Source organism: Hemibagrus wyckioides, linkage group LG28 (assembly GCF_019097595.1).
Source record: "Hemibagrus wyckioides isolate EC202008001 linkage group LG28, SWU_Hwy_1.0, whole genome shotgun sequence".
NCBI classification, from domain to species: domain Eukaryota; kingdom Metazoa; phylum Chordata; class Actinopteri; order Siluriformes; family Bagridae; genus Hemibagrus; species Hemibagrus wyckioides.
In genome coordinates, this window is record NC_080737.1 from 5,116,111 (window position 1) to 5,253,263 (window position 137,153).

Genomic DNA, 137,153 nt, shown 5'->3' on the forward strand with positions numbered 1-137,153 from the left:
AGTTACACTACGAAGGACAGATGACTCAACCACAGAGACCTACTGTCAATCGAGCTGTTGAAAGGCCACCAGTCCAGTGTTGGAGATGTAAAGGACAGCATCCACCAGGTAACTGTCCACTCTATTCCTCCCTGCAGTCACCCCAGTCATCCAGTCAGCATCCATCTGCAGGAAATAAACGTTCTTTCCAACCACAGAAGCATGGAGTACTTCACCATCCAGTAATGCCCTATCAATTTCACTTCCTACAAAGTCATCCAATAAGTCTGCCACTAATAAGTTTGTTTCCATACCTCAACAGTTGGTCGTACCCGTTCATATTGGAGATTGGAGAGGAAAAGCTATCTTGGATACGGGAGCAAGTTGGATACCATTCTCCATGAGAGTCTCTGGAAGGAATTGGAACCCCGTACCAGCCTTCATCCCTGGACCCTTGGTCCACTATATTTGGCGAATGGAGAGGCCGAAGTGCCTTTAGGATGGACAAATGTTCAGATCACACTTCACCACAAAACCTTTCCTACTCATGCTGCCATTCTCACCTCCAAGGCCCTGGTTTCTTCTGTTGTCTTAGGCCTGGACTTCATTTATTCCAGTGGTCTGCAGATTAATGTAGCTGACCAGAAATATTCCTTCAAGGCAAACCCCAAGGAAAAGTATCCTTTTCAACCAGGATATGCCAGCGTCCTGTTGGAAGATCCCCACATTTGGAAATTAATTCCCAAACTCCACATTCAAACAAGACACTTTCACTACTCAGCTCTATTCCTCCATTTCAATTCACACCATCACCACCATTAACCTATCTGGATGACCAAACCTTGATAGAGATGGCTGTTCATGAAGCTCACTTACCTCTGGAAGAAAAACAATACTTACTTCATCTTCTACAAACCAACCCAAAAGTCTGCACTCTTCAGCTTGGGAGGACGACTGTTCTTCAACATTGTATTTACACCACTCACCCAGTTCCCATAAAGCAATGACCATATCGACTAACCCCTGAGAAACAAGCGGTTGTAAAGGAACAACTTAAAGAAATGCTGGAAAATGGCATAGTGGAACCGTCTTACTCTGCTTGGGTCTCACTGGTGGTATTGGTCCCGAAGAAGGATGGAAGCTTGAGATTCTGTGTTGATTACCGTAAGGTAAATGCCTACCCTGAGACATGCTTATTCTCTACCTAACATCACTGAGATTTTAGAGCCTCTCTCAGGAGCAGTTATTTTTTCCACTATTGACCTGAACAGTGGTTACTAGCAGGTGACGATGGACCCTAAGAGCAAATCTAAGACCGCCTTCATCACCTCCTCTGGGTTATACCAGTTTAATGTGATACCTTTTGGACTGAAAAATGCCCCAGCAACATTTCAGAGGCTGATGGAAACTGTTCTTGGAGAATTGAGAGGGAAAATATGTTTTGTATACATTGATGATATCATTGTATACTTCCCATCTCTGAACCAGCATCTCCAGGATCTCCAAACTTTCCAGATTGCAAACTGCTGGTTTAACCATCAACCTGAAAAAGAGCAAATTCTGTCTGGAGGAACTGACATTCCTTGGTCATGTGGTGAACATCAAAGGCATTACAGCAGACCCAAGTAAAGTGGAAGCCACATGTTCTTACCCTGTGCCCACCAACCTGAAAGAAGTTCAATGTTTTCTAGGACTTTCAGGATGGTACCACAGATTTGTGGTACTTCTCTCAGGTTGCTGAACCTATCAATGCACTGAAGAAAAAGGGTCGCCCATTTCAGTGGACACAGCAATGTCAGGAAGCTTTTGACCAGTTGAAAGCCTGTCTAATTTCACCTCCCATATTAGGTCATCCTGATCTTCAACGACCATTTGTGGTCTATACTGATGCCAGTGACACTGGACTCGGTGCAGTTTTGGCCCAAAGGAAAAGCAACAGCCTGGAGGAGGTAATCACCTATGGGAATAGGACATTGAACAAAGCAGAGGTAAACTATTCCATGACAGAGAAAGAATGCTTGGCAGTAGTGTGGGCAATAGAAAAATGGCAACATTATCTTGAACCCAAACTATTTAACATTGTTACTGATCATTCAGGTTTACAGTGGGTGATGAATTCCACTAAGACTACCAGCCGACTGATTCGATGGGCTCTCTGCCTGCAGAGATTTGATTTTGTGGTGGAATACTGCAAAGGAAAACTTAACATGGCACCTGATGCACTTTCCTGCATGTACTCCAGACCTGAATGCCATCTTTATTCCACCCAGAAAGAAGATCCAGAGTTTCCAGTCACTGATGCTGTCATCTGGGAGGAACAACACAAAGATGCAGAAATTGCAGAAATATTTCAAGAACTGGCCAACAACGATAACCTTGATGTAATTGAACACAGCTTGATGTAATTGAAGATAAATTATATCACAAGACTCACCTGCCCAGTGGCCAAGTACATTTTCGAGTGTATATTCCCAGAAGTGTGATCCCAACCATCCTACAACATTATCATTCACATCCTTTGAGTGGTCATGTAGGAATTTTCAAAACTTTCAAAAGGCTGCATCATGTTGCTTTCTGGCCAGGAATGTGGACAGACATGAAGCAACACGTCAAGAGATGTGTGAAATGCCAGACTGTAAAAGGTGAAAACCAAAAGCCTGCAGGAAAACTCCAAGTCACCTCCTCACGACCAAGTGAAATGCTAGGAGTAGACATCATGGGACCCCTGCCCCACAGCACTCACCAACATCAATATCTTTTAGTCTTTGTAGATTACTTTTCGCAATGGGTTGAGTTGTTCCCCATGCGGAATGCCACTGCACAGACTGTCACGTCTCTCCTCAGGAAGGAAATTCTCACCAGATGGGGTGTTCCTGACTGCATTCTGTCTGACCAAGGCACACAGTTTGTTTCAGCTGTATGTAAAGAGATCTGTACAAAATGGAGGATAAATCAAAAAACAACAGCAGCATATCATCCTCAAACCAACATGACAGAACGGGTGAACCGTACCTTAAAACAAATGATTGCAGCATATGTAGAGGATGACCACCAAAAATGGGACCAGTATCTTCCTGAGCTAAGGTTTGCCATCAACTCAGCTGTACAGGAAACCATTGGAATGTCTCCAGCCGAACTACACCTGGGATGAAAATTACAAGGACCAATAGACAAGGTACTGCATGGTCAGAATCTCCTCCCTGATATACCCTCTTATGGCCTTGTTGACCAGTTATCTCAGCTGCAGTCAAGAGCAAAAGATTGTTGCAGAAAAGCTCAAGAGAGACAACTGAGAAGCTACAACAAAAAGAGAAGAGAAATTGTATTTAAAGAGAAAGACCGTGTGTGGGTAAGAAATTTATCCCAGTCAAGTGCACTTCGCCACTTTAGTGCCAAACTAGCCCCTAGATGGAAGGGACCTTACCGGGTGATTGAGAAGTTGGGCCCGTTAAACTACAGAGTAGCGATGGAGGCCACTGGGGAAGATGTACGCACTGTCCATGTGTGCAATTTAAAACCATGTTTTCCCACTGCAGAAGAGATAGACACCCAAGAAAAGCAGAAACTCCATGAAGTATTCCAGGAATCTCTAAATGAAGATGAAGAGTTTCTAGGATTTTAATCTTGCTATCCTCTTCCAACAACTGTGGGTTGTTTTCTCCAGAGGGGGAGAGTGTGGCGGAGCAGTAAAGGCGGAGCGGAAAGTGAAACCAAACTAAACATCATGACGGCCAGCGAATAGGGGCGGGAATTTAATTTGGGGAAGGAAGTGAGGTAGTGATATATACAGCGGTCTAGGAACAAAATGGTGGGTTTTGTTTGATTGAGGATCAGAGGAAGAAGCCGCGAGTATCCAGGGTGGTGGCTGCACCAGTAGCAGCTGAGCACAAACTCACGCAGGGGTACAGCTGGAGTAAAAGCCGGAGGGTCGCCGAGATCATTATCCGAGCGCCGGACCAGCACAAAGTCACGTGTTGTCTCAGGAGTGAATGGGAAGTGCCTTTACCTGGATGCCTTCTTTCCCTGGTGAAGATCCACTCCAGATCCGCTGTGTGAAACTCTGTCCCGAGTTCCCAAGCCGACGCTGCCGGTTGGATGGCCCATGGTTTGCCGCGCACACACACACACACACACATACATTCGTCACTCGCATACCGCAACAAACTTCCCTTAATGTGAGTATTTTTTTTCGTTCTTTTTTCTTTATCATATTAGCACATTGGTTTTCCTTAATAAGAGACCGACTGGATCTAATCTTGTTTGTGTTTCCTATTTTTGATCCTTGGGTCAGAACTGTAACTAATTGAGCACCGGAGGCTCGAAACTGCTGCTGTGAATACAGAAACCTCGCGATCGCCGCAGATTGTATTTTTTTTGGAGGGTTTGATGGTTTTGTTTAGTTTTTGTGTTTTTTTTGTTTAATTGTGGTTGAATGTATGATGTATATTTCCTGTTTAAAAAAAAATATATGCAAACCGTAAACTGGCATTTTCCTTCTATGTGCCTTTATTTCTGTTTTTACTTTTTACATATCTATGATTATTGTATGTAATAGGTGGCATTTGACGGCAATCCGGGTCATTTGGTTAATCATTTAATTATTTTGACAGGCTAACCCCTGTCTGGCGCCAGAACTAGTATTACTTTAGTTAAAATGTTCAATTGGGTGTTGCCACCATTACAGTGCGCTATCGGTACCAGCCTACCAGTTGAAGAATGGCAGAGTTCAAAGAACTAAGGAAGGAGATGGCAGAGATGCAGAAGCATTTCGATGAGCAGATGGGAGCACTCGAAAAGCCAGGGCAGAACAGAGAGAAGCCCTGTCACTTGCCAGAACTGTCACTGAGAATCAAGCCGCCGCTCCATCAACCCCAGCTACCATATTGTATTGTCCGGGACCCCCGCCCTATGCGGGGCTCAAACCCAGATGCCCGTGGTGTGTGTGCACACACCAGCACGCGATGGAATGAGACCCATTCGCAGGATTCAGTGAAGCACTGCTTTTATTACATTTAAGACACGACATAGGGAAACAAACGTAACACAAGACATGGCGTGGTTAACAAAACGAGAACAAAACCTAGATCTTAACTTGGGCATGGAACTTAACAAACAAAACCCAGACAAAAACCACGGTGCAGGTAACAATCATGGACAAGGACACAAACACAAGGATCCCTATTTATATGGATAGACATTAGGGCTTATGAGATACAGGTGACACAATCAGGATTAGAAAAATGGGAAGGGCGTAACACAAAAGACACACAAAGAAGCAGGCTTCCAAGGTTCCTCTCTGGGCCTGGCAGGGAACTGTCCAGCTGTTCCTGACACATATACAGTTGTGCTCATAAGTTTACATACTCTGGCAGAATTTATGATTTCTTGTCCATTTTTCAGAGAATATAAATGATAACAAAAACTTTTCTTTCACTCATGGTTAGTGCTTGGCTGAAGCCATTTATTATAAATCAACTGTGTTTACTCTTTTTAAATCATAATGACAACAGAAACTATGTATAACAGAAACTATATAATGTAATTTATTTATATTTATTTATTATATTAATCTATAAAAATTGTTAAAGATATATTATAACAATATAGGTGTCATAAAGGCTAATAGTAAATATTAGGAAAATTAAATCCCAAATATTATATTTAGTAAAGTAGGTGGAATTTTATTCCTTCTCAAGTGTAAAATATACAAACTTCCACTTCAGTTACCTAATTTCCACAGACAGGCTCATTTGTGTTGTCTTTTTGTGTACAAATATATTTTTTTCTCCCCACAAACAATTAATATGAAAAAACAAATATATCAGATATAAACATTAATACATTTGTTTTTACATAATTGTGTTAAAATGATATTATTGTTTATTTCACAGTTGGTTAATGAGGAAGGTAAACTGCTTACTTATTCAAAAATTCTAGTTTGTGATACAGTACCATCAGGAGGTGTGAGATTGTTGCAGGATCGGATTCCTTCTAGTGTTCAGGATTAAATTTGATATTATGGTTCATTAAAATATAGAATTAATTTAATGGACAGAAAATGCAAAAAAAATTCATGTAAGGCATATTGTTCATGAACCTATATGCTCTCTTGCAAATTCATTTAGAACACTAGCTGTACTAATTTAGATCAGAAATTAATCTGAATGTATATTAACACATTCTTATAGAGATTCCCAGTTTACAACAGTTTCAGAAATATACATTTATTTTGAAGCACTAGATGGACTGATATATCCAAAAGCTATAAAGCCTTAAAAATTGCATGGTAATACACGGTGGAAATGTTCTCCATACACTCAAAATTCTTGCCAGCAATTGATATTGCGTAAATAATTTTAATAAAATATATTTATAAAAGTATACAATTCATATTATTGTTGTGCATTACATTTACACAACATGAATATAATGGATTCAAGACCAATGTGATGAAATTACATAAAGTATACTTGATTTGTTGCCACAAGGCGCAAATGCAGATGATTGCGCATGAGATCCTCCTAGTGATTTTCCATCTTGTTCAACAGAATCATTGTTAGACTCATGCAGTGACATTAATAATGATGAAGATATTTCTAAAGCAAGTGTTTTGAATATTGCCCTCATTTTATTAAAATTGGAAAACATTTTGCATATCCCAGCCACAGCATTAGATGACTTACTTCATGAATTACATTATTCACTAACCTCTGCACCAATTCCAGTGACTCATAGCATAATTTCTGAAATTCTTAGAAATCACAACTTAGAAATTGATGAGACTGTCATTCAAGAGATTACTGAAGCAGTAAGCAGGTCAAATCCCTTGCTTAAAGCCATAAAAAAGTGGTACCCTTGGCACAGCTTTTAAGCACAAACAGTTCTATAAGGAACACATAAGTGTTGTAGAGCCAGTTGAGTTTGTCCTATTTTACTTTCTCTTAAGCTGCTGTTTAATTGCAGTAGTATTTTAAAGTGTGTACCTGATGACCACAAGAGACTGACAACTGATTCAGGGGTACAAAAGGAACAGCAGTATAGGTCTATAAGAGATGGTCTTTATGTTACCGGGGGAACTTCGGTACGCTAGGTGGGGGAAAGTACCGGGTCAGCCCCGTCCTCTACGAGGATGCTGAGGGGAGAGCGGACTGGTGCCTGGGGCAGATAGGGAAAGTGTGCGACTGAAGCAACATATGGTAGAATTGTTGGGTGTATCAGTTTTGAAGGATGGGAAAATAATATAATGGGGTAATAATAGCATGCAGTGCTTGGAAGGTATGTCCAGAGCAGGGTTTGAACCAAGGAGACTGCGGTCTCTAAACATATGCCCAAAGTGCTACTGTGTCACCAAGTGTAACTGGAAGAGCTGTTTGTGGGCAGGTGGTCAAAAGCTGAGTTCATCAGGGGAAGAGGTCCTTTAGGGGTAGCGCATTCAAGCCACAGTAATCACTGCAGGGATGCAGGCTCCCATCCCTCTTTTTAACAAAGAAGAAGCCCACTCCCGCTGGTGACGTGGAGGGGTGGATGTGCCCCAGGGATAAGGCCTCTTGGATATATTGGTCCATGGCCTTATGCTCTGGTGGGGAAAGGGAGAATAATCTGTCCCTGGGGGGAACTGCACCTGGAAGCAAGTTGATGGCACAGTCAAAGCATCGATGAGGAGGCAGTGCCTGGGCCTTTTGTTTAGAAAAGACCTCTTGGAGATCCCAGTAATCCTACGGGACTGCCGCTAGATCCACCGGCCCCGGTAGGGGAGGTGTAGAGGTGTATAATTCTTTGAGGCAGCTCTGGGGGCACTGGGATCCCCAAACAGAGACTGACTGTGTGACCCAGTCTATGCGAGGATTATGCTGCTGCAACCAGGGGAACCCCAAGATTAGATGTAGCTCAGGAGCCTTAGTCACATACAATGACAGACGCTCCGTGTGGCGCCCAATGCGTAGGAGAAGTGGAGCTGTCTGTGTGGTTATGGGACCTGCGGCCAAGGGACGCCCATCCGGACCATGAACCGGTAGGGGTTGTGCTAGCGGTTCCAGCCATACCCCCACTCTGCAGGCTAAGCCCTCGTCAATGAGATTACCTGCTGCTCCCGAGTCAACAAAAGCCCGGAGGTTTACCTGTCTATCCTCCCCCAGGAGGAAGATGGCTTCTAAGAAAAGGCCGGACTTGTGAGGGGCCACACCTAGGGCCAACCCAGGCCCCTTTACCTGGGAGGGCCCGCGCCTTTTAACATCTTGACTGGTTGGGGCCCCCTTGGTGGCAGGCCTAAAGGTCTGCGACAGGGGCCGCTCTAGATGAGATGAGGCAGCTTGTTGTGTTAAACCCGTAGCCACTAATTGCATGGGGTCTGAGGAAGTCTCATGGGGCCCAGAGTACTCGGAAGATGCTCGAGCATGGACGCCCTGACTCTGGGACTGCCTGCTTGCCTGCCGTTCAATTCTGAGTTCACAGAAGCGATTATCCAGGCGGATAGCAAGATGTTACAGGACCTCCAGGTCATGAGGAGGATCATGAGCTGCCAACTCGTCCTTTAACTCCTCAGAAAGGCCCTGAACATAGGCCTCCTGGAGGGCTTGATCGTTCCAGCCCGGGTTCGAAAGTCAACAGTGTAACTAGCCACTGAGGGGACACTCTGGCGCATGCGGAGGAGGGATGAGGTTAGGCCCCTCGCCCCAGATGGGTAATCAAAAGTGCTCCTTAAGGCCGCTATAAATGAGTCGGCCGTGGGGAGGTCTGCTAGGGGAGAGCGGACTGGTGCCCGGGGCAGATAGGGAAAGTGTGCGACTGAAGCAATGTATGGTAGAACTGATGGTGTATCAGTTATGAAAGATGGGAAAATAATATAATGGGGTAATGAGGATTTTAATAGAGTGCAGTGCTTGGACGGCACGGCCAGAGCAGGGTTCAAACCGAGGAGGTTGCAGCCTCTAGACACGTGCCCAAGGCTCTACCGCTTCTGAGCAAAAGAGGATCAGGAAGCTGCACCGCTACGCTGCTGAGCCTCTCATGCACCGCCCACTTTCAAGATTACCTCTCGGGGCGCTGAGCACTCCGATATGAATTACCGTATTCTGACCTTAGTGGAAACTTTGTTAAATCGCTTTTCAAAATATTACCTCTCAGAGCACCTAGCGCTCTGATACAAATACCGAGAAGAGAATAAGGGATGCTTTTAGTAATCCTAGACCTCTAGATATTACCTCTCACCACGCTATGTGCTTCGATACAGCATACCACCCTAACTCTGGCACAGACTATGTCTGCACGCGTAGTGAAGGAATTCTGTGGTTTAAGTAGCAACGCATGCAGGTGCCGCGAGTTGCGCTAATTGCTGGCACGTGAGCCGGAGGCTATAAGGGAGCGTGCTGGTGGTCGCGGGTTTGCCTGAGAAGGCACTGGCGATGTTACACTTTATTTCAAGGAAAATTCTTTTTTTTGTGGAGAGGAATTGAAAATATCTTTGTCATTGTTCATTGATGATTTCAAGCTCTGTAATGCTTTAGGCACATCACACAAGAAACACAAACTTTGTGGGGTCTATTGGATTTTCAATAACTTGCCACCTGGATGTAACTGGATGTAAAAGAAAAAAAAACCTCACTTCCAGCGCCGCAGTGAGTGGCAGCCTTTCCAGCAGTACTTGCCCAGAGAGTTTGGACACGCCATTGTTCTCATTGTTTACATCCCCGCACGCGCTGACGTGGAAGTAGAGTGTGACGTCATCCACTCTGCTGTTGCTAGGATACAAACGCAACACCCCGAGGTGATGGTGTTAATCTCTGGGGACTTTAATCATGTTACTCTGGACACAACATTACCTGCTTTCTCCCAGTATGTGGACTGTAACACCAGGGGAAATAAGACCATAGATTTACTGTATGCCAATGTAAAAGATGCATACACAGCCACCCCACTGCCTGCACTGGGGAAAGCAGACCACAACCTTATTACCACATGCTCATTCAGAAAGTGGTCTCCTGAGGCTGAGCAGATCCTGAGAGACTGCTTCAGGAACACAGACTGGGATGTACTGCAGGGGCCGCACAGTGAAAACATTGAGGATGTTGTTGACTGCACTACTGACTACATCAACTTCTGTATGGACGTTGTTGTTCCTGTAAGAACTATACGCTGCTATGCGAACAACAAGCCCTGGATCACAAGTGACATTAAGGGACTTCTGAACCAGAAGAAGAGGACCTTTAAGGATGGTGATCAGCAGGAGCTTAAGTGTGTGCAGAAGGAACTAAAAGTCCAGCTCAGGGAGGCAAAGGAGCAGTACAGGAGGAAGCTGGAGCAGGGGTTGCAAAACAACAGCATGAAGGAAGTGTGGAGAGGGATGAAGACACTAACCGGATGCAGCTCGAAGCAGGGTAACACCATTGAAGGAGGTGTGGGAATAGCGAACCAGCTGAACAATTTCTTCAAAAGGTTTGATGACCCCAACTCATTCACACCTCAGTACACTGCACCCCCAACCCCCACTTCTGCTTCCATTCTACCCTCTGAGAACAACTATGGCACAGAGGAAGAAAATATCCCTCCACCCATGATCACAGCACCACAGGTGTGTGGAGTCCCAGTAAAGCTGCAGGCCCAGATGGAGTATCTCCACGACTACTGAAGGCCTGTGCAATGGAGCTGGGAGACCCTTTTCAGCGCATCTTTAACCTGAGCCTGGAGCAGGAGAAGGTACCTCGGCAGTGGAAAACATCCTGCATCATCCCAGTCCCAAACAAACCATGCCCTGGAGAGCTGAATGACTTTAGGCCAGACATCTCACATAATGAAGACCATGGAGCAGGTGCGGCTACACCACCTTAGGCCACAGGTCCGCCACGCCCTCGACCCTCTGCAGTTTGCATACCAGGAGAAGGTGGCAGTGGAGGATGCCATTACCTACATGCTACACAGATCCCTCTTTCACCTGGACAGTGGCAGCAGGGCTGTGAGAATAACATTTGTGGACTTCTCCAGTACATTCAACACCATCCAGCCACTGCTCCTTAGAGACAAACTAACAGAGATGGGAGTAAGCTCACACCTGATCGCGTGGATCACAGACTACCTGACTGGCAGACCTCAGTATGTTAGACTGGGGGATTGCAGGTCTGACACTGCGGTCAGCAGTACTGGGGCACCACAAGGGACTGTTCTCTCTCCAGTCCTGTTCACCATCTACACCTCGGACTTTCAGTATAGCTCAGAGCTCTGCCACGTGCAAAAGTTTGTGGACGACACTGCTGTTGTTGGCTGTATCAGGAAGGGACATATTTGAGGGCATTGTGCCAGTGGAGATTGCACTTTGCTTAAGAGAATTTGTTTCCAATAAGTTTCTGTCTCTTGATACTCTCAACAAACTGATCTTGAACTTTCTCTATAAGTGGGGTGATAGAACCAATAGACCTCACATTATCCCATGTACATATGCCTCCATGAAGACCATTGGAGGCAATGCACATGAAAATTGGAAATTATTGAGATTGTTTCCATTCATTATTGTGGACTATACCAGAAGCTGAGCCAGCCTGGCTTCCTTGATTTGAAAGAAATTGTTGAACTTGCCGTCGCCCCTATTCATAATGAGGAAACTATAGTGTACTTAAACTGCAAAACTGCAGAGCACAGACACAAATTTGTTGAACTTTTTCCAGCACAACCATTACCAAAACATCATTATGTGGAACATTATTCACAAATGATTAAGTGTTTTGGACCTTTGGTGGGGCAGTGGACTATGAGATTTGAGGTGAAACACAGTTTCTTTAAGAAAGTTGCTCGCCATACAAATTGTTTCAAAAACATCACACTGACACTGGCTGCCAAACACCAGCAAATGATTGCTTATGAAATCCATTCCTGTAGGTTTAAGGAGTCCACACTAGAAGTTACACAGGTCTCCACACTTCCTGTGGATGTCTTAAACAAAGAAGTTGTTGCAGGGTTGAAACAGAAATATCCAGGAATCAGTGAGGTCCATCTAGCAAAAAATGTTACGAACAATGGGATCAATTATAGGACAGGTACTGATTGCATTTGGGTCAGCTGGTGGCCTGCCAGAGTTTGCTGAAATTCTTCAAATGTGTATCAAGAGCAATTTGAGCTTTGTTGTGAAGATACTGTGTGCATGGTATCAACATTTTAGAGCTTTTCAGTTGACTGTCTCACCTGGGAGAGAGGTTGCCCTGGTTGATTTTGAACAGCTAACTCATGCTTATCCATTGTATGATTATATGGTAGGAGGAAGACGAATGGTAACACTAAAAAAACACATCCTCATATGAAGTAAAGTGTTTATGATGTGTTTATTTATTACAGTAACAATGCAAAACCAGAATTACTAATTCATGTTTTGGTTTTTGTTTTTTACCAACTTTTTTCCCTCTTTAGAAAATGAGCAAAATGTCAAGTCCAGTCATTCTGAGGATTGTTTTTGGTGGAGAGAATGATGCAAGAAAATTTAAACTTAAGAAAGGAATCCCAGTGTCTGTCAATGACCTTGTCCATGAAATAAAGACTGTTTTTGGGGTTAAGCAAAAGTTCAGGCTGCAGTATAAAGATAAAGACTTTGGAGATGAATACATGATTCTCATGTCTACCAGTGAAATTGAAGACAGGGATAGACTTAAACTTATTTTTCTATCAGCTGAAGACTCAGATTCAAGCATGCAAGTGCCTGAGCCTGATGCACCTTCCTGCTCCAACACCCATATTCTTTCACCCAGTGCATTTTCTACAGGTACCTGTGATACTGATGACATAAGAGATGATCGTTCTTCTACTACGGACTCATTCCAAGAAGTCAGCTTATCTGATGGCTCAATGTGCATCAGCACTGAGACTGTCATAGTTTCATGTCCTGAGTCAAGATCCAGTTCTTGGCCTGAGGTTTTTGTAATTCCTTGTTTTTCATGTTCTGCTGAAATTCAGCTTCAGAGAGCTGATGCAGAGTTCAGCAGAAGTGAAACACTACTTATTTCACCACCAAAACTACTATCTGACATTCTTGAAGCCATGGCAGAGGAGATCTTTAGGTTTACTGTATATCCCAGTGCTAGTCAGCTTGATCAGACAGCTGAAGCTCTCATAGATGCCCACCCTTGCTTGAGGGAAAAGAGAATTCGCACTGGCCATGAAGGATGGAGACACTATCTAAAGATTAAGATGGCTAATTTTCACTCAAAACTCAGCAAGATTGGACACCCTGAAGTCACAGTGAATTCTCTTAGGAACAAGCATAAAGGTCAAGGTAAAGCAGCAGCAAATATCAAAAAGCCAAGGAAAGCTGAGGTAAATTTTCTTCCTTGCCTCCCAAAAGAAGAAACATCAGAGAGCATGGAGAAGGAAAGAATTGATCTGGTAACTGAAGTGAAAAAGAAAAATAATGAGGCAGTCATAAAGGGAAAAATGCACTTGGCCTTCTCCTATAGACGCTGATGGCAACAAGCTTTCCCCAAAAATTCAAGTTCTTAAAATTAAAATGTTTCAGTAAATAGAGCATTTACTGCTTGCCTCAATGTCCCAACAACGGGAAAGACACTGAAAACATACAGAGATAGGACATGAATACACTGAAAGGGATTTTCCTGTGAATTTATGACAATAATCCACACCTGATGCACCTTCCTGCTTCCTGTAATTCTGATAGTCTTGACACAAAAGGTGTTAGGTCTGGTACTATTGACCCAGTCCAGAAACATTTGATTTGTTTTTCAGTAACATTAAGTCTCTTATAGTTACATCTTTGGACTACAAAACATCTCTTGATGGCAGGTTTTTGTATTTCTCATGTTCTTATGTTCTGTTAGAATTCAGCTTTAGAGTGTTAAAACAGTTCAGAAACTGTGGAATGCTACCACACTGAAAGTAAGATTGGACAGTCTTTAAGATATTGCTGAGGATGTTGCATACCCCACTGAGAAGTTGATTGAGAGGATAAAGCCATAAGTAGATCACTTATTGCTGCCTTAAATGTTTCAGTGTGAAAACATGCTATACTGCATGTCAAATGTTGAAAACCTGTTACTGTATACTGTTAAGATGTTAGAAAACTTTATTTTCTATATTTCTTTTTACATTTTATTTTCTCTAAGTGACTTGATTGCACTACTTTGTACTCTGCACTACTCTGTACACACAATAACACTCTCACTGTACATCTTTTCTGTACATCTTTGTGTGCACACTGCACTGACACTACTCCCTGTTCAATTGGACATTTAGATTTGCCCTATATATACATATACATTTACATATATGTTTATATATTTATCTTACATATGCACACTGTATATACTGTATTCATTTGCTACACCATTTCAGAGTTGACCATTTTATCTACATATATGCATATACTGTATCTTCTATATATTAGAGTCTACACATATGTATTTATTTATATTTTATTTTATTTTTCACATATACTATATACGTATATATATATATATATATATATATATATATATATATATATATATATATATATATATATACATACGTATATATATATATATATATATATATATATATATATATATATATATATATATATATATATATATATATATATATATACTTTTCCCTATATATTCTTAACTATATCCCCTATTTTTCATGTCACTTTAAAATTTTTCTTTTCTTTTTTTTTTACTCTTTCTTTTTTTTTTATGTAAGACAGTCGTAAAAAGCATTTCACTACATGTCGTACTGTGTATGATTTTGTATGTGACCAATAAAATTTGAATTTGATTGTTTATTGATGTAACAAATACATATGAAGAGAAATACCAGTTACATTTGTGTTACAAGTTCCAGATCAAGAGAAAGCACAAACTGACCACTGTACTAAGCATGGATATCACAATGTTACCTTGAAAATGGTAAAATAGTGTTCAGTGCTGAAATTTGGTTTCTTGTTGATCCTTGAAACATGTTAGCACACAGGTTTAAAACTAAAATACTACCGGAAGGCCCATTTTAGGATAAGGAATGAAACCTTTCCTTTGTTTGTTGCATTAGTTGCCTTGATTTGTTAAAGTACTTTTTGCTTGTATTTAGATTGGTTGTTACTTTTGACTCATTGAGCAACTGCAACACAATAAATGCTTGAAAATGTAAAATGTTTTTGACCATTTTATTTAATAGAATTAAATAAAAAGGAGTTAAATAAAATAAGTAACTTACTTTAAGTTACTTTAAAAGAGTAAAGTTTATGTATCACACAATCTTAATTCACAGTTCATCATTTTACATATAATTTATTTAATTCATTCACATCAACTGAAAATGATGGTGAAGCTTAAACTAAAATGTTAACTTTTACGTTGGATATATGTGAATAAATTGCATGAAAAATTGGCTTTTGGGGTTAATTTTTTTTTAAGTGTATGTCTGTGTAAGTCGAGATATTTGTGTTGTTTTTGTTTTCTCTCTCTCTCCTATATGTTAACATTAATCATTCTATATTGATTGTAATAGTGTTTTCTTTATGAATAAAAATATTTTACATTTGATATGAGAAATAAATCAGATGTATATGGCAGATAAAAAAGGAAACACTTTGGGAGTTTCTAAGTCGTCATCTGATTGGTTGGATTCTACAGGATTTCTGGGAGATGTGTGTGTAGAGTTTTTTAACAGTCTGCCTGGAAAGAAAGGAGTTGTGCTGCTGTACTTCCCTCATGGAAGAAGGAAGCGTCGTGTTTACAACTGTGACAGTGAGAGCTTATGAGGATTGGTTAAACACTGGATTTTCTTAAATGATGTGAAGTTCATGGTTTAGACACATTAATATGCACAACTTTCTTAATTGAACAATCTGCAGTTACATGCTGGTCTGTTTTTGTAGAATCATCGACTGAACAAAATAAACTATGATTGGTCGCTTCACCTGTTAGTCAGATGCCCTCTTGGGTGGTCCTTGGCTAGTAAAACCTGTTATGGAGTCCAGATCTTCTGCCGTCAGCCTGTAGGTTTGGATCCCCCCATGTTTATCCCTTCTTCCCCACCCGAAACAAACTATTGATCCCCAGCTTAACCCTCTGTGATGGTCCATCAGCCAAGCAGTGTTCCTCTAATTTCAGCATTTCAAATTTAAAATGAAAAGTCACAATCAGGGAAGACTCAATATCACACAAACCCACTCACAATTATTTTAAACAGGTTAAAATCTCTAACAAGCTGTGTTTTCTGTACAACATTTTATTACATGATTCAAACTCACATGTGCAGAACACACAAGCTGAATCCCATAAAGAAAATAATCACAAAATGCCTATAACGCCCTCTAGTGGTTGACTGGAGTACAATTATTAACCCCTCCAGTTCCCATGTTATTGAATGGAACATGATCCAAACTTTCATTAAAGTTAGCTAGCTAGCAACTGGTAGCTCAGTAATTCATGAGTCAAAGCTCTAAAGCTGTCAGCATTTTCACTTCATATGGAGTGTTTTATTCAACAGCTGATCACAGATCTGTGTTACTGCACTGAAAAGAAATACATCATGAAGTATTTCATTATTTAAATATAAACTATTTCTAATGATTGTGACTGTCTGTTATATTATATTTTATAAAATGTATAAAATTACAGCTGAACATCTTTGAAAGCACAGAGTGAAGATTGTTTATCAGCTGTTCTGACTGTAAATCATAAGTTTTTCTCATTGTATTTTATCTAACATTACATTTCTCTCTGTTGTTTTACATGATCCCTCTCCCAGAGGTAAGTAAATAACTCAACTTCACACTAATGGTAAAGGCTGATTTTCATCATGTGAAATTCATTTCATTTTCAGATCATGTTTACGTGAAGGAATCTGATCAATAAGAGAGATTCCACTGCATGGTGAGCTAATGTTAGGAGCTGTGAAGCATCTTTTTTTTTTTAAATGAATCATCTCAGGAGTTAATGAGGAAGATCTACATCAAGACCTGTTCTGGCACCGAGGTGGTGGGCCAAACTGGACGGCTGAGTCACTGGCTGTCTTCATACAGCTACTAAAGACCTACCTCTTCCTGAAGCACTTCAGTGTCTGTCCATTTCTTACTGTATTACCTTCCAACTGATGATATTCGAAGTCTGTGAATCAGTATTGATGTATTCATTAATAGAAACTTCTGGATAAGGACGTCTTCCAAATGCTGTAAAATGTAGAAATAAACAGCTGTATAGGAGTTCTGATAACATTTGGACTGTTGCAGTATCCCAATCCATGTCCTGCTCACTATATTGTAGACTCGCGAGTGTAGATATTTTATGAATCAGGGGTGGGCAAACTTTTTGGCTCAAGGTCCAAACTGAGTAGTAAAATTTGACAGATGGGCGAGGGCTAATATAAACATATTATTATAATATTACACTATTTAATAATAATAATAATAATAATAATAATAATAATAAATTTATTTATTTATTCATTTTATTTATTTATGTTAACAATATAATATATACATATATATATTTCTATAAGTTATATGTGAAGCCTCTGTTGATCTGACTGGTTGCTAGCGTGCTTAGTGCAAAGGTATTGTATTTATTCTTGCTATATAAGACACACTGCCTTTGACAGAACTTCAGTGAAAAAATATTTATCTGTCTCCTCCTTATTAAAAACTCGACACTCACACCGTCTACTTTACTTTACTTTAATAATACAGGACATGCTGAGCACAGGGGGCGTGGTTATCAGAGGGGAAGGGGCGGAGCTCTCTCTCAGTTCTCTGTAATGAAGGTGAAAGTGAAAATAGTTTTCGACTCAGAAACAGAGAAACTGCACCGTTACACTTCCTGCTGTATCGGACTGATAAAGGAGGAATATATGTGTGTGTAGACAGGAGACATTTTAAACACGGGGTTTAAACCTTAATGAGATAAATACCGAATATGAGCCGCTCTGAAATGTGGAAACGCTTCAGCTAAAGCAGCAGATGTGTTTATATGAGGAACAGAGAAGGTAAGAGGAGTTAGCATCATGCTAAAGGACATGCTAGTCTCCAACGAGTCAATAACCTGTTACAATAATCTTCATAAATGTAATTTCTTACCGTGTGTGTGTGTGTGTGTGTGTGTGTATGTGTGTGTGTGTATGTGTGTGTATGTGTGTGTGTGTGTGTGTGTGTGTGTGTGTGTGTATGTGTGTGTGTGTGTGTGTGTGTGTGTGTGTATGTGTGTGTGTGTGGTGTGTTTAGGATTTTATTAGTTTGAATCTACAGAAAGAGATAAAGATGGCGACTGCAAGCAGTAAGTTATGTTTCAAGGAATTAATTTATCAATATAATTTATTAAATTTATTTATTTAAATTATTTAAATGTATGTAATTTATTGTGTGTGTGTGTGTGTGTGTGTTTTCCTACACAGATGAGTTTAAACTCATTGGTCCCAGTCATAGAGAGCTGTATAATCGCTCTGCTGTCACTCTCTCATGTCGTCTGTCTCCTAAAATCAGTGCTGTTAACATGGAGATCCGGTGGTTTAAGGAGACAGACTGTGTTTGTGTTTATAAGAACAGAGAGGTGACAGAGGGGAGAGGTTACAGGGGCAGAGTGAGTCTGGACACTCAGGAGCTGGAGAGAGGAAACGTCTCCTTACAGCTGAGAGACTATACAGAGTCAGATGATGGAGATTACCTGTGTCAGGTCACTGATGGAGACAGAACACAGGAGATTACAGTACAGATGAGAGGTAAGTGTTCCTGATCTCCACACTGCATAAACTCCACATCATCATCTGTGCTTCTCATCTCAGTACATGAAACACACACTCAGTATTCAGTGTGAGGTTCAGTATACAGGCTGCTAATGTGGAGTGAAGTTTATTTGAGTTGAATAAACAGTAACTCTGGTTTTCACTCTGATACACACCTGCACAAGAGCTTAAAAGCAGCAGCTTGTACACATATGAAGTAAATAGGGATTCATTTATTTAACTTTATTGGCTCAATATCAGTTTAAACTGAAACAATTAGACATTTTTTACATAATAGAGGAAATTAAATTACACACTAAATGTCTTTAAATTGTTAGAGTCACTGCTAAATACAGCACTGAGAATCAAACAACACACATTTAGATTAAAGGTAGAGAAACACAACATAGTTTGGCTGATGATTGAGACTTTTGGTGTAAGTATATCTGGCTAGTGGCTAATGAGAGGTGTATAACAGTCCAGAGAACACAGATTAGCTAGTCATGTAGCCATCATCTCCTGCTAACATGCTGTGTACGTATTTCTCTACTTCTGTAAGTCTGTAAATTCATAGCTGAGACTAATATCAGGTTGTAGTGTTGGACCTTTTCCTCGCTCATTTCAAAACTTGCACAGTAAGGTACAAACCTGGAGAATACAAACTGCATTGTCCTTGGAACTGTGTTGAAGATGAAATGAGAAGCTGCTGCTCAAGTGAAGGACTCACACTACAGTGTAGACTCTCATCTTTCATTAGTCGTGTTTACACACAAAGATTTTTACCAGTCTGAATGAATTCAGCCAGACTGCAGATTCCTAATGAACTATTTCTGTGTCCTAAAATGGACTATTTTCATTTATGTACATGTTACATGTGATCCAAAGCTATCTTGGTGCTCGGAGCTCTAGGCTAGTGTTTCTGAATGATTACATTGTTTATCACCATATTATAAAATCAAAGTCAATCAGGGAAGAATCGATATCACATGAACCCACTCACAATTATTTTAAACAGATTAAAATCTCTAACATGAGCTGTGTTTTCTGTACAACATTTTATTACATGATTCAAACTCACATGTGCAGAACACACAAGCTGAATCCCATAAAGAAAATAATCACACCACTGACTGTCTATAAGGGTGGACATCATACCAGGGGTTTAAATGTGAAGCCAAAATGCCTCTGACGCCCTCTAGTGGCTGTCTGTAGTACAATTATTAACCCCTCCAGTTCCCATGTTATTGAATGGAACATGATCCAAACTTTCATTGAAGTTACAGCTCCACAGTCATTTTTATGAGCTCAGTTCAGCTTAATATCTCCTCCATATTTTTCCTACAATAAATGTGTTTTGTAAGAGTTATATGGTGATCATTAAAAGGGCAGGTTGATGAGGTTGACCAAGGCAGCTAACACTAACTCAAATTCATACTAATTTATTGAGTGTATGACTTTAGATAACACTAGCAGTAGCTTGGTAAGGTTAACCAGTCACTACTTTTTAAATGAACTGCACTGACAGAATGAGTGGAGAATAAGAGCACTTCTCCATTCAGATGTGTAACTTACTGCAGCTCTCAGAGTTCCAGGAAAATCCTGGAGAGCAGCAACTGTTTTTCCTCAAGAAATAGTTTGTGGAGTGTAAATGTTGCATGTTCACATTATTTATAATGATAAATTATAAAATTGTATCTGAACATCTTTGAAAGCACAGAGTGAAGATTGTTTATCAGCTGTTCTGACTGTAAATCATAAGTTTTTCTCATTGTATTTTATCTAACATTACATTTCTCTCTGTTGTTTTTCATGATCCCTCTCCCAGTGGTAAGTAAATAACTCGACTTCACACTAATGGTAAAGGCTGATATTTTATAAACTTATCACATATATTATATTTTAATCCAGGAATCAAACAGAAACATAAGAAGCATTTTCAGATCATGTTTACGTGAAGGAGTCTGATCAGTAAGTGAGATTCCACTTCCATCAGTCAGCTTCTTTCCCACAATGCACCTGTGTGTAACCTCACTGCAGTGCAATAATGTAGACAGAGACGTTTACCATGTCGAGTAAAAGACACAACAAACACACAGTATATAACACACACCACTGACAGACTCCTTCACAATCTTACACAGAACCAGAGATGTATAAAATATAAAATTTCCCAGGATTCCTCTGGATGAAATAGTTCATAAGGCATGACCTATAACTGTGTTCCTGAAATGAAGAGTAACATAACATTTACTGACACTTCACAATAAACAACAACAACAACAAAAACATTCATTGCAAAATAGTATTTTCCAATAAATCACAGGATATTTCTCTTCCTTAAGGGTAACTAGCGGTATAATAGCACAATGCTACATGATACAGATTTACTGTGTGTGATGACTGATTGTTGTCTAGTTTTCCTCTTTTTTATTAAGACACACATCAGCTGTGTTTTAACCAGAGTAACAGTTACTTTCACATTTTCACATGGAACAATTCACATTTGTAATCATGCATAAAATCTTCACACTGTTTTATTTACTTTCACAGCGGTCATGTGAGTATAAATCCCTTTTCTCTGCTAGTGATGTCTTGATGCTGCATGAATAATATATTTATTGTACAGATGAAATAGATTAGACTGTGCTGTGTGTTCAGAGTGCAATAGCACATAGATATATGAGCATCATGAGCATAGTGTAGTGAACACAACAGACTGTGATCTCTGGCAGAACATTCATCATGCTGTTGTCTAGTTTATCATTTAGTGTTGTACAGACACAGAAATCTGACCTACACACTGATACTGAGAGCTAAAAAGCTGAATGTTTTTGTTTGAATGTGATTTCATAGCAATAACTCTCTCTGAAAGTTCCTGAGACTGGCTAACATTACTGTAGTGTGTAGAACTACAGAGAGAGATGTGAGTTAGAGAGTCACACTGGATAATGCTGCATGAAAGAGATTATAACAGAATGGAAGCAAGTGATCTGGTCAATTTGTTTCTTACTGCATTCATACTGAAAGATCCTGAAGAGATTTTTCAATCAGCAGAAAGAGGAGAGAAACAATACAGTACAGGATAAAAACAGACTTTTAGGAACAGTTACAGAATGTTTATAGCTAATACTTTAGGATGAAATACAGAAATACTGAAAATTACAATGCATTTTTAATCATTTCTAATAGTACTTTACTTTTTTTTCCACATCCTCCACTAGATAAAGACTTCTGGGATCATCAGGTGAGTAAACTATTATAAAATATGATAAATTCATTAATGTCTTACTGATAATAGCAATATAAAAAAATCTTAAATCATGTTATTATTAGGCCAGTGCTCAGTGAGGGGTAAATGAGTTACCATGGTAACCGCTCCCAGTGATGGTTTATTATGGATAAATAAAAAAAATCACATTTGATTGTTCTAGAAACACAGTTGTTGATCTGTTTATCAGTTTGCTGTTATTACTGTTGTTGTTATTATATAATTATTATTACTAGAACTGTAAACAGTTTGTGGAATGAATAAATAAATGTAAGAAAAATGATGATCTTCACCACATTGAAGTCCATCTGCAAACTTTGTCTTAACTTCCATTTAAAGTGAAATAGAAAAGGTTTAACACGTGTTCAGTTTAACTTGATGATCGGTGCAGACATCCTACAACAGGAACAAAATAAATTTACATTAAAACTCTTTTTTCTTAAAATCTTTGAGGCAACATTAATGGCAACCCAAAAGAAACTGTAAACAAAACAAGCTGTCCATCCTTTTTGGAGAAAAAAAAACAATATTATATATTTCTCACAGTTTCTGTGAATTCTGTTGTGTGATTTGATCAGAGCTGACTGACGATCATGAAAATATAAAAGTCAGCTAATGAACATAAAAATAATGTTAAACACAATCAGATGTAAATGTCTGGATCAGTTGATTTTGATGCATAAGAACATGACTTTATTGTGATATTGTGTGACGTCACCACAACAGAAATGAACCCAAACATCTTGATTCTCCTGGAGAGGATTTTTTCTCCCTCCTGTAAGGTTCAGTTTACTGTTTAGTGATTGTGTTCTTCAGCTGCATTCAAACTCAGTGTGTTACTGAATACAATATCAGTTTAAATCAGCCTCAATCACCTCAGTGTGTACTGTTATATCACACACACACACACACACACACACACAGTGATCTGAACAGAGAAACACTTCATGTTTATTTAACACTTTATTTACATACAGTATGGAGTCATGTATAAAACCTTCACACTGTTTTATTCACTTCCACAGAGTGACAGAGAATGGACAGAAGATGAGAGAAAGAAAATGGAGGAATCTGTTCTACTGACTGGTGAGTATGGAAGGAGATACAAAAGTAAACACTCCTGTTCATTTTTACAGTCTGAAGTGTTCAATAATGAGATCTCCAGTAAGAATGTAGTCTGAAATTCACAGCTTGTCACATTCTCCATTCAAGATAGAATTTACACTTTGAAAAAATTTATCACAGTGATAAGAATTCACACTGCATCATTGTTTTTGTATTTATTTGTAGGTTTATGTGTTTACTGTAAATAATCTGAATATTTCTGGGTGGAAATCACACAGAAACTTTCAATAAATACAATCAATTAAAAATAAAAATTTTGTTTTTGTTAATAAATTTAGTCCTATAGCAAGACCTTTAACCCTAAACCTGTTCAGCTGTAATCTCTAATGTTACAGTGGAGACACAGATAGTAAAAGGAAATGTCTGTGGCTGTCAGTCATGAGAAAAAGAAAGTACTCCCTCTTCAGTTCTGTGGTTTTATTTATCATTACCTAAATAACAGTCATGTGGTCCTCACCAACTTCAACAAACAAATAACCAGGTGACAACAACAACAACAACAAAATAAAGCTTTTAATATGAAGTATTTTTCCCCAAACCAACAATCAGAAGCCAGGTGGGAAAAAATAATCGCACTTCCTACTTCTAGAGTAATTAAGACAGTAATTAGCAGCCTGGTGTTACTAATGAAATGTCTGAGATCTTCAAGATCTTCAAGATCTTCAATCAACTTTATAAAAGCAGAACTTGTGCCAGTTTGGTGAAAAAGGAAAGGACATCAGCCATGACCTCATTCAGTCCAAGATCAGACCATTTAATGCTCAAAGATATAAAAAGAAGTCCAGAGCTGCATCATGTGACCTACAGGCTTCTGTAAAAGTTTATCTTCATGACAGAAAAAAACATGAAAAATTCGGAACAATAATTTTTTGGTCTAAAGACTTCAAGGTGAAGAAGTTTAGTCATAATGTACAGTGTCATGTTTATCGATCATCAAACCCAGCATTTCAACACAATCGCCTCATACATCTCACCTTAAGATGCTGTGACAGGAAACATTTGTCTGACTACTTTTTGATTGCTAAGTAAAAGTTTATCTCATCTATCTTACTGCTTGTTTCCTCATTTCCTGAATCCAAACAGTAATAATCAGATTTTTCACTGTTTACATGAAGTTAATATATAAATTATGTATATTATAAATTCCTTCACTGTATAATCCAAAAGTAAATTAATATTAGCATTTTAAAATCACGTTAGCTATGAATGTCCACAAATATCCCGACCATGCCATACTGATACTAAACAATGAGTTCCTTATGATGAATCTTAAAACCTGATGTCACTGGGATTTTCCACTGGGATTTATTTAAATGGTGAAAAGTTCCTTCTCCTCCTCTTATCTAGTAGGTGATCCATGGCTGTGTTGTGTTATTTCTGAAGTTTTCTCAGATTTATTTAGGGGCAATAAATTGATTGTAATTGTTGAGGAGTCAGAGCTGGCTTTTTTTTTTTTTCAAATTATTAAAACATACATTTCCATTGGTTTATATGAAAAAACCATTTGATGTCCATTCCAGTGGACTCAGGGTCTGAAGAGGTTGAGAGATCTGTGCATAAACACATGACCTCAAATATCAATGAACTGAAGCAATTTCTCCAGAATGATGAACATTTACTTCAGGTTATTGCTGCTACAGGTGCTTCATGTTACTGAATTATAGGATGAACAATTTTCCCACCTGAATGTTAGTTTACTTTTTTGGAAAAAATATTTCATATTAAAGTTTTTGTGTCACATCAGGTTATTTTTTGTCAGTGGAATTTGGTCAGGAACACACAATTGTTATTTAGGCATTGATAAATAAAAACATAAAATTAAAAGATGTGTGCTTTCATTTTTCCATGACTGTTAATCATGAATGTAATATATTTTTTCTCATCTGAATGAATATCACTGTAAAGGCCTCACAATATGAAATATAAGAAGCAGTTTATATTGTTTTTTCATGTTTTCTGAAAACAGTGTTCTGTTTACACTTTATTTTAATCACTATCAATTATTTTAGAACATTCAACTGATGAAATTAAAGAGAAGTTCAGAAAGTTAGAAGAAACTGAAAAAGAGCTAAAAGACACTAAACTGGAACTGGACAGAATTTCTAAATCACTGGAACATAAAGACCAGCCGCTAGAGGATTGTAAAAGACAACTAGAGAATAAAGATACAGAACTGAGAAACAGAGAGAAAAACATGGAGGAGAAGGACACAGTACTCCAAGATACAAATACAAAACTAGAGAAGACGACTGAAGAGCTACAGGAGAGAGAAAGAGCTCTACAGGAGAGAGAAAGAGCTCTACAGGAGAGAGAAAGAGCTCTACAGGAGAGAGAAAGAGTTCTACAGGAGAGAGAAAGAGCTCTACAGGAGAGAGATCTACAACTGAAACTGAAAGACACACAGATACCTAAGGCACAAATACAAGTGAAGGAAATGGAGAACAGACTTGTGGAGAAAGAAAAAGAAATAAATAAGAAAAATGAAGAGCTGAAGATTCTCAAAGAAATTTTAGAGACTAATGAGAAGACTCTTTCTGAGAGAGATGCAGTGTTAATGGAAACAAATAAACAACTTAAAAATGCCACTGAACAGATGAAGGAGAAAATCTCAGAACTGGAGAATCTGAACAAACTGCTGAGGGAGAAAGAAACACAGCTGAAGAACACAGATAAAGAACTGGAAACCAGTACAAATCAACTGGAGACACTGGGACAGGAGCTGCAGGACAAGCAGAGACAACTACACGAGATGATGATCGTAGTGGAGCAACAGAAAACTGAGTTAACCGAAAAAAACATAGAGCTTGAAGAGAAAGAGAGTCTTCTAACTGAGAGAGAGACACAGCTAATGGAAAGAGACAAACAGCTTCAGGAGAAAGACAGACTTCTGGAGGAGAAAACAAAGCAGCTGCAGGAACAAACAGATCCAGAATCATCAGCCCCCATCAGGAGAAGACACAGCAAGGAAGGGTTACCTCCAAGAAGTGAGTAATTTATCAAATTATACAATTATAAGATGCTTCTCAGAAGGTCAGTGTTTCCAAATGGTAAATATTCACTTAATAAATTATCACATAAAATATACTGTAATGATCCTTAATAGTGGAACTCTTCAGATATTATAAGGAAGTGTAATTTAAACAGTGACAGGGGTTAGTTATAGTGTATAAGACGTAACTTTCATGATCTGTCTAACTTTACCTTCTGAAGAATGTCTTTCTCATTCTGACTGCTTCTGATATTTCCTAGTGAGTGGAGAGACTCAGGACTCAGCACCAATCAGGAGAAGAAACAGTATGGAGGGAAAACATCCAACATGTAAGTGATTAATGATTGTTGTATGTTTAGTGTGTAACTCAACAGGAGTTTGAGAGTAAAAGAGATGAGTATAAAGAGAGACAGCAAACAGATTTAGGCACTTAAATTTATATTTTAATTACAGTCAAAATATCAATATTGTAAAGCTATGGACAAAAAGAAATAATGAAACAATATCTAACAGGTTAAAATGAAAAATCTGCTAAATTTATCGTGATTCTGATCAGTGTGACAGAAACACATTTCCCCTATCGTGAGTTTGCCGTTGTTGTTGGAGAAGGATGGATGGCATTACTCTTTCCTCCATCAATCACAGTAACGCTAACATGATGAGGAATTTGAATATGAGTTACATAAATGCAGTAGGACTCCATACTCCATAGAACAGCATAATCACCATAATGCAGTAAGTGATTCTGTATTAAATGATTCATTCTTGTTCATTTTCAGTGGGTGGAGAATCGTCTAGTCCTCATTCTCCAGTGTCGGTTCCTGTAGCAGAACTGAGGCTGGTGCTGCTGGGGAGGACAGGATCTGGAAAGAGTGCAACAGGAAACACCATCCTGGGCAGAGAGGAGAAGAACCAGGCTGCTACATCTACAGCTACATCTACAGTCACCCAGCAGAGTGAGAGCACACAGGGGGAGGTGACTGGGAGGAAGGTGACTGTGGTGGACACTCCTGACTGGTTCTGTCCTGAACTCTCTCTGGAGAAGCTGAGACAGGACGTGGGACTCTGTGTCCATCTGTCTGCTCCAGGACCCCACGCCTTCCTCCTGGTCATACCTGTAAAGCAGCCTACAGGAGAGGAGAGAGAGATGCTGGAGAAAATGGAGGAGATCTTTGGAGAGAGATGTTGGAGAAACACCATGATCATATTCAGTGTTACTGATGAACTTCAGAAGAAGAACATTGAGGGGTTCATCCAATCAGGAGTCCAGAGACTTGTAGAGAAATGTGGGAACAGGTTTCACTGTCTCAACATTAAGGAGAGTGGAGATGGTTCTCAGGTCTCAGAACTGCTGGAGAAGATAGAGAAGATGGTGGAAGGAAACAGAGAGAAATTCTACAGCAGTGACATCTACCTGGAAACAGAATCTCAGATTAGAGCCATGGAGACAAAGATCCTGAAGAAAAGAGAAGAGAAAAGAAAGAGAGAGGAGATGGACATGAAAGAAACAATAAAGAAGGAGGTGCAGGACTCTCTGAGAAAGATAGAGGGAGTGATCCAGAAGCATGAAGGAGACATCAGACAACTTGATGACCGAACAACTGAACTGGAGAGAAAGATGAAAGAAGAGAAGGATGAAGAGAAAAAGAAAGAATTTGAGAAGGAGCTGAAACAAGAGGTAGAGCGAAGGACAGAAATGGAAGAAAAGGTGAAGAAACTAAAAGAAAAGAGAGAGAGGGAGAGAAGAGAGTTGGAGGAGAGACACAAACAGGAGATGGAGGAGATCAGGGAGGTGTATGAAGGAGAGGCCATGATGGAGGCAGAGAGAAAGCTCATGAAACTCATCCTGCCTGAACTCCAGAGAAATATTTTGTCCTCAAAAACAAAGATGCAGGAAGATTTCAGCAGACAGATGGAGGAGAAGAACAGAGAGCTGGAGATTCTTAAACAGAAACTTTCAGATCTCAGAATATCTCAGACTGAGAGAAGAAGTCTATCAGACAACAGTGATGAGTTTAACGTATCAGAACCAGCAGCAGGTTTAAGCTGAGTTTACACTGCATGTATGACTTTGGGCTCAGTTTTGCTGTTGCAGGGAAAAATCACACATCGGGACAGAATTCTTTTATCATGACTTGAGATCAGTGTTCTTATATTTCATAACATGACATGATCACTAGAGGATGATTTTGTAAAAAAAAAAAAAAAGACAGTCGTAATTTTCTCTTAAAATGTCAGTGTGAGTGCTGCTATGATACTCATCTACAACTCACCAACAGGAGGAGGCTTTCAGATTCTACCAAATGTGACATGCAAACTGGTACTGTAATAGCAGAACTTTTTTTTAAAAGCAACGGCACAATGAAAACATTTTTAGTGTATAGATAACGATAAACTGATGAGCTTTTGTGTAAAGAGAATTTTATAACACTAAAATAAAGATAAAGATGTTCCTTATGTTTTCCACCTCATGGAATGTCTTGAGTTCAGAAGGTTTCTCTGTGAGGTGACTACATTATTTTCTATTTATTTGCTTCAAGACTGAGAAGGAGACAGACTGATGGAGGAACCACATCTATAGCTTTCATAAGTAATAACAGAAAATAAATTGTTTCTCAGATGTTCCTCAGCATTACATGTTAAACTAAATGGGAAAAGTAAGATGTGTCATTCTCAATAAACACTAACAGGTGGGAACAGTAACCTGATCCTTAATAGTTTTCCTCTAACTGCACACCCCCAAGTGTTTTATTCCATAATGGTGTTAGTTAGGGGAGACTATAATGATATAAACACAGGACGTAATCAGGTAGTGACACTTTTCTAGTGTTTTTAATGAAAGTTCTATGGAATGTTCTGTATTTGTAAATACAGAATAATTGTAATAAATCCCTCCACCAGTAGAGGTCAGAACAAGTCTCTTGTTTTGTTTTGTTTTTTCATTTTTTATTATGGATGGCAGATGAGATCTTTATTTCTATCAGTACAGATCCATGCAGTAGGTGTAGTCACTGAAACACTCTTCTTCCTGTTCAGCTCATCCTCTCTCTGTTATTGCTGCTCCACCCTGCTGCTCTCTATTAGGATCCATCCGCTGCTCCATCACACCACACTGAGAATTAATTACACACATCATGTTCAGTTCAGAACCTGGAAACATTTGTGTCTAATGAATTGAGGTATGATCAGATAAACACTGTAACTTAAAAAGCAAGAATATCATTAACATGAACCTACAATCTACTAGAATTAAATCCTGACAACACTGACTCTAGACTGACCTGCAGCAGTGATGCACACACACACAGGAGATCTGGATGGTAAGGAAGGATCTCTACTGGACCCCACACTGCACCAACACTGCCCTAACACACACCAACACACATTAACACTGCCCTAACACACACCAACACACATAAACACACACCAACACACATAAACACACACCAACACACATTAACACTGCCCTAACACACACCAACACACATTAACACACATTAACACTGCCCTAACACACACCAACACACATTAACACTGCACTAACACACACCAACACACATTAACACACATTAACACTGCCCTAACACACACCAACACACATTAACACTGCACTAACACACATTAACACACACCAACACACATTAACACTGCCCTAACACACACCAACACACATTAACACACACCAACACACATTAACACTGCCCTAACACACACCAACACACATTAACACTGCACTAACACACACCAACACACATTAACACTGCACTAACACACACCAACACACATTAACACTGCACTAACACACACCAACACACATTAACACTGCCCTAACACACACCAACACACATTAACACTGCCCTAACACACACCAACACACATTAACACTGCACTAACACACACCAACACACATTAACACTGCCCTAACACACACCAACACACATTAACACACACCAACACACATTAACACTGCCCTAACACACACCAACACACATTAACACTGCACTAACACACACCAACACACATTAACACTGCCCTAACACACACCAACACACATTAACACACACCAACACACATTAACACTGCCCTAACACACACCAACACACATTAACACACACCAACACACATTAACACTGCCCTAACACACAACAACACACATTAACACACAGCAACACACATTAACTGTCCTAACACACACCAACACACATTAACACACACCAACACACATTAACACTGCCCTAACACACACCAACACACATTAACACACATTAACACACATTAACACTGCCCTAACACACATTAACACACACCAACACACATTAACACTGCCCTAACACACACCAACATAAACCAACACACATTAACACTGCCCTAACACACACCAACACATATTAACACTGCCCTAACACACACCAACACACATTAACACACAACAACACACATTAACACTGCACTAACACACACCAACACATATTAACACTGCCCTAACACACACCAACACACATTAACACTGCCCTAACACACACCAACACACATTAACACACACCAACACACATTAACACTGCCCTAACACACACCAACACACATTAACACAAAGCAACACACATTAACTGTCCTAACACACACCAACACACATTAACACTGCCCTAACACACACCAACACACATTAACACTGCCCTAACACACATTAACACACACCAACACACATTAACACTGCCCTAACACACACCAACACACATTAACACACATTAACACACATTAACACTGTCCTAACACACATTAACACACACCAACACACATTAACACTGCCCTAACACACACCAACATAAACCAAAACACATTAACACTGCCCTAACAAACAACAACACACATTAACACTGCACTAACAGACACCAACACACATTAACACTGCCCTAACACACATTAACACTGCACTAACACACCAACACACATTAACACTGCACTAACACACACCAACACACATTAACACTGCACTAACACACACCAACACACATTAACACTGCCCTTACACACATTAACACTGCACTAACACACACCAACACACATTAACACTGCACTAACACACACCAACACACATTAACACTGCACTAACACAGACCAACACACATTAACACTGCCCTAACATACACACCAAGACACATAAACACTGTCCTAACACACACCAAGACACATTAACACACACCAACAGACATAAACACTGTCCTAACACACAACAACACACATTAACACACACCAACACACATAAACACTGTCCTAACACACACCAACACACATTAACACACACCAACACACACCAACACACATTAACACACACCAACACACATAAACACTGCCCTAACACACACCAACACACATTAACACACACCAACACACATTAACACTGCCCTAACACACACCAACACACACAAACACTGTCCTAACACACACCAACACACATTAACACACACCAACACACATTAACACTGCCCTAACACACACCAACACACATTAACACACAGCAACACACATAAACACTGTCCTAACACACACCAACACACATTAACACACACCAACACACATTAACACTGCCCTAACACACACCAACACACATTGACACACAGCAACACACATTAACACCGCCCTAACACACACCAACACACATTAACACTGCACTAACACACACCAACACACATAAACAATGTCCTAACACACACCAACACACAGTAACACACAACAACAGACAACCACTGTCCTAACACACACCAACACACAGTAACACACAACAACAGACATAACCACTGTCCTAACACACACCAACAAACATTAACACACACCAACACACATAAACACTGCCCTAACACACACCAACACACATTAACACACACCAACACACATAAACACTGTCCTAACACACACCAACACACATTAACACACACCAACACACATTAACACTGCCCTAACACACACCAACACACATTAACACACAGCAACACACATAAACACTGTCCTAACACACACCAACACACATTAACACACACCAACACACATTAACACTGCCCTAAAACACACCAACACACATTAACACTGCCCTAACACACATTAACACACACCAACACACATTAACACACACCAACACACATTAACACACACCAACACACATTAACACTGCCCTAACACACAACAACACACATTAACACACACCAACACACATTAACACTGCCCTAACACACACCAACACAAACCAACACACATTAACACTGCCCTAACACACACCAACACACATTAACACTGCACTAACACACACCAACACACATTAACACTGCCTTAACACACATTAACACTGCACTAACACACACCAACACACATTAACACTGCACTAACACACACCAACACACATTAATATTGCCCTAACACACACCAACACACATTAATACTGCCCTAACACACACCAACACACATTAACACTGCCCTAACACACACACCAACACACATTAACACAGCCCTAACACACACACCAACAGACATTAACACTGCCCTAACACACACCAACACACATTAACACTGCACTAACACACACCAACAAACATTAACACTGGACTAACACACACCAACACACATTAACACTGCCCTAACACACACACCAACAGACATTAACACTGCATTAACACACACCAACACACATTAACACTGCCCTAACACACATTAACACTGCACTAACACACCAACACACATTAACACTGCACTAACACACACCAACACACATTAACACTGCACTAACACACACCAACACACATTAACACTGCACTAACACACACCAACACACATTAACACACACCAACACACACCAACCCACGTTAACACTGCCCTAACACACACCAACCCACATTAACACTGCACTAACACACACCAACACACATTAACACTGCACTAACACACACCAACACACATTAACACTGCACTAACACACACACCATCAGACATTAACACTAGACTAACACACACACCAACACACATTAACACTGCCCTAACACACACCAACACACTAACACACAGCAACACACATAAACACTGTCCTAACACACACCAACACACATTAACACACACCAACACACATTAACACTGCCCTAACACACACCAACACACATTAACACACAGCAACCCACATTAACACTGCCCTAACACACACCAACACACATTAACACTGCACTAACACACACCAAGACACATTAACACTGCACTAACACACATCAACCCACATTAACACTGCACTAACACACACCAACACACATTAACACTGCACTAACACACACCAACCCACATTAACACTGCACTAAAACACACCAACACACATTAACACTCCACTAACACACACCAACCCACATTAACACTGCACTAAAACACACCAACACACATTAACACTGCACTAACACACACACAACAACACACATTAACACTGCCCTATCACACACCAACACACATTAACACTGCACTAACACACACCAACACACATTAACACTGCCCTAACATACACACCAAGACACATAAACACTGTCCTAACACACACATTAACACACATTAACACACACCAACACACATAAAAACTGTCCTAACACACACCAACACACATTAACACACACCAACACACATAAACACTGCCCTAACACACACCAACACACATTAACACACACCAACACACATTAACACTGCCCAAACACACACCAACACACATTAACACACAGCAACACACAAACACTGCCCTAACACACACCAACACACATTAACACACACCAACACACATTAACACTGCCCTAACACACACCAACACACATTAACACTGCCCTAACACACACCAACACACATTAACACACACCAACACACATTAACACACACCAACACACATTAACACTGCCCTAACACACACCAACACACATTAACACTGCCCTAACACACACCAACACACATTAACACTGCCCTAACACACATTAACACACACCAACACACATTAACACTGCCCTAACACACAACAACACACATTAACACACACCAACACACATTAACACTGCCCTAACACACACCAACACAAACCAACACACATTAACACTGCCCTAACACACACCAACACACATTAAAACTGCACTAACACACACCAACACACATTAACACTGCCCTAACACACATTAACACTGCACTAACACACACCAACACACATTAACACTACAATAACACACACCAACACACATTAATACTGCCCTAACACACACCAACACACATTAATACTGCCCTAACACACACCAACACACATTAACACTGCCCTAACACACACACCAACACACATTAACACTGCCCTAACACACACACCAACAGACATTAACACTGCACTAACACACACCAACACACATTAACACTGCACTAACACACACCAACAAACATTAACACTGGACTAACACACACCAACACACATTAACACTGCCCTAACACACACACCAACAGACATTAACACTGCACTAACACACACCAACACACTAACACTGCACTAACACACACCAACAAACATTAACACTGCCCTAACACACACCAACACACATAAACACTGCCCTAACACACACCAACAAACATTAACACTGCCCTAACACACACCAACACACATTAACACTGCCCTAACACACACACCAACAGACATTAACACTGCACTAACACACACCAACACACATTAACACTGCACTAACACACACCAACATGCATTAACACTGCACTAACACACATCAACCCACATTAACACTGCACTAACACACACCAACACACATTAACACTGCACTAACACACACAAACACACATTAACACTGCACTAACACACACCAACCCACATTAACACTGCACTAAAACACACCAACACACATTAACACTCCACTAACACACAACAACACACATTAACACTGCCCTATCACACACCAACACACATTAACACTGCACTAACACACACACCAACACAGATTAACACTGCACTAACACACACACCAACACACATCAACACATATTAACACTGCACTAACACACACCAACACGCATTAACACTGCACTAACACACACCAACACACATTAACACTGCCCTAACACACACCCCAACAGACATTAACACTGCACTAACACACATCAACCCACATTAACACTGCACTAACACACACCAACACACATTAACACTGCACTGACACATCAACCCACATTAACACTGCACTAACACACACCAACACACATTAACACTGCACTAACACACACCAACACACATTAACACTGCACTAACACACACACCAACACACATTAACACTGCCCTAACACACACCAACACACATTAACACTGCCCTAACACACACAACAACAGACATTAACACTGCCCTAACACACACACCAACACATTAACACTGCCCTAACACACACACCAACACATTAACACTGCCCTAACACACACACCAACAGACATTAACACTGCCCTAACACACACCAACACACATTAACACTGCACTAACACACACCAACAAACATTAACACTGGACTAACACACACCAACACACATTAACACTGCCCTAACACACACACCAACAGACATTAACACTGCACTAACACACACCAACACACATTAACACTGCACTAACACACACCAACAAACATTAACACTGCACTAACACACACCAACACACATTAACACTGCCCTAACACACACACCAACAGACATTAACACTGCACTAACACACACCAACACACATTAACACTGCACTAACACACACCAACAGACATTAACACTGCAATAACACACACCAACATGCATTAACACTGCACTAACACACACCAACACACATTAACACTGCCCTAACACACACACCAACAGACATTAACACTGCACTAACACACACCAAGACACATTAACACTGCACTAACACACATCAACCCACATTAACACTGCACTAACACACACCAACACACATTAACACTGCACTAACACACACCAACACACATTAACACTGCCCTAACACACACACCAACAGACATTAACACTGCACTAACACACACCAACACACATTAACACTGCACTAACACACACCAACAGACATTAACACTGCAATAACACACACCAACATGCATTAACACTGTACTAACACACACACCAACACACATTAACACTGCACTAACACACACCAACACACATTAACAGTGATGTAACACACACCAAGACACATTAACACTGCACTAACACACATCAACCCACATTAACACTGCACTAACACACACCAACACACATTAACACTGCACTAACACACACCAACCCCCATTAACACTGCACTAAAACACACCAACACACTAACACTCCACTTACACACACCAACACACATTAACACTGCACTAACACAGACCAACACACATTAACACTGCCCTAACATACACACCAACACACATAAACACTGTCCTAACAGACACCAACACACATTAACACACACCAACACACAAACACTGTCCTAACACACACCAACACACATTAACACACACCAACACAGATTAACACTGCACTAACACACACACCAACACACATCAACACATATTAACACTGCACTAACACACACCAACACGCATTAACACTGCACTAACACACACCAACACACATTAACACTGCCCTAACAAACACCCCAACAGACATTAACACTGCACTAACACACATCAACCCACATTAACACTGCACTAACACACACCAACACACATTAACACTGCACTGACACATCAACCCACATTAACACTGCACTAACACACACCAACACACATTAACACTGCACTAACACACACCAACACACATTAACACTGCACTAACACACACCAACACACATTAACACACACCAACACACACCAACACACATTAACACTGCACTAACACACACCAACCCACATTAACACTGCACTAAAACACACCAACACACATTAACACTCCACTAACACACACCAACCCACATTAACACTGCACTAAAACACACCAACACACATTAACACTGCACTAACACACACACAACAACACACATTAACACTGCCCTATCACACACCAACACACATTAACACTGCACTAACACACACACCAACACAGATTAACACTGCACTAACACACACACCAACACACATCAACACATATTAACACTGCACTAACACACACCAACACGCATTAACACTGCACTAACACACACCAACACACATTAACACTGCCCTAACAAACACCCCAACAGACATTAACACTGCACTAACACACATCAACCCACATTAACACTGCACTAACACACACCAACACACATTAACACTGCACTGACACATCAACCCACATTAACACTGCACTAACACATACCAACACACATTAACACTGCACTAACACACACCAACACACATTAACACTGCACTAACACACACCAACACACATTAACACACACCAACACACACCAACCCACATTAACACTGCACTAACACACACCAACCCACATTAACACTGCACTAACACACACCAACACACATTAACACTGCACTAACACACACCAACACACATTAACACTGCACTAACACACACACCAACAGACATTAACACTGCACTAACACACACACCAACACACATTAACACTGCCCTAACACACACCAACACACTAACACACAGCAACACACAAACACTGTCCTAACACACACCAACACACATTAACACACAGCAACCCACATTAACACTGCCCTAACACACACCAACACACATTAACACTGCACTAACACACACCAAGACACATTAACACTGCACTAACACACATCAACCCACATTAACACTGCACTAACACACACCAACACACATTAACACTGCACTAACACACACCAACCCACATTAACACTGCACTAAAACACACCAACACACATTAACACTCCACTAACACACACCAACCCACATTAACACTGCACTAAAACACACCAACACACATTAACACTGCACTAACACACACACAACACACATTAACACTGCCCTATCACACACCAACACACATTAACACTGCACTAACACACACCAACACACATTAACACTGCCCTAACATACACACCAAGACACATAAACACTGTCCTAACACACACCAACACACATAAACACTGTCCTAACACACACCAACACACATTAACACACACCAACACACATAAACACTGTCCTAACACACACCAACACACATTAACACACACCAACACACATAAACACTGCCCTAACACACACCAACACACATTAAAACACACCAACACACATTAACACTGCACTAACACACACACCAACAGACATTAACACTGCACTAACACACACCAACACACATTAACACTGCACTAACACACACACCAACAGACATTAACACTGCACTAACACACACACCAACACACATTAACACTGCCCTAACACACACCAACACACTAACACACAGCAACACACAAACACTGTCCTAACACACACCAACACACATTAACACACAGCAACCCACATTAACACTGCCCTAACACACACCAACACACATTAACACTGCACTAACACACACCAAGACACATTAACACTGCACTAACACACATCAACCCACATTAACACTGCACTAACACACACCAACACACATTAACACTGCACTAACACACACCAACCCACATTAACACTGCACTAAAACACACCAACACACATTAACACTCCACTAACACACACCAACCCACATTAACACTGCACTAAAACACACCAACACACATTAACACTGCACTAACACACACACAACAACACACATTAACACTGCCCTATCACACACCAACACACATTAACACTGCACTAACACACACCAACACACATTAACACTGCCCTAACATACACACCAAGACACATAAACACTGTCCTAACACACACCAACACACATTAACACACACCAACACACATAAACACTGTCCTAACACACACCAACACACATTAACACACACCAACACACATAAACACTGTCCTAACACACACCAACACACATTAACACACACCAACACACATAAACACTGCCCTAACACACACCAACACACATTAAAACACACCAACACACATTAACACTGCCCAAACACACACCAACACACATTAACACACAGCAACACACATAAACACTGTCCTAACACACACCAACACACATTAACACTGCCCTAACACACACCAACACACATTAACACTGCCCTAACACACACACCAACAGACATTAACACTGCACTAACACACACCAACACACATTAACACTGCACTAACACACACCAACATGCATTAACACTGCACTAACACACATCAACCCACATTAACACTGCACTAACACACACCAACACACATTAACACTGCACTAACACACACAAACACACATTAACACTGCACTAACACACACCAACCCACATTAACACTGCACTAAAACACACCAACACACATTAACACTCCACTAACACACAACAACACACATTAACACTGCCCTATCACACACCAACACACATTAACACTGCACTAACACACACACCAACACAGATTAACACTGCACTAACACACACACCAACACACATCAACACATATTAACACTGCACTAACACACACCAACACGCATTAACACTGCACTAACACACACCAACACACATTAACACTGCCCTAACACACACCCCAACAGACATTAACACTGCACTAACACACATCAACCCACATTAACACTGCACTAACACACACCAACACACATTAACACTGCACTGACACATCAACCCACATTAACACTGCACTAACACACACCAACACACATTAACACTGCACTAACACACACCAACACACATTAACACTGCACTAACACACACACCAACACACATTAACACTGCCCTAACACACACCAACACACATTAACACTGCCCTAACACACACAGCAACAGACATTAACACTGCCCTAACACACACACCAACACATTAACACTGCCCTAACACACACACCAACACATTAACACTGCCCTAACACACACACCAACAGACATTAACACTGCCCTAACACACACCAACACACATTAACACTGCACTAACACACACCAACAAACATTAACACTGGACTAACACACACCAACACACATTAACACTGCCCTAACACACACACCAACAGACATTAACACTGCACTAACACACACCAACACACATTAACACTGCCCTAACACACACACCAACAGACATTAACACTGCACTAACACACACCAACACACATTAACACTGCACTAACACACACCAACAGACATTAACACTGCAATAACACACACCAACATGCATTAACACTGCACTAACACACACCAACACACATTAACACTGCCCTAACACACACACCAACAGACATTAACACTGCACTAACACACACCAAGACACATTAACACTGCACTAACACACATCAACCCACATTAACACTGCACTAACACACACCAACACACATTAACACTGCACTAACACACACCAACACACATTAACACTGCCCTAACACACACACCAACAGACATTAACACTGCACTAACACACACCAACACACATTAACACTGCACTAACACACACCAACAGACATTAACACTGCAATAACACACACCAACATGCATTAACACTGTACTAACACACACCAACACACATTAACACTGCAATAACACACACCAACACACATTAACACTGCACTAACACACACCAACAGACATTAACACTGCAATAACACACACCAACACACATTAACACTGCACTAACACACACCAACACACATTAACAGTGATGTAACACACACCAAGACACATTAACACTGCACTAACACACATCAACCCACATTAACACTGCACTAACACACACCAACACACATTAACACTGCACTAACACACACCAACCCCCATTAACACTGCACTAAAACACACCAACACACATTAACACTCCACTTACACACACCAACACACATTAACACTGCACTAACACAGACCAACACACATTAACACTGCCCTAACATACACACCAACACACATAAACACTGTCCTAACAGACACCAACACACATTAACACACACCAACACACATAAACACTGTCCTAACACACACCAACACACATTAACACACACCAACACACATAAACACTGCCCTAACACACACCAACACACATTAACACACACCAACACACACCAACACACATTAACACTGCACTAACACACACCAACCCACATTAACACTGCACTAAAACACACCAACACACATTAACACTCCACTAACACACACCAACCCACATTAACACTGCACTAAAACACACCAACACACATTAACACTGCACTAACACACACACAACAACACACATTAACACTGCCCTATCACACACCAACACACATTAACACTGCACTAACACACACACCAACACAGATTAACACTGCACTAACACACACACCAACACACATCAACACATATTAACACTGCACTAACACACACCAACACGCATTAACACTGCACTAACACACACCAACACACATTAACACTGCCCTAACAAACACCCCAACAGACATTAACACTGCACTAACACACATCAACCCACATTAACACTGCACTAACACACACCAACACACATTAACACTGCACTGACACATCAACCCACATTAACACTGCACTAACACATACCAACACACATTAACACTGCACTAACACACACCAACACACATTAACACTGCACTAACACACACCAACACACATTAACACACACCAACACACACCAACCCACATTAACACTGCACTAACACACACCAACCCACATTAACACTGCACTAACACACACCAACACACATTAACACTGCACTAACACACACCAACACACATTAACACTGCACTAACACACACACCAACAGACATTAACACTGCACTAACACACACACCAACACACATTAACACTGCCCTAACACACACCAACACACTAACACACAGCAACACACAAACACTGTCCTAACACACACCAACACACATTAACACACAGCAACCCACATTAACACTGCCCTAACACACACCAACACACATTAACACTGCACTAACACACACCAAGACACATTAACACTGCACTAACACACATCAACCCACATTAACACTGCACTAACACACACCAACACACATTAACACTGCACTAACACACACCAACCCACATTAACACTGCACTAAAACACACCAACACACATTAACACTCCACTAACACACACCAACCCACATTAACACTGCACTAAAACACACCAACACACATTAACACTGCACTAACACACACACAACACACATTAACACTGCCCTATCACACACCAACACACATTAACACTGCACTAACACACACCAACACACATTAACACTGCCCTAACATACACACCAAGACACATAAACACTGTCCTAACACACACCAACACACATAAACACTGTCCTAACACACACCAACACACATTAACACACACCAACACACATAAACACTGTCCTAACACACACCAACACACATTAACACACACCAACACACATAAACACTGCCCTAACACACACCAACACACATTAAAACACACCAACACACATTAACACTGCACTAACACACACACCAACAGACATTAACACTGCACTAACACACACCAACACACATTAACACTGCACTAACACACACACCAACAGACATTAACACTGCACTAACACACACACCAACACACATTAACACTGCCCTAACACACACCAACACACTAACACACAGCAACACACAAACACTGTCCTAACACACACCAACACACATTAACACACAGCAACCCACATTAACACTGCCCTAACACACACCAACACACATTAACACTGCACTAACACACACCAAGACACATTAACACTGCACTAACACACATCAACCCACATTAACACTGCACTAACACACACCAACACACATTAACACTGCACTAACACACACCAACCCACATTAACACTGCACTAAAACACACCAACACACATTAACACTCCACTAACACACACCAACCCACATTAACACTGCACTAAAACACACCAACACACATTAACACTGCACTAACACACACACAACAACACACATTAACACTGCCCTATCACACACCAACACACATTAACACTGCACTAACACACACCAACACACATTAACACTGCCCTAACATACACACCAAGACACATAAACACTGTCCTAACACACACCAACACACATTAACACACACCAACACACATAAACACTGTCCTAACACACACCAACACACATTAACACACACCAACACACATAAACACTGTCCTAACACACACCAACACACATTAACACACACCAACACACATAAACACTGCCCTAACACACACCAACACACATTAAAACACACCAACACACATTAACACTGCCCAAACACACACCAACACACATTAACACACAGCAACACACATAAACACTGTCCTAACACACACCAACACACATTAACACTGCCCTAACACACACCAACACACATTAACACTGCCCTAACACACACACCAACAGACATTAACACTGCACTAACACACACCAACACACATTAACACTGCACTAACACACACCAACATGCATTAACACTGCACTAACACACATCAACCCACATTAACACTGCACTAACACACACCAACACACATTAACACTGCACTAACACACACAAACACACATTAACACTGCACTAACACACACCAACCCACATTAACACTGCACTAAAACACACCAACACACATTAACACTCCACTAACACACAACAACACACATTAACACTGCCCTATCACACACCAACACACATTAACACTGCACTAACACACACACCAACACAGATTAACACTGCACTAACACACACACCAACACACATCAACACATATTAACACTGCACTAACACACACCAACACGCATTAACACTGCACTAACACACACCAACACACATTAACACTGCCCTAACACACACCCCAACAGACATTAACACTGCACTAACACACATCAACCCACATTAACACTGCACTAACACACACCAACACACATTAACACTGCACTGACACATCAACCCACATTAACACTGCACTAACACACACCAACACACATTAACACTGCACTAACACACACCAACACACATTAACACTGCACTAACACACACACCAACACACATTAACACTGCCCTAACACACACCAACACACATTAACACTGCCCTAACACACACAGCAACAGACATTAACACTGCCCTAACACACACACCAACACATTAACACTGCCCTAACACACACACCAACACATTAACACTGCCCTAACACACACACCAACAGACATTAACACTGCCCTAACACACACCAACACACATTAACACTGCACTAACACACACCAACAAACATTAACACTGGACTAACACACACCAACACACATTAACACTGCCCTAACACACACACCAACAGACATTAACACTGCACTAACACACACCAACACACATTAACACTGCACTAACACACACCAACAAACATTAACACTGCACTAACACACACCAACACACATTAACACTGCCCTAACACACACACCAACAGACATTAACACTGCACTAACACACACCAACACACATTAACACTGCACTAACACACACCAACAGACATTAACACTGCAATAACACACACCAACATGCATTAACACTGCACTAACACACACCAACACACATTAACACTGCCCTAACACACACACCAACAGACATTAACACTGCACTAACACACACCAAGACACATTAACACTGCACTAACACACATCAACCCACATTAACACTGCACTAACACACACCAACACACATTAACACTGCACTAACACACACCAACACACATTAACACTGCCCTAACACACACACCAACAGACATTAACACTGCACTAACACACACCAACACACATTAACACTGCACTAACACACACCAACAGACATTAACACTGCAATAACACACACCAACATGCATTAACACTGTACTAACACACACCAACACACATTAACACTGCAATAACACACACCAACACACATTAACACTGCACTAACACACACCAACAGACATTAACACTGCAATAACACACACCAACACACATTAACACTGCACTAACACACACCAACACACATTAACAGTGATGTAACACACACCAAGACACATTAACACTGCACTAACACACATCAACCCACATTAACACTGCACTAACACACACCAACACACATTAACACTGCACTAACACACACCAACCCCCATTAACACTGCACTAAAACACACCAACACACATTAACACTCCACTTACACACACCAACACACATTAACACTGCACTAACACAGACCAACACACATTAACACTGCCCTAACATACACACCAACACACATAAACACTGTCCTAACAGACACCAACACACATTAACACACACCAACACACATAAACACTGTCCTAACACACACCAACACACATTAACACACACCAACACACATAAACACTGCCCTAACACACACCAACACACATTAACACACACCAACACACACCAACACACATTAACACTGCACTAACACACACCAACCCACATTAACACTGCACTAAAACACACCAACACACATTAACACTCCACTAACACACACCAACCCACATTAACACTGCACTAAAACACACCAACACACATTAACACTGCACTAACACACACACAACAACACACATTAACACTGCCCTATCACACACCAACACACATTAACACTGCACTAACACACACACCAACACAGATTAACACTGCACTAACACACACACCAACACACATCAACACATATTAACACTGCACTAACACACACCAACACGCATTAACACTGCACTAACACACACCAACACACATTAACACTGCCCTAACAAACACCCCAACAGACATTAACACTGCACTAACACACATCAACCCACATTAACACTGCACTAACACACACCAACACACATTAACACTGCACTGACACATCAACCCACATTAACACTGCACTAACACATACCAACACACATTAACACTGCACTAACACACACCAACACACATTAACACTGCACTAACACACACCAACACACATTAACACACACCAACACACACCAACCCACATTAACACCGCCCTAACACACACCAACCCACATTAACACTGCACTAACACACACCAACACACATTAACACTGCACTAACACACACCAACACACATTAACACTGCACTAACACACACACCAACAGACATTAACACTGCACTAACACACACACCAACACACATTAACACTGCCCTAACACACACCAACACACTAACACACAGCAACACACAAACACTGTCCTAACACACACCAACACACATTAACACACAGCAACCCACATTAACACTGCCCTAACACACACCAACACACATTAACACTGCACTAACACACACCAAGACACATTAACACTGCACTAACACACATCAACCCACATTAACACTGCACTAACACACACCAACACACATTAACACTGCACTAACACACACCAACCCACATTAACACTGCACTAACACACACCAACACACATTAACACTGCCCTAACATACACACCAACACACATAAACACTGTCCTAACACACACCAACACACATTAACACACACCAACACACATAAACACTGTCCTAACACACACCAACACACATTAACACACACCAACACACAAACACTGCCCTAACACACACCAACACACATTAACACACACCAACACACACCAACACACATTAACACTGCACTAACACACACCAACCCACATTAACACTGCACTAAAACACACCAACACACATTAACACTCCACTAACACACACCAACCCACATTAACACTGCACTAAAACACACCAACACACATTAACACTGCACTAACACACACACCAACACAGATTAACACTGCACTAACACACACACCAACACACATCAACACATATTAACACTGCACTAACACACACCAACACGCATTAACACTGCACTAACACACACCAACACACATTAACACTGCCCTAACACACACCCCAACAGACATTAACACTGTACTAACACACATCAACCCACATTAACACTGCACTAACACACACCAACACACATTAACACTGCACTGACACATCAACCCACATTAACACTGCACTAACACACACCAACACACATTAACACTGCACTAACACACACCAAAACACATTAACACTGCACTAACACACACCAACACACATTAACACACACCAACACACACCAACCCACGTTAACACTGCACTAACACACACCAACCCACATTAACACTGCACTAACACACACCAACACACATTAACACTGCACTAACACACACCAACACACATTAACACTGCACTAACACACACACCAACAGACATTAACACTGCACTAACACACACACCAACACACATTAACACTGCCCTAACACACACCAACACACTAACACACAGCAACACACATAAACACTGTCCTAACACACACCAACACACATTAACACACACCAACACACATTAACACTGCCCTAACACACACCAACACACATTAACACACAGCAACCCACATTAACACTGCCCTAACACACACCAACACACATTAACACTGCACTAACACACACCAAGACACATTAACACTGCACTAACACACATCAACCCACATTAACACTGCACTAACACACACCAACACACATTAACACTGCACTTACACACACCAACCCACATTAACACTGCACTAAAACACACCAACACACATTAACACTCCACTAACACACACCAACCCACATTAACACTGCACTAAAACACACCAACACACATTAACACTGCACTAACACACACACAACAACACACATTAACACTGCCCTATCACACACCAACACACATTAACACTGCACTAACACACACCAACACACATTAACACTGCCCTAACATACACACCAAGACACATAAACACTGTCCTAACACACACCAACACACATTAACACACACCAACACACATAAACACTGTCCTAACACACACCAACACACATTAACACACACAAACACTGCCCTAACACACACCAACACACATTAACACACACCAACACACATTAACACTGCCCAAACACACACCAACACACATTAACACACAGCAACACACATAAACACTGTCCTAACACACACCAACACACATTAACACACAGCAACACACATTAACACTGCCCTAACACACACCAACACACATTAACACTGCACTAACACACACCAACACACATTAACACACACCAACACACATAAACAATGTCCTAACACACACCAACACACAGTAACACACAACAACAGACATAACCACTGTCCTAACACACACCAACAAACATTAACACACACCAACACACATAAACACTGCCCTAACACACACCAACACACATTAACACACACCAACACACAAACACTGCCCTAACACACACCAACACACATTAACACTGCCCTAACACACACCAACACACATTAACACACACCAACACACATTAACACTGCCCTAACACACACCAACACACATTAACACTGCCCTAACACACACCAACACACATTAACACTGCCCTAACACACAACAACACACATTAACACACACCAACACACATTAACACTGCCCTAACACACACCAACACAAACCAACACACATTAACACTGCCCTAACACACACCAACACACATTAACACTGCACTAACACACACCAACACACATTAACACTGCCTTAACACACATTAACACTGCACTAACACACACCAACACACATTAACACTGCACTAACACACACCAACACACATTAACACTGCACTAACACACACACCAACACAGATTAACACTGCACTAACACACACACCAACACACATCAACACATATTAACACTGCACTAACACACACCAACACGCATTAACACTGCACTAACACACACCAACACACATTAACACTGCCCTAACACACACCCCAACAGACATTAACACTGCACTAACACACATCAACCCACATTAACACTGCACTAACACACACCAACACACATTAACACTGCACTGACACATCAACCCACATTAACACTGCACTAACACACACCAACACACATTAACACTGCACTAACACACACCAACACACATTAACACTGCACTAACACACACACCAACACACATTAACACTGCACTAACACACACCAACCCACATTAACATTGCCCTAACACACACCAACCCACATTAACACTGCACTAACACACACCAACCCACATTAACATTGCCCTAACACACACCAACCCACATTAACACTGCACTAACACACACCAACCCACATTAACACTGCACTAACACACACACCAACACACATCAAAACTGCCCTAACACACAAAGCAACCCACATTAACACTGCACTAACACACACAACCACACATTAACACTGCACTAACACACACCACCACACATTAACACTGCCCTAACACAGAACACCACACATTAACACTGCACTAACACACACAACCACACATTAACACTGCCCTAACACACAACACCACACATTAACACTGCCCTAACACACACCACCACACATTAACACTGCCCTAACACAGAACACCACACATTAACACTGCACTAACACACACAACCACACATTAACACTGCACTAACACACACAACCACACATTAACACTGCCCTAACACAGAACACCACACATTAACACTGCACTAACACACACAACCACACATTAACACTGCCCTAACACACATCAACACACATTAACACTGCCCTAACACACATCAACACACATTAACACTGCCCTAACACACAACACCACACATTAACACTGCCCTAACACACAACACCACACATTAACACTGCCCTAACACACAACACCACACATTAACACTGCCCTAACACACACCACACCACACATTAACACTGCCCTAACACACAACACCACACATTAACACTGCCCTAACACACACCAACACACATTAACAGTGCCCTAACACACACACCAACACACATTAACACTGCCCTAACACAGAACACCACACATTAACACTGCCCTAACGCACAACAACACACATTAACACTGCCCTAACACACACCAACCCACATTAACACTGCCCTAACACACACACCAACCCACTTTACCACTGCACTAACACACACACCAACCCACATTAACACAGCCCTAACACACACCACCACACATTAACACTGCAATAACACACACCAACCCACATTAACACTGCCCTAACACACCACCACACATTAACACTGCCCTAACACACACCAACCCACATTAACACTGCCCTAACACACACCAACCCACATTAACACTGCCCTAACACACACCACCACACATTTAACACTGCCCTAACACAGAACACCACACATTAACACTCCACTAACACACACCAACATACATTAACACTACACTAATACACACCAACGTACATTAACACTGCACTAACACACATCAACGTACATTAACACTGCACTAACACAGAACACCACACATTAACACTCCACTAACACACATCAACGTACATTAACACTGCACTAACACACACCAACATATATTAACACTGCACTAACACACACCGACATACATTAACACTGCACTAACACACACCAACATACATTAACACTGCACTAATACGCACTGACATACATTAACACTGCACTAACACGCACCGACATACATTAACACTGCACTAACACACACCGACATACATTAACACTGCACTAACACACACCGACATACATTAACACTGCACTAACACGCACCGACATACATTAACACTGCACTAACACACACCGACATACATTAACACTGCACGAATACGCACCGACATACATTAACACTGCAGTTGCAAACAGCAACACACACAAACACTGCATTAACCCACACTAACACTGCACTAACTCACTAATGTACATTAACACTGCACTTACACACAAATACACAATATCACTGCACTAATGCACTATCACTAATTCTGCACTAACACCACTGTCAGTATCTGTCCTTGTTATAGTTTTGTCCACTGGATGTCCTCACTGTGTTTTCTGTTCTCTGTGTCCTTTTGTTAAGTCTCATTTTCTATTGATTACTGCTCACCTGTTCTCTCTTTAGTCTATTTAAGATGCCCTGTGTTCTGGGTTCTTTGCCCAGTTCATCAAATCAGTCTTGATGTTGTAATCCCTGTACGCCTAGACTGTAACTAATTGTGCAGGTCTATGTTTCTGAGTTCTCTTGGGTATTTCTTTGTTCCTGGGTTTTTGGATTTCTTTAGTTTTTTGGACTTAATTCTCTCTTTTGGGTTAAAAACCTATATTCTTCATGTAACCCGAGACTGTGTTAGTGTTTTACCCTGGGAGTCCTGTGAGTCCACACTTTAGTATAGGGGTTAAGAGTTAAGAAGTCTCTCACTGTAGAGATCCATGTTCAAGACCTCCTTCTAATGCAGTCTAACACTGCACTAACATACACCATCTATGTACTGAGCTGCATTTTTTAAACTAGACATGAGAAACCTGAAAAACTGCTCGTTCTGGTAGGACAACACACACACACACACACACACACAAATACATAGAACACTGAAGCAGAATATGCTTTTGTGTTAAGTGTATTTCATTTGGCTCAATATTTTTCTCACGTTTTTATCTTCTCTCTTTCAGAGCTGTGATAATACTGTAACTCTGTAACTGCTGTAATCCCAATAAAGCTCAGATTTCACACTAAATTTGTAGTAATCTACATAAAGTATCAAAACTTATCCAAAAAATACATAAAGTGCATAAAAATGACAGATACATATACATCACGGCAGAAGAAAAAAGTAAGTACTACAGAGAGACAGTGGGACTTGGTAACTCATACAGAATAATGAATGTGTGCTGGACACTCCTGTGTCCTGGGAATCAGTTTTAAACAAATAACAAGCAAGGATCTAAGCAGGTGCACTTTAATAGAAACTTGCTGCTCTACAAATTCAGAAGAAAAAATTCAATTCCTGCTATTTTACACCCCCATGTTCCCCTTGGGCACTGTGACTGCTGAGAAAAATGTTAACTGACATCTGTATCATGTTTATTTCTAAGACCAGAACTTATATTAACAGGCATGTGTGAGTAGAGTGGCAGATTCTTCTCACATAAAATGAATAGTTAATTACAAAAAATACAACATTAATGGTATGATAAATGTAGTACTTTTTCACTTAAGTACATTTGGTTGCATGTACTTTTGTACTTTTACTCAAGTAGAAATTCAAATTGAGGACTTATTATGCTTATACTTTATTGGTGTAACATGTTAACTAGGGTATCTAATTTCACTCAGATGTGTACTTTGACCCCCACTGACAAACACATACTAACACACAGCAACAACACTACCACTACACTAACACACACTAACACACCAACACTGCACTAACACTACACTATCACAACTGTCAGTATCTGTCAGTATCTGTCCTTCTTACTGTTTTTGTCCACTATATGTCCTCACTGTGTTTTCTGTTCTCTGTGTTCTTTTGCCTAGTCACACGTTCTATTGATTACTGTTCTCTGTTTTAGTCTATTTGAGATGCTGTGTGTTCTGGGTTCTTTGCCATCTTCATCTTCAAGTCAGTGGAGTGTTGGTGTTGCTATAATTTCTGTATGCCTAGACTGTAAATAATTGTGCAGGTCTATGTTCCTGAGCTCTCTTTCTTATATGTAATATAATATAATATAATATAATATAATATAATATAATATAATATAATATAATATAATATAATATAATATAATATAATATATTTCTTCTTTCTTTGTTTTTTTTTTTATTTACTGATTTACTCTTGAATTTTAGATTCTAAAAAGTTCTCTGGACTTATTTCTCTCTTTTGGATTAGTAAACCTTTCAATTTCATTTGACCTGATTTTGTGTACAGACAAGCACAAAGCCAAAGTATACAGAACAGAGAGTGTGCATGCAGCATAGCAGCTATGTCCTGGAGCCCCCCCCCCCCTCCTTTTTATCTTCTCTCTTTCAGAGCTTTGACAATACTGTAACTCAGTAATCTGTACAGTACTGTAATCTCAATAAAGCTTAGATTTCTCACCAACTTTATAATAATCGTTATAAAAAATCTAAACATATGCATGTTGTCTAATATTACAGATATAAAACAGATTTAAAAAAACACATACATAACCATATACATGTGGTTTAATGGTACCATCACACATCACTATCATCTTACTGACATCAGGATTGGTTATGCTAGGAGTAGAAAAAAAGAGTTTAAATTTAAAGCATTATAAACATCATTAACAACATAATGTTTTTGACACAGTGTCATTTTTACTCTTTACTCTGGTGTCTGGAGTAAAACAGACATAAAAGCTGAATTTAATAAAGTAGTACCAGAATCTAGTTCCAATACAAAATACAGATGTAGGTGAGAAGAGAAATTCAAGGTATTAGTTTTGGTTAACAATGAGAATTATTATTATTATTATTATTATTATTATTATTATTATTATTATTATTATTATTATTCGTAGTGTTAGAAGCAGTTGTATTGATAAATATACAGCATGATTATGAACTAAGAAGACTAAACAGGGGGCGGGGTTATCTGAGTAGAAGGGGCGGGGCTATCCCTCAGGCGTCTCAGAGACTGTAATTAAGGTGAAAATAAAAGAAATGTTGGACTGAAGCAGATCAACAGGTTTGACAGCGCCCTTAAATTTCCTGGTCTTACAAACTAAAACAGGAGAGAAATATATTTTTAGATGCGGGAAAAGATTAAACAGCGTGTCAAACATTTACTGTAATAAATTAAATACCGAAAATGAGCCGCTCTGAAATGTGGAAACGCTTCAGCTAAAGCAGCAGATGTGTTTATATGAGGAACAGAGAAGGTAAGAGGAGTTAGCATCATGCTAAAGTACATAAACTAATCTTCCAAAATACATTTTTGTCTAATTTCTTACCATGTATTTATGAGCTTAGTTACTTAAAATGAAGACTTTCTTTGTCTGTGTGTGTGTGTGTGTTTAGGATTTTATTATCTTGAAAATTCTGAAAGAAATAAAGATGGCGACTGCAAGCAGTAAGTTATATTTCAATTAATTAATTTATTAACCTTGTTTATTAAAGATCAATCTAATTGTGTGTGTGTGTGTGTGTGTTTCTACACAGATGAGTTTAAACTCATTGGTCCCAGTGGTACAGAGGAGTATAATCACTCTGCTGTCACTCTCTCATGTCGTCTGTCTCCTGAAATCAGTGCTGTTAACATGGAGATCCGGTGGTTTAAGGAGACAGACTGCGTTTGTGTTTATAAGAACAGAGAGGTGACAGAGGGGAGAGGTTACAGGGGCAGAGTGAGTCTGGACACTCAGGAGCTGGATGAAGGAAACGTCTCCTTACTGCTGAGAAACTGTACATGGTCAGATGATGGAGATTACCTGTGTCAGGTCACTGATGGAGACAGAACACAGGAGATTACAGTAGAGATGAGAGGTAAGTGTTCCTGATCTCCACACTGCATAAACTCCACATCATCATCTGTGCTTCTCATCTCAGTACATGAAACACACACTCAGTATTCAGTGTGAGGTTCAGTATACAGGCTGCTAATGTGGAGTGAAGTTTATTTGAGTTGAATAAACAGTAACTCTGTTTTTTATTCTTCTAAAAAGCTGCACAAGAGCAGCATATAGGATCACAGAAGAAATTAAATTACACACTGAATGTCTTTAAATTGTTACAGTTTCTGGATATCCAGTAGAACAGACTAGATTGCTGCCAAGTACAGCACTGAGAATCAAACAACACACATTTAGATTAAAGGTAGAGAAACACAACACAGTTTGGCTGATGATTGAGATTTTTGGTGTAAGAATATCTGGCTAGCGGCTAATGAGAGGTGTATAACAGTCCAGAGAACACAGATTAGCTAGTCATGTAGCCAGCTTAGCTCCTGCTAACATGTTGTGTAGATATTTCTCTACTTCTGTAAGTCTGTAAATTCATAACTGAGACTAATATCAGGAGTTACAGGTTGTAGTGTTGGACTTTATTCACTCTTCTTTTAAAACTAGCACAGTAAGGTACAAACCTGGAGAATACAAACTGCATTGTCCTTGGAACTGTGTTGAAGATGAAATGAGAAGCTGCTGCTCAAGTGAAGGACTCACACTACAGTGTAGACTCTCATCTTTCATTAGTCGTGTTTACACACAAAGATTTTTACCAGTCTGAATGAATTCAGCCAGACTGCAGATTCCTAATGAACTATTTCTGTGTCCTAAAATGGACTATTTTCATTTATATACATGTTACATGTGATCTGATCCAAAGCTATCTTGGTGCTGGGAGCTCTAGGCTAGTGCTTCTGAATGATTAAATCTTTTATCACCATGTTTTAAAATGAAAAGTCACAATCAGGGAAGACTCAATATCACACAAACCCACTCAATTATTTTAAACAGATTAAAATCTCTAACATGAGCTGTGTTTTCTGTACAACATGAAATATTACATGATTCAAACTCACATGTGCAGAACACACAAGCTGAATCCCATAAAGAAAATAATCACACCACTGACTGTCTATAAGGGTGGACATCATACCAGGGGTTTAAATGTGAAGCCAAAATGCCTCTGCCGCCCTCTAGTGGCTGTCTGCAGTACAATTATTAACCCCTCCAGTTCCCATGTTAGTGAATGGAACATGATCCAAACTTTCATTGAAGTTACAGCTCCACAGTCATTTTTATGAGCTCAGTTCAGCTTAATATCTCCTCCATATTTTTCCTACAATAAATGTGTTTTGTAAGAGTTATATGGTGATCATTAAAAGGGCAGGTTGATGAGGTTGACCAAGGCAGCTAACACTAACTCAAATTCATACTAATTTATTGAATGTATGACTTTAGATAACACTAGCAGTAGCTTGGTAAGGTTAACCAGTCACTACTTTTTAAATGAACTGCACTGACAGAATGAGTGGAGAATAAGAGCACTTCTCCATTCAGATGTGTAACTTACTGCAGCTCTCAGAGTTCCAGGAAAATCCTGGAGAGCAGCAACTGTTTTTCCTCAAGAAATAGTTTGTGGAGTGTAAATGTTGCTGCTGTTTATATTTTCAGTCAGTACATTACATTAACTACTTATACTCACATTACATTGATTTAAATGATGAATAATGTCAGCTAGCTAGCAACTGGTAGCTCAGTAATTCATGAGTCAAAGCTCTAAAGCTGAAGCTCAGCATTTTCACTTCATATGGAGTGTTTTATTCAACAGCTGATCACAGATCGTATCGTCCTTAAACTGATATTTAAGCAGAGCACACATGCTGGTTCATTTAGACTTCATATTCATAACCTTGTTAACCTGCCCGCCTCCCCTGCTGGAGATGGGCCCTTGAGCAAGGCCCTTAACTCTCTCTGCTCCAGGGGCACTGTATCATGGCTGACCCTGTGCTCTGACCCCAACCTCCAAGGATGGGATATGCGAAGAAAGAATTTCACTGTGCTGTAATGTATATGTGACAAATAAAGGCTATTTCTAATATTTAGTGTGTATATGGTATATTGTGTATTTGACGGTGGTTAGCGGTACTGCATGTAAAGTATTAGTACCACTGATCTCAATGACATTACAAGTAGCAGTTTAGCTTATTTGGTAGAGCGTCAGCCTCCCATGCTGGAGACCCGGGTTCGAGATCTGCTTGGAGTTGTTTATATATTATTTGAGAAGTTCTTGAAATAGTTTAAGCAACATATCTCTTATATATATGGTTCCAACGATAAAATGCTGCTTAGGTGTGCTATTATTTTCATGCTGATAAGTATTATAGTTTTTTCTAGATGGATTTTTAAATGTATTTTTCACGGACTTCAGACTGCTACTGTGTGTGTGTGTGTGTGTGTGTGTGTGACGTTAGCTAGAGTGAGGGAGCAGGGTTTTTTTTTAAGGTCTCATAGTCTTTAAACTGTTCCTACAGCTTGAATTCTTACTCTACAGCCACAGAAACTACCTTAAACTTTTTAAACTGTGACTTTAGCTTTTAAATTTTATTTGAGCATGTCTTGCAATAGTTTAAGCAACATATTCACAATCACACTCGCATTTTCTTCTGGAAATACAACATTCTAGTTATGTATATTATTGTTCTAACAGAGAATCAAATAAATAAGCTAAATATAAATAAAGTAGTTTTTTGCTACTCAAAAAGTGTAATTATAACCGTTGTCCAGTATATGACAGTGAAAAATAATGATAATAAAATAAATAAAAAAAATAAAAAAACAAGATCGGCCAAGTTTAATGACTACCAGTTGAGTTATTGAATGTGATTATTGGCTGATGCTGATCTGTTACCAGTCGTTTAGGGCATCACTAATGTATGACGGTTAAACATAAACATCAGTGACAGACTGTAGAGATCTGAGACACAGAACAAAAATCCACCAGCATGACCTCAGAGTCGTTATTCAATAGACATATTAACACACAGACACACAATTATAGCTGAACATTTTTGAAAGCACAGAGTGAAGATTGTTTATCAGCTGTTCTGACTGTAAATCATAAGTTTTTCTCATTGTATTTTATCTAACATTACATTTCTCTCTGTTGTTTTTCATGATCCCTCTCCCAGTGGTAAGTAAATAACTCGACTTCACACTAATGGTAAAGGCTGATATTTTATAAACTTATCACATATATTACATTTTAATCCAGGAATCAAACAGAAACATAAAAAGCATTTTCAGATCATGTTTACGTGAAGGAGTCTGATCAGTAAGTGAGATTCCACTTCCATCAGTCAGCTTCTTTCCCACAATGCACCTGTGTGTAACCTCACTGCAGTGCAATAATGTAGACAGAGACGTTTACCATGTCGAGTAACAGACACAACAAACACACAGTATATAACACACACCACTGACAGACTCCATCACAATCTTACACAATAAACATAAATCACAGCTTTAACAGTTTTCAGTGCTTGTAGACAGAATAATTGTCATCAGTCTCTCTGTGTAACAATCACACCATATTCTGAAAAAGCATTGAAGAGTCGACTCGGCCTAGCGTTTAGTCTCTTTAAGCTAACAGTAGTAAGGCGTGTTAATGCACACAGAATAAAGACAACCTGACTGAACTGAGAACAGAAGTCCTTCACTTCATTTCTAAAACTTCCTTCATAGGAGAGAGGGATTTGAGAGTGAAAGAGAGAAAAACATAACAAGATCACGCATCTTCCCAAATCTACTGTGAAATATCACATGCTGTTGTAACCAATATATAGATGAAGCAGCAGAAAACACATCATTCTGTAATCTGTTCAGTTTTTACATTGATAAATGTCTGTGTTTTTAATTAAAGGAAGTGGGAATCTGATATTCTGTATATTCCTTTATCTACTACAATAACACACAGATATATTACAGAATATTTCACTATATATTTAAAATACACAGGGGGAAATGCACAAATACTGACATACTGTATATTGGTAAAGACATGCATAGATCAGAAAATAGTATTTTCCAATAAATCACAAGATATTTCTCTTCCTTAAGGGTAACTAGCGGTATATTAGCACAATGCTACATGATACAGATTTACTGTGTGTGATGACTGATTGTTGTCTAGTTTTCCTCTTTTTTATTAAGACACACATCAGCTGTGTTTTAACCAGAGTAACAGTTACTTTCACATTTTCACATGGAACAATTCACATTTGTAATCATGCATAAAATCTTCACACTGTTTTATTTACTTTCACAGCGGTCATGTGAGTATAAATCCCTTTTCTCTGCTAGTGATGTCTTGATGCTGCATGAATAATATATTTATTGTACAGATGAAATAGATTAGACTGTGCTGTGTGTTCAGAGTGCAATAGCACATAGATATATGAGCATCATGAGCATAGTGTAGTGAACACAACAGACTGTGATCTGATCAGAGTGATGAAAAGAGGAAAGTGTGAAGTGAAAAGAAAACTGCTCATGATCCAAATCAAAGCAGATCTTCTGTGAAACATGGAGACATGGACATTTATGGAAGACAGTAGAACTTGTCTTTATTTTTCCCTGATACAGATAGAAATGTGATTAAAATATGGTGATGCTCAGCATTTTCACTTCATATGGAGTGTTTTATTCAACAGCTGATCACAGATCTGTGTTACTGCACTGAGAAAAAACACCTCATGAAGTATTTCATTATTTAAATAGGAACTCTTTGTAATGATTCACTATCTGTTATGTTATATAAATGTATAAAATTGTATCTGAACATCTTTGAAAGCACAGAGTGAAGATTGTTTATCAGCTGTTCTGACTGTAAATCATAAGTTTTTCTCATTGTATTTTATCTAACATTACATTTCTCTCTGTTGTTTTTCATGATCCCTCTCCCAGAGGTAAGTAAATAACTCGACTTCACACTAATGGTAAAGGCTGATATTTTATAAACTTATCACATATATTACATTTTAATCCAGGAATCAAACAGAAACATAAAAAGCATTTTCAGATCTTGTCTGTGTTTTTAATTAAAGGAAGTGGGAATCTGATATTCTGTATATTCCTTTATCTACTACAATAACACATAGATATATTACAAAATATTTCACTATATATTTAAAATACACAGGGGGAAATGCACAAATACTGACATACTGTATATTGGTAAAGACATGCAGGGATCAGAAAATAGTATTTTCCAATAAATCACAAGATGTTTCTCTTCCTTAAGGGTAACTAGCGGTATATTAGCACAATGCTACATGATACAGATTTACTGTGTGTGATGACTGATTGTTGTCTAGTTTTCCTCTTTTTTATTAAGACACACATCAGCTGTGTTTTAACCAGAGTAACAGTTACTTTCACATTTTCACAGGGAACAATTCACATTTGTAATCATGCATAAAATCTTCACACTGTTTTATTTACTTTCACAGGCTGCAATGAGACGTGAGTATAAAGCCCTTTTCTCTGCTAGTGATGTCTTGATGCTGCATGAATAATATATTTATTGTACAGATGAAATAGATTAGACTGTGCTGTGTGTTCAGAGTGCAATAGCACATAGATATATGAGCATCATGAGCATAGTGTAGTGAACACAACAGACTGTGATCTCTGGCAGAACATTCATCATGCTGTTGTCTAGTTTATCATTTAGTGTTGTACAGACACAGAAATCTGACCTACACACTGATACTGAGAGCTAAAAAGCTGAATGTTTAGCAGTGAGAAGCAAAACAGCACACAAAGTTAGGAACTGTGCTTAGGTACTGTGACAGTCACACTGATGAGCAAAGAAAGTCTAAAATTTTGTCCACAATGAAAATCCACCATGTATCATAGACTGTCACAAATCAAGAATGAAGGCAGATCCAAATGCAGGAAATACTTTTTATTTATAGTGTTGAACTATCTACAAATAACAACTAGAAACAAAGAAATGAAAAACAATCATACCAAAATACTCAAAACTAAAGAAGGATTCAGGCCAAAAGAATTTCAAACAGACGCTAGAGAAAGAAAGTGAGAGAAAGCAGAACTTAAACAGGGAGACTAATTACTAAACACAAAACAGGAGAACACACTGAACACCGGAAATGAAACCTACAACTGAAGAAGACTTAGATTCAGACATGCTGGATTGTCCTCTGGTGCTCTGTCAGGGAAGTGTCCTAAATATCCGTGACACAGACAGATGAGACAAAGACTAAGCTGTAGCAGAGTGATGAAAAGAGGAAAGTGTGAAGTGAAAAGAAAACTGCTCATGATCCAAATCAAAGCAGCTCTTCTGTGAAACATGGAGACATGGACATTTATGGAAGACAGTAGAACTTGTCTTTATTTTTCCCTGATACAGATAGAAATGTGATTAAAATATGGTGATGCTCAGCATTTTCACTTCATATGGAGTGTTTTATTCAACAGCTGATCACAGATCTGTGTTACTGCACTGAGAAAAAACACCTCATGAAGTATTTCATTATTTATATATAAACTCTTTATAATGATTCACTATCTGTTATGTTATATAAATGTATAAAATTGTATCTGAACATCTTTGAAAGCACAGAGTTAAGATTGTTTATCAGCTGTTCTGACTGTAAATCATAAGTTTTTCTCATTGTATTTTATCTAACATTACATTTCTCTCTGTTGTTTTTCATGATCCCTCTCCCAGGGGTAAGTAAATAACTCGACTTCACACTAATGGTAAAGGCTGATATTTTATAAACTTATCACATATATTACATTTTAATCCAGGAATCAAACAGAAACATAAAAAGCATTTTCAGATCATGTTTACGTGAAGGAGTCTGATCAGTAAGTGAGATTCCACTTCCATCAGTCAGCTTCTTTCCCACAATGCACCTGTGTGTAACCTCACTGCAGTGCAATAATGTAGACAGAGACGTTTACCATGTCGAGTAACAGACACAACAAACACACAGTATATAACACACACCACTGACAGACTCCATCACAATCTTACACAATAAACATAAATCACAGCTTTAACAGTTTTCAGTGCTTGTAGACAGAATAATTGTCATCAGTCTCTCTGTGTAACAATCACACCATATTCTGAAAAAGCATTGAAGAGTCGACTCGGCCTAGCGTTTAGTCTCTTTAAGCTAACAGTAGTAAGGCGTGTTAATGCACACAGAATAAAGACAACCTGACTGAACTGAGAACAGAAGTCGTTCACTTCATTTCTAAAACTTCCTTCATAGGAGAGAGGGATTTGGGAGTAAAAGAGAGAAAAACATAACAAGATCACGCATGTTCCCAAATCTACTGCGACATATCACATGCTGTTGTAACCAATATATAGACGCAGCAGCAGAAAACACATCATTCTGTAATCTGTTCAGTTTTTACATTGATAAATGTCTGTGTTTTTAATTAAAGGAAGTGGGAATCTGATATTCTGTATATTCCTTTATCTACTACAATAACACACAGATATATTACAGAATATTTCACTATATATTTAAAATACACAGGGGGAAATGCAGAAATTCTGACATACTTTATATTGGTAAAGACATGCATAGATCAGAAAATAGTATTTTCCAATAAATCACAAGATATTTCTCTTCCTTAAGGGTAACTAGCGGTATATTAGCACAATGCTACATGATACAGATTTACTGTGTGTGATGACTGATTGTTGTCTAGTTTTCCTCTTTTTTATTAAGACACACATCAGCTGTGTTTTAACCAGAGTAACAGTTACTTTCACATTTTCACATGGAACAATTCACATTTGTAATCATGCATAAAATCTTCACACTGTTTTATTTACTTTCACAGGCTAAAATGAGACGTGAGTATAAATCCCTTTTCTCTGCTAGTGATGTCTTGATGCTGCATGAATAATATATTTATTGTACAGGTGAAATAGATTAGACTGTGCTGTGTGTTCAGAGTGCAATAGCACATAGATATATGAGCATCATGAGCATAGTGTAGTGAACACAACAGACTGTGATCTCTGGCAGAACATTCATCATGCTGTTGTCTAGTTTATCATTTAGTGTTGTACAGACACAGAAATCTGACCTACACACTGATACTGAGAGCTAAAAAGCTGAATGTTTTTGTTTGAATGTGATTTCATAGCAATAACTCTCTCTGAAAGTTCCTGAGACTGGCTAACATTACTGTAGTGCAGGGGTCTCCAACACGTCACTCTGAGTAACTCACCTAAAGTTTCATAGAATATGTACAAAACTGATCAAATCAAATTAACTCAATAAACCTGTTTAAATTTCATCCCAATCAAACTCACAGATGCCCCGCCCCTTTCCGGTGTTCTACTGAAATCTGACTCCTGGACAAATCATGTTCCTCCACACATCACACAGTTTAATACAGCTGTTCATCAATCCATTTCACACACAGCTAGCACCAAGATCGTACATGGAAGTGTTATATAAACTTAAATCTATAAGCACGTAGTTGAAGTAGTTTGGATAAAGGATAAAGAAAACACATGACAGATCCTTTTAACTTGGAAGCTGCTGGAGATTCGACAGCGTTAGGAATAAAGCTACGATGCTGCCAGAGTAAAAGCGCTGAATGAATCTATCCTGCTGCAGGAAGATGCAGGACGAGTGAGCTGGAGACATTTCTTATTAGTGCAGCTGGTGTTTCAGAGTAAAGTACTCTTTAATATTTCTCATTACACATGCATATGAATGTCATAAAAATATTATTATTTAATCACATGAAGTCCAAAACAATGTCAGGTCTCTATTTACAAAATTAATATCACCTTCAATATCAGAAGTGCCTTTTTCAGTCTTGCTGAGGCCATCAGGGTATGTGCCAGGAGACTTGTAATAACAGTTTACTGATAAATAACAGAATCCATGTGAATGAAGGAAATCTGACAATAATAAGTGATAAATCTAGTCAGCAAACCTGTTGTGTTAAATCAATAAACTCGACTCAACAATGAACATGCTGCTTATGTGAATTTAAAATGATTTATTGTAAAATATGACTGTTCAATATTGACATTTTTTAAAGGTTCACACAAAAATAGCTTAGTGTTTATGGCAATAATCTATGTAAATAAATGTTACTAATAATATAACACGAGGAACTCTTCACCACCTTCATTTTGTCAAAGTAACTCTCAGAGGAAAAAAGGTTGGAGACTCCTGATCTAGAGAAAGAAAGTGAGAGAAAGCAGAACTTAAACAGGGAGACTAATTACTAAACACAAAACAGGAGAACACACTGAACACCGGAAATGAAACCTACAACTGAAGAAGACTTAGATTCAGACATGCTGGATTGTCCTCTGGTGCTCTGTCAGGGAAGTGTCCTAAATATCCGTGACACAGACAGATGAGACAAAGACTAAGCTGTAGCAGAGTGATGAAAAGAGGAAAGTGTGAAGTGAAAAGAAAACTGCTCATGATCCAAATCAAAGCAGCTCTTCTGTGAAACATGGAGACATGGACATTTATGGAAGACAGTAGAACTTGTCTTTATTTTTCCCTGATACAGATAGAAATGTGATTAAAATATGGTGATGCTCAGGATTTTCACTTCATATGGAGTGTTTTATTCAACAGCTGATCACAGATCTGTGTTACTGCACTGAGAAAAAACACCTCATGAAGTATTTCATTATTTAAATATAAACTCTATTTATAATGATTCACTATCTGTTATATTTTACTTTATAAAATGTATAAAATTGTATCTGAACATCTTTGAAAGCACAGAGTGAAGATTGTTTATCAGCTGTTCTGACTGTAAATCATAAGTTTTTCTCATTGTATTTTATCTAACATTACATTTCTCTCTGTTGTTTTTCATGATCCCTCTCCCAGAGGTAAGTAAATAACTCGACTTCACACTAATGGTAAAGGCTGATATTTTATAAACTTATCAGATATATTACATTTTAATCCAGGAATCAAACAGAAACATAAAAAGCATTTTCAGATCATGTTTACGTGAAGGAGTCTGATCAGTAAGTGAGATTCCACTTCCATCACTCAGCTTCTTTCCCACAATGCACCTGTGTGTAACCTCACTGCAGTGCAATAATGTAGACTGAGACGTTTACCATGTCGAGTAACAGACACAACAAACACACAGTATATAACACACACCACTGACAGACTCCATCACAATCTCTCTCATACAGTCCATTTTCTCCTGCACTAATAAGGAGCTACACCTCAGTATGGGAGGAGATCTAAATGAACTGATGAGGCATGAATGTTCTTCACATACAAGGTTCTAGAATTACACATGCTGATAGCAGAACAGTTTTATGTTTGTGTAGATATAAAAATTAAAACACATACATTAATTTGTTTCTGGCTGCATGACATTTCCCTCCACAGTTATGTTTCTGTACCTGATGAATCTCTCCAATGTAATCAGATGATTATCAGCACAGTGTAACACAATGTTATGTAGATTTACTGTGTGTGATGGATAATTGTAAAACCTCAACTAGCTTACCATAAGAGACATTTAAACTGTGTTATGACCAGAGTAACAGTTTTTTATCTACATTTTACAATTCATTATTAAACTCTGCATTCCTGCACAACACTTTTACACTTTTACACTTTGTCATTCACAGAAACAGGGAACTGAAATAATAGGTGAGAAAAACATTTATTAAACATTCTTTATTTTATTCTGAATTTCATTCTGTAGTTATTTGTTTGTGTTGTTAATTTACCACTGAGCATCATGAGCATAGTGAGAACACAACAGACTGTGATCTCTGGCAGAACATTCATCATGCTGTTGTCTAGTTTATCATTTAGTGCTGTACAGACACAGAAATCTGACCTACACACTGATACTGAGAGCTAAAAAGCTGAATGTTTTTGTTTGAATGTGATTTCATAGCAATAACTCTCTCTGAAAGTAACTGAGACTGGCTAACATTACTGTAGTGTGTAGAACTACAGAGAGAGATGTGAGTTAGAGAGTCACACTGGATAATGCTGCATGAAAGAGATTATAACAGAATGGAAGCAAGTGATCTGGTCAATTTGTTTCTTACTGCATTCATACTGAAAGATCCTGAAGAGATTTTTTAATCAGCAGAAAGAGGAGAGAAACAATACAGTACAGGATAAAAACAGACTTTTAGGAACAGTTACAGAATGTTTATAGCTAATACTATAGGATGAAATACAGAAATACTGAAAATTACAATGAGTTTTTAATCATTTCTAATCTTACTTTATTTTTTTTCCACATCCTCCTCTAGATAAAGACGTCTGGGTTTATCAGGTGAGTAAACTATTATAAAATATGATAAATTCATTAATGTCTTACTGATGATAGCAGTATAAAAAATCTTTAATGATGTTATAATTAAACCAGTGATCAGTGAGGGATAAAAGAGTTACCATGGTAACTGCTTCCAGTGATGGTTTATTGTGGGGAAAAAATGTTTTTTTGTATTTTTTTTTTTTTATATATACATTTGATTGTTCTAGAAACACAGTTGTTAATCTTTTTATTAAGTTGCTGTTATTACTGTAGTTGTTGTTATTTAATTATTATTACTAGAATTGTAAACAGTTTGTGGAGATTTAAACAAAATAAAAGATATAAATAAATATAAGAAAAATGATGATCATCACATTGAAGTCCATCTGCAAACTTTGTCTTAAATTCCATTTAAAGTGAAATAGAAAAGGTTTAACACGTGTTCAGTTTAACTTGATGATCGGTGCAGACATCCTACAACAGGAACAAAATAAATTTACATTAAAACTCTTTTCTTAAAATCTTTGTGGCAACATTAATGGCAACCCAAAAGAAACTGTTAACAAAACAAGCTGTCAGTCATTTTGGGGAAAAAACAATATTATATATACAATATACAACATATAAAGCTCATAGTTTCTGTGAATTCTGTTGTGTGATTTGATCAGAGCTGACTGACAATAATGAAAATATAAAAGTCAGCTAATGAACATAAAATAACAAACACAATCAGATGTAAATGTCTGGATCAGTTGATGTTGATGCATAAGAACATGACTTTATTGTGATATTGTGTGACGTCACCACAGCAGAAATGAACCCAAACATCTTGATTCTCCTGGAGAGGATTTTTTCTCCCTCCTGTAAGGTTCAGTTTTCTGTTTAGTGATTGTGTTCTTCAGCTGCATTCAAACTCAGTGTGTTACTGAATACAATATCAGTTTAAATCAGCCTCAATCACCTCAGTGTGTACTGTTATATCACACACACACACACACACACACACACACACACACACACACACACACACACAGTGATCTGAACAGAGAAACACTTCATGTTTATTTAACACTTTATTTACATACAGTATGGAGTCATGTATAAAACCTGGACAGAAGATGAGAGAAAGAAAATGGAGGAATCTGTTCTACTGACTGGTGAGTATGGAAGGAGATACAAAAGTAAACACTCCTGTTCATTTTTACAGTCTGAAGTGTTCAATAATGAGATCTCCAGTAAGAATCCAGTAATCTGAAATTCACAGCTTGTCACATTCTCCATTCAAGATATCCATTTCCATTTCTCACTTCATAGAGAAAGTGTGAAATTTATCACAGTGATAAGAATTCACACTGCATCATTGTTTTTGTATGTATTTGTACAAAAACATAAATTTTAAGGTTAATGTGTTTACTGTAAATAATCTGAATACTTCTGGGTGGAAATCACACAGAAAAAACCTTCAATAAATACAATCAATTAAAAATAAAAATTTTAAATTAATTTTTCTTAATAAATTTAGTCCTAGAGCAAGACCTTTAACCCTAAATCTGTTCATTTCATTTATAAATTGCTTTGGATAAAAATGTCAGATAAATGACTTAACTGCAGATGTACAGTAGCTCTAAGAGATTCTGAAGAAGTTCCTGTACTCATCACACTCTGTAATCTCTAATGTTACATTGGAGACACAGATAGTAAAAGGAAATGTCTGTGGCTGTCAGTCATGAGAAAAAGAAAGTACTCCCTCTTCAGTTCTGTGGTTTTATTTATCATTACCTAAATAACAGTCATGTGGTCCTCACCAACTTCAACAAACAAATAACCAGGTGACAACAACAACAAAATAACAGATTTTAATATGAAGAATTTTTTCCGAAACCAGCAATCAGAAACCAGGTGGGAAAAAATAATCACCCTTCCTACTTCCAGAGTAATTAAGAGAGTAATTAGCAGCCTGGTGTTACTAATGAAATGTCTGAGATCTTCAAGAAGTGTGACTAACTTTATAAAAGCAGAACTTGTGCCAGTTTGTTGTTCTGGAAAAAGGAAATGACATCAGTTATGACCTCAATCAGTCCAAGATTAGACCCTTTAATGCTCAGAGATATAAAGAAAAGCCAAGAGCTACATCATGTGACCTACAGGCTTCTGTAAGCTCTTTAAATGTTTGTTTATGACAGACACAAAAAACACAAAAAGTCTAAACAATATTCTTTGGTCTAATGAGTTCAAGGTGGAGAAGTTTGGTCATAATGTACAGTGTCATGTTTATCGATTATCAAACCCAGCATTTCAACACAATCACCTCATACATCTCACCTTAAGATGCTGTGACAGGAAGCATTTGTCTGACCATGGTGTGATTGCTAAGTAAAAGTTTATCTCATCTATCTTACTCCTTCTCTCATCATGAATTCCTTCCTGTGTAAAAGTAAATTAAAGTTAGCAGTTTAAAAAATGACAATAAACATATTGTGAAATCACATGTTAGCTATGAATGTCCAGAAATGTCCCAACCATGCCATACTGGTACTAAACAATGAGTTCCTTATGATGAATCTTAAGACCTGATATCACTGGGATTTTCCACTGGGATTTATTTAAATGGTGAAAAGTTCCTTCTTCTCCTCTTATCTAGTAGGTGATCCATGGCTGTGTTGTGTGATTCCTGAAAATTTCTCAGATTTATTTTGGGTCAAGAAATTGTTTGTAATTGTTGATTAGGGACCAGTTAGTGACCTGCCATTTTTCAGTTTATTAAAATCTACATTTTCATTGGTTTACATGTATAAAAAAAAACCTGTGATGTCAATTACAGTGGACACAGGATCTGTAGGGGTTGAGAGGGTGACCTCAAACATCAATGAACTGAAGCATTGTTATAAAGAAGAGTGGCTCAAAATATCTGTCTGTCTGTCTGATAGATTTATCCAGTTATTGTGGCTGATGGTGGTTCTACTGCATTATAGCGTGTATTTTGTATTTTCCCTCCAGGTTTCTGAAAATTGAAAGCTTTAGTGTATTATCTTGTGACCTGAGATTATTTGTTTGTTAATAGAAGTTAGTGAGAACCACAAAATTATTACATATCACAAGTCCCTGATTAATATAAACATAGAATTAAATGAGGGCATAATTTCTTTTCCAATGAGTAACACTGTAAAGGCCACCAAATAAGTAGCAAATATTTATAGTATATATATATATATATATATATATATATATATATATATATATATATATATATATATATATATATATATATATATATATATATATATATATATATTGTTGTTTTCTAAAAAATATACTACTGTCTACACTTTATTTTTTTATCAATTTCAATATCTTCAGAACATAAAGATGATGAATTGATAGAGAAGATCAGAAAGTTGGAAGAAACTGAAAAAGAGCTAAAAGACACTAAACTGGAACTGGACAGAATTTCTAAATCACTGGAAAATAAAGACCAGAAGTTAGAGGAGAAGGACGCAGTACTCCAAGGTACAAATACAAAACTAGAGAAGATGACTGAAGAGCTACAGGAGAGAGAAAGAGCTCTACAGGAGAGAGAAAGAGTTCTACAGGAGAGAGATCAACAACTGAAACTGAAAGACACACAGATACAGGAGGCACAAATACAAGTGGAGGAAATGGAGAACAGACTTTTGGAGAAAGATGAAGAATTAAATAAGAAAAATGAAGAGCTGAAGATTCTCAAAGAAAGTTTAGAGACTAATGAGAAGACTCTTTCTGAGAGAGATGCAGTGTTAATGGAAACAAATAAAAAACTTAAAAATGCCACTGAACAGATGAAGGAGAAAATCTCAGAACTAGAGAATCTGAACAAACTGCTGAGGGAGAAAGAAACACAGCTGAAGAACACAGATAAAGAGCTGGAAACCAGTACAAATCAACTGGAGACACTGGGACAGGAACTGCAGGACAAGCAGAGACAACTACAGGAGATGATGATCGTCGTGGAGCAACAGAAAACTGATTTAGCAGAAAAAAACAAAGAGCTTGAAGAGAAAGAGAGTCTTCTAACTGAGAGAGAGACACAGCTAATGGAAAGAGACAAACAGCTTCAGGAGAAAGACAGACTTCTGACAGAAAATACACAAACACTGCAGATGAAAGATGAGACACTGGAAGAGAAGGAGAAACAGGTCAGAGAAGTAAGAGAAGAATTGAGAAAAACAAATATGACATTAGAAAAGAATCAGACACAGTTAATAGACAAAGAGAGACAACTGGAGAGTGTGGTGAAAGAACTGGAAACCAATAAAAACAAACTAACAGAAAGAGATGAACAGCTTCAGGAGAAAGACAGACTTCTGACAGAAAATACACAAACACTGCAGATGAAAGACGAGACACTGGAAGAGAAGGAGACACTGCTCAAACAGACAAGAGCTGAACTGGACAAAACAATGAAGGAATTAGAAGACAGTCAGAGACACATGGAGGAGAAAAACACACAACTAGAGGATCTGAACAAACTGCTGAGGGAAAAAGAAACACAGCTGAAGAACACAGATAAAGAACTGGAAACCAGTACAAATCAACTGGAGACACTGGGACAGGAGCTGCAGGACAAGCAGAGACAACTACAGGAGATGATGATCGTAGTGGAGCAACAGAAAGCTGATTTAGCAGAAAAAAACAAAGAGCTTAAAGAGAAAGAGAGTCTTCTAACTGAGAGAGAGACACAGCTAATGGAAAGAGACAAACAGCTTCAGGAGAAAGATAATCTTCTGACAGAAAATACACAAACACTGCAGAAGAAGGACAAGACACTGGAAGAGAAGGAGACACTGCTCAAACAGACAAGAGCTGAACTGGACACAACAATGAAGGAATTAGAAGACAGTCAGAGACACATGGAGGAGAAAAACACACAACTAGAGAATCTGAACAAACTGCTGACAGAAAATACACAAACACTTCAGAAGAAGGACAACAAACTGGAGAAGAAGAACACACAGCTCAAAGATATAGAAGAAGAATTGAAAAAAACAAAGGTGATGTTACAAAAGAATCAGACACAGCTGAAGGACAAAGAGAGACAACTGGAGACACTGGGACAGGAGCTGCAGGACAAGCAGAGACAACTACAGGAGATGATGATCATAGTGGAGCAACAGAAAACTAAGTTAGCAGAAAAAAACAAAGAGCTTGAAGAGAAAGAGAGTCTTCTAACTGGGAGAGAGACACAGCTAATGGAAAGAGACAAACAGCTTCAGGAGAAAGACAGACTTCTGACAGAAAATACACAAACACTGCAGATGAAAGATGAGACACTGGAAGAGAAGGAGAAACAGGTCAGAGAAGTAAGAGAAGAATTGAGAAAAACAAATAAGACGTTAGAAAAGAATCAGACACAGTTATTAGACAAAGAGAGACAACTGGAGAGTGTGGTGAAAGAACTGGAAACCAATAAAAACAAACTAACAGAAAGAGATGAACAGCTTCAGGAGAAAGACAGACTTCTGACAGAAAATACACAAACACTGCAGATGAAAGATGAGACACTGGAAGAGAAGGAGACACTGCTCAAACAGACAAGAGCTGAACTGGACAAAACAATGAAGGAATTAGAAGACAGTCAGAGACACATGGAGGAGAAAAACACACAACTAGAGAATCTGAACAAACTGCTGAGGGAAAAAGAAACACAGCTGAAGAACACAGATAAAGAGCTGGAAACCAGTACAAATCAACTGGAGACACTGGGACAGGAGCTGCAGGACAATCAGAGACAAATACAGGAGATGATGATCGTCGTGGAGCAACAGAAAACTGATTTAGCAGAAAAAAACAAAGAGCTTGAAGAGAAAGAGAGTCTTCTAACTGAGAGAGAGACACAGCTAATGGAAAGAGACAAACAGGTTCAGGAGAAAGACAGACGTCTGGAGGAGAAAACAAAGCAGCTGCAGGAACAAACAGATCCAGAATCATCAGCCCTCATCAGGAGAAGACACAGCAAGGAAGGGTTACCTCCAGAAAGTGAGTAATTTGTCAAATTAAACAATTATAAAATGCTTCTCAGAAGGTCAGTGTTTCCAAATGGTAAATATTCATTTAATAAATTATCACATAAAATATACTGTAATGATCCTTAATAGTGCAACTCTTCAGATATTATAAGGAAGTGTAATTTAATCTGTCTAACTTTACCTTCTGTAGAATGTCTTTCTCATTCTGACTGCTTCTGATATTTCCTAGTGAGTGGAGAGACTCAGGACTCAGCACCAATCAGGAGAAGAAACAGTATGGATGGAAGACGTCCAGGATGTAAGTGATTAGTGTGTAACTCATCAGGAGTTTGAGGGTAAAAGAGATGAGTATAAAGAGAGACAGCAGACAGATTTAGGCACTTAAATTTATATTTTAATTACAGTCAAAATATCAATATTGTAAAGGTGATATAAAACATGGACAAAAAGAAATAATGAAAAAATATCTAACAGGTAAAAATGAAAAATCTGCTAAATATCTCGTGATTCTGATCAGCATGACAGAAAAGCATTTCCCCTATCGTGAGTTTGTAGTTGTTGTTGGAGAAGGATGGATGGCATTACTCTTTCCTCCATCAATCACAGTGACACTAACATGATAAGGAATTTGAATATGAGTTACATAAAGGCAGTAGGACTCCATACTCCATAGAACAGCATAATCACCATAATGCAGTAAGTGATTCTGTATTAAATGATTCATTCTTGATTATTTTCAGTGGGTGGAGAATCGTCTAGTCCTCATTCTCCAGTGTCGGTTCCTGTAGCAGAACTGAGGCTGGTGCTGCTGGGGAGGACAGGATCTGGAAAGAGTGCAACAGGAAACACCATCCTGGGCAGAGAGGAGAAGAACCAGGCTGCTACATCTACAGCTACATCTACAGTCACCCAGCAGAGTGAGAGCACACAGGGGGAGGTGACTGGGAGGAAGGTGACTGTGGTGGACACTCCTGACTGGTTCTGTCCTGAACTCTCTCTGGAGAAGCTGAGACAGGATGTGGGACTCTGTGTCCATCTGTCTGCTCCAGGACCCCACGCCTTCCTCCTGGTCATACCTATAAAGCAGCCTACAGGAGAGGAGAGAGGGATGCTGGAGAAAATGGAGGAGATCTTTGGAGAGAGATGTTGGAGAAACACCATGATCATATTCAGTGTTACTGATGAACTTCAGAAGAAGAACATTGAGGAGTTTATCCAGTCAGGAGACCAGGAGGTCCAGAGACTTGTAGAGAAATGTGGGAACAGGTTTCACTGTCTCAACATTAAGGAGAGTGGAGATGGTTCTCAGGTCTCAGAACTGCTGGAGAAGATAGAGAAGATGGTGGAAGGAAGCAGAGAGAATTTCTACAGCAGTGACATCTACCTGGAAACAGAATCTCAGATTAGAGCCATGGAGACAAAGATCCTGAAGGAAAGAGAAGAGAAAAGAAAAATAGAGGAGATTAACATAAAAGAGAAAATTGAGAAGGAGGTGCAGGACTCTCTGAGAAAGATAGAGGGAGTGATCCAGGAGCATGAAGGAGACATCAGACAACTTGATGACCGAACAACTGAACTGGAGAGAAAGATGAAAGAAGAGAGGGATGAAGAGAAAAAGAAAGAACTTGAGAAGGAGCTGAAACAAGAGGTAGAGCGAAGGACAGAAATGGAAGAAAAGGTGAAGAAACTAAAAGAAAATAGAGAGAGGGAGAGGAGAGAGATGGAGGAGAGACACAAACAGGAGATGGAGGAGATCAGGGAGGTGTATGAAGGAGAGGCCATGATGGAGGCAGAGAGAAAGCTCATGAAACTCATCCTGCCTGAACTCCAGAGAAATATTTTGTCCTCAAAAACAAAGATGCAGGAAGATTTCAGCAGACAGATGGAGGAGAAGAACAGAGAGCTGGAGAGTCTTCACCACAAACTTTTGAAGGTAACAGAACGTCTCAGTCTGCTGAAAGAGGCATACTATATAACTGTGTTGAACATTACAAACCCAGATCAGGAGTAAATTTAGTGAATGAGAAGGAGAATGAGATTATCATTAGATGGTCGGGGTGGACATTACACACCCCAAGGGTTTTAGTACAGTGGCAGTGCTGGTGTTACTTTTGTCACTTACGGTATAGTAAGTGACAAAAGTAACACCAGCACTGCCACTGTATTCTGTCATTTCTCATTAGGAGAAACTTTTCTTCATATACAGGCTCATATTTGTAACACAAATTGAAGGAGTTGATGGTTTGTGAAAGCTCGCTGCATAATCTCTGTAATAAATCCAGTGCATCCTTATAACCTCATGAAACTCATCCTGCCTGAATTTCACTGAAACATTTTGTCCTCACACCCAAAGATGCAGGAAGATTTCAGCAGACAGATGGAGGAGAAGAACAGAGAGCTGGAGATTCTTAAACAGAAACTTTCAGATCTCACAGATATTCACAGTGTGCTTGAAGAGGTTTATGAGAAAACGGTCAGAAAAAGCTCAGAACAAGAGAGAGCTGCTCTAAAAGGAGAGGCATCGAAGGGAATCTCTCAGAAATTTAAAGATTTGTTTCAGTGAGTAACAGAGTTTATAAAGCTGCAGAGACTCACCTGGTCAGAAATGAGGCATATGAGTGATGATGGACATCACAGAGGAAGAGATAGAACCCTAAGGATGAAGAAAGAAGATAAGAAACAGGGTTAAACAGTTTTTTTTCTATGGAAACCCTGCAGGGGAAACGACCTAACAGCCAATAATTCTTAAAACAACAGGATTTTTAAAAATCAAGATGGATTGTCCAGTTGGCTACAAGAGTCCAGCACACTCACAAATTAGTTGCAGATTTAGTCAATTCTGATTAACAGTAAGATTGTTACAGCTACTTTCTTGTCATGCAGGACAACCTAACACATATAATGAGTGGGGATAATTTAGAACATTACACACACTGAAGAATCACATCATGACCCAAAGTGTTTTATTCTTCTTATACAACAATTTGATACAATTACATTTTTATTAATTAAACAAGAACACAGTAAACTATTTATCTCTTTACAGCTACATTTAATGTTGATGTTCATCCTCAAAGCTGCTAGTTACTGTTCTCACTTACATTATAACAGCTTGGAGCAGTCATCACCCTTTCTTTTCTCTCTCTTGAAAGGAAAAGAAACAAAATTGTGTTATAAAACCTGCTGATTGTTTCTGTGAATGCTGACGGTTTGATGACATGACACACACTTTTCTGTCCAGCAAATTCTTTTTGTATTGGTGACGTTTCATTAGCATCATAAAAATATAATGTGGTACGATCATCTGAACATCGTCAGAACTACATTATAAAGACTCCTTTGATCTTTCTATATTGCTGTATTTGACATCATTTTACAAAGTATTTCACATTATTGATTAAAACTGCAGATCCTTTGGATTAATAGTACTTTCATAATATACTAGAAAAGAATTGTCCAGATTTGTTCATTTCGCAAAATATCACCTTGTGCTACTGTCTGTAACAGAACATTTTGAGACTTTTATATTGAAAAAATATTAATCAGAAAAATATCATCGTAGAGCAACATCTCTGTGAATCTTGGAAATATCTGGAAGGTTTGTCAGACTTTATCAACTTTGGAGAACTTGAACCTTTTTACATTTTGCCATGTTGTTCATGTTTTATATCTCAATGAGATGGATATTTTATTTAAAAAATTATTTGTAAAAATTTGTATCAATGTGTATATATTTGTACATTTGTGTAAATACTGTATGAATAAATTTATATATGTATGTATGTCTGTAATTATTTAGTATTTTATTTATAAAACCTGTTTATATACCACTCAGTTGTAAAAGAATCACTGACTCTAATGCTAGAGCTGAGTATCCTGATAGAAGAAGAGAAAAAAAAGAAAACATGTACTAGAACATGATGTTAATATTTTAAACCCTATAATATTTCTAATTTGCTGATTAGTAGATTTTTTTATCATGTTACTCATAGTCCTCATTTATATTTTCCTCTAATTTCCACTTATTACAAACAAAATCATAAATCATTTTAATAGAATCATTTTCCAGTTGCTCTTTTTCTCTCAGAATAAAGGAAGGTGTATTTTTTTTTAACTTCCTGTTTAAGACAGCTACATGTTAAATAGCCTCTGTTCTGATTGGCTGCCCTGTATCACACATCCTTAAACCACTCGTCTAAGATGAGTCTACGTTCTTTATCTCTTCAGTGTAAATGGCCGTGTCTAAACTGCTGTGGACTGAATCACAGTGATATGGAAATGTGGAATCTTTAAAAGACTGGGTTTACAGTTTAGTTTGCACACATGGACTGTAATTATTTGGGGTGAATGAAATTTTGTGGTACATCAACATTTTATGAATAAAAACTGTACCTTCTGTTCTCATCTATCATAAATAATGCATTTAAAATTGTCAGTCTACTTCCTGTCATGAATTTGTTTCAGCTATCATAGAAGAGAAGATCTGGGAAAGATTACATACAAAAACTGGAAGTGAGCTGCTTAAGAAGAAACAAAGAGAAACAGAGGGCTGAATAATACATTACACCCCATCCATGTAAAGTACAAAGTGTTTTTAACATCTATCACACTTTTTATAAAAAAGTTTAATGTGTGTATTTTAGCTAATGAGTGTCTGTGTGATTTCAGACCTGGTTTAGTGTGTATTGATATTTAGATTTTTAATTCTATGTGATGTTCTCATCATTTGATTTGACCATCCATCATACTGTATAATTGTTCGGTGGATGAAATATTAGCCACTGATACGGTCATTCTCAAGTGAATGGTAGTCTTCTCCATTTTAAAATCAGATTCATAGTTTAATATAAAATTAAAACAAACCATGTGACTTCATGGTAGAAACTCATTAATAAAGCAAGTAGACTTTTCTGCAGATCCTTTTAGAATAGAACAGATGTCTAGTTTATGGGAGTCCGATTGTGTTCTTAATAACGTGTTAAACATCCTCATACACTCCTTTTTAGAAATTAGACACAATGATAAATGAGGTAAATGTTTGAAATTCATAGTTGCACCACATGATCATGTTTAAGACCATGTCTGATTAATGTTAATGAGACCTGGTGGAGTTGCAGGTTTTTATATACATGTGTATGAGACAGAGGGGGCGTGGTCGAGCCCAGGAGCTGGGGGCTGGTTCTGGGTTGTATCGTAGGCTGTATGACTAAAAGATGACATACTGCTATTAGGTTAAGTTTTACCTTTAAATGACTGAACACATGGAAAACACTTTTGTCAGAGGTCTAGTGTCCTTGCGGATTTCAGCCTGAGAGTGGCGCTCTAATGTTGACTGGCAGCCTCGAGATACATACACAGAATGTTATCTTAGAATACACAACTGAATGTAATATTTATTGTGTTTGAATATTGATATAGAATATTAGAAGCTGGGGAAATATTCAGGATTTGAAAACAAAGACAATTTTCAGAACAGTAAACAAACAAACAAAAAAAACTGCTTATTTAACAAAAACAAACACAAACGTACTATTTGCAGGTATTTTTGTCAAATTATTATTATTATTTTTATTAATATTATTGTATTTTATTGATTAAGCTTTCGTGAATATTTCCCTTTATGGGATGTGGAAATTTTGTATATTCGTATTTACTTACAGCCTACTATTTACAAAAGCACGTTTAAACTACACGATTTATACTTTCACTAATTTGGTGGCGATTTTATTTTTATAAAGATTTGGCTTCCTATTAGAATTGTTTTCAGTGACTGCTTTGTTGAACTCGGGGAGCTCTTGTGTTAAAAGCTTTTTCCAACTGAAAATCATCACCAGGGACTATTACACGCGGAATGATCTGTCACTCGCCATGTTCACAGACTGACGCATTTCCTTAACTGACACACTCATATACACTTTGCTGACGCGGATTGATCTAGCCTTGTCCGGAACTACGTTCACGTAACGTAAAAACAAGCAGCAGTCTCATTTCTGCCCGTATGGCTCTCAATCAGGACGCGCTGCAGTTCCATTTTTCACCACAGCTTTACATTGGGGGAACAGGGGGGCGCTGTTGAGCTCAGGAGGACTGTGACCCCCTCTGTCCTGTTAGTACAATCATAACAGAGCCAACCTGTCTGCCGAAGCCATGCACTACATTTCAACATATCCTCCTCACTTTAAGCATTAAAATAATCTAGAAACTCCGAAAATACTTTTGGAATAATGCTGAACACATTTCGTTCGTCTTCTTTCAGCTTTTCCCTTCGGGGTCGCCACAGCGAATCATCTCTCTTCACCTATCCCTATCTTCTGCATCCTCAACACTTGCACCCACTAACTTCATATCCTCATTTATTACATCCATATACCTCCTCTTTGGCCTTCCTCTCTGCCTCCTTCCTGGCAGGCAGATGTCCAACATTTTCCTAACAATATAGTCACTCTCCCTCCTCTGAACATGTCCAAACCATCTTAACCTGGCCTCCCTAACTTTGTCCCCCAAATGTCCAACATGAGCTGTCCCTCTGATGTACTCGTTCCTAATCCTGTCCAACCTTGTCACTCCCAAAGAGAACCTCAACATCTTCAGCTCTGCTACCTCCAGCTCTGACTCCTGTCTCTTCCTCAGTGACACTGCCTCTAAACCATACAGCATGGCTGGTCTCACCACTGTCTTTGTACACCTTCCCCTTGATTCTTGCCCAAGTACTTAAACTCCAGTACCGGTATCTTTTCCTCCATAACTGTGTTTATTACAAATCACACTTTAGGTGTCCTATAGAACTGCTAGATTTGTATTATTTTTAAACCTGGAAATCGAAAACATTAACTGATGATTTAATGTACAGATTGTGTTAGTGAACTAGCAAATTCCGACAATATTTAAATTGGATTCATTTTGGATAAATCATCAGTTCAGATCGTCAGGATTTCCTGGGTATAATGTTTAAAAAATATTTTTTCAAGAAGTTTATAAACTTTTGAAAGCAAGTATTCACGTGCATGGTGAGATACTGTTAGGAGCCTTGACACATTTCATTTTATTTATTCATTCATGTCCAGTTTGTAGATGATCCTCAAAAAATACCTACATGTGTACAACAGTTATTATATATATATATATATATATATATATATATATATATATATATATATATATATATATATATATATATATATATATATATATATACATATATATATATATATATATATATATATATATATATATATATATATATATATATATATATATATATATATAGTTGAAGACAAAATTATTAGCCCCCTATAAAATCTTTTATTATTTTTCAAATAATTCCAAAGTGCTGTTTAACGGAGAGAAGATTTTTTCAGCATTTTTAAACATAATAGTTTATTTAGGAAGCTTGGAGTGTTTGTAATACAAACAGAAACAAAATTATAACCAAGAATAAAAAAAGTCTACAGGTCAAAATTATTAGCCCTCTGACATTAATAGTCAATAGTGTATCCCTTTTTTTGATAACAGCCTTTAGTCGTTTGTTGTAGTTCTCAACAAGGTTCAAGCATGTCTCCTGAGGAGTGGCAGCCCATTCCTCCTTAACGAATCTCTCAAGGTCCTCCAGATTTGTTGGTCTTCTGCCATGAACTCTGGACTTTATTGTGCCCCACAGATTTTCTATTGGATTTACGTCTGGGCTTTGTGCAGGCCAGTCAAGGACGTTCACTTTGCTCCTTTGTAGGTAGTTCTTCACCAGGACCAAGTTTTGTTGCAGACTGTCTGAGGTTGTCTCTCAAAATCTTCTCGTAGTCTTGCTTTTTCATGGTTCCTTCAACCCTGATGAGATTCCCAGTTCCAAATGCATTGGAACATCCCCACAGCATTATACTCCCACCACCATGTTTCACTGTGGGAACGGTGTTCTTTGGGTTGAATGCCTCTCCCTTCTTTCTCCAAACAGAGGCAACATCTCTATGGCCAAAGAGCTCTAGTTTTTTCTCCAGTATGCATCATTTTTCCTCAGGTTGTCCTTAACAAACTTCAGTCTAGCTTGTAGGTGTCTCTTCTTCAGAAGTGGAGTCTTTCTTGGTTGGCAACCTCGCAGTCCATTACTGTGCAAGGCTCTAGTGACTGTCTTCGATGATGCATCTATCAGAGACTTTGCTAAGTCATTCACTAGTGTCCTGGCAGTTGTTCTTGGGTCTTTAGAAACCTCTCTCACTACTTTTCTTTCCAAAGTTTTTGAAATCTTTCACTACCTGCCTCTGCCAGTCTTGTTCTCCACTGTGTGGGTCTCTTTAAACCTCTTGATAATACTTCTCACGGCAGTTCTTGACACATGAAAACGCTTTGATAAATGTGCATATCCTTTGTGAGCATGAACATTTCTTTTTTCTCAAGTCTAAACTAATTTCTTTTGTCTTTGCCATGATGATGGAACATATTATTTTGCTAGTTGTTTTGAAAGATACTAATCCTCAGCTTAAAGTGCAATTTAAAGGTTTAACTAGGTTAACTGGGTTAATTAGGCAAGTAATTGGACAACAGTGGTTTGTTTTGTAGCCAATTAAACAAATAATTCCTTAAGGGGGCTAATAATTTTGACCTTAGCAGTTTTTTTCATTTTTAAAAAATATTATTTTATTTCAGCCAAACTAAAAGAAATCAGACTTTCTCTAGAAGAAAAATATAATAGGAAATACTGTGAAAAAAATCCCTTGCTCTGTTAAACATAAGTTGGGAAACATTTGAAGAAGAATTACAATTTCACAGGGGGGCTAATAATTTTGTCTTCAACTGTATATATATATATCCCTCAAAAAAAGAAGCAAGACAATGATGAAAATTAAAAATAAATAAACCCCCAGGTTTTTTCTATAATTCTATAAATCTTTTCTTTTTTAAAACAAATTTCTGAATTCTTATTCAGCTATGTGTCAAGCTCTAATTACTCTAAATTCAAATTCAAATTTTATTTGTCACATACGAAATCATACACAGTACGACATGTAGTGAAATGCTTTTTACGACTGTCTTACATAAAAGAGGAAAGAGGAAAAAAGAAAATGTGTAACAGAAAAATGTGTAAAAGAAAATGTGTAACAAATATAATATAAAACAAATATAAAAGTGAAAAAAATATAAAAAGTATACAAGCAAAAACAATATATATATATATATATATATATATATATATATATATAGTACAATATAGTATATGTATAGTATATGTGAAAAAAAAACAATATAAATATATGTGTAGACTATAATGTACAGAAGATACAGTATATAAATATGAATATATGTAGATAAAAAGGTCTGCTAAAGTCAACATTGAAATGGTGTTGCAAAAGAGTATAGTATGTACAGTGTGCAAATGTAAGATAAATATATAAATATATTGTAGATGTGTATATGAGGCAAAATATAATGTCCAGTTTAAGAGGGAGTAAAGTGACAGTGCAGTGTGCACACAAAGATGTACAGAGAAGATGTACAGTGAGTGTTATTGTGTGTACAGAGTAGTGCAATATTTGCATGTGCAACAATCAGCTGAGGTAGAATGTTATGTTATGTTGTGTGGGGGTAAGAACAGAGAATCCAGATCCTAGGTGTACTGGTTGAGGGCCCGAATGGCCTGCGGGAAGAAGCTCCTCCTCATTCTCTCTGTGTTCGCCTTCAAGGAACGGAAACGTTTCCCTGACCTCAACAGAGAGAAGAGTCCATTGTTGGGATGGCTCTAATACCTAAACCAAGTAAGAATCGTTTATTACTCCACAATTGGAGACCTATTACTCTTATAAATAATGATGCAGAAATATTTTCACACATTTTTGCTCAAAGATTACAGTCTTGTTTAAATGTCTTTAAAAAAATTGCCAACCTGGTTTTATGCAATATTAGTAATGACATCTGTTTAATTCTAGATTTAACTAATTACAATGATCAAATAATGCATAATAGTTTAATCCTTTTTTATAGACATATATAAAGCCTTCGATGCAGTGAAGCAATTTCTTATTAAACACATAAGAATTTTTTGGTTTTGTTTATATTTTATAAATTCCATAAGACAATTATATAATAGTAAGAATAGTTGTATGAAACTTCCCCATGGCATCATCCATCAGTTTAATATTACACATGGAATCAACCAAGCTGATCCTGCAGCTCCTTTTTTATTACTGTTACTTATGCAGCTGTTAGCTATTCATAAATTTCAAGATTCCTTTAGAGTTATTAAGATTTTGGATACTGAATAAAAGTGTTCTCAATTAGCAGACATTACAGATATATTTTTAAAGGATGAACAGGAAATATAAATATATTTTCTGCCTTAAGCTTAAATGTAAAAAAAATGTATACATTTCCCTTTAAAAGACACCTATACTCAATATACTGAAATAGAAAATATCCATATTAACCATGATGTTAATTATCTTAGTATTTATATATGTATATATCAGACTCATAGAATTTATTTAAATATTAATCCTTTACTCCATTCGAGGAATTTCTCCTTCAAAGTCTAAATATTATTAACAATCTGAAGGTTTATCATGTTTATTTTATTCTGCAAACATATTAGATTTTCCAAACACAATAATTAAAAAAGTAGATTCTTAATGACCTAAATTTGTCTGAAAAATAAATCACATTATTTAAAGAAATTAATGTTAAGAAATCCCTACTCTCATGGAGTCTTAAATTTGTTCAATTTCTACTCCTCAAATATTATTTCTAAAATATCCTGGATACAACATTTCATTAAAAATAAAACTCAACTATGGTATTAAATCCCAAATATTATATTTAGTAAAGTAGGTGGTATTTAATTCCTTCTCAAGTGTAACTTTGATATAAACTTCCACTTCAGTTATCTAACTTCCACAGACAGGCTCTTGTGTGTCTTCTTTGTGTATACTTGTGAACAAGTATATTTTTCTCCCAAACAAACAATTAACATGCAACAATAAATATATCATATATTAACAGCAATACATTTGTTTTTAAATAATTGGGTTGAAATGATATTATTGTTTATTTCATTATTATATATAGTTGGTTAATGAGGGAGGTAAACTGCTTACTTATTGAAAAATTCTTGTTAGTGATACAGTACCATCAGGATGTGTGAGAATGTTGCAGGATAGGATTCCTTCCAGTGGTTAATTAAAATATAGAATTAATTTAATGGACAGAAAATGCAACAATATTCACATAAGGCATACTGTTCATGGACCTATAAGCCCTCTTGCAAATTCATTTAGAACACTAGCTTTACTAATTTAGATCAGAAATTAATCTGAATGTATATTAACAAATTCCTCTTTACCAACAAAATTTTAGAAGTGTATTTCAAACTTACACTTCTAATGTAATTAGAGCTCTCTCAGTTCTCTGTAATGAAGGTGAAAGTGAAAATAGTCTCGTGACTTACAAACTGCGCCATTACACTTCCAGCTGCAATGGACTGATAAAGGAGGAGTGCATGTGTGTGTAGACAGGGGACATTTTAAACACAGTGTTTAAACCGTAATGAGATACACATGAGGAAAAGCTTCAGCTAAAGCAGCAGATGTGTTTATATGAGGAACAGAGAAGGTAAGAGGAGTTAGCATCATGCTAAAGTACATGCTAGTTTCCAACAGGTCAATAGCCTGTTAAAATAATCTTCCAAAATGCACTAGTTTGTAATTTCTCTCTCTCTGTCTCTCTCTCTCTCTCTCTCTCTCTGTGTGTGTGTGTGTGTGTGTTTAGAATTTTATTAGTTTGCATCAACAGAAAGAGATAAAGATGGCAGTTATAAGTAAGTTATATTTCGATTAATAAATTTAGCAATGTACAGTGCATCCGGAAAGTATTCACAGTGCTTCACTTTTTCCACATTTTGTTATGTTACAGCCTTATTCCAAAATTGATTAAATTTGATTATAAATTTTAAATAATTTTCTCAAAATTCTACAAACAATGCCCCGTAATGACGACGTGAAAAAAGTTTGTTTGACATTTTTGCAAAGTTAAAAAAATCACATGTGCATAACTATTTACAGTCTTTGCAATGACACTCAAAATTGAGCTCAGGTGCATCCTGTTTCCACTGATGATTCTTGAGATGTTTCTACAACTTGATTGGTGAATTCAGTTGATTGGTCTATATGTCTAAGGTCCCACAGTTAACAGTGCATGTCAGTGCACAAACCAAGGGGCACAGATCAGGGGAAGGGTACAGAAAAATTTCTCCAATATTGAAGGTCCCAATCAGCACAGTGGCCTCCATCATCTGTAAATGGAAGAAGTTTGGAACCACCAGGACTGTTCTTAGCATTGGCCACCCGGCCAAACTGAGCGATCCAATGGTCACTCTGAAAGAGCTCTATGGTGAGAGGAGAACCTTCCAGAAAAACAACCATCTCTGCAGAGTGGCCATATGGAAGCCACTCCTCAGTAAAAGACACATGACCTGTAGGTTCATCTTCCAACAGGACAATGACCTTAAGCACAAAGCCAAAATAACAAAGGAGTAGCTACGGGAAAACTCAGTGAATGTCCTTGAGTGGCCCAGCCAGAGCCCAGACTTGAACCCGATTAAAAATCTCTGGAGAGATCTGAAAATGGCTGTGCACCAATGCTCCCCATCCAACCTGATGGACCTTGAGAGGTCCTGCAAAGAAGAATGGGAGACACTGCTAAAAAATAGGTGTGCCAAGCTTATAGCATCATACCCAAAAAGACTTGAGGCTGTAATTGGTGCCAAAGGTGCTTCAACAAAGTATTGAGCAAAGGCTGTGAATACATATGTACATGTGATTTTGTTTTCCATTTTTTATTTTTAATAAATTTGCAAAGATTGAAAAAAAAAAACTTCTTTCACATTGTCATGATGGGGTATTGTTTGTAGAATTTTGAGGAAAATAATGAATTTAATCCATTTGGAATAAGGCTGTAACAACAAATTGTGGAAAACGTAAAGCACTGTGAATATTTACCAGATGCACTGTTATCTTAAATGCAATTATCGCAATATAATCTTAAGATTATATTAATTGTCTGTGTGTGTGTGTGTGTGTGTGTGTGTGTTTTCCTACACAGATGAAATTAAACTCCTTGGTCCCAGTGGTAGAGAGGAGTATAATCGCTCTGCTGCCATTCTCTCGTGTCATCTGTCTCCTAAAATGAAAACAATACAGAACATGGAGATCCGGTGGTTTAAGGAGACAGACTGTGTTTGTGTTTATAAGAACAGAGAGGTGACAGGGGGGAGAGGTTACAGGGGCAGAGTGAGTCTGTTCACTCAGGAGCTGAAGAGAGGAAACGTCTCCTTACAGCTGAGAGACTGTACACAGTCAGATTTTGGATATTACCTGTGTCAGGTCACTGATGGAGACAGAACAGAGGAGATTACAGTACAGATGAGAGGTAAGTGTTCCTGATCTCCACACTGCATAAACTCCACATCATCATCTGTGCTTCTCATCTCAGTACATGAAACACACACTCAGTATTCAGTGTGAGGTTCAGTATATAGGCTGCTACTGTTTTTTACTCTGATACACATCTGCACAAGAGCTTAAAAGCAGTAGCTTGTACTAATATGAAGTAAATAGTGATAAATTTGTAACTTTTCTAACTTTATTGGCTCAATATTAGTTTAAACTGAAACAATAAGAGACATATTTTTACATATTTTTTACATATTTTTTAAATTTCCACAGGGGACAGGGGGACAGGGGGACATGCCCCCCCACACACACACACACTTTTCAAAATCCCATTTGTGTCCCTCCCACTTTTTACTTTTGTTTGTTATGATTTTCTTAACCGCGTGCCGTCATCTCCATGGAGGAGCAGGACCGAGCAGGACTCTGAGAGTCTGTCTTTGTCAATGCACGTGTCCGCATCCAGGAAGGTCACGTACACACTTTAACACTCTCTCACTGAAAGATGTAATGAACAGGTATAATGAACAGGTATCGCGGTTGCGGCACAGTCAGCAATGAAACGCCAGAAGCAGCAACAGATGACTTTAATGTCATCATGGATGAAAAGAAAGAAAGGAGATGTGAGTTGGCTGATTCAGTAAATTAGTTATGATCATATTGAGTCTAACATTAAACTAGGATCCAGAGTCTGCTTGTCATACATTGCTGAAAGAAAATGCATGGTTTAAGGTGAACTTGTTTTCATGCTACACAAAATGTTCATGAAAATATGAATATCCTGACCTGAGCTAATTTACTGAATCAACCAAGTCACATCTCCAGATTTCTTTTCATCCATGATGACATTAAAGTCATCTGTTGCTGCTTCTGGCATTTCATCGCTGACTGTGCGTAGGTTTGTGGGTAGATGCGTCAATGACAGATGTCCTGTGCAACAAGTAATTTATTTTGCATTTTCAGCTACATTTAGTTTAAAATAAAAGTTTGTTTAACAGTGGAGTTTGAGTCTTACATTATTTATATTGTATTCACACACAAAACATTAATGGTAAACATTTTTGACTTTATTAAATTATTCTCTTGGTGATCGGCCCCTATTAAACAATAAAGAAATTAAGACTTCTTTTCTATATAAACAGTTTAGTAGCCTACTATTCTTTTTGACAGAATGTATCATTATAATCAACTTAATTATTTCCCGTATTTTGTATAACCATAGTGCCTAAATGTATGTAAATGCAGGAAATGGGATTCAAATCAAAAACATTTTCCCCCATTTTGTGCCCCCCCCACTTCTCGAACCAAAGTTACACCCTTGCAGTAAGGTACAAACCTGGAGAACACAAACTGCATTGTCCTTGGAACTGTGTTGAAGATGAAATGAGAAGCTGCTGCTCAAGTGAAGGACTCACACTACAGTGTAGACTCTCATCTTTCATTAGTCGTGTTTACACACAAAGATTTTTACCAGTCTGAATGAATTCAGCCAGACTGCAGATTCCTAATGAACTATTTCTATGTGTCCTAAAATGGACTATTTTCATTTATATACATGTTACATGTGATCTGATCCAAAGCTATCTTGGTGCTAGGAGCTCTAGGCTAGTGCTTCTGAATGATTAAATCATTTATCACCATATTTTAAAATGGAAAGTCACTATCAGGGAAGAATACCATGTGATTGTATCTCTGCTAAGATTTTCTGTGTTTTGACCTTTGCCTGTCCGACCTTTCTGCCTATGCTTAGCATTGCTCTTTGCTCTTCGTGTTTGATCTCGCCTGTTTGCAGAAACCTGAGGACTCTGCCTTCTGTTTTTGTGTTTCGGTTTTGTTTGCCTTCACTAGTGTGTTTTCCGGTTTTGACCCACGTTATTGACTACAGTTCTGTCTACTGTTTGCCTAATAAACCGCCCATGAATTCTACACCTAACGCCTCCAGCGCGTCTTTACAGGATACTTCGTCTGATATGAATCCAGCGGAATTACAGGCAATGATATTGCACCAAGGCGGCATTATTTGTGCTTTCCAGGACCAAATCAAAGCACTGGAAGCTTCCAATGTGCAGCTCCAACAACAGCTACAACAAGCCACTCCTCCTCCTGTTCTCGCTCTGCGCACAGTTTCTCCTCAAATGGTGCTACCGGAAAAGTTTGACAGCTCAGCTGATCGCTGTCATGGATTTATCCGTCAGTGTGGGAATTTTTTTTCCCACAGGCCTGAACTTTACCACGACGATAGCACCAAATGTGCATTTATTCTGTCACTTCTCACAGGGATAGACTGGGCTTTGGCTGTATGGGATTCGGATCCCCAGATAAAGACATCTGCTGATTACTTCGTGGGACAGATTCATAATGTTTTAGAAGAGAGAGAGGGGGGGGGAGGGCTGGTTCGTTGGTCACGACACTGTATACATATCTGTTTCCACCACGATAAGCGGGTGCCCTGCCTCGATACATCAGAGGAAGAGCCTACCCACAATGCATCTGTCAAGCTACCCAAGGAGTATGAGGATCTGTGAGAAGTGGGCAGCAAAGAAAAGGCCACTCATTTTCCTCCACATCACCCTTGGGACTACTCCATAGAGCTACTACCAAATGCCATGCCTCCCAAAAGTCATGTTTACGCCCTTTCTTTACCTGAATACCAAGCCATGGAGGAATACATCAAGGAGTCCCTGGCCTTGGGATTCATATGCCCCTTGACCTCCTCTGCCACAGCTGGGTTCTTTTTTGTGAAAAAAGGATGGGGGAGTCTGTCCATGTATAGACTATTGAGGTCTCAATGCGCTCACAGTTCACTACCCCTACCCTCTACCCCTGGTGCCGGCAGCACTAGAGCAGCTAAAGGGAGCAAAAATCTTTTCCAAACTGGATTTACGGAGCACATACAATCTTATCAGATTTCGGGAGGCCTTCCACGGCCTTCCACACCACCCGTGGACACTACAAATACCTCGTCATGCCCTATGGGCTCCAGCGGTCTTCCAATCCTTGGTCAACAAACAATTCAAGGACATTCTGAACCAGTATGTAATAGCGTACATAAACAATATTCTCATTTACTCTGCCACGCTTGAGGACCACGTGAGTCATGAATGTACTGTTCTTACCCGCCTGCTACAGAATCACCTCTATGTGAAACTGCAAAAATGTGAATTCCATCGTACTACCATAACATTTTTGGGATACGTACTTTCTCCTATGGGAGTAGAAATGGACCAGTCTAAGTCCAGGTGGTCACCAACTGGCCGGAGCCAACCAGTTAAGGAGCTACAGCATTTCCTTGGATTCGCTAACTTCTATCGATGTTTCATTCAGAACTACAGCACGATTGTGGGGTCCCTAACTTCCTTGTTAAAAAGAAAACCTAAGAAACTGCCTTGGTCAGAGCCAGCTTGAGAAGCATTCAATAAACTAAAGAACAGTTTCATCACAGTTCCCATCTTACGTCACCCTGATCCTGAAACACCCTCCATTGTTGAGCTGGACGCCTCCAGCTGCAGGATTGGAGTTGTCCTGCCCCAACGGCAGCTTGACTTTGGGAAAGTGCACCTGTGCGCTTACTTCTCCTGAAAGCTCACTACAGCGGAGGCTAACTATGATGTTGGTAACCATGAGTTACTGTCCATAAAGGCAGCTTTGGAGGAGTGGCATCACTGGCTCGAATGGGGCGTGACATCTATTCGTGGTTCTCACCGATCACTGTGACCTCGAGTACCTACGTGGGGCTAAACGCCTCAACATGCCAAGCTCGCTGGGCCCTTTTCTTCAGGAGGTTTAACTTTTCTGTCACGTACCGTCCCTGGTCCAAGAATGGCAAGGACGACGCCCTTTCTCGACAGCTGGAGTCCAAAAGCCCCCAACTCCATTCTGACCCCATCCTCCCACCCTCTCTCATCTTAGCACCCATCCAGTGGAACATAATAGACAAGATCCAGCAAGCCCACTTGGAGGAAGCTCCCCCTGCCTCCTGCCCACCTTCCAACAATGGATTCATGACTCACCCAGTAGTGACCACCCAGGGATTTGTCGTACCATTCAGCTGGCTCATTCTGGTGGCCTTCGCTATGTCACGATGTCCTCAATTATGTCAGCTCTTGCTCTACATGCGCCCAATCACGCACCAGCCGTCAACTCCCAGAGGGGCTCCTCAAACCGCTACCTATTCCACGTCACCCCTGGTCTCATATCTCCACTGACTTCCTGACTGACCTCCCAGACTCCCAAGGGTTTATCACGGTCCTGGTTATTATCGACCGTTTTTCTAAGGGTTGTAAACTTATCCCTCTCAAAGGAATACCTACTGCCTGGGAAATGGCCATCACATTGTTCCAGCAAGTTTTTTGCCATTATGGATTACCGGAGGACATTGTATCAGACTGGGGCTCTCAGTTCACGTCTTGAGTTTGGCGGGCGTTCTTTTCTCAATTAGGAATTAATGTGAGCTTGAGATCAGGATATCATCCGCAATCCAGTGGCCAGGCTGAACGTCTCAACCAAGAGATTGGGAGGTTTCTGTGCTCCTACTACAGTTGCAAACAACATCATTGGAGCAAGTTCCTCCCCTGGGCCAAAACTCCCTCACACACTCCCCTACCGGTCTCATGCCTTGAGTGTGTCTTGGGCTACCAACCTCCCCTATTTCCATGGTCAGGAGAACCCTCGGATGCTCCCACAGTGGACGAGTGGTCAAGGCATAGTCAGGAAGTGTTTGATTAGATGGGGAAGATTCTGACAACGTACAGAATCTCCCCCATCTTCCATGTCTCTCTCCTCAAGCCTGCCCATGCACCTAGATCACGCCGCTCGGCCCTGTGTGAGCCACCACCTCCACTCGATGTCGATGGGTCCTCGGCCTACAGAGTACACACCCTCCTGAATTCCCGGCGGTTAAGAAACCGCCTACAATACCTAGTAGACTGGGAGGGCTATGGCCCAGAGGAACGCTCTTGGGTCGAAGCCTCAGACATCCTTGACCCCTCCTTAACTGAGGAGTTCCATCTAGCGCACCCCAACAGGCCCGCCCCCCGGCCCCGGGGCATGCCATGGCGTAGAACACCAGAAGGTGTTCCTAGAAGGGGGGCTCTGTCACATCCCATCGGGAATCTGAACTTCAAAAAGAACCCTCCACTGAATTATAATTAATCACGTGACTTTCTTCCAGTTCCCACAGACATTTAAACCGCATGCACACTCTGGTCCAATGCAAAGTATCGCCCCCATTGAGACATACAGAGCAATTGTATCTCTTCTAAGATTTTCTGTGTTTTGACCTGTTTGACGCCTATCATTTCTCTTTGCTTTTCATGTTTGATCTCACCTATTTGCCTGACTCTGCCTTTTGGTTTTGTGTTTCGGTTTTGGTTGCCTTCGCTAGTGTGTTTTCCGGTTTTGACCCACATTTTGTTTATTGACTACGATTCTATTGTCTATTGTTTGCCTAATAAACCGCTCATGGATTCTACACCTAACACCTCCAGCGCATCTTTATGATGACTTTAGATAACACTAGCAGTAGCTTGGTAAGGTTAACCAGTCACTACTTTTTAAATGAACTGCACTGACAGAATGAGTGGAGAATAAGAGCAGTTCTCCATTCAGATATGTAACTTACTGCAGCTCTCAGAGTTCCAGGAAAATTATATTCTTGATGCTGCATAAATAATATATTTATTGTGCAGATGTAATAGATTAGACTGTGCTGTGTGCAATAGCACATAGATATATGAGCATCATAAGCATAGTGTAGTGAACTCAACAGACTGTGATCACTGGCAGAACATTCATCATGCTGTTGTCTAGTTTATCATTTAGTGTTGTACAGACACAGAAATCTGATCTACACACTGATACTGAGAGCTAAAAAGCTGAATGTATAGCAGTAAGAAGCAAAGCAACACACAAAGCTAGGTAATAATGGGCTGCTAGTTTGTTGTTTAGACTGTGTGCTGTGTTTGAATGAGTGTAGTCAGAATGAGCAGAATTATACTGCAACATTGGTGATCAGACTGCTCTAGAATGAGGCAGAGTCACAGTGTGAGCTGACCAGATAATGCTAGAAACTGTGATAGTCACATTTATGAGCAAAGAAACTCCAATATTTTATCCCCAAATATTTTATCCCCAAACAGACTATCACAAATCTTCTTGAAGGTGGGTCCAAATGCAAAAATACTTTTCATTTCATTTACAATGTTGAACTATATACAAACAAGAACTGGAAACAAAGAAATCAAACATGAACATACTAAATTACATAAAACTAGAGCATGATTCAGGCCAGAAAATCACAAATTTCAAACAGATGCTAGAAAAAAAGGAACTGAGAGAAAGCAGAAATTAAACAATGTGACTAATTACTAAACACAAAAAAGGTGAGCACACTGAACACCGGAAATGAAACCTACAACTGAAGAAGACTTAGATTCAGACATGCTGGATTGTCCTCTGGTGCTCTGTCAGGGATGTGTCCTAAATATCCGTGACACAGACAGATGAGACAAAGACTAAGCTGTAGCAGAATGATAAAAAGAGGAAAGTGTGAAGTGAAAAGAAAACTGCTCATGATCCAAATCAAAGCAGCTCTTCTGTGAAACATGGAGACATGGACATTTATGGAAGACAGTAGAACTTGTCTTTATTTTTCCATGATACAGATAGAAATGTGATTAAAATATGGTGATGCTCAGCATTTTCACTTCATATGGAGTGTTTTATGCAATAGCTGATCACAGATCTGTGTTACTGCGTTTTCTCCTCATGATGAATTTCATTACTTAAATATAAACTATTTGTAATGATTGTTTAGCAGCTGTTCTGACTGTAAATCATTTTCACTGTGTTTGATCTGACTTTACATTTCTTTCTGTTGTTTCCCACAGTACAAAGGCAAATGGTAAGTACATAACCTCAACTTCACACTAATGGTAAAGGCTGATATTTTATAAACTTATCACATATATTACATTTTAATCCAGGAATCAAACAGAAACATAAAAAGCATTTTCAGATCATGTTTACGTGAAGGAGTCTGATCAGTAAGTGAGATTCCACTTCCATCAGTCAGCTTCTTTCCCACAGTGCACCTGTGTAACCTCAATGCAGTGTGCTTTAGCTCTTCATTTGAACATTCCATCTGGTAAGGTAGGATTCTGACTTTGGCATACTATTTGTTTAACTTGGTTGGTTCTGGAGTTATTTGAACTGTGTTATATTGTATAGCTTGTTGATCCTTTAGTGTTGGTCTATGTTGTCTCAGGTGATTAATCAAGAGTAGTTTCAGTGTGAATTGTGGGCAGGGCTTACTAATTTATATTGAAGGCTCTCCACTAGGCGGTTTGCATGTAGCCTGGTCAAGACCTGTTAATAGTAAGTGTCTACTATCATGCTTTCTTGTCGTGTTATATTTTTAACTCACACTTAACCTCACTTTCACCAAACCACAGACATGTGCCTCAAACCCATCTCTGTTCTTACCTCTTACAGACACAGGCATTATTACCCACGAAGCAAAGGTCATGTTTCCAGCAATCTCAGCTACCCTTCCCTGTTGTCTCAGTCTCAAACAGTGGTGGTAGATGGGCTCTGGAACTGCCAGTCTGCTGTAAGGAAGGCTGATTTCATCTCAGCTTTATCTTCCCACTATTCCTTTGATTTTCTGGCACTAACCGAGACCTGGATATCACCACAAAACACTGCTACACCGACTGCTCTGTCCTCTGCCTATGTTTTCTCTCACTCACCACGAGATTCAGGCAGAGGTGGTGGCACAGGTCTGCTGTTGTCCCGGAGATGGTGTTTCACACCTCTCCCTTTGTCTCATCTAGCCATCTCTTCTTTTGAATTCCATACAGTTTCATTTACATCTCCAATCAACCTCTCCATCATTGTCATCCACCGTCCTCCTGGTCCCCTTGGAGACTTCATGGAAGAAATGGACACACTCCTCAGCGCCTTCCCTTCTGACAGCACAGACATGACTGCTACCCCACTTCACATCTCAGATCATCACTTGGTATCCTTCACTATCATTCTCCCTGTCCTACCCAAATGTAACTCCCAGCATCCCTCTCTCATCTGCCGGAATCTTCACTCTATCTCTCCTTCCTCTGTAGCTTCCTGCACTCTTTCATCTTTTCCTGACTATGACTCATTTTCCTCCCTACCCCTAGACTCAGCTACAGACACTATTCTCTCCTCTCTTTCATCAACCATGGACCTTCTCTGCCCTTTATCCACTAAACACAGGAAGACTTCTTGTCTTGCTCCTTGGCTGTCAGATATGCTTCACAACAATCAGAGAGAACTACGAACAGCTGAGAGGAAGTGGAAGAAATCTCGACTGGACGCAGATCTCACCTCTTATTGTACGCTTCTGTCCAGATTCTCTTCGGACGTGACTTCTGCCAAGACTTCCTTCTACAAGAAAAAGCTTGAAGCTTCTGCACAAGATCCCCGAAAGCTCCACAACATCTTCCCTGCACTACTCAACCCTCCGACTCCACCTGCTCCATCCTCCCTGACCGCTGAAGATTTTGCCACTTTTTACACAGAGAAGATTGAGAAGATCTGCCAGACATTCACATCCACCCCAACTTAATCTACATTACACAGTCAGGACTCAGCTACTCCTTCACTAAAGCATCTCTCAACCATAGCAGCAGAAGAGGTTTTGCAGATCATTCACTCCTGCAATCCCACCACCTGCCCACTGGATCCAATCCCTTCCACTATCCTGCCCTTCATCACCACAGTCATCAATGGATCCATAGCATCAGGACAGGTACCAACTGCCTTTAAGCAAGCAAGGGTTATGCCTATACTGAAGAAACCTGCTTTGGATCCCTCTGACATCAATAATTACAGACTGGTATCACTTCTCTCCTTTCTTTCAAAAATTCTCAAACGAATTGTTTATAATCAGTGGTCTGACTATCTCTTGCAGAATAACCTCCATGATCCCAACCAGTCTGGCTTCAAAGCAGCACATTCCACATAGACTGCCCTTTTGGCGGTCACTGAGAAACTACATGCTGCTAGATCAGCCAAGCTGGCATCAGTCCTCATCCTCCTCAACCTTTCTGCAGCATTTGACACAGTTAACCACAAGACTCTCTTGTCCACCCTCAGGAGTCTTTGAATTTGTGGAACAGCATGGGAATGGTTAGCTTCCTACCTGGATGGTTGCTCATATCAGGTAACATGGAAGGGATTGACATCTGCCCCACGCATACTCTCTACTTGGTCCTCTCCTTTTCTCCCTCTACACCCGCACTCTTGGTAAAGTTATATCCTCACATGGCTTTTCATACCACTGCTATGCTGATGATACCCAACTTATCTTCTCCTTCCCTCCCTTAGATACCACAGCTTCTGCCCGGATCTCAGCGTGTCTGGCAGACATTTCATCTTGGATGACAGCTCATCATCTGAAACTTAATCTCAGCAAAACTGAACTGCTGGTCATACCAGGTGATTCATCCCCAGCCCAGGATCTTGCATTATCTCTGAACAACTCAATGATCTCCCCTTCAGCCACTGCTCGCAACCTTGGGGTAACCATGGACAATCAACCTTTTCCTCCCATGTTGCCAATGTGACACACTCATGTCGGTTTCTTCTGTACAACATTAGAAGGATTCAACCATTCCTATCCACACAGGCTACTCAGGTGCTTGTTCAGTCTCTGGTTATTTCGAGACTGGACTACTGCAACTCTTTACTGGCAGGTCTTCCTCTGAATGCAATTCGTCCACTGCAAATGATCCAATGCATCTGCACGGCTTGTTTTCAACATGCCTAAGTTCTCCCACACCACACCACTGCTGGGTTCCCTCCACTGGCTTCTGGTAGCTGCACGCATCAGATTCAAAGCACTGATGCTTGCCTACAAAGCCAAGAATGGACCAGCACCATCTTACCTCAAAGATCTTATTACTCCTCGCACTGCACCTCGCTCCCTCCAATCCACTAGCACTGCCCAAGTGGTCCCACCATCTCTCAGGACAAAAGGTAGGTATTCATCTAAACTCTTCTCTGTTCTAGCACCGAGGTGGTGGAATGAACTTCCCCTAGATGTCCGTACAGCAGAGTCTCTGACTATCTTCAAACGACGTCTTAAGACCTACCTTTTCCTGAAGCACTTAAACTAGCTCTTGTCTTTCCCTGTTTATGTATTGTTAAATGTTTAATTAAAAAATAAATAAATAAATAAATAAATAAATAAATAAATAAATAAAAATAAAAAACCCAGCAATTTTAGGCTAATGGTATCCTATGTCTGTAACCTATTGAACCAGTGATAATGTTTTCAATGATAGAGACTTAAAGCATTTTTGTATGTAGCTCTGTATAAGAGGTCTGAGCCCTTGCCACTATGGGACCACTGAGACAGGGACAATTGAGATGATGTGTTGTCTAATAATAAATAGTAGCCCTGTTCAGACTCAACCAAAAATCAGTTGCAGCTAGTGAAATGGTATCCAGATCCCCCTCAACCCTTACTGCTGATCACTTGCCACTGCACGGTCAAGCTAAGAGAGCAGTCTGAGAGAAAAAGGCCCCAAAACTCAGGGTCCAATCCTAAAAGACATTGTTGTCTCACTTCCATTGGCATACTGCTACACTCAGGATATAAACTCAGGTTATAACAGGCAGCCGATAGCAGTGACCAAAACACGTGGGACATTTTCTGTGAACATCCACGAAATGCATAAGGTCAGAGCAAGCAGAGCACACAACCATAGTCTTAATAATAACGCGCTAAAACCCCTGGCCAACCAATGTGATAAACAGTGCTAAATAGGGATGTTTAGCTAATGCCGAGTTCATACTGCATGATTTTCAAAGTCGTCGGATCACCGTTGTTTTCACACTGCACGACTATCTAGGGGAGCATTCAGTTGCTGCTGTGTTCACATTGCACAATGTATTGGTAACAGGAGGTTACACACTGCATGACTTCACAATTCAGTATGGGAGGAGATCTAAATGATGAGGCATGAATGTTCTCCACATATACAAGGTTCTATAATTATACATGCTGTGTTATGGCCAGAGTAATAGTTCTTTTCTGCATTTTAAAATTTATTTTTAAACTCATGCACAACACATTTACACTTTATTTATCACAGAGAGAGAAGCAATCTGGAGCTCCAGAGAAGAGGACAGATGAGAAAGGTGAAAATTATTTTAACAATAATTTAATTTTGTATTTTATTTAGAATTTAATTTTGTAGTTACACGTTAATGTACCACTGAGCATCATGAGCATACTCCCTTTACTAATACCCTGCACACAGCCTGTGTTCTCTGCACTGTGAAAGTGGCCCTCATTGACCTTGAATCTAGGTGCATGCCTAGAAAACAGACTGGCTGGTGACTGACTGGCAAGGGACTGGCAGCTTTTCCACAGATTTACTCTCAATGTTAAGGCTGTGATATGTTCCAGTTGGTCCTGTGTGTTGCTCCTGTTGAGGCATCTAGATAGGGCAGAATCGAAAGACCAACCCGCTGCAATGGTTACAGGCCTGTCTCAATACAACATGTGAATACACATGTCGAGAGAGTGACAGACTGAAGGGAGGGACTAAGAGGTGTCAGCTGATGTGACCATCTGTGGGACTGTTCCTGCATGTGCTGCCGTGAGGCTGTATGATATGCAGCCAACCAGTGTGCTACATGATCTGAATAACCTCTCCTGTGCTAAAGGTGCTGAAGCAATTGATGAAGGCTATTGTGGCATGTCTTCGGTAACCTAGATTCTACGAGCCATACCAGACGTCTTTTGAACAGCCCAAGGGCTTTTCCTCTAGAAAAGTCGATTGATCCTAAAGTCTGCAGGGAAGCATAAAGCAGCTCTGATGCTGTGTCATCCAAGGGGTCCTTGGTCATAGAAGCATGAAGTGCCAGCATCAAGTGGGATAAGGAATTCCTCACCTGGCTCAACCCTGAAATTGTATTATAATCCCTGACCAACAGATCATCTGTATGTCTTCATTCTGTTTTGGGACATCAGAGATTTTGTTTTAGGGCATCATCAGGTGAAACTATCAAGCATGATATGCATGTCTCTACTGGAGTCATGTTACCCAGACCCATATCTTTTGTGTCAGCCATCGCTACATGCATATCTGCCACTCAGTCTTGTCTAGCTGTTTGAGCTGAATGAAAGGCAGAAGCTACTACATCTGTAATGTCAGGGCAAATCGACAACGAAAAGTCCTCTGGATGAGAGACTGATCGATGCAGAAGGTTTGAAGGACCTGAAACTGGAGAAGCTGAGTGTAGTGATACTGCTACACTCAGGACAAGGATCTGTTATAATTTCCATGAGGCAGCCGATACCGGTGACCGAAACACGTAGGACATTGGGTGTGAACATCCATCAAATGCATAAGGTCAGAGCAAGTAGAGCACACAGCCATAGTCTTAATAATAATGCGCTTAAACCCCTGGCCAGCCAATGTGATAAACAGTGCTAAATAGGGATGTTTAGCTAATGCCGAGTTCATACTGCATGGTTTTCAAAGTCGTTGTATCACCGTTGTTTTCACACTGCACGACTATCTAGGGGAGCATTCAGTTGCTGCTGTGTTCACGTTGCACAATGTATCGGCAACAGGAGGTTACACACTGCATGACTTCACAATTGGAGCAATTGCTGACAACTCTGTCTGGTCTGCAAACTATGTTTCACAACCAAACACACGTGAGAAATGATAATGAAATAACGCAAAATCACACGTGACAGTTCTCGCATGAGACTGGAAATGATTCAAGATTCAAGAAGCTTTATTGTCATTTCAACCACATATAGCTGATGCAGTACATAGTGAAATGAAACAACGTTTCTCCAGGACCTGGTTCTACATAAACATACAACATAAAGATCAAACACAAGAACAACACAAAGCTAGGACCGAAAGTTCATCCCAGCCACATAAAGTGTAAAGTGTAATGGAATCCCACAAGAAGTTCGCTATCCAAATGGTCTAAGCACTGATTTATAGCAAAAGGGTGAAAAAGAAAAAACGATTATGGAGGAGGAAATTATGGTTACGATTATGGAGGAGACGTGCAATCTGCAAATGAATAATTTTCCATTACCGCATTGCAATAATTGTAAAGCTTATTTATTCTGATATAACTTTATTTAATACCTTTTTGTCTGATAAAAACATATAAACTCTATTAAACTATAATATTGTGCTCCAACTGAAGCCATGCTTACTGATATTGTGGTCTATAACTCCACTTTGAACTTTCCACTGTCCTGATCTCGCTCTCACATTGGCTGTAGGTCATCACCGAGGTATTTTTCAGTCAGAACTCCTTTCACACTGCAGGAGTTTGAGTTGCCGACAGGTCCAAATATTTAGCATGCCAAATATTTCACGGGCATTGGCGACACATTGGCAATTCTCTCAGATTGCGTATTTGATCATTCACACTGTGCGATTGTCGCATGCACAAGCTCCGATTTTCCTTGGATTTCGGGCATTTTGGATAATTTCACAAAAGCTGTCGGTGACTGGAAATCAGGGCTAAAATAGTGCAGTGTGAACTGGCATTAGTCAGCTATATATCCGTCGGAACACAGTAGTAGCAAAAAGCTAAAGCCAGCCCAAACCACTTTGCACACTCGAACAAGATCTCTTCGTGAGAATGACAAAGAGGCAGACCGTGATGTAAACGGAAGCTTATATGGGCTCCTATATGCCATTGGCCAGGGTAACATGTGAATGAATCAATATGAGGTTCTTGTGTGCGCATGACCTCCTTCACCATGTTTAACCGTCTCTGTTGGTCTGGAAATATGAAGTAGGACTCAAGGCAGTGCTCAGGCCAAAAAAGACACAAATTTCAAACAGACACTAGACAAAGAAACTGAGAAAAACCGGAACAGGGTGATTAATTACTAAAAACAAAACAGGTGAGCACATTGAACACTGGAAATGAAACCTTCAACTGAAGAAAATTGAAACATGCTGGATTGCCATCTGGTGGTCAAGCAGTGAAATGTCCTTCAATGACTAAAAACTGAAAGAAAACTGCTCATGATCCAAATCAAAGCAGCTCTTCTGTGAAACATGGAGACATGGACATTTATGGAAGACAGTAGAACTTGTCTTTATTTTTCCCTGATACAGATAGAAATGTGATTAAAATATGGTGATGCTCAGGATTTTCACTTCATATGGAGTGTTTTATTCAACAGCTGATCACAGATCTGTGTTACTGCACTGAGAAAAAACACCTCATGATGTATTTCATTATTTATATATAAACTCTTTATAATGATTCACTATCTGTTGCTATATTTTATTAAAAATTATTAAAATTGTAGCTAAAGATTTTTGTACTGAAAGCACAGAGTGAAGATTGTTTATCAGCTGTTCTGACTGTAAATCATAAGTTTTTCTCATTGTATTTTACCTAACATTACATTTCTCTCTGTTGTTTTGTACAGTACACATGCGAATGGTAAGTAAATAACCTCCGGTAAAGGAACATAAAAAGCATTTTCAGATCATGTTTACGTGAAGGAGTCTGATCAGTAAGCTAGCTTCCATTTCCATCAGTCAGCTTCTTTCCCACAATGCACCTGTGTGTAACCTCACTGCAGTGCAATAATGTAGACAGAGACCTTTACCATGTCGAGTAACAGACACAACAAGCACACAGTATATAACACACACCACTGACAGACTCCATCACAATCTTACACAGAATCAGGATTCCTCATGAGGGAATAGTTCATAAGGTGTGACTAATAACTGTGTTTTTCCTGAAATGAAAAGTAACATAACATTTACTGACACTTCACAATAAACAACAAAAAAGCAAATAAAAAATACATTTATTGGAAAATAGTATTTTCCAATAAATCACAAGAAATTTCTCTTCCTTAAGGGTAACTAGCGGTATATTAGCACAATGCTACATGATACAGATTTACTGTGTGTGATGACTGATTGTTGTCTAGTTTTCCTCTTTTTTATTAAGACACACATCAGCTGTGTTTTAACCAGAGTAACAGTTACTTTCACATTTTCACATGGAACAATTCACATTTGTAATCATGCATAAAATCTTCACACTGTTTTATTTACGTTCACAGGAGAAACTGAGACGTGAGTATAAATCCCTTTCCTCTGCTAGAGCTAAAAAGCTGAATGTATAGCACTGAGAAACAAAGCAACACACAAAGCTAGGTAATATTGAGCTGCTAGTTTGTTCTGTAGACTGATTGATGTGTTTGAATGAGTGTAGTCAGAATGAGCAGAGTTACACTGCGACATCAGTGATCAGACTGCTGCAGAATCAGACAGAGTCACAGTGTGAGCTAACTGGCTAATGCTAGGAAAAAAACTAGCTCTTGTTGAGAGTGAGCTGTTTTGCCCTTTTATTTTGGGCTCAGAAACCGTGAAAGTCACATTAATGAGAAAAAAAACTCCAGTATTTTATACACAATTAAAATCCACCATGTATAACAGACTGTAACAAATCGAGATTGAAGGTGAATACAAATGCAGAAAGACTTTTTATTCACAGTGTTGAACTATCTACAAGCAAGATCTGAAAAAAAGAAATCGAAAAAGATTTAGATTCAAACATGCTGGATTGTCAAACAGATGAGACAAAGACTAAGCTGTAGCAGAGTGATGAAAAGAGGAAAGTGTGAAGTGAACAACTGAAGAAGACTTAGATTCAGACATGCTGGATTGTCCTCTGGTGCTCTGTCAGGGATGTGTCCTAAATATCCGTGACACAGACAGATGAGACAAAGACTAAGCTGTAGCAGAGTGATGAAAAGAGGAAAGTGTGAAGTGAAAAGAAAACTGCTCATGATCCAAATCAAAGCAGCTCTTCTGTGAAACATGGAGACATGGACATTATGGAAGACAGTAGAACTTGTCTTTATTTTTCCCTGATACAGATAGAAATGTGATTAAAATATGGTGATGCTCAGCATTTTCACTTCATATGGAGTGTTTTATTCAACAGCTGATCACAGATCTGTGTTACTGCACTGAGAGAAAACACCTCATGAAGAATTTCATTATTTAAATGTACTCTTTTTATAATGATTCAATATCTGCTTTTATATTTTATAAAAATGCTTGAAATTGTAGCTGAACATCTTTGAAAGCATCTTTGATGTGACATTTAATTTTTTCTGTCGTCTTACACAGTACAAAGGCAACTGGTAAGTAAATAACTCGACTTCACACTAATGGTAAAGGCTGATATTTTATAAACTTATCACATATATTAAATTTAATCCAGGAATCAAACAGAAACATAAAAAGCATTTTCAGATCATGTTTACATGAAGGAGTCTGATCAGTAAGTGAGATTCCACTTCCATCAGTCAGCTTCTTTCCCACAATGCACCTGTGTGTAACCTCACTGCAGTGCAATAATGTAGACAGAGACGTTTACCATGTCGAGTAAAAGACACAACAAACACACAGTATATAACACACACCACTGACAGACTCCATCACAGTCTTACACAATAAACCAAAATCACAGCTTTAACAGTTTTCAGTGCTTGTAGACAGAATAATTGTCATCAGTCACTCTGTGTACCAATCACACCATTTTATGAAAAGTATTGAAGAGTCGACTTGGCCTAGCAGATTTACTGTGTGTGATGACTGATTGTTGTCTAGTTTTCCTCTTTTTTATTAAGACACACATCAGCTGTGTTTTAACCAGAGTAACAGTTACTTTCACATTTTCACATGAAACAATTCACATTTGTAATCATGTATAAAATCTTCACACTGTTTTATTTACTTTCATAGGAACAACTGAGATGTGAGTATAAATCCCTTTCCTCTGCTAGTGATGTCTTGATGCTGCATGAATAATATATTTATTGTACAGATGAAATAGATTAGACTGTGCTGTGTGTTCAGAGTGCAATAGCACATAGATATATGAGCATCATGAGCATAGTGTAGTGAACACAACAGACTGTGATCTCTGGCAGAACATTCATCATGCTGTTGTCTAGTTTATCATTTAGTGTTGTACAGACACAGAAATCTGACCTACACACTGATACTGAGAGCTAAAAAGCTGAATGTTTTTGTTTGAATGTGATTTCATAGCAATAACTCTCTCTGAAAGTTCCTGAGACTGGCTAACATTACTGTAGTGTGTAGAACTACAGAGAGAGATGTGAGTTAGAGAGTCACACTGGATAATGCTGCATGAAAGAGATTATAACAGAATGGAAGCAAGTGATCTGGTCAATTTGTTTCTTACTGCATTCATACTGAAAGATCCTGAAGAGATTTTTCAATCAGCAGAAAGAGGAGAGAAACAATACAGTACAGGATAAAAACAGACTTTTAGGAACAGCTATAGAATATTTATAGCTAAAACTACAGGATAAAATACAGAAATACTGAAAATTCAAGATTCAAGATTCAAGAAGCTTTTATTGTCATTTCAAACACATATAGCTGATGCAGTACATAGTGAAATGAAACAATGTTTCTCCAGGACTCTGGTGCTACATAAACAAACAACATAAAGTTCAAACACAAAAAACAACTACACAGAGCTAGGACAGAAGTTTGTTCTAGCCACATAAAGTGCAAAGTGTGCAACTAGGTGCAAATAGAGCAAAGACAGGATAGTGCAGAAACAATAAGTAAAAAAAAAACAACAACACAAAAACAGGACACAGTGCCGAAAAAGAACATGTGCAATGAAATGAAAATTAAATAAAATTAAATTAAATGATGTACAACTTTGAGAAACTGTAAAAAAAAAAAAAAAAAAAACAGGCAACTAATAACATGTATGATTTTAACATAAGGTGAACTTAATTTGACCTTCTCTACACTTTTGAATGCACATGTCCAACTGATCAGTGTTTCAGTACTTTTTGCATAACTTGCTGTTCTCTAACAAGGTGCTTAACGGCAAAATTCACAACTGGTGTTTGATCCATGATTCGACCAATAAATGTTCTGGTTCAATTAGAATTGGTATTTAAACAGTCCTCTTCATCATGCTGTTCACATTGTGACATCATGAGACCAAGACCACACCTAACAACTGATCAACAGTACCTCGCCATTGCGAAGCTTCAAACAGGATTTTCTCAGAAGGAAGTGGCCACTGAGCTTAGAGTGTCACAGAGTGTCATCAGTAGGTTGCGACAGAAATACAGAAAGACTGGAAGAGTCACAGAAAGGCATAGAAGTGGACGTCCTTTGGCCACATCCCACGTTGATGACCGCTTCATTGTGAACAGTGCCCTGTGGAACCAGATGATGAATGCCACTCAACTCCAGGCACATTTAAGGGAGGTGAGAGGCACCCAAGTGTCACGTCAGACCATTCGAAACCATTTACATCAGCGTGGTCTGCGTGATGGACGACTTACAAGGGTACCTGACCACACCACCAGGCACAGGTGTCATTGTCTTCCATGTGCCAGGGAGCATTTACACTGGACGAGGGACCAGTGGGCCAAAGTGCTGTTTTCTGATGAAAGTCAATTCACGTTGAGCAGAAATGATGGCCGCCAACAATGTTGGAGATGTCATGGAGAGTGCTATGCATCAGCCACTGTTGTGGTGGTGTTACAGTCTGGGCAGGGGTGTCTACTCAATACAGAACTGCCCTACATCTTGTGAATGGTACAGTGACAAGCTAATACTACCTGAATAACATCATTAATCCAGTCATTGTGCCCCTGCATGAACAACACAGGCCTAATTTCATCTTCATAGACGACAGTGCTCCAGATCATTGAGGTCGCATCATTAGGGAACGGCTGCTGGAGGCTGGGGTACCTCAAATGGAGTGGCCTGCACTTTCTCCAGACCTGAATCCCATAGAAAACCTATGGGATCAGCCGAGTCGCCATGTAGAGGCTCGTAACCCTGCACCCCAGAACCTCAATGACCTGAGGGCCGCCTTCAAGAAGAGTGGAATGCCATGCCTCAGCAGACAATAAGTCGACTCGTGAACAGCATGAGACGTCGTTGTCAAGCTGTAATTGATGATCAAGGGCACATGACAAATTATTGAGACATTGACATTTTTTGTTGTGGTATACCCCCCACTGTTGTTGGCTTTTGTTTCAATAAATTGTTTGAGATGAGGAAATCACCATTGCAGGCTTCTACTTAAATGCCCTACTTTCATGATATAATATCACTGTAGCGTGAACTTTTTACAAATATCCTTAACTATTTGTGAGTAGTTTATATATGTGTATATATATATATATATATATATATATATATATATATATATATATATATATATATATATATATATATATATATATATATATATTTATAAATGTGTGGTCATGTTGGAAGTATTTCCATGTCAGTAGGTAACTCGTGTGTAACAGTGCTTAAACACAGTCATTTTTGTTTCATCGGCATCATGGTCAACAACAAATGTCCCCACACCACAGATCTGAAAGACGGAGCTGCTTCCTCGTGTTTCTGTCTCACTTCACCGCTCTCCAGGGTTAGAGTGAAATCTGACACCAGCATCACAAGCATGGTCACCGCCCCTAACTTTAGCGCTCACTGATTGGATATTTACTCGCGGGGAGGCGTGTCTGTCTCAGCACATAGACATACCATGCAGGCAAACACACACAGGAGGTACAGAGATTAATAGAGCGCATGAAGGAAAAAAAAATTCCAAAAAATAATTTTTTCTAAAAAACGCATAGTTATTATTGTTTTCAAGAAAAAAATGACAAATCGTGGTTCACATACATGTATTGAACCGTGGAGGTCGTACCGAACACTTCAATATTATGTTGAGTATTGTGGCATCCCTAATATATATATATATATATATATATATATATATATATATATATATATATATATATATATATGTAAGGACTCGCTGGAAGCATGAGTGTATGAGTGTCTGAATCCATATGCAGATATTTATTGAAGGCAGAATCATAAACAGGTAAGCAGGCAAAGTGTCAAAAACCGGAAAAGCAAAACACTAGCGTTCAAAACAGAAACAGAAACCGGAACTTGTAATCAAGGCAAATAGCCAAGGATCATACACAACAAAGACTAATCAAGCAGTAATCAAAGCTTGGTGCATGACGATCGGAAACGATACTTCGCGTACAATAGAGGGAGCACGCTGCTTAAAAGCCCTAGAAACCGGAAACCAGGTGTACACAGTCAATATTCGGGCGAGGGCTTCCTCTGGTGGTCTGGACTTGTATGCACAGTGACAATGTATATATATATATATATATATATATATATATATATATATATATACATGTATAGAGATTACCCACACATCAACCCTGGGATTGTGCCATTGACCTTCTTCCGAACACCATGCCACCTAAGAATCGCATTTACCCCCTGTCACTTCCTGAAAAGCTTGCTATGGAGGAATATATTGAGGAAGCCCTTGCAGCTGGATACATCCTCCCGTCTACCTCACCAGCGGCAGCAGGGTTCTTCTTCGTAGAAAAGAAGGACGGCGGCCTTCGACCCTGCATTGACTTCCGAGGCCTGAACGCAATCACAGTCCCCTATCCTTACCCTCTTCCCCTGGTTCCTGCAGCCCTCGAACAGTTATAAGGAGCTAAAATCTTCACCAAGCTTGACCTGCACAGCCCCTACAATCTCATCCGGATAAAGGAGGGTGACGAATGGAAGACAGCGTTTCACACAACACATGGACATTACGAGTATCTGGTCATGCCATATGGACTTACGAACGCCCCCGCCGTCTTCCAGTCACTTATCAATGAAGTGTTCAGGGATATGCTAAACAAATTCGTCATTGCTTACATAGATGACATCCTCATATATTCCGCCAGCCTAGATCAACACGTTTCTCATATTCATGCTGTCCTCCAATGCCTCACCAACCACAATCTCTATGTGAAACTGGAGAAATGTGAGTTTCATCGTTCCACAGTAACATTTCTAGGATATGTAATCTCACATGAAGGAGTGGAAATGGATCAATCGAAAGTGTCCGCCATTACATCCTGGCCCGAACCTACCTCCATCAAGGGTTTGCAACGCTTCCTCGGATGTGCGAACTTTTACAGGAGATTCATCAGGAACTACAGTACCATTGCTAGCCCAATGACTTCACTGCTGAAAGACAAGCCCAAGAAATTAAAGTGGACTGATCATGCCAGAGCTGCTTTTCAGAAACTTAAGAGAAGTTTTTCTTCCGCTCCGATACTCTGTCATCCTAACCCTGAGCTGTCGTTCGTAGTGGAGGTGGACGCTTCGAGCTGTGGGATAGGGGCTGTGCTTTCTCAACGTCAACCTGAGTCTGGAAAACTGCATCCTTGTGCTTTTTTCTCCCGAAAGCTCACACCGGCCGAAATTAAATATGACGTAGGGAACCGGGAACTACTATCGATAAAGGCTGCCCTGGAAGAATGGAGGCACTGGCTCGAAGGGGCCCGCCACCCGTTCCTGGTCCTTACCGATCACAGAAATCTGGCCTATCTTCGGGAAGCCAAGCGTCTCAACCCACGGCAAGCTAGGTGGGCTCTATTCTTTACACGATTCAAGTTTTCAGTCTCCTACCGCCCCGGGTCTAAGAATGGGAAAGCAGATGCCCTGTCTCGAATCCATGAAACCCTGGAGCCACCATCCAGCCCAGAGCCTATCCTTCCACCATCTGTCCAAGTAGCTCCTGTGCAGTGGGACCTGAAGAGTGAAATCGAACGGGCTCAATCGACAGAAGCTCCTCCCCCAACATGTCCATCGACCAAAGTTTATGTACCCACAAGTTTCCGCCAACAAGTATTACGATGGACCCATGAGAGCCTGAGTTCAGGACACCCCGGCACCCGTAGAACCATTCAGCTGGTACGACAAAGATTCTGGTGGCCATCGCTCAACCACGATGTTGAGGAGTTTATCCATTCCTGCTTGGTCTGCGCACAATCCCGAATGAGCCGTCAGCTACCAGTAGGTCTACTTCAACCACTGCCAGTTCCACGCCGACCCTGGTCTCACATCTCGGTAGACTTTCTCACAGACCTCCCTGTCTCTCAAGGTTTCACCACAGTCATGGTTGTAATCGACTGATTTTCCAAGTCCTGCAAGTTAATCCCCATGAAAGGTCTGCCTACTGCCATGGAAACAGCCACAGCCATTTTCCAAAACATCTTCCGTCACTATGGCTTACCCGAGGACATTGTTTCTGATCGCAGCCCACAGTTCACATCTCGTGTGTGGTCAGAGTTTTGCAAACAACTCGGGATCAATGTCAGCCTCAACTCTGGGTATCACCCCCAGTCCAATGGCCAAGCGGAGCGGCTTAATCAAGAAATTGGGAGGTTCCTAAGAACATACTGCAGCCATGAGCAACACCGTTGGAGTGAGTTTCTCCCCTGGGCTGAGTATGCCCAAAACTCGTTGCGCCACTCCTCGACCGGCTTAACTCCCTTCCAATGTGTATTGGGCTATCAACCTCCGCTCTTTCCTTGGTCCGGGGAACCCTCGGATGTGCCTACAGTTGAGGACTGGTCAAGACGTAGTCAGGAGGTCTGGGAAAGAGCCCATGTTTGTCTCCAGAGGGCGATCCGACGACAAGAGATCCAAGCTAACCAGTGTTGGCATCCCCACCCAGCTTACCAAGTGGGTCAGAAGGTGTGGCTTTCTACTAGGAATATAAAACTGAAACTTCCTTGTCATAAGTTAAGCCCCAAGTTTGTTGGCCCGTTTAAAATTCTACACCAAGTTAATCCAGTTTCTTTCCGCCTTGAGCTTCCAGCATCGTATCGTATCTCGCCTACCTTCCATGTGTCTTTACTCAAGCCCTTCCACGAGCCTCAGACCACCGGCCCCGCTATCACTGAACCACCCCCACCAATGGACATTGATGGCTCCCTTGCCTACCAGGTGCGCACCATTCTGAATTCCCGTCGTCGAGGTGGCCACCTTCAGTATCTGGTGGATTGGGAGGGTTACGGCCCAGAGGGACGTTGTTGGGTTAATGCACAGGACATTCTCGACCCCTCGCTCACTGAGGAATTCCATCTGAGCTTCCCAAATCGACCTGCTCCTCGTCCACGGGGGCGCCCGCGTCGACGAACACCTGGAGGTTGCAGAACCAGAGCACCAGAGGGAGCCATCACCCGAATATTGACATTTGCAAACTCACTTCCTGTCTTACTCGGTTATTTAAGCAGCACGCTGCCTATTGTTCCCTGCAAAGTATTGTTCTCTCTAGTGGATTACGTACCAAGCCTTGTTTATTGTTCCTGATTGCCTGCTACGTGTATGATCTTTGCCTGTTACTGTTTTTCTACGAGTCTCGGTTTTGCGGTTTTGGTTTATGTTCACTAGTTATTGATTTTCCAGTTTTTGACCCTTTCGCTTAGCCATATCGATTTCGATTCTTGCCTGCCGTTTTTGTGAATAAAGATCTGCATATGGATTCTACTACGCCTGCCTCGAGTGCGTCCTTACAAGAGGTAAATTTTGGTCTTGCTTTCCTGGGATGGTCTTCATGTGAGCAATGAAATAATTAAAATAACAATGACTGTTTTTTGTTGTCATTACATATGGATTACTTAAGTCCATGTGTGTTATTTCAGTGTTGAAATCTCCAGTATTGTTCAAGAATGTAGAAAATAAATCCCTAAACAAAAAAAATTGAATTAAAACGTGTGTCCAAAATTTTGACTGTAAGTGTATGTGTGTGTATATGTGTATGTATATATATGTGTGTATGTATATATATATGTACATGTATATGTGTGTGTGTGTGTATATATATATATATATATATATATATATAAATATATATATAAATATATATATAAATATATAAATATATATATATATATATATATATATATATATATATATATATATATATATATACATACATACATACATACATATATATATATAGTGCAAAAATGCAGTAGCAGCGGTTGAGGTAGTGCAAGTAAAGATAAACATAAACATAGGAGAAATATTAACAACGGTTGAGGTAGTGCAATAAGTAAGAACAATATAAGTCTGTTCACACAGGTGTGTGTGTAAGAGAGCGAGAGAGTTATGTACAGTTCAGTCCTGGGTGTGTGTGTAAGAGAGAGAGAGAGAGTTTTGTGCCCGAACACTCCGGTACCTCTTTCCAGATGGCAGGAGGGTGAAGAGTGTGTGTGAGCAGTGTGTGGGGTCATCCACAATGCTGTTTGCTTTGTGGATACAGCGTGTAGTGTAAATGTCCGTGATAGAGGGAAGAGAGACTCCAATGATCTTCTCAGCTGTCCTCACTATCCGCTGAAGGGTCTTGCGATCCAAGACGGTGCAGTTCCCAAACCAGGCAGTGATGCAGCTGAGATGCACCCTCAGGAAGTAGAAGCACTGCCGGGGTTTTTTGGTGATGGAGCTGGTGTTGAGTGACCAGGTGAAGTTCTCTGCCAGATGAACACCAAGGAATTTGGTGCTCTTGACGATCTCCACAGAGGATCCGTCAATGAACGGCAGAGAATGGTCACTCTGTGCTCTCCTGAAGTCAACAACCATCTCTTAATCTTGTCAGTGTTCAGGGAGAGGATGTTGGCTTTACACCAGGCTGTTAGTTGTTGCACCTCCTCTCTGTATGCTGACTCATTGTTCTTGCTGATGAGACCCACCATGGTCATTTCATTGGCGAACTTAATGATGTGGTTGGAGCTGTGCATTGCTGCACAGTCATGAGTCAGCAAAGTGAACAGCAGTGGACTGAGCACACAGCCCTGAGGAGCTCCAGTGCTCAGTGTGGTGGTGCTGGAGATGCTGTTTCCAATCCAGACTGACTCCCAGTCAGGAAATCCAGGATCCAGCTGCAGAAAGAGGTGTTCAGGCCTGGCAAGCCCAGCTTCTCAATCAGCTGCTGAGGGATGATTGTGTTGAATGCTGAACTGAAATCTATGAACCGCATTCGTACGTATGATTATACGTAAATTATACTGTAGATAGATAGATAGATAGATAGATAGATAGATAGATAGATAGATAGATAGATAGATAGATAGATAGATAGATAGATAGATACTTTATTCATCACAATGGAAAATTTTGAACATTGTATTTTTCATCTCAACAAACTTGCTTTGATTTTTTTTCCCACATCCTCCCCTATATGAAGATGTCTGTGTTTATCAGGTGAGTAAACTATTATAAAATATGATAAATTCATTGTCTTACTGATGATAGCAGCACAAAAAATCTTAAATTATGTTATAATTAGACCAGTGCTCAGTCAGGGTTAAATGAGTTACCATGGTAACCGCTCCAAGTGATGGTTTATTGTGGGTAAAAAAAAATCACATTTGATTGTTCTAGAAACACAGTTGTTGAACTGTTTATCAAAGGTTTAACATGTGTTCAGTTTAACTTGATGATTGGTGCAGACATCATACAACTGGAACAAATTGAATTTACACAACATTTTTTGTTAAAATCTTTGTGGTAAAATGATTGGCATGCCAATACATACAGTATGAAGCCATGTATAAAACCTTAACACTGTTTTATTCACTTCCACAGAGTGACAGAAAATGGACAGAAGAAGAGAGAAAGAAAATGCAGAAATCTGCTCTACTGACTAGTGAGTATGGAAGGAGATACAAATGTAAACACACCTGTTCATTTTTACAGTCTGAAGTGTTCAATAATGAGATCTCCAGTAAGAATGTAGTCTGAAATTCACAGCTTGTCACATTCTCCATTCAAGATTTCAAGAATTTACACTTTATAGAGAAAGTTTATTTTATAGACAGGAAAAAACTTGAATATGAACTAGAGTCGAGTCTATAAAATTTTAAAATGTTATAATGAGTAAAAGTTTAAAATACATCAGCAATTTTACTGAAATATAATAATGTTTCTCTTTATCAAACTCATTACTCACTTCAGTTTTCATGTTAAATAATTATAAATAGTCATTTTGACTTTATTCATAACAAGTGCTGTTTCTGTAGCTGATCACTGGTTATGACCACATTAATCATTCAGCTCACTCTCCTGACCATTTTTTTTTAAATCACTGGAACATAAAGAAAAGAAAATCTCAGAACTGGAGATTCAGCAGAAAACTGAGTTAGCAAAAAAAAACAAAGAGCTTGAAGAGAAAGAGAGTCTTCTAACTGAGAGAGAGACACAGCTAATGGAAAGAGACAAACAGCTTCAGGAGAAAGACAGACTTCTGACAGAAAATACACAAACACTGCAGATGAAGGACAAGACACTGGAAGAGAAGGAGAAACAGCTCAGAGAGATGAATATGATGCTACAAAAAAATCAGACACAGTTGAAGGATAAAGAGAGACAACTGGAAAGTGTGGTGAAAGAACTGGAAACCAGTAAAAACAAGCTAACAGAAAGAGATGAACAGCTTCAGGAGAAAGACAGACTTCTGACAGAAAATACACAAACACTGCAGATGAAAGATGAGACACTGGAAGAGAAGGAGACACTGCTCAAACAGACAAGAGCTGAACTGGACAACACAATGAAGGAATTTGAAGACAGTCAGAGACACATGGAGGAGAAAAACACACAACTAGAGAATCTGAACAAACTGCTGAGGGAAAAAGAAACACAGCTGAAGAACACAGATAAAGAGCTGGAAACCAGTACAAATCAACTGGAGACACTGGGACAGGAACTGCAGGACAAGCAGAGACAACTAGAGGACATGATGATCGTAGTGGAGCAACAGAAAACTGAGTTAACAGAAAAAAACAAAGAGCTTGAAGAGAAAGAGAGTCTTCTAACTGAGAGAGAGACACAGCTAATGGAAAGAGACAAACAGCTTCAGGAGAAAGACAGACTTCTAGAGGAGAAAACAAAGCAGCTGCAGGAACAAACAGATCCAGAATCATCAGCCCCCATCAGGAGAAGACACAGCAAGGAAGAGTTTCCTCCAAATAGTGAGTAATTTGTCAAATTAAACAATTATAAAATGCTTCTCAGAAGGTCAGTGTTTCCAAATGGTAAATATTCACTTAATAAATTATCACATAAAATATACTGTAATGATCCTTAATAGTGCAACTCTTCAGATATTATAAGGAAGTGTAATTTAAACAGTGACAGGGGTTAGTTATAGTGTATAAGACAACTTTCATGATCTCATCTGTCTAACTTTACCTTCTGAAGAATGTCTTTCTCATTCTGACTGCTTCTGATGTTTCCTAGTGAGTGGAGAGACTCAGGACTCAGCACCAATCAGGAGAAGAAACAGTATGGATGGAGATCGTCCAACATGTAAGTGATTAATGATTGTTGTGTGTTTAGTGTGTAACTCATCAGGAGTTTGAGAGTAAAAGAGATGAGTATAAAGAGAGACAGCAGACAGATTTAGGTACTTAAATTTATATTTAATTACAGTAAAAATATCAATATTGTAAAGCTGATATAAAACATGGACAAAAAGAAATAATGAAAAAATATCTAACAGGTAAAAGTCTGCTAAATATCTCATGATTCTGATCAGCATGACAGAAAAGCATTTCCCCTATCGTGAGTTTGCCGTTGTTGTTGGAGAAGGATGGATGGCATTACTCTTTCCTCCATCAATCACAGTGACACTAACATGATGAGGAATTTGAATATGAGTTACATAAAGGCAGTAGGACTCCATACTCCATAGAACAGCATAATCACCATAATGCAGTAAGTGATTCTGTATTAAATGATTCTTTCTTGTTCATTTTCAGTGGGTGGAGAATCATCTAGTCCTCATTCTCCAGTGTCGGTTCCTGTAGCAGAACTGAGGCTGGTGCTGCTGGGGAGGACGGGATCTGGAAAGAGTGCATCAGGAAACACCATCCTGGGCAGAGAGGAGAAGAACCAGGCTGCTACATCTACAGCTACATCTACAGTCACCCAGCAGAGTGAGAGCACACAGGGGGAGGTGACTGGGAGGAAGGTGACTGTGGTGGACACTCCTGACTGGTTCTCTCCTGAACTCTCTCTGGAGAAGCTGAGACAGGACGTGGGACTCTGTGTCCGTCTGTCTACTCCAGGACCCCACGCCTTCCTCCTGGTCATACCTGTAAAGCAGCCTACTGGAGAGGAGAGAGGGATGCTGGAGAAAATGGAGGAGATCTTTGGAGAGAGATGTTGGAGAAACACCATGATCATATTCAGTGTTACTGATGAACTTCAGAAGAAGAACATTGAGGAGTTTATTCAATCAGGAGACCAGGAGGTCCAGAGACTTGTAGAGAAATGTGGGAAAAGGTTTCACTGTCTCAACATTAAGGAGAGTGGAGATGATTCTCAGGTCTCAGAACTGCTGGAGAAGATAGAGAAGATGGTGGAAGGAAGTAGAAAGAACTTGAGGAGGAGCTGAAACGAGAGGTAGAGCAAAGGACAGAAATGGAAGAAGAGGTGAAGAAACTAAAAGAAGAGAGAGATAGAGAGAGAGTGGAGACGGACGGAGGAGAGACACAAACATCAAAATCATCCTGCCTTAAAAAGAAATATTTTGGCCTCAAACATAAAGATGCAGGAAGATTTCAGCAGACAGATGGAGGAGAAGAACAGAGAGCTGACGATTCTTAAACAGAAACATTCAGAGCTCACAGAATATCTCAGACTGAGAGAAGAAGTCTATCAGAAAACAGTGATGAGTTTAACGGATCAGAACCAGCAGCAGGTTTAAGCTGAATTTACACTGCATGTATGACTTTGGCCTCAGTTTTGCTGTTGCAGGGAAAAATCACACATCGGGACAGAATTCTTTTATCATGACTTGAGATCAGTGTTCTTATATTTCATAACATGACGTGATCACTAGAGGACATTTTTGTGACATTTGTAAAGAATGACAGTTGCTGATAAAGTTCTGACATTGTGAGAAATTTGCTGATAAAATGTCTGTGTGAGTGCTGCTGTGATGCTCATCTAAAACTCACCAATAGAAGGGTTTTGGATTATACCAAATGTCGAATGCAAATTGATGCTTTTTTAAAAACAAATATTTCTAGTGCAAGGATAACGATAAACTGATTTTATGTAAAAAGACTTTTAAAAAACTACAATTTATAATGGAAGACAGAACAAAAAGCATTTTGCCTACGTTTGAGATAAAGATGTTCCTTAAGTTTTCCACCTCAGGGAATGTCTTGAGTTCAGAAGGTTTCTCTGTGATGTGACTGCAGTGTTTTCCATTTCTTAGCTTCAAGACAGAGAAAGGAGAGAGAGACTGATGAAGGAACCACATATCTATAGGTGTTATAAGTAATAACAAGAAATAAATTGTTTCTCAGACATTCTATAGCATTACATGTTAAACTAAATGGGGAAAAGAAACGTGTGTCATTCTTTAATCAATAAACACTAAGAATTTTTGTAATAGTAAAAAAAAAAAAATCAGCTTCCAGGTGAAAACAGTAACCCAATCATTAATTGTTTTCCTCTAACTGCACACCCCCAAGTGTTTTATTCCATTATGGTGTTAATTGATATAATGATATAAACACAGGAAGTGAAATCATGTAGTTACACTTTTCCAGTGTTTAATAATGTTTTAGTGTCACTTTTACTTCGCTTAGCTCACTTCTCCTGGTGTCTGGTTCTGCTTCTTAATTCATGCCTAATTTCTATAATAGAAACAGAGCAGCTGAATGAGTGACATATTTCGACATACTTTATAAGTGTAATATATTATTAATGAAAGTTCTATGGAATGTTTTGTATTTGGAAATGTAAAGAATAATTGTAATAAATGCCTCCACCAGTAGAGGTCAACAAGTCTCTTGTTTTTGTTTCATTTTTTATTATGGAAGGCAGATGAGATCTTTATTTCTGTCAGTACAGATCCATGCAGTAGGTGTAGTCACTGAAACACTCTTCTTCCTGTTCAGCTCATCCTCTCTCTGTTATTGCTGCTCCACCCTGCTGCTCTCTATTAGGATCCATCCACTGCTCCATCACACCACACTGAGAATTAATTACACACATCATGTTCAGTTCAGAACCTGGAAACATTTGTGTCTAATAAATTGACGTATGATCAGATAAACACTGTAACTTAAAAAGCAAGAATATCATTAACATGAACCTACAATCTATGAGAATTAAATCCTGACAGAGTGACTGAGGAAAGATATGAGTGTAAAATGTTAGTGTGGGTCTTAATGTTTTAAAATGTTCACTTTGGAACACACTTTTTGAACACTGATTCCAGACTGACCTCCAGCAGTGATGCACACACAGGAGATCTGGATGGTAAGGAAGGATCTCTGCTGGACCCCACACTGCACCAACACTGCCCTAAAACACACCAACACACTTTAACACTGCCCTAACACACACCAACACACTTTAACACTGCCCTAACACACAACAACACACATTAACACTGCCCTAACACACAACACACATTGTTCAACCTCCTTCTGTCCAGGAGGAGATAGAGGACCATCCGCACTAGAACCAGCAGGTTCAGGGCCAGTTTTTTTTTCCCTCAACCATAAATCTTCTGAACTCTACACTACACCACTAGGACACTCATGTCTCACTACACTTCACCACCTTGCAGTTCTGCTTCACTCTGTACATTCTGCTACATTTTCTCTGTATAATATAATTATAATGTACATATTGTAAATTCATAGACTACACCAAGTTTATCTATTAATCTTTCTTTATATATACTATCTATATATACACTGTATGCTGTCTCTGTTACTGTTGTATATACAATTTACATAATGCACACATTTTGCACAAATATATAATTACTCTTTTCTTAACACTTTATCTGCTGTAAATACAACTTGCACATACTTCTCTATGCACATACTGACATAGCCTTATTTATTTATGTACATATTTACATATTTATCTGCACTTTTTCAGTTGCACAATTTTTACTATTTGCACTTCAAAGTCAAAGTCAAAGAAGCTTTATTGTCACTTCAACCATATATAGCTGATGTAGTACACAGTGAAGTGAAACAATGTTCTTCCTAGACCAAAGGTGCTACTCATAACAAAGACAAAGTACAGTGACGCAGACAAACATAGAGCTAAACATAGAGATAAAACTAAACTATACTTAAGGTGCAAGAAAAACTAGACATTGTCAGAACTCAGAGCCCCTCCGAGTGGACATATCACAGGGTGGAATTTTAGATTGTATCTATTTCTCTTAGCTTTCCATAATCTTACCCAATGAACTCAATAAACTATAAAAACTTAGCCAAAATAAAGGAGATCTCAGTCAGCAGATGAGAAGAAGCAGGTTTCTTTATTCAGCCATGCAGTCAACAAAATGCATTTCTGAAGAGAGCAGCTGGTCTGAAAACCCCAAAAAGTTCCCCTCTACTTATACCCCAGGCGCCCCATGGCGCCTCCTTTTCTCTTAAATATTTCCAGCAATTTCCCATTATATTCAGAGTATGGCTACTTTAATCCCTCCTTTCTTAATTTACATACGTTTTACCAGTTCCCATTATTTTTGTATTTGTCCCGATACCGCCCCTAAAGTAATACCATCCTCCACTCGAAGACGTCAATTTTCCTCCTCTCCAGTTCCCCTTATTTTTAGGCTAAGTCAACAATTTTTAGAAAAAAATAGCGCTTACTTATAAGCGCCACTTCCTCATCGACTTCATTTGACCGCCACCTCCCAAGTTGCTTCCTCGGATTATCCTGACCTCGCACGTTGCCCTCCACAACAATGTGTAAGTATCCTGATCTCTTCCTCTATGTCACTATGACTTTTCTCTACCTGCTTGATCTAAGTTTTATTTTTATTTTTAAAATAAGCCTTGCCATTAAGCTGCCTCATATCCTTCCCTCTTTTCATCGCTGTTGGTTACTGGTATTCCAATGCTATTGTCTCCCCTAGCCGCCTACCACTGTCATGTCACAGTAACCTGGCCTACTCCCCACACTGTGTTCCTCTTGCCTTAGTGCATGCTCTCTCCTGTTGATTACATAGTCACGCAATATGCACTTCACTCATCTCTTCCCATTTCCCATTCTTCCTTCTAGCTCAGTCAGCCCGCCGCGCTACCTTCTGGAGAGGTCCCAGGAGTGCTCTGCGCTATCACCAGTATCAGCTGTCCTGCCTGGCCATTGAACTTACTGGTTTCCTGGAACACCTATCTGAATCCTCCATTCCTGAGTCTCCTCACCTCGCTCACCACATCGTGAGAGATACCGTCTGTCTTGATCAGAGCACCCAATTTCACCCCACAACCTGTGATCAGTCTACTCAGACCTTCTACTGGCATTGGACACGCACCACCTCTCAAGGCGTCCAGACTGAGGATGTCCCTGTTGAGATCTCCTCTGGTGATTCTTCCTCTGACTCTTCTTCACCTCCTAGTTCCCCTGACGTTCCCCAACGTTCTCCTGGATTTGCGCCTTTGCCTTACAGTATTCACGATATTCCCCAATCTTCTCCTGTCTATTCGCCTCCAGTTTCTCCCACTGATTACTCTCCAACTTCTCCTCAGGAACCTGAGATCCCGTCTTCTACAACCGACCCTCCGGTCCCACTGAACCCACTGGATAGGCTGGCTGACTGAGCTGTAACTCCTAATGTTCCAATAAATTTCTCTTTTCTATTTCCAGTCTCAGTATGGTTATTACGCTAGCATGCTACTATTAATAATTCTGCATGATTATTATAAAGACTATGATTGTCATAAAGGTTATACCTGATTATTATAGACTTGTATTAATCAAAGCCAACTACTTAATCAATGGCTAAATAATTCTTGATAGATACACACTACTTTTAGGCAGAATATTGCTAAGTCAGAGCTTAGAGCATTGAGTACATTATTTCTTAAGCTACTTTTAAAGCTAGGTATATAATTCAAAGCTGGGTATGTTATTTTTCTCCGACAACCTACAACATAAGTGCACAGGATGACAAGACAAGACAGTGCAGACAAACAACAGGTAGTCCGACTCTGTACAAAGAATAGTGTTGACAGTGAGTGCAAATATTAAAGTGACACACGTAAACAGGATCAATATAAAGTGTAAAGTGTAATGTAAAGTGACATATGCGTGCAAACAAGACAATTTTTGTGTGTGTGTGTGTCTGTGTCCAGCACAGTTCAGTTCTCGTTGGGAACACAGTTCTCAGTTTTTTGTGCTTGTGTCTGTGTCCAGCACAGTTCAGTTTCTCTGTTGAGATCAGATCTTGGTTGTGTGTGTGTGTGTGTGTGTGCATGCGTGTGCATGTGTTCAGCTCAGTTCAGTTTTCTATTGAGACACCTGATTGCCTGAGGGAAGAAGCTGTTCAACATTCTGGTTGTGCGGGTCCGAATGCTTTGGTACCTCTTCCCAGATGGCAGAAGGGTGAAGAGTGTGTGTGAGGGGTGTGTGGGATCATCCACAATGCTGTTAGCTTTGCAGATGCAGTGTGTGGAGTAAATGTCTGTAATAGAGGGAAGAGAAACTCCGATGATCTTCTCAGCTGTCCTCACTATCCACTGAAGGGTCTTGCAATCTGAGACGGTGCAATTCCCAAACCAGGCAGTGATGCAGCTGCTCAGGAAGGTCTCGATGGTCCCTCTGTCTGTAGAAGGTGGTCAGGATGGGAGGTGGAAGATGAGCCTTCCTCAGCCTTCGCAGGAAGTAGAGATTCAAGATTCAAGAAGCTTTATTGTCATTTCAACCACATATAGCTGGCGCAGTACATAGCGAAATGAAACAACGTTTCTCCAGGACCTGGTGCTACAGAAACATACAACAACAAGTTCAACACAAAACAACAAACAACACCATAGATCTAGGACAGAAGTTGTCTTAGCCATGTAAAGTGCACAGTGTGCAGCTAGATGCTGCTGGGCTTTTCTGGTGATGGAGCTGATGTTGAGTGACCAGGTGAGGTCCTCTGCCAGGTGAACACCAAGGAATTTGGTGCTCTTGATGATCTCCACGATGGACCCATCGATATTCAGTGGAATCAACAACCATCTCTTTAGTCTTGTCGACATTCAGGAAGAGGTTGTTGGCTCTGCAACAGGCTGTTAGTTGTTGCACCTCCTCTCTGTATGCTGACTCGTCGTTCTTGCTGATGAAACCCACCACGGTCGTGTCATCGGTGAACTTGATTCAATTCAGTTCAATTCAATTCAATTTATTTTGTATAGCACCTTTTACAATGAACATTGTCTCAAAGCAGCTTTACAAAAGAAGAAAAGAGAGAAAGGGGAGGGGAAAATGAAAAATAAAAATAAAAAAAATAAAAAATAACTAATTAACTAGAAATAAGAATAAATTATTAAATTCTATAATTAGACTATTTTATTCTATTTTATCCCTAATGAGCAAGCCTGTGGCAACGGTGGCAAGGAAAAACTCCCTGGGATGGAAAGAAGAAACCTTGAGAGGAACCAGGCTCAGAAGGGAACCCATCCTCATCTAGGTGACACTAAACAGAAAATAATGTAACTGTAGCTGATTAATGTCCTTTCTACAACAGCAATCAATGACCCATGAGGAACTATTAGGTCATTGTAGTTTCTAAGGTCACTATAAACACTAGTTCTTTGCTGTTACGGGCTGACAGATGAAATGGCATATATGTGATGGTGTGCCCAAGTCCCCAAGTGGCTCTGTCCATGGCTGTCTCCTGGGCCACACATATCCATCCACAGCATCAGTGGGCACCATCAAGCGGCGAGACTCCGACCAGGGGTAGGGCAGTGGTCGCACTGGAAACTGGCAAACACTGGGAGCTCAGGATTGGGGTGTATAGCTCGACAGAGAAGGTAGAGAGAGAAAGAGAAAGATATTAAGTTTCTGATCATGTGATGCTTAAAGACAATGTAGAATTATGTGTAAAGTGCAGGCAGGGACTCCGGCAAGACTAGCTATGACAGCATAACTAAAAGGGAGAGCCAGAAGGTCACAGACATGAAGGCTTCCCGGGACATAAAGCATCCAACCACTTCACAGTCAGCAAACCTGAGCGACTTGCGAGGGTGGTAAGATGACAGCATCCAACACATCCCAGTACACCAAACATTCTATGACCATGAACCTTCCAGATCTGCTCCTTTACCTAAGAAAACTATACATTAAAAGCTTGACTAAACAAATGTGTCTTCAGCCTAGACTTAAACATTGAGACTGTGTCTGAATCCCGAACACTAATTGGAAGGCTGTTCCATAACTTTGGGGCTTTGAAAGAGAAAGCTCTGCCCCCTGCTGTAGCCTTTGCTACTTGAGGTACTACCAAGTAACCAGCACCCTTTGATCGGAGTAGGCGTGGAGGATCATAAAAGACTAAAAGATCGCTCAGGTACTGCGGCGCAAGACCATTTAGTGCTTTATAGGTCAGTAACAGTATTTTATAATCAATACGAAATTTGACTGGGAGCCAATGTAATGTGGCTAAAATAGGAGTGATGTGTTCATATCTTCTGGTTCTAGTTAGGACTCTAGCTGTTGCATTCTGGACTAACTGGAGCTTGTGTATGCTCCTACTGGAACATCCAGACAGTAAGACATTACAATAATCCAACCTAGAGGTAACAAAAGCATGAACTCATTTTTCTGCATCATGAAGTGACAACATATTTCTTATCTTAGCAATATTCCTAAGATGGAAGAAGGCTACCCGAGTGATATTATCTACATGAGCTTCGAATGAAAGACCAGAATCAATAATCACACCAAGATCTTTTACTGCTGGACAAGATGAAACCAAAAGACCAGCCACCGTTACTCTGTAATCAGAAAGCTCACTTCTAACTGCCTGTGGTCCTAATACAAGCACCTCTGTCTTGTCCAAACTAAGCAGGAGGAAGTTAGTGGCCATCCAATGTCTAATGTCCTTTACACATTCTTCTATCTTAATAAGCTGGTGTCTCTCATCTGACTTAGCTGAAACATATAGCTGTGTGTCATCTGCATAACAGTGGAAGCTAATACCATGTTTATGAATAATTGCACCAAGGGGTAACATATATAGGGAGAAAAGCAGTGTGCCTAAGACAGAACCTTGTGGAACACCGAACATAACCTTGGTATGCATGGAGAAGTCACCATCTAGATCTACAAACTGATAATGGTCAGTCAAATAAGACCTGAGCTGTTCCTTTAACACCAACAACATGTTCTAGTCTATGAAGTAGAACAGTGTGGTTAATGGTGTCAAAAGCTGCACTAAGATCGAGTAACACCAGTAGGGAGACACAACCCTGATCAGAAGCCAGTAACAGGTCATTTACCACTTTAACCAGTGCTGTCTCTGGCTATGATGAGGCCTAAATCCTGACTGATACATTTCATAAATGTTATTTCTATGCAGGTATGAACATAACTGCTGTGCTACAGCCTTTTCTAGGATCTTGGAGATAAAGGGCAGGTTTGATATCGGTCTATAGTTAGACAGCTGACAGGGGTCGAGGTCCGGTTTTTTAATCAAGGGTTTGATAACTGCTAGCTTAAAAGATTTAGGCACATAGCCAGTGCTTAGAGAAGAATTAATTATTTTTAGAAGGGGTTCGGTAGCTACTGGTAATATCTGTTTAAGGAAAGATGTGGGTAAAGGATCTAGGATGCAGGTAGAAGATTCTGAAGAAGAAATTTGTGAAATTAGATCAGGCTCTTGAAGTGGAGTGAAGCACTCTAAGCTCTGATCAGAAATAGCTATATTATCTAAAGGATTATCTATCAAATAATATGGTTTTAAATTAATAATCTGAATTCTTTGCCTGATATTGTCAATTTTTTCATTGAAAAAATTCATGAAGTCATTGCTGCTAAATGTAGATGGTGTGCACTTTTCTACAGTGGTTATACTCCTAGTTAGTTTTGCTACAGTACTAAATAAAAATTTTGGATTGTTTTTGTTATCTTCGATTAGGGCAGAGAGATACGCTGATCTAGCAGCACTAAGAGAGTTTTTGTATCTCAGAAGGCTTTCCTTCCACACAATCTGGAATACTGCTAATCTAGTTTGACGCCATTTATGCTCTAGTTTCCTAGCTGATTGTTTTAAAGCTCATGTGTGGTCGTTGTACCAGGGTGCTAGTTTCTTGTCTTTAATTTTTTTCCTTTTAAGTGGAGCTACTAGGGTGTTCCGAAATAATGACTCCAAGTAATCAGTCGCCTGGTCAAGTTCTGTAGGGTCAGAAGGTGAACCAATCATGTGTGATAATTCTGGGAGACTATCGGAAAATCTCTCTGCAGTAGCAGACGTAAATATACGCTTCATACGGTAACGTGGCAAGTTGCGCATCTCGTGACTAAGACGCATTCTAAATGAAACTAGATAATGATCTGAGATGGTTTCCGACTGTGGAAGTGACTATGTTTTCTATATTTAATCCGAATGTAAAAATGAGATCCAGACTGTGACCTCCATTATGAGTGGGTCCTATTACATTTTGATTAACACCTAATGAATCTAAGATGGATACAACTGCTGTTCTCAGAGGGTCTTCTGGCTTATCAAAATGAATGTTCATGTCTCCTACTATTAATGCTTTGTCTAAAGAAACAACAAGGTTTGAAGTAAAATCTCCAAATTCACTAAGGAATTCAGAGTATGGCCCTGGGGGTCTGTAAATAACAATTAGTGGAATTGACTCTGTGAACTTATTATTAGTACTTGCATACGTTAGGTTAGTATAAAGAACTTCGAATGTGTTGAACTGATGTCTGGGTTTTTGTGTGGCGCTTAGCTTATTATCATGAATAACTGCGACAGTGTGAGTCATGAGTCAAATGTAAGTGTAGGGAGCAAGGGTGGTGTTATCTAAGCCTAGACCACACTACGTGCCGCCACACATGACTAGCTAATTTGTTCTGAATGTTTTGAATACAGGTCTTGAGTACACTATGAATGCGCAGGTGCGTTTTAGTGGATTTTTTCCACAGAGCAGCTTCAGTAAATCAACTGACCACTCCGTCACTTTTTATTATACAGAAACGAGTAATATATCATTCGAAACTAAAGGGTCTGTTTTTATTTCTGTACACTCACAATAATAACAAATTTTACATTTTAAATAAATTATAAAATAAAGAAAGGCTAGGTTCCATACCTGCAGATGCTTCCTCAGGTTCGACATTGAAGTCTTTGATGTTGAAAGCACTTTAACAGCCAGCAAACAAATTTTGCCCTGAACTGTTATATTTGCCCCTTATTGGAATTTAGAATGAAATTTTTTTTAAATTTCCAGGACTGAAATGCATTTTTATCACTCGCCATGGTGGCAACACTCAGACAGTGTAGTAGCCTAAAGCTTTCAGCGGTAATATGGATTAACATAATTGGCAGACGCGCCGCAAATTCAAACCAGAGAACTAATCAAAATCATCAGAATAGCACCGCTTTAACAAACTCTAACAAATTAATATTTATTCAACATATACTAGTTTTTTAAAAGAAAATATTCAGTTGTAACTCTGTAACTCTGTAATCTTTAACATTTTCATAAGTAACTGTAATTTTAATAATTTTTCTAAGTAACTGTAACGAGTTACTGTTACATTTATTTTGTAATTAAGTTACGTAACGCCGTTACATGTAACTAGTTACTCCCCAACACTGTATAGATATACAGTATGATCATGAACTAAGAAGACAAAATAGGGGGCGGAGTTATCCATGTAGAAAGGGCGGGACTATCCCTCAGGCGTCTCAGATACTGTAATGAGGAGAAAACGAAAGAAATGTTCGACTGAAGCAGATCAACAGGTTAGAGAAAATATAAACAGGAGAGAAATATATTTGTAGATGCGGGAAAAGTTTAAACAGCGTGTCAAACATTTACTGTAATGAAATAAATACCGAACATGAGCCGCTCTGAAATGTGGAAACGCTTCAGCTAAAGCAGCAGATGTGTTTATATGAGGAACAAAGAAGGTAAGAGGAGTTAGCATCATGCTAAAGTACATAAACTAATCTTCCAAAATACAGTTTTGTCTAATTTATTACCATGTATTTATGTGAGTTTAGTTATTTAAAATGAAGACTTTCTTCTTCTGTGTGTGTGTGTGTGTGTGTTTAGGATTTTATTAGTTTGAATCTACAGAAAGAGATAAAAATGGCGACTGCAAGAAGTAAGTTATATTTGAAGGAATTAATTTATCAACATAATTTATTACATATTCAACTAATTGTGTGTGTGTGTGTGTGTGTGTTTCTACACAGATGAGTTTAAACTCATTGGTCCCAGTGGTACAGAGGAGTATAATCACTCTGCTGTCACTCTCTCGTGTCGTCTGTCTCCTGAAATCACTGCTGTTAACATGGAGATCCGGTGGTTTAAGGAGACAGACTGTGTTTGTGTTTATAAGAACAGAGAGGTGACAGAGGGGAGAGGTTACAGGGGCAGAGTGAGTCTGGACATTCAGGAGCTGGAGAGAGGAAACGTCTCCTTACAGCTGAGAGACTGTACATGGTCAGATGATGGAGATTACCTGTGTCAGGTCACTGATGGAGACAGAACACAGGAGATTACAGTAGAGATGAGAGGTAAGTGTTCCTGATCTCCACACTGCATAAACTCCACATCATCATCTGTGCTTCTCATCTCAGTACATGAAACACACACTCAGTATTCAGTGTGAGGTTCAGTATACAGGCTGCTAATGTGGAGTGAAGTTTATTTGAGTTGAATAAACAGTAACTCTGGTTTTCACTCTGATACACACCTGCACAAGAGCTTAAAAGCAGCAGCTTGTACGAATGTAAAGTAATTAGAGATTCAACTTTGCTGGCTCAATATCAATTTAAAGTGAAACAATCAGATACATTTTTACATCATAGAGGAAATTAAATTACACACTAAATGTCTTTAAATTGTTACAGTTTCTGGATATCCAGTAGAACAGACTAGATCACTGCTAAATACAGCACTGAGAACCAAACAACACACATTTAGATTAAATGTAGAGAAACACAACACAGTTTGGCTGATGATTGAGACTTTTGGTGTAAGAATATCTGGCTAGTGGCTAATGAGAGGTGTATAACAGTCCAGAGAACACAGATTAGCTAGTCATGTAGCTCCTGCTACTCATCTCCTGCTAACAGGCTGTGTACGTATTTCTCTACTTCTGTTAGTCTGTAAATGCATAGCTGAGACTAATATCAGGAGTTACAGGTTGTAGTGTTGGACTTCTTCCTCTCTTGTTTCAAAACTAGCACAGTAAGGTACAAACCTGGAGAACACAAACTGCATTGTCCTTGGAACTGTGTTGAAGATGAAATGAGAAGCTGCTGCTCAAGTGAAGGACTCACACTACAGTGTAGACTCTCATCTTTCATTAGTCGTGTTTACACACAAAGATTTTTACCAGTCTGAATGAATTCAGCCAGACTGCAGATTCCTAATGAACTATTTCTGTGTCCTAAAATGGACTATTTTCATTTATATACATGTTACATGTGATCTGATCCAAAGCTATCTTGGTGCTGGGAGCTCTAGGCTAGTGCTTCTGAATGATTACATCTTTTATCACCATGTTTTAAAATGAAAAGTCGCAATCAGGGAAGAATCGATATCACACAAACCCACTCACAATTATTTTAAACAGATTAAAATCTCTAACATGAGCTGTGTTTTCTGTACAACATGAAATATTACATGATTCAAACTCACATGTGCAGAACACACAAGCTGAATCCCATAAAGAAAATTATCACACCACTGACTGTCTATAAGGGTGGACATCATACCAGGGGTTTAAATATGAAGCCAAAATGCCTCTAACTCCCTCTAGTGGCTGTCTGCAGTACAATTATTAACCCCTCCAGTTCCCATGTTAGTGAATGGAACATGATCCAAACTTTCATTGAAGTTACAGCTCCACAGTCATTTTTATGAGCTCAGTTCAGCTTAATATCTCCTCCATATTTTTCCTACAATAAATGTGTTTTGTAAGAGTTATATGGTGATCATTAAAAGGGCAGGTTGATGAGGTTGACCAAGGCAGCTAACACTAACTCAAATTCATACTAATTTATTGAGTGTATGACTTTAGATAACACTAGCAGTAGCTTGGTAAGGTTAACCAGTCACTACTTTTTAAATGAACTGCACTGACAGAATGAGTGGAGAGTAAGAGCACTTCTCCATTCAGATGTGTAACTTACTGCAGCTCTCAGAGTTCCAGGAAAATCCTGGAGAGCAGCAACTGTTTTTCCTCAAGAAATAGTTTGTGGAGTGTAAATGTTGCTGCTGTTTATATTTTCAGTCAGTACATTACATTAACTACTTATACTCACATTACATTGATTTAAATGATGAACAATGTCAGCTAGCTAGCAACTGGTAGCTCAGTAATTCAGGAGACAAAGTTCTAAAGCTGAAGCTCAGCATTTTCACTTCATATGGAGTGTTTTATTCAACAGCTGATCACAGATCTGTGTTACTGCACTGAGAAAAACACCTCATGAACTATTTCATTATTTAAATATAAACTCTTTATAATATTTCAGTATCTGTTATATTTTATGAAAATAGTTAAAAATGTATCTGAACATCTTTGAAAGCACAGAGTGAAGATTGTTTATCAGCTGTTCTGACTGTAAATCATAAGTTTTTCTCTTTTTTTTCTCATTTTTGTATCTAATATTACATTTCTCTCTGTTTGTTTAATTTCAGCTTGCTGGGGCCAGCACCACAGATACTGCTAGCCTTTTGTTGACAGACCACAAAGCTGATGTCAGGGTAAAAGTGGTAAAAGTATAAGTGATCATCTGACTTTTCTGAAGAGGAAAGACCTTGCAGACTGTAACAGGACCGGTTGAAGTGAAAAGGATTCGCAAACTGATTTCTGCCTTATCATTTATTGTATCCATCACCATAACACATCCACATTGATAACAGACTATTACGGAGACAGGTAAGGAAAGTAAAAAAAATAAATAGTAATAAAATAAAAGCTCCAACTTCTCCAGCTGTATTCCACAGGTATTGTCTGAAGCCGCACTCTCGACGGTGTACAGAGAGACCTAACACATCCAATACTGAGAGAAATAAAACAGCTTAGAGCATATCAGTTCATATCCACCTTGTCCTTGACTATTTATATGAAGCCATGAGACTATTATTATTATTATTATTATTATTATTATTATTATTATTTATTTTATTTTTTACTGGTCTGTATCTTTTCTAACCCATGTTGTCCTAAGAAGCACAACTTCAGTTCATGAAATAAACATGTCTCTTGTATCTATGGTGGGATTTCTGGTTTATGTATTTTGATATAACCTTTACATACATCTTAATATTGCAGATGAATGATAATTTATTTTTAATGTAATGATTTGAAACGTTTAGATAAGAAGGCAAAATGTCAGTATTATAGAGGATTATTGTATTATTGTCAGTGGTATAGAGGAACTTTTCCCTAGCGAGAACACATATTTTATATATACATATTTACACACATACAAACACATAAGCATATACACTATTGTTACGTTCCACATGTGTTTTGTGTATATTATGTTTTTTTCCTCGCTCCTTTTGTGTTGTTTCTTACTCCGCTTCTAGGTCGGTGTTTATTGGCTGACTCAACTGTCAATCATTTTGACGTCATGACGCTCTGCCAATCCACTGATGCTCCGGCTGTATTTAAGGCCGTGACGTGATTGTGTGTGGGGTGCACCACGCCAGTGTACCTCGTGCTCCAACGTGGTCCACAAGTCTCGTGTTCAACACCGTGCTCTCCCGATGCTTAATGTGGGGTGGGGATGTTTTCCCTTAACGTGCCTAACCCTAGGCATGCTTCAAAACTTTGTGTTTGGAAAATGAGTACAGTACAGTAAAACGAATAGACCTGCAACAAGTGGAGATGAGCAAGGTAAGCACCAAAAGTTTTGGGATGCCTGCCTTTACCTGCACATCAACTTGAATGACATCCTATTCTTAAGCCGTACGGTCTAATATGGAGTTCTCCTGTTCTCCTTGCAGCTATAACAGCTTCAACTCTTTTAGGAAGGCTTTCCACAAGGTTTAGGAGTGTTTTATGGAATCTTCCAACATTGCTCTAGAAGCGCATTTGTGAGGTCAGGCACTCATGTTAGATGAGAAGGCCTGGCTCACAGTCTCTGCTCTAATTCATCACTCCAGAGAACAGCTCTGCACTGAAAAATGTACCAAGACATTCTTCAGAAAAAGATCTGCTGCCATCTACCAGGACCATGAAGATGAACCCAGCGTGGACATTTCAGCAAGACGGTGATCCCAAACACAAAGCCAAGTAAACTGGTTGCAGAGAAAGAAATTAAAGCTGCTAGAATGGCCCAGCCAATCACCTGACTTGAATCCAATTGAAAATCTATGGAAAGAACTAATGGTCAAAGTTCATAGAAGAGGCCCACGGACCCTTCAAGCTTTCAAGACTGTTTGTGTGAAAGAATGGGCCAAAATCACACCTGATCAATGTATGCAACTACTTTCTCCATACAAGCAGCATCCTGAAGCAGCAATTGAGTAAATGTTCAGAAACAGAACCAGAACGTTTGGGTCCCTCTTTAACTGTTAGCAGTAGGCTCTTTTTTCTTTTCTTCTCAAATTCACACATGACGTGTATAGTTGTATGTCATGTGTAGGATTATAGTTTCTAAGGTTCATGAGGTACTGTGAGGCCCTGGAACACTATTTAAAATTGTAACAAAAACTATTACATTAGAAAATTGTGGTATCCCTTATCCCTAGTGACGATTGTCTTTGCTGATTAATTCTTCTTATTGTTGATTATTAATAAAACCTTGCTTAAATGATATGGAGAAGGAGATCAAGATAAAGTGTAAAAAATAAAATTAGGGGTTTCTATCTTTTTTTTTTTTACCCCCCCATGCCAAGCTATTTGCTAGGCAAACGGCCAGACATGGGTGCTTGGTCAGGTGTGGCACTCACCCATTACAGGAGAGGTCACTTGGCGCTACCTCACCAAACACAATAATACAGTAGGACATGGACGCTATTTATGATACGAAGAAGAGAGCGACAACATCCTTCCATCCTTTAAACATTTCTACACAGACTCCTAGACATGGCGAGGACTAGTATTTCATTATTTTCTAAAGGAACGAATTTGAAATGGCATTTTTGAACGTATTTGTATCTTGGAGTATTCCATTGTGGGCGTGTCCCACTGCACCTACGGGTCTTTTAGTACAAGGGTTTGTTGATTGTGCTCTTTTCAGCCTTCTGTGTTCAGCAATGTGCTCTGTACATTTTAGTGTTTTGCTGACGTAATCATATGCCTGCTAGATGGCCCCAGTGATGCCAACTCGAAATCTGATTGGTTAATGGAACAGTTTCATTGCCATTTATTTTAATCTTCGGGCGCTTGCACTTTTAATTCTGCAGGCCTTACGGCCACGCAAACCATGATGTCAGCCAATCAGGTAAATACGCGATATAAGATAATAAATCACACACTGCAGGTGAACACACGTAACTTGAATGACATGACACTGGGCGCGCACGATTTGTTTGGCCAATTCGTCTGTTTCCGTGAGCGGGCTCATCGCCGTGAACGAACGGGACGGGCGGAGAACAACAGAAATGCGAGAGATTCGTTTAGCTCGCTATGGGCGTGGCCATCATTGTCTGTCAACCTTTTCAGCACAGGGTTTGGGGAAGAAAGATGTAGAAAGATCTAACAGGCCAATGTGATTGGCCGAAAGATTTACAGGGTGAGCTGTGATTAACCGGCTGACCCAGACTATCTTTCTTCATTCATAAATAATAATAAACAGGCAGACAACAGACACCCCCCATCCACACGACCCCTCCCCACTTTTCTAATGACACCTCTGGATGGAATTTGTGCATCTTATTAATTTTTTTTTAATTGCTTGAAAACAATACAGAGAATAGTGCACAACAACTGAACAAATATAATATCAGAATACAGCAAATGAAGGAAAGACAAAAAAGAAAGAAAACTAAACACAGTAATGAGAAAACACCACACAAACATACATGGGGGATACAATCAGATACAACTCAAACCAGAAGAAAGAGCAGGCCATCGAAAACTGCACTGTAATCAGTAAATCCCAACACAACGTCCTTCCAAAATAAAACACTGTCTTTATACATTTTAGATCTAAAAAGAAATCAAGTAAATCTTGCCAAAACATTGTTGTAAAAGAACAATTCCAAAATAGATGAACAACAGTTTCGTCAAAGGCGTCACACTGGAGAAAATATCACTTTTAAACTTTTTTAAGTCATGGTTTGCTGGATAAAATTTATGAATTATTTTGTAGGAAACTTTTTTAATGGGCAGAAAATGGTATGTGGAAGCATCCATACTTTCTTCCAGGAGATCCCTACTGCATTACTCCAGTAAGTAGTAACATATGGTAAGGGACAGTATCCTTCTAGAATAATGAGCGAATGGTTTTATTGTTGCTTTTGCCAGGAGAACTGAAGCACAGCTTACTAATGAAGTTATCAGTCAGGCTAAGGGAGGCTGGTAGTGATGAATGAGTACCCTTCAATAAGGTGAGAGCACCTGATGGAATAGCACCCATAACTATAGAAAATTCTTTTGGCGAGAAAGGAAACTGAAAATGATCAAGAAATTCTTTGTAGGAAAATAAGAGGCCTTGGGAATTACGTAACTGACTGAGCAATGGAATGTTCTTGTCAAACCAATTTTGGAAAAATATGGGTTTATTCTTATAAAGAACATTACTCTTCTTCTTCTTTCGGCTTTTCCCTTCAGAGGTCGCCACAGCGAATCATCTCTCTCCACCTATCCCTATCTTCTGCATCCTCAACACTTACACCCACTAGCTTCATATCCTCATTTATTCCATCCATATACCTCCTCTTTGGCCTTCCTCTTTTCCTCCTGCCTGGCAGCTCCATGTCCAACACTCTCCTACCAATATAGTCACTCTCCCTCCTCTGGACATGTCCAAACCATCTTAACCTGGCCTCTCTAACTTTGTCCCCCAAACATCCAACATGAGCTGTCCCTCTGATGTACTCGTTCCTAATCCTGTCCAACCGTGTCACTCCCAAAGAGAACCTCAACATCTTCAGCTCTGCTACCTCCAGCTCTGATTCCTGTCTCTGTCTCAGTGACACTGTCTCTAAACCATACAGCATGGCTGGTCTCACCACTGTCCTGTACACCTTCCCCTTGATTCTCGCTGAAATTTTTCTATCACACAGAACTCCTGACACCTTTCTCCACCCATTCCAACCTGCCTGCACTCGCTTCTTTACCTCTTTCCCACACTCTCCATTACTCTGGACTGTTGACCCCAAGTACTTAAACTCCTGTACCTTCTTCACGTCTTCACCCTGTAATCTTACTGTTCCACTTCCCTCCCTGTCATTCACACACATGTACTCAGTCTTACTACGACTGACTTTCATTCCTCTTCTCTCCAGCGCAAACCTCCACCTCTCCCGGTTTTCCTCCGCCTGCTCCCTGCTCTCACTACAGATCACAATGTTATCTGCACACATCATTGTCCAAGGAGACTCCTGTCTGACCTCCTCTGACAACTGGTCCATCACCATAGCAAACAGGAAGGGGCTCAGAGCCGATCCCTGATGCAGTCCCACCTCCTCTTTGAACTCCTCTGCCTGCCCTACAGCACACCTCACCACTGTCCTGCTCCTGTCATACATGTCCAGCACCACTCTGACATACTTCTCTGCTACTCCTGACTTCCTCATACAGTACCACAGCTCTTCTCTTGGCACCCTGTCATACGCTTTCTCCAAGTCTACAAACACACAGTGCAACTCCCTCTGACCATCCCTATACTTCTCCATCAACATTCTCAGAGCAAAAATTGCATCTGTTGTACTCTTTCTGGGCATGAAGCCATACTGCTGCTCACAAATTTCCACTACCTTCCTTAACCTAGCTTCCACTACTCTTTCCCATAGCTTCATTGTATGGCTCATCAACTTTATCCCCCTATAGTTGCTGCAACTCTGCACGTCACCCTTATTCTTAAAGATCGGCACTAATACACTTCTCCATTCCTCAGGCATCTTCTCACTCTCTAAAACCCTGTTAAACAGACTAGTTAAAAATTCTACTGCCACCTCTCCTAGACACTTCCAGACCTCCACTGGGATGTTGTCAGGACCAACTGCCGTTCCACTTTTCATCCTCTTCCTGACTTCATCCTTTCTAATCTTATCTACTTTCTGTTCCACAGAGTTCACCCCTTCTACTCTTTGTTCCCTCTCATTTTCCTCATTCATCAGCTCTTCAAAGTACTCCTTCCATCTCCTCTGTACACTCTCCTCACTTGTGAGCACCTTTCCATCTCCATCCTTAATAACTCTAACTTGCTGCACATCCTTCCCATCTCAATCCCTCTGCCTAGCTAACCTGTACAAGTCCTTCTCTCCTTCTCTAGTGTCAAAACGTAGTGTACAACTCATCATACGCCTTCTGCTTGGCCTTAGACCCCTCCCTCTTCACTCTGTGCTGTAACTCCTTGTATTCCTGTCTATTCTCTTCAGTCCTGTCCATGTCCCACTTCTTCTTGGCTAACCTCTTTCTCTGAATACTATCCTGAACTTCCTCATTCCACCACCAAGTCTCCTTATCTTCTTTCCTCCTTCCAGATGACACACCCAGCACCTTTCTTCCTGTCTCCCTGATCACTTCTGCTGTACACTCTCTCCCACTACCACTTTACAGTCACTAATCTCTTTCAGATTGCTTCTTCTACATAGGATGTAGTCTACCTGTGTGCTCCTACCTCCACTCTTGTAAGTCACTCTATGCTCCTCCCTCTTCTGAAAATAAGTGTTAACCACAGCCATGTCCATCCTCCTAGCAAAGTCCACTACCATCTGTCCTTCAAGGTTCCTTTCCTTAACTCTTTCCTTAAAATTTGCCCATCACCTCCTCATCACCTGTGTTCCCCTCACCAACATGTCCATTAAAATCTGCTCCTATCACCACTCTCTCACCTGTTGGAATACTTTCTATCACCTCATCTAATTCACTCCAGAATCTCTTTCTCCTCTACTGTAACTCACAACCTACCTGTGGGGCATAACCACTATCAACATTCAACATCACCCCTTCAATCTCCAACTTCAGACTCATCACCCTGTCTGACACACTCATCACCTCCAGAACATTCCTCACAAACTCCTCCTTCAGGACCACACCTACCCCTTTTCTCTTACTATCCACACCATAATAAAACAGCTTGGATCCTGCTCCTATACTATGAGCTTTGCTCCCCTTCCACCTGGTCTCCTGTACACACAGTATATCCACCTTCCTTCTCTCCATCATATCAGCCAGCTCTCTACCTTTCCCTGTCATAGTACCAACATTCAGAGTTCCTATTCTCAGTGATACACTCTTACCTTTCCTCTTCTCTCTCTGTCCACGCACTCTCCTTCCTCCTCTACTTCTTCGACCAACAGTAGCCCAATTTCCACCAGTGCCGTGTAGGTCAACGGCGCCAATGGCAGTCATTGTTAACCCGAGCCTCGACCAATCTGGTATGAAATTTAGAGTACTGACGATTCGCATGGTTAAATTTGGCAATGTTTTACGCCGGATGCCCTTCCTGAAGCAACCCTCTCTATTTATCCGGGCTTGGGACCGGCACAGAAGTCACTGGACTGTGACAGTTCGAGGTTTTGGATACTCTCAGAGAAAACTTTTAAAAGAAAAGGGGCAAGAATGTATGTGAATTGTTTATAAAATTCTGCAGAGATGCCATCATTACCAGGTGATTTAATACACTTCAGAGATTTTATAGCATCAACAACCTCTTCCAGGAGTATGTTCTCATCACAGCATTCTTTATCTACATCACTGATGCACTTATTTTATTCCAGAGATTTTAAAAATTGAGGAGAAAAATCAGGACAATAACTAGATTTATAAAGATTAGAATAAAAATTATGAACAAACTGAGAAATAATGAGGGATTCATCAGCAACAAGACTGTTATTATCAAGATGATGAACTGTTACATTGACCTTGGTGTCTTTCCAGATTAAAAAAATATGAGGTTTTTTGTTCCCCCTTTTCCAACCATTTAGCTCTTGACCTGACAAAGGCCCCTTCTGCTTTCCGCTTATAAATTTCATCCAGTTTATGATGGTCACTTAAATGCATTTTTTCTTCAGGTGACACACTATCGAGAGATATCATGGAAAGAGAGGTCACTTCAGATACAACTTGCCCCTCCAAAGCTTTGTTAAATTTAGTTAAAGAGCTACCATAGGCCAAAAATGCCCTCCTTCTATACCAGATCCTAGTGAAAGAAAATTATATTTTCAAGTTCTGGTTTAACATGTCCTATATGAGTTATTCATTTTCCAAAAGGAAGCATATCGAGCAGTTACAGAATCAGAAGAATTAATATTTATAGAGATTGCCTTGTGGTCTGTTAGGGGAGTAACAAGTATTTCAACAGACACATTCTCTTTTGAGAAGCTCCCAGAGATTAACCAGAAATCTATTCAAAACTCTTTGGTGCCACTTGCATGACTCCACGTGTAAGCAGTGTGATGAGTCTTTCTCCAAATATCAGATAGATTGTACTTCTGCATGAAATTCTTCAAGAGTTTGACTGCTTAGGAGGCGATCCATCAACTAGATCATTCAGAGTGATATTAATATTATAGTCTCCCCCAATAAGTAAATAAGCATTTGGATTAGGGCTGAAACAATTCCTCGAGTAACTCAAGTAATGTGAATAAAGAAAATCCTTGAGGCAAATTAGTTTTATTCGTTTAGTCCATTTACTGTAACTACACACAGAGAAGATTCAGGCCGAAGAAAACAGCAAAAAGTTTTCAAAAAGTTTGGGATCATTTCAAACTAAAACAGACAGAAAACTCTGTAGAGTGTGATTACTGTAAGACTGAACTGGTGTAGTATAACACTACAAGTTCCATACTTCAACATCTCAACCACGGGGAAGTCAGTTTGATATTCGGACATTAGACTTTCGGAAGCTGTATTTTAGGGACCGTCGACAAATATAAATCAGTGAAGACATATTTTGGGAAAACAACAGGTGAACCTCGTGCGGGTTACCGTTTAGATTATTTTGGTACTAGTTTGGGGTCACAGGGTCACATGACCTAGAAGGTATTGAAGGGAAAGTTTTTTTTAAATTAAAAAAATAAATAAATAATTGCAAATTAATTCACATGATGCACAATTAATACTATCTATTAATTAAATTATTATTAATAAATTAACAAAAGCAGCATGCAATGACGCATGGCATATGCATATTTAAGAAGAAATTAGAATAACTGGGGCACGGTGCCAGGTACACACACACACCAGTATGTAGAGAGACATTTAAGAGGGTTTATTCTCCAAATAACTCAAATTTCATGTTACAGAAAAATGAGTTAAGAAATTTGATGTGGATGGACTCTTATTCTTGTTCCAAGTTTCCTTCCTGTCCACTAATTTTTGCCGCATATAAAAGCCACAAAGTCTTCCAGGAAGACAGTAAAGGCTTATGTCCTGCTTGAGCTTGGAGTTAGACAGAAACGTCAAAGTTAACAACATACATGCAATGTTTAGGTATTATTATTATTATTATTATTATTATTATTATTATTATTATGTTTTAGGTTATACTATTTTTACCTTCTTTTGAAGTAATTAAGTATTTTTATTTATATATTTGTATTTGCATTTTGAATTTCAATTAAATGCACTAAATGGGTTTAGATTTTATTTTCATTTTTGTAAATAGGTAACACCTTAGTTGTTCATTTTAAGAGACCTGTCTTATTTTCTCTTGCATATTTAGTATTCCTCTTTAATAAAGAAAAAATACTTCTTATCCTATTACTCAACTGATCAATGAAGTAATCGGTAGAATACTTGATTACTAAAATAATCGATAGCTGCAGCCCTAATGTGGATATTTCTGAAACCAAAACAATAGTCTGTCGTCTAAGGACATATGAAGTTTTGCATTTTCAGAATTGCAATTGTACCCATAAATGTTAACCAAATTAAAGATCTGATCATTCAGACGTAAAAGTAAACATAAATAAAAAGTGTTGCAAACAATGCAGTGAAAAAGAGAAAAATAGCGAGGAAACAAACACAAGCAAATACGTAGCTCTTCTGAGCCGCATCACTTACTACAAGGAACAAACACACAAGCCCTTAAATTAAAGTGTCCTGAGTCAATAGTCTCAAAGTAATAATGCTGCTCTCAGCAGCAAAGGAATACAGTGTATAAATTATATATATTTATTCAATATTTATTCAATAGCTTCTAGGTCATGTGACCCTATGACCCCAAAACTAGTACCAAAATAATCTACTTGGTCATCCCTACAATGGACACCATTTGCTATCCCAAAATATGTCTTCATTGATTTTTATTTATTTGTTTATTTTCTTTATTTAGTCCTTTCTAATTTAAAAAAAAAACAAGTATTTTTTTCCTCATGATTAAACAGTGTTTTAGTGTTATTACTCAGTGCTCTTCTTAAAAACACAAACAGCATTTCCATATTTTTTTTTCTGGCTGTTTGAAGCTGCAAAGTGTCCATTCCCACACACTGTGCATAGCTATCTATCTATCTATCTATCTATCTATCTATCTATCTATCTATCTATCTATCTGTCTTATAATAATTAAGACAGATAGATAGATAGATAGATAGATAGATAGATAGATAGATAGTGATAGATAGATAGATAGATAGATAGATAGATAGATAGATAGATAGATAGATAGATAGATAGATAGTAGAAGGAATAGTGATTTTTTAAATAAAAAAAATAAATAATTACAAATTATTTCACATGATACATAATTAATACTAGCTATTAATTAAATTATTATTAATAA

At 39.3% G+C, this 137,153-nt stretch overlaps 3 protein-coding genes, 1 long non-coding RNA gene and 1 pseudogene across 5 annotated transcripts; all 5 read left to right on the forward strand.

Moving 5' to 3' along the window:
• The first annotated feature begins 17,684 nt into the window (after positions 1-17,684).
• Positions 17,685-76,397, forward strand: LOC131348229 (trichohyalin-like). Of its 2 annotated transcripts, none has more exons than XM_058382985.1 (9): positions 17,685-17,934; positions 18,170-18,221; positions 18,340-18,663; positions 20,492-21,910; positions 22,960-23,020; positions 25,069-25,400; positions 69,436-71,905; positions 72,125-72,193; positions 72,636-76,397. In XM_058382985.1, exons 4-9 carry the CDS (start codon positions 21,803-21,805, stop codon positions 73,904-73,906), a joined length of 4,311 nt encoding a protein of 1,436 aa, XP_058238968.1. In that variant the 5' UTR covers positions 17,685-17,934; positions 18,170-18,221; positions 18,340-18,663; positions 20,492-21,802; the 3' UTR covers positions 73,907-76,397. The 2 variants fall into 2 exon arrangements, with proteins under 2 accessions (XP_058238968.1, XP_058238966.1); XM_058382983.1 differs by having other exon boundaries at positions 25,069-25,421; positions 72,636-76,396.
• LOC131348311 (butyrophilin-like protein 1) lies at positions 53,784-54,729 on the forward strand. Its single transcript, XM_058383138.1, has 2 exons — positions 53,784-53,992; positions 54,273-54,729. The coding sequence occupies exons 1-2, from the start codon at positions 53,977-53,979 to the stop codon at positions 54,608-54,610; spliced, it is 354 nt and encodes a 117-aa protein (XP_058239121.1). The 5' UTR covers positions 53,784-53,976; the 3' UTR covers positions 54,611-54,729.
• Positions 76,398-83,345: 6,948 nt separating the features above from the next.
• On the forward strand, positions 83,346-96,431 carry LOC131348247 (uncharacterized; annotated as a pseudogene).
• Positions 96,432-100,452: 4,021 nt separating this feature from the next.
• LOC131348272 (putative leucine-rich repeat-containing protein DDB_G0290503) lies at positions 100,453-115,098 on the forward strand. The gene is made up of 8 exons (XM_058383070.1): positions 100,453-100,459; positions 101,522-101,535; positions 102,140-102,152; positions 110,481-110,497; positions 110,882-110,942; positions 111,394-112,266; positions 112,535-112,603; positions 113,056-115,098. Exons 5-8 carry the CDS (start codon positions 110,918-110,920, stop codon positions 113,691-113,693), a joined length of 1,605 nt encoding a protein of 534 aa, XP_058239053.1. The 5' UTR covers positions 100,453-100,459; positions 101,522-101,535; positions 102,140-102,152; positions 110,481-110,497; positions 110,882-110,917; the 3' UTR covers positions 113,694-115,098.
• Positions 115,099-123,832: 8,734 nt separating this feature from the next.
• Positions 123,833-129,229, forward strand: LOC131348321 (uncharacterized). The gene is made up of 5 exons (XR_009203913.1): positions 123,833-124,196; positions 124,342-124,393; positions 124,485-124,808; positions 126,943-128,149; positions 128,260-129,229. It is a non-coding gene; the product is annotated as an uncharacterized LOC131348321 (long non-coding RNA).
• Positions 129,230-137,153: the final 7,924 nt, after the last annotated feature.

Excerpts from the sequence above, each read along its gene's own strand:
- LOC131348229 (XM_058382983.1), top strand. The coding sequence starts at position 21,803 with ATGAAATACAGAAATACTGAAAATTACAATGCATTTTTAATCATTTCT. Across the intron at positions 23,021-25,068 it reads GGAATCTGTTCTACTGACTG|AACATTCAACTGATGAAATT; the intron begins GTGAGTATGGAA and ends CAATTATTTTAG. Across the intron at positions 72,194-72,635 it reads GGATGGAAGACGTCCAGGAT|TGGGTGGAGAATCGTCTAGT; the intron begins GTAAGTGATTAG and ends GATTATTTTCAG.
- LOC131348272 (XM_058383070.1), top strand. The coding sequence starts at position 110,918 with ATGCAGAAATCTGCTCTACTGACTA. Across the intron at positions 112,267-112,534 it reads GGAAGAGTTTCCTCCAAATA|TGAGTGGAGAGACTCAGGAC; the intron begins GTGAGTAATTTG and ends GATGTTTCCTAG. Across the intron at positions 112,604-113,055 it reads GGATGGAGATCGTCCAACAT|TGGGTGGAGAATCATCTAGT; the intron begins GTAAGTGATTAA and ends GTTCATTTTCAG.